This window comes from Chelon labrosus (assembly GCF_963514085.1).
Source record: "Chelon labrosus genome assembly, chromosome: 4".
NCBI lineage: Eukaryota > Metazoa > Chordata > Actinopteri > Mugiliformes > Mugilidae > Chelon > Chelon labrosus.
This window is the reverse complement of record NC_140340.1, coordinates 13,921,929-14,066,107: the sequence shown is the minus strand read 5'-3', so window position 1 is coordinate 14,066,107 and position 144,179 is coordinate 13,921,929. Positions and strand designations below refer to the sequence as shown.

General features: G+C 40.6%; 4 protein-coding genes across 4 annotated transcripts; all 4 read left to right on the top strand.

The window, feature by feature from the left end:
- Positions 1-21,651: 21,651 nt before the first annotated feature.
- LOC311486910 (beta-1,3-galactosyl-O-glycosyl-glycoprotein beta-1,6-N-acetylglucosaminyltransferase-like) lies at positions 21,652-28,566 on the top strand (the record flags this gene model as incomplete). The annotated part of the gene is made up of 3 exons (XM_084542932.1): positions 21,652-22,332; positions 27,195-27,620; positions 27,724-28,566. 3 exons carry the CDS (start codon positions 21,652-21,654, stop codon positions 28,219-28,221), a joined length of 1,605 nt encoding a protein of 534 aa, XP_084399058.1. The 3' UTR covers positions 28,222-28,566.
- Positions 28,567-31,971: 3,405 nt separating this feature from the next.
- rpl29 (ribosomal protein L29) lies at positions 31,972-34,179 on the top strand. The gene is made up of 4 exons (XM_084543843.1): positions 31,972-32,012; positions 32,499-32,551; positions 32,704-32,768; positions 34,007-34,179. The coding sequence occupies exons 2-4, from the start codon at positions 32,515-32,517 to the stop codon at positions 34,097-34,099; spliced, it is 195 nt and encodes a 64-aa protein (XP_084399969.1). The 5' UTR covers positions 31,972-32,012; positions 32,499-32,514; the 3' UTR covers positions 34,100-34,179.
- Positions 34,180-35,744: 1,565 nt separating this feature from the next.
- On the top strand, positions 35,745-105,972 carry iars1 (isoleucyl-tRNA synthetase 1). Its single transcript, XM_084543738.1, has 34 exons — positions 35,745-35,774; positions 36,452-36,575; positions 37,954-38,110; positions 38,221-38,340; positions 39,174-39,256; positions 41,039-41,156; positions 41,330-41,477; positions 46,749-46,836; positions 49,569-49,629; positions 49,773-49,868; positions 51,556-51,678; positions 56,540-56,631; positions 57,867-57,965; positions 65,914-66,040; positions 69,117-69,190; positions 71,277-71,471; positions 71,667-71,753; positions 72,641-72,724; positions 74,386-74,530; positions 75,350-75,470; positions 75,987-76,078; positions 76,857-76,934; positions 77,429-77,550; positions 80,124-80,226; positions 80,750-80,833; positions 84,868-85,042; positions 97,942-98,054; positions 99,725-99,820; positions 101,484-101,660; positions 101,809-101,929; positions 102,202-102,327; positions 102,606-102,752; positions 103,737-103,889; positions 104,500-105,972. Exons 2-34 carry the CDS (start codon positions 36,457-36,459, stop codon positions 104,580-104,582), a joined length of 3,807 nt encoding a protein of 1,268 aa, XP_084399864.1. The 5' UTR covers positions 35,745-35,774; positions 36,452-36,456; the 3' UTR covers positions 104,583-105,972.
- LOC311486245 (vimentin) lies at positions 52,373-54,024 on the top strand. Its single transcript, XM_084542036.1, has one exon. The coding sequence runs from the start codon at positions 52,522-52,524 to the stop codon at positions 53,656-53,658; it is 1,137 nt and encodes a 378-aa protein (XP_084398162.1). The 5' UTR covers positions 52,373-52,521; the 3' UTR covers positions 53,659-54,024.
- Positions 105,973-144,179: the final 38,207 nt, after the last annotated feature.

Genomic DNA, 144,179 nt, shown 5'->3' with positions numbered 1-144,179 from the left:
CCAAAGCAAGTAGAGCTCCCCCTGGCGACTCGCTGCAGTATTGGTCATAAGCGCCACCTCCACCAACTAAAACGCTAAAATACACATCAGAAAAGAAAAAGGCAGACGATAGGGACAGGACTCCCTGTAGTCTTAACAAAGGGGTCGTGGAGCGCGTAGGTTGATGGAGACTTGGGTTAAGACGCCTTGGACACACAGAATGAGAAAGAATCACAATAAATATAAAGAGAAAGGAACGAGGAGGACGCAGATAAAAAGATTTTTGAACAAGAGTAGTGACGTATTGAGCAGCAGAAATAGCCCAAAAAATTGACTGCAGAGGAACAGAAATAAGACATGTAAATAGAAGTATGTGTACTTAAAGAAATCAGTACTACATTCAGATAGCAGCACATCTGCGGGTGTTTAAACGAAGCCCTCTTACTTGCATTGAGTATTTTGGGGGTTTTCAGTCCTTTTACCTAAGAAGCTACATACTTCTCTCATGACTGCATTGTCATTGTGATTGTGTCTCCATGCTGACTTGTTGTGTCTACGTACAGCCGTTACATTGGCTGTAGACACTTTACACTCTATCTATCTCTCTCTCTCTCTCTCTCTCTTTCTCTCTCTCCTCTTTGGCCATGGCTGCATTTATCTCATCTCACTTGGATTACTCTCTTTTAACTTCCATTAGCTTCCCTGGATCATTTTCAAGCGGTTCAAAGAACAACTGGCAGGCTGTTGATAAGGTCTTACATTACACCCATCTTGATATCCTTATAGTTAACAATTAAGAGAGCTGGATGCGGTGCCGCCTCTCAGGTTTTCTTCCAACTTGTCAGAGTGACTCCTCGTTCTCCCTCGTAATGTTTGTCCCATAGACATGCATTACAAAAATGTCCTTTCAACTACAAAGTTCAAGGTTAAGTCACATAGCTGTGACCCAGAGGTTAGAGAAGTAACATTTATTTGAACCCTAAGGTCACCGGTTCACATCCCTCTATGTCCATGGCTGAGGTGCCCTGAGCAAGCACCGAACCTCCAGGCTGCTCTCTGATTGCGAGTGTAGCCACTGCTGTGTGAATGAATAGACGGGTTAATTGCAAAGAAAGGATTTCCCCACGAGGAATCATTAAAGGTAGTAAAATTAAACTAACCCTAAATTTAACCCTATGTATGTGATGTCTTCCCAATATAGAATCAATGGACGGATAGAAACATTGTGTCTACAAAAAAAACTCACTTGTGTTTTCATGCTTAATTGTAGGCTTAATGTATGTGCACTCGGCCATGTAATCCAGATGTAAACTGATCAGCCACAACATTAAAATCACTGACAGATGAAGTAAATAATATTGACCATCTTGTGACAATTCAGTGTCCTGCTGGGAAACTTTTGGACTTGACATTGGTGTGGATGTTACTTAGACATGTACCACCCACCTAGTCCAGACCAGGCACCCCCATCCCACATAGAAACAGTTTAGTGGAGTTATAACTAAAAAAAAAAATCAAACATGAAGAACAGCACAAGATGTTGACCTGGCCTCCAAACTCACTAGATCCCAAATTGATCAAGTGTCTGTGGGATGCACTGGAACAAACCTGACCCACAGAAGCCCCTCGCCTCAACCCATAGGACCGAAGTTAAGATAAGATATGACTAATTTATCTAATCTGTCAGATCTCCTCCAGAAAGATGCACTGTAATACATTTTACCCTTAACAAAGATTTTAGCTCATAGAAGATAGACTATTCCTCTTAATGGTCTGACTGTCTGTCGTCCACCTGCCTATCTGTTCAGTAAGGATACACTGCAGTTCGGATGTGCCTCTGTCATTAAAATTAAATCAGGGGAGAGTACCGGGTTACAAGGGGCTCTCCCTGCTTCATTAATAGTCCATAGGAGACCACTTCACCTCCAGACAGGAGGAACACTAACTATCCTCACCCTCCTTCTTCTCCCCATTCAAAAGCTTTCCCTTTCTCTGTCTCGCATGTCTTTGTGTGAGTGTATTTGTGTGTGTGCAAATTTATTTTTTATTTCTTACAAATGACCTCTAGACGAGGTAGGATGTTTCGTCTGGAGGTCGGTCGCGTGAGGTGGAGAATGTCTCCTGTTTGTCATTTAATAGGTTTGCTTCAGTTAGCAAGTAGCTTTGTGTGTTGTGTGAAAGCAACATGTTTTTGTTTTATAAAATATGGGGCATTAAAATATATTGTATGAAATTTAAACACTCTTTTTCTGCTATTGAAAAACTAATTTAAATTGTCAGTGCATGCTCAATAACCTAGTCAAAAACAGGATCAATGAAGACAAAGGAGTAATAAGAGCAACAGTAGCGTTGTGGCTGTACTTGTAGTATTCAGTACAGTAAAATACTACTCTTGTCTTGTGTCCTAGAAATTCTGTTCACCTATAACTTTTGATCAAATTATGTATTGATGGAAAATAGACTTTTTTTTAATAAACCTGGTTGGAGCCAAGCAGCAACCTCCTAGAAACCGGAAGCCAACATAGAAGTGCCAAAAACTGCAGTTGCTCAAATGGCCACTAGGGGCAGACTCCAAGAGCGAGCCAATCCTCAAATTTTAAAATGTCCAGCTTCACATTTGAAATAAATGAGTTTACAGCATGGTACAAAAAGGTGCTTTGGTCTAGATGATCCCTTCATTCATGACAATTGCACATAGGGTGGAGCATTGTAAAACTGGCCCCTTTAAATTATTACTGTCACTGCTGTCACTGTAGGTCAAAGGCTGTCTGCCTGGGCATCACCTAACCAACCTCTGCTCCACTCACACACCTGTTTACCAATTACTGGATTACCTTGGTGTGAGTCAGGCGCTGCCAAGATGGCGAAGACTGGACAAATCTCTACTCTAGTTCGCACGCAAAAGCAGAGAGTGTGTGATTAGCTAGACGAGAATTTGCGATAATGCTTGGGATGTAGCTTCACTTTCTTTCTCTGTACAGCAGGCAGTCTTCGGTACTTTCTTTGCATTTCTCTGACGTGTCATTCATAAAATTGTGATTCTCTAATGGTAAGGAAAGGTTAATCGAGTAAACATGTTTGTCACTTTTGAGTGAGGCCTCAGATCAGCACCTCCAAGACTGAGGCCATTGTCCTCAGTTGGAAAAGGATTGCCCACTCCAGGTCGGGGAGGAGGTCCTGCCTCAAATGGAGGAGTTCAGCCTTAGAGATAGGGTAAGGAGCTCGGACATACAGGAGGAGCCCAGAGTAGAACCGCTGCTCCTCCACGTCGAGAGGAGTCAGTTGAGGTGGCTAGGGCATCTGCTAAGGAAACAGGAGTTTCGGGCATGTCCCACCTGAAGGAGGCCCCGGGGCCGACCCAGGACACAATGGAGGAATTATATCTCTCGTCTGACCTGGGAACGCCTGGCTGTTCCTCCGGAGGAGCTGGTGGAAGTGGCTGCGGAAAGGGCTGTCTGGATTTCCCTGCTCAGGCTGCTGCCCCTGCGATAAGCGGGAGAGAATGAAGATGATGATGAAAGTCACTTTTGCCTTTTTTCAACAGTAAAGCAAAGTTTATCCAGTTGAATTCACAATGCTAACATTAGATGAGCATTGAATCCCTAAACTAAACTTCAACATTTAGATGCTGTTAATCCTTTCATAATTGTTCACTTAAAAAAGATAAACTGTATTTAATTTTGCTAAATACTATGTAAACAAACTAGGGTTACTGCTACATTAGCAATATTTTTTGGCATATTTTGCATTAGTCTTACATTTTAATTAAATTCTTAATTAGTTTTACACAATGATGGCAGCATTGGAAATCAGTTGTTGTTGTTGTTGTTGTTGTTGACAAACCCGTTGCTTGGTTTGAAGGTGCCCCTGTAACATCAGACTGGGCCGAACCATCGTAGAGGGATAGATGAGCAGTTGATTTTAATGATTCATGGCCGGGGTCTGGTTGTTGTCGGTTACTGGCAGAGCGCCTGACGTCCCTCCAGACCGGCTGAGCGGTGATGTCATGCTTTAGCATATCGATTAAACTCTTCCCTTTATCACATCACTCCGCCTCTCTCGTTCCCTACGGTTCCCTCTGCTTTTCTCCTCACTTCTGCCTCCCTCTCGTGTCCTCCTCTCTCCCTCCGCGCTGACATCATCAAGCCCATCATCAGAAACCAGATGTGGCCGCTAAAACAATAAAGCTCCCTTCCACCGAGTCATAAAACACATCATAATCAGATGGTCCATGCCAAGGATCAATAATTTCCAGTTAGACCGAGTACCCTGGAAGGCTGTTTGGGATGGTGCAGGGGGTGGGGGGTTGCAGAGGGGGCCCGAGGTGATTGATGGGGGCCGGGAGTTGGGTTACAGCTAAAGTGCACCAAAGGATCGATAGTTTTGTGGAGGCCTTGGCACGCGGTCAGAGTTATGGACCGGTCTCTCGTGGGATCTGAAGGCCTGCTCTACGAGACGGCCCTGACAAAAACAACAGATTGTGTTTCACTTTCAAAAAGCATTACACTCATCATCAATTTGAAATACAGCGGCAAATTGCATGCACCTGCAAAAAGCCATGTACAAGCCATGCTTTCTTTTTTAGATAAAGTCAGTGATGTCATTAACTCAGACCTTTTGACTGAAGTAAAAGTGCAACAGAGTAGAAACGCTCTCTCATAGGTGAATGTTACTAATATTATTTTATTAGCATCACAAAAGATAGAAAACTGCTTACTATGCAGTTTTATCCCTCGGAACAATATATTCCATATTAGCAGAATGTAATTATTGGAGTAATAAAGTATCTGGTGGTGATCATTTTAATATCTCTATATAGTGCAAGGCAGCTTGTGAATATTCCCCCCATGATCAATAAAGTCTTATGTAATTTTAACCATAATAATAGTACACAGCACAGCACAGCATGAGGAGGGTTCAATATTCACGCTCTTGTTTGTGTCATGATGAGATTCTTCATTGTATGCTTTAATCAGATGTATGTTCATCTTGTTCTTCCTGCTGCTCTCTTCTCCTCTTCCTTCTTCTCTTCTATCTGTTTTTCTGTCACTAACCGGCTGGCCTCAAGCAGATGGGTCCCCTTCATATGTATTTGGGTCCTCCATCCCTTGCTACTAATGGTCACACTTCTTGTTAAAAGGGAGTTTTTGGGAGTTGCTCCAAAGGTTTCAGGCTCTGGGTTCTGTAAAGTGTCTCGAGTCTGGGAAGGTTCTCAGTCCTCCAGGTCATGGTATATCCAAAAACGTTTCACAAACCCAGTCTTCAAGTCCAGTTTTTCTTTTCTTTAGCGTTTTTGGATAACAGTGAAACAGTGTTGTACTGTTATCTACCAAAAAAAAAAAAAAATAAATAAAAATTGAGAGAGATTTTTGAAATACTGATATGAACATAGCTAACATTAGTGCAGTGCAGCATTAGTGCACAGCTGCGCTTGCTCGCCGCTCCCCGTCAATGTCTCTCAGTTGCCGGCCGAGCACAGAAAATTCACCCTCCCTCCGTCTCCTGCGCTCCATCGACTCAGACGTCTTCTCTCTTTTGTGCGTCTCAGTGATTTCAGTAAACGTGGCTGTTATCCAACATTTATTAGTCGCAGCGCACCAATACACAAATAAAGCTTACACCAGTTAAAGACACTTGTGACAATTTTGTGCTGTTTATGTGTATGAGATGTTTCATTCTGGATTCAAAATCAAGAGAGTTTGCTCTCAGCACGAAGGGGTTAAACCGGGCTGGCCTATTTAGTCAGTGGAGTATCACAATTACAGTCACTTCTAAAGGATTAATATCTTCAGTCACGCCCAGAGAGGCAACACAAGACAGTGAGGAATATTTATGTGGCTTTTCATTCATGCAACTTTGCAAGCCTTTTTGTACTCCACGTTTCAAGTTCGTTACCGCCTGGGGACAGAGATGGGCAAAGCTCCAAACTCTAGTTCTCGTTTGTAAAAATTTAACCCCTGTAAGGGTCTTTTCCTCTTTTCTCTCTCCCCTCTTCTTAAAATAAAACTAGTGCGTGAAGAACAGAACTGATCACGTGATCGCTGTGTTTCACTCAGGATGTTTGGACACAGCCAGTGATTCTGCTCGAACTAATTCGTGTGCTGCAGTGGAAGCCAGACCGAGGCTCACACAGTGACTGCCCTGCATTTGCCTCGCTGAACTGCACTGCCGAGCTCCATTCATAATCAACAGAAAGGAAATGTACATTCAGATTATCCTATGCAGTTGTTTCCTTGATCATGTTTGATCCTTCTCCCACCTCTCTCTCTCTCTCTCTCTCTCTCTTTCTCTCTCTCTTTCTTGCAGCTCCCTCTCCTTCCTCTGTCTGCCTCATCCTTTTTCTTCCAAATTTGCCGCATATCGCCTCACTTCCTCTCTGTCAGCTCCACTTTTCTGCCTTGTTCCTTGTCGCTCTCCTCGCCACTTCCTTCCCCGCCACCAAGACCCATTTTTAGCTGAATGATATATCAAACGGTAGCTAGCAGCTGAATGAGAGGGATTTGCGAACACCCCCTCTCTTCTGCATTCCATCGCTCTCTCTCTCACACACACACACACAACGCATCCATATAGTACTGAGTAATCTGCAACAGGGAGATCAAAGGGATCTTTAATTCCTCTGTACTCATGCATACACATATGTGAGGAAACACGCACACTGTGCTGAGAGCTATTCATTCATTAATGGAGTCACATGCTGCACATCTCAGTTTACCACACCAGTGGCCTTTAGTCTGTGAAAAAAAGAGGAACAGATAGAGGGAGTTGACTTGTGGGCATGTCTGTGTACAGTCTTAATACGTCTTTTCTCACTGGTACATGCACATGATATTGTTTATGCATCGACAAATGTGTGTGTTTGTGAGTGTGTGTGTTGAAACAGTATGCGCTAATAAAGTGAGTTGGCTCCTTTGCATGGAGAGATACATTAGCGAGTGAGTAATTGTGCTTTAGATCGGCTGTCACATGGCCTCTGCTCAGGTTCACACGAGGCAGCGGCAGTGCAGAGGAAACTGATCACATCTCACATTTTCACGGGTTTCTTGACTTCTCCACCTATGGGGGCGACAAACATTTCAGCGCAAGGCAGCCTCATGGTCATCAGCTCTGACACAGTTTTGGCTACGAAAGCGAGACTTTATCAGCGGTGGGATTTTGATCAGAACAGAACTCCTGCAGATGTATCGCCCCCCTACTCCCACCCGCATCCCCCGTGTTTTCTGTCTGCCTCGACCTGCAAGGGAACACATGCAGCCCTTATGGATTGCTGCTGCTGTGGGACCTAAAATTGGATCAAAATGTTATGGATCGGGTCCTTGTTTCTCTGATAGTTTGGGTTGTCTCCCCTAGCAGCAGATACGAACCAGATGCTGGAATTTCAGATTCCAGAGATGGTGAGATAGCATTCCTGTTTACGGATCAGATCTGGAAAAGAGGTGGCAGTTATTTTGGGTACATATAACAAAATTACATTTATGTAAGTCGACACTACTGGTATGAATAAAGTGCAATAAAGAAAGGATAAAAACTCAAAGCACAAACTAAACTGAAACCTTGGTGTACAATGTACTTATAATATATAGACACACTGTTTTGGGCCAAACCCAATAACAGATAGCTGCCTGTGCTCTCAAGTATAGCTCTCATGCATGCAAAAGTAATTGAGTGTAAGGACGAGATGAAATAATTTTGTGTTTCATATTAAAAGTAACAACTTCAACTCATCATTTTGGCTCCTCTTCCTTTTGTGTGGTATTGATTGTCCAACTAATCTGTTTCAGTTGTTTATAAACTGTCCATTCACATTCCCTGCAAAAACTGTGCTTGTGTCTTGGCCTTGACACGGTTTTGGCCAATGAATCGTGCGTCTGTGACCCTAGTTCCTCCACTGTGTCCTGCAACGTTACCTCCGGTCAGACCTCTGGCTGCACCTTTCAGCCAGTTCAGCATGTTGAATTGGATCACTGTGATTCAAATTGTGATGAAAGTAAGCATACAACAAAGTTCAAGGGGCACACAGAAGGCTCCACTGATTTTTCATCCGAACATTCAGATACACAATTCAACATGACATGTTCATCTTAAAAGAATAAACTCTACACCAGCTGCCAGTATTTTGTAGCTTGTCCTAGCTCTTCAAATTTCTCCTTATTTCCTGTCACACCACCTCAGAACATGGCTGTAGTCTTTGTGGTGTTTTCAGATGCAGACACAGGCAAGGTGAGACAACACCACGCATCACAGTGTCTTCAAACCGCATAGAAACAAAGAACCAAGTTGGAATAAAGTGACGTCTGTCACAGTTTTGAGTTTTTCTCATTGATTTATTTATTCAGTCATGAATTTTGAATCAGCAACTTTAACACGAGGGTCTCATCAAAGGAAGGACTGCATCAAAATATGAACACAACATTATCAGTGAATCTTTTTCAGCTGCTCTGAAAAACCACCTCACTTTTAAAATCCTTGAGTAAGGTTTCAGCTCTCTCTTTCTCCTCTGCCAACGTGTTTAATCAACACCTTCAGCTCGCAGTGAACTGCATATGTGTGATTAACAAGATGAGAGACCTACTTTTTCCCCATCACACAGACAGCAGCAGGGTTCCAGCTGTAAGCACCGTTCTCACTCTGTGCAGTGTGTGTGCGTCGACATGTACAGGCCAATCTCTGAAGAGCTTCCACTATAATTACACACACACACAGACATGGGTTTTTATTTCTGCCATGAAGTAGAACAGAGAGAGAAATGAGGAGAAAGAGGAGAAAATAGGAAGAAATCTGCCATAAAGGAGTGCTGATCATTGACTGTATATACAAGGGGCTGATTCAGGTCACTGCTATGCCCCTGTTTGTTAATAAATACCCTTCATTTTAAAGCCATTATTGATGATATGTCGATCTCACCACGAAGAACATTAAATAAAACATTCCTTTTACCAACAACCTGTGGATTTTTTGACCACTAGTGGAAGAGCAATGCATTTGAACAGCAGCTTTTTTTTTTAAACCAGCAGTGAGTATAAAGACAGAAATGATCTGATACACATTTCAGTCAGATGTGTATGTGACTTTATGTGACATAAAACTGGTGATAGTAATATTCCATTAAAAAGTAGCAACATGGCAGTAACAGAGGAGAACGAGCTGATGGAAAGACATTTGATCATAGACTGTATATAAATATGCACAACATGTCCCCACTTCCTTGCATTGGCCAAACACACATTAATTTCCCGGGGATACGGGCAGCACCATCTTGTGACCTGCCAGAGTCTGTGCAGCATGATCCGAGAGTGGAGTCCTATGGGATTGCTTCACGGAATGTCAAATAGTGTCTATAGCGTCAAATAACTAGAATGAAACTTCTCAGAAAAAGACTTGATTGTGCACCAGTATTATATTAACTACCTAAAATTACTGAAACCATCACTGAAAAATTATTTGACGTGTACTTTAGTGTTTTTGTTTGGCCCCAGTCCCATCCACTAACATGGAGGGGGTGGAGCTTATGACCTATACTGCAGCCAGACACCAGGGGGAGCTCTACTTGCTTTGGAGGAGCAGTTCCACGGTCCATCTTTATAACGTCTATGTGTATTGGTGCTGACTCCAAAAACAGATCTCCAACCAAGCACCAACCTACAGTTATGCAAAATGAAGCCCACGCAGAATCCTTGAATGGCTACTTGAGGCTGGCTCCAAAAGAGAGTCAACCCCCTCATAGACCTCCATGTTAACTTTACTACAGAAATAAACATGTCTACATCAGTTAAATTATGTCTCTTTAGTCGCTAAATGCTCTCAACTATGGTCACCAAATGGTCAATAACTTTATTTTCACTCATTAAATCGGTTAGAGTGTACCAAAAAACATTTCCAGAGAAAGCCAAACACCGGCCTAAATGATGCAATAAATCTTGCCAGTCATGTGAAAATTCTCTGTGGATCCACAGGCTCAAGAAACATCCTTCACATCCTTCAGGGTTAGGGCTGGGGTTGAGGTTACAGCTTTAAAGAAAGATAATGAATGCTGGTTTGACATGTCAGCGTGGTCTGTTTTATAGTTGTGACACACATGGAACACACTTGAGTAGAAATACAAACTAGCTGGATACACACTGATTAGCTTTTAAATGAGATCTCCAGGTCTCCGGCCTGCTGTTATCTACAAATTACAAAAACAACATGCTTGCTGGCACAAATAAAACTATTACATCTATTTATATTCAAGTGGCTGTATATTATTTATTTCCCTGGGTACACTCTGATGCTTTTTTCCCTAAAGTAAATAATAATGATTTGGGGCGTTATTTAGTGGCATTGAAACAACCTGGACGAAATAACATTCGTAGGTGCCCTAAAATCCAAGGTAATTGTGACTAGTCAACAAAGTGGTTTGGACAAATTAAACAGAAAAGGGTGCAGTATGTCAGCCCTCAGAAAAAGGGTTTGATAACCACAAGTATACAGCAGAACAGGGAGCGAAAAACAGGATAATAATCAGAACAAACCCCGAGCAAAACAACCCCATCAATAGACGTGACTCAACTCTCTAAGGAGCCTGTCCTTATTTTTTATTTTTTTACTACGCCGTATGTCTTCACAGAGCTTCAATAAAGAATACCCAAGGTCAAAAACACCCAGGCAAGACCATCATTACAGTTTTTTCCAGTTGCTAACACACTAAAATGACATGGATAGCACAAATATTTAAACTGACACATAGGGAGCAAAACTTCATCTCAAATCTCCAAAACTTTAAATACATTTTCGGCTTTACACACATTTTGCAATTCGAAATGGCACTTTTCAAGTGTACTGAACGCGGTTCTCTGCATAAGACACAACAATCTGACATAAAGTCACATGTTTGCGATTTCAAAACACTGCCATTTAAAATGACGCACTACATGAGCTCATTGGCCACTATATGTGCTACCTGGCCAAATAGGTGTTATGTAATTGTTAACACTTCAATCAGGAAGTAAGCAATAAAAGACCACAGGTGAGCATCTTTTTTTCTTTTACAACAACAATGGAAGACATTGCTGAGAGAGGAAGAGGAAGAGGGAGGTTGAGAGTGCGATGTTGATGGGGCGTTGTGGCCAGACCTACAGTTTTTTACAACCGCTATGACCCGTTTGTCAGAACCTTAAACACTTTTTCAAAACTGTTAACGCACATCACACCTGAAACACACAATTCCCCAAACAGTTAATTTCATGCTCAAAATCACGCAGTGTAACTAAACACAGACACACACTTCCAAAATACAATAATACACTAACACAATTCACCAAATCTACCAAAGCACTGACACACGTTGTCTTCCAACAGAAACATTTAGTCAGTCACAGCACAGTGTCATAAAAAACACTGACAACTGATGGAATAACACAAACTGAATCACTTTGCATGTGTCAAATCTACTTTTTTCCTTTTTATTTTACAATCAACAGATTATTGTATTGATCATACATGTAAATTAATGTTTGTGATGATGTTCTTCATTTTTCATTTGTTGGGCATGAATTTTGTTCCTTTTTTTGTACAACACTCAGTACAAAAAGTGAACGACCCATGTCCGAGCAGCTTTGCAGAATGTTTATGAAAGAAGAAGACAGTAAATGACAGGATTTGCGGTAAACACTTTACTGTATTGCAAATGAAAATGACTTACAGTAAAGAGGAAAAAAAAAATCAGCATTTAGCTGTCATTCATTACTGTATTGTCAAATACACAAAAAGAAAAAGGAGCAGAAGAAATCACTGTAAAAGAGGAAGAAAAAAAAGCTAATCTGCTCGGTCGTCAGCATTGGGCCACATATTTTCATCGACATCACACCTGATGTCTTCTCTGGCCAGGCATCTTGGGAAGTATCTTTTTGCATGCCTTATCCAGCCCTGGCAGTCGTCAGCTGTGATCAATGTAATCTTCAATCCATTAGTTTTGAACATGAGGTTTTCTGTTTTGACAAACCGTGTGAAAGCAATTGAAAATTCACCAGTTAACATCTACTGTTTTGGTCTTGATTGAGCTTGTGTGTAAAAGGAGTTAAAACTAATTTTAAACGTGTAAAATGTGTGTATTTTGTGTCAAAAGAATAAGAATTGTGTTAATTGTATAGCCCACACAGGCTGATGTTGTGGTAACTGTGTGAAGAGTTTTGAAAAAGCGTTAAAAGTATTGAACAACGGGTCATAGCGGTTGTAAAAAACTGTAATTGTCTAATTATTTTGCTTTCCTCTTTATTTAAAAAAAAAAAAAATTCTGCACATTTTTTCTGCAATTGTATTTTTTAGCTTACTGTTTTGTGAGCATATTTTAGTTCACTCCAATGTAAATATATCTCCTGTGCATATGTTGCACTGACTTGTTTGGTGAAAAATAAAAAAGTAAATATTTCAATAGCACATGTGTGTATCTGCAAATATTTCTGTGCATGTGAACAATCTGAAGAATTCTCTACAGTTTGAACTATGTTAGCATTTTGGCAAAGCGTACTCAAGATGAGAGTGCTTTTCAGTGTGGAGTTGGTTCGACAAAAATCTGTAATACGAATGAAGTGTGTGCCATCTGGTGCAAAAGTTTGATTTTGGTTGCAGTGCTTCATTTTGCGGGATATATGAGGTATTTTGCAGTTTGGGTGTGTGGTTTGGTGAATTGTGTTAGTATTTTGATAAAACCAACCTAGTTTGGAAAATTGTGTTTAAGCAATTGGAAAAAACTGTAAACTATTTTGTTTGTTAGATCTCTTCAGAGAAGTAAGACGCTGTGTCCCGAAAGTTAGAATTATTGAGTGTTGCAGAATTGAGACCTACCCGTTGCCTCAGAGCAAATATATTCAAACAATTTATTTCCAGCTATGCAGCCACTCCTAAAATGACTAGATGCAGCTGCATTATTATTATTAAAATGACATAATATGTTCCAAATTGTCCTTACTCTTTCTTGGCCATTCCTGGACCGTAATGCTGCTTTTCCTTAATAGAAACTACTTTGAATTAATACATAAATTGTTCCAGTGCAATAAATGCTGCCATTAAATGGAACAGGTTCTGTACAGAAAATGTTTGGCGTTATAGTGGTAAAGGGAGATAAACACAGGAAGTGACTAGCAGTGATGTGGCATCAGAGAGACAATGAAATGCTAATAAAATTCAGAAAGTCGTAGCGATGACAGGTGAAAAACCTTCGGCAACATGAACTGATCTCAACGTCGAGGCAATCCACTTAGGGCAACGAGCAATGGGAGTTTTCTGTAAGAAAAAAAAATGTCATCCATACACTAGCGATAGTTATATGTTTTGCTTGTTTCAGACAGATATATACAAGAAAGTTACCCAGCTGACCAGGGTCTCGAATGTCCACTAGCGATCAGCTGCCAGCTACAAAGCATTTGGAAACTATAAATTACAATTCATGTGGATGAACACGGTTGCTATGCAGCTTTTGGAAGCCATTAAAGCCGACAGATTAGCACGCCAGTGACCAGGTTACTAAATGTATAGGAAATGCAGAGGCAAAAACTCTTTGCCGCTAAAGTACAACATATGAACTTACCATCCACTTATCACAACTCATGAACATTTCTACTTGTGCAACCCCGTTTGAAGGCAGCAATGCATTGAGACACGTTTCAGGATGAGTATAAATAAAACACAACTTTGAGTGTTGATCAAACCACAGCTTTTATGATGCACACAGCTTACAATTCCTTAACAGGAAACCACAAATTTCAGCTTCCTGCAACTTTAGGTTAAATTTTAAATACCTATCTATTATATCTTTTCTCGGCTCCTAACTGTATTTGAACTGCAGAACATCCTCCTACAAACATAAGCACGCACAATAAATTAGTTCGGATGGTCCAACTTCTCAAATTAATGCAAAAAGTGGCCCTGTTCAACCGTATTTTATGAAATGACATATTGGTAGTATTTTGATTGTTTCATGAAATCTCAAAAGACCATTTAAATAAGTGTGAAGTCGCAACAGAAGAGACTGGCACCAGTGACAAACATCCTGAGCATCGTGTGAATTGGCGTTAAAGTTACTCCCAGGCTTTGCGTCTGACACGGTTCCTAGCGATGGCTCACTCAATATGTTTATTTTTGTTTTCGGCGTCACTTGGTGCCCCCGTATGTAAGCGAACAACCTCATTCATCATATGTTTGTGTTCACACGTTATTTTACGCCTTGAAAATTTGACTTCTTTGTTGACATGCTATGTACGTGCTTATTTAATCACAGTGAAGTGTCAGAAGGCGGCGTTTGAAAATGACACATGGTACAGTAGGTGACAAAGGCGTCTGTTACCTAAGAGGTGTGGGGAATGACTGACAGGACCAGTGCGTCAAGTGGGAGACGACAACGAATGAGGGAGGATGTTATATGATTATTATACCATATTATTATAGGCCATGCATTTAGTTCAACTACATACTGTGATTACACAAGTGGTGCAAGGCGTTTCATAAGAGCTTATGTAGCATATAGTACAGATGGTGCAGGCTACTTTCTGAGCAGAATTCCTCCACTTTCCAATACTTGCAAATATCAAAAGGAACCATTTAAAGATCCAAATAGAAGTAATCTAAAGGAAGTAGAATAATAAAGACACTTTGTAGTTATGGTGGAGCTACATGAGAAACTAGACGGTACTTAAAAGATAACCACATTCTTCGCCCACGATCATTTAAACTCCAAAACATTTCCCTTTATGCAAATCGAATCAATACAAATTAATGTCTGCAAATCAATACCACCTCTTTATTTTATCTTCCCTGCCTGGTAAATAAGCAAGCCTCAAATATCCATTGAATGTCTATGTCTATGCCTATGATATTAATAAGGAGCGAAGTTGAATTTTGACTTTAAATAAACTTATTTAAAGCAAAGTCCTGCCAGGCGTACAGATGTGAAACTTGTTTTAGACATGCATACGTGGTCAAACGGACATTTTCTCCGACAAAGGACCTTTCTTTGGTCATGAGATTTTTGATTTCTGACCTGGTTTGTAAACCTATATTGTACATTTTCAGGTACAAAGGAGGGGTCCTAGTCATCCAAACTAGGACCTGTATGCAACTCAGTACAGTACAAACAAAACTGACTGAGAAACAGTATAAACATCATTTATTTTATGCACGGCATTTGCTATGAGATGTGAATTTCATGAATATCATGATGTTGCATCTCCATCTAATGCGGCCGTTACGTATTATACTACGATATCCTCCTAATATGTTGCTCTCTCTCTGAAAGTTTACAGCAGTCAGGACAGGCAAACTGGTAGCAAACCGGCTACAAGCTCACAAAGGAATGGCTATACCTCGATACAGCAACACACTGTAGATAACCTGACAAAACTGGTACCAAAAGCTGGGGTTAGAGGTCTCATCACAGCTTGTCACATAACCCCCCTTTCACTAAAATGTACATTTTTATTTCAAGTGCACTTCGCCCCCTCAGTCTTTTCATCCTGCAGAGAGTCATTTCATGTTTGTTCTCACATCTCTTCAGTATAATTCAGCAGAAATGCCCGAAGGCAGAGATGAAAACTTTCCTTCTCTCGCTCTCTCTCTCTCGCTCTCTCTCTCTCTCTCTCTCTCTCTCTCTCTCTCTCTCTCCCTCCTTTTCTGGAAGCACAATAGCGAGTCGTGCCTGTTTGTGAGGCTGGTCTCTTCCCACTGAGACAGAAAGCAGGTCAGAATGAGACTGACTGTCCCTGAGACACACACGCACGCACACACACACACACACACACACACACACACACACACACACACACACACACACATGTGCACTAGCAAAGCACTGATGAAATCCTCGCAAATCAACACTCAGGATGAAGTGCGACAAAATACACACACAAACACAGAGCTCAATATTCTGTCACCTTGTATGGCAATTATATTTTGTATAACAGGCTACCCAACAACACCGTGTTCAAAAATACTCTGTATTGAGGTTCAGTGTATGTGTAAGTGTGCATGCGTGCGCGTAGGTGTGTTGTGGAAAGACATAAATGTGTGTGCAATGAATGTGTGTGAATAAGAACGAGTGAGGCAGTGATACAAGTGAGTCACCAGAATATGATTAATGCTGTTGGTTCATCTCAGTTTCTGGTCTGTTATTTAGGCATTTGAGCCATCTGAGGAGTTTATGTCTCTAATACAGGTGGTCACTGTATGTCCTGTGGTGTCTGGCAACAGAATGTGGGGGCCTTTGGGTCCTATGGGTTGAGGGGAGGGGCCTCTGTGGATCAGGCTTGTTCCAGTGCATCCCACAGATACTTGATCAGTTTGGGATCTAGTGAATTTGGAGGCCAGGTCAACACCTTGTGCTGTTCTTCATGTTTTTTTGAGTTGTTCCTAAACCGTTTTTGTGTGAATGTCTGTGTCAGGCTGCATCCTGCAGGGGATGGCTGCTGCCATCAAGGAGTGTCATTGCTATGGGGTGGGGGTGCCTGGTCTGGTCTAGGTGGGTGGTGCATGTCTAAGTAACATCCACATGAATGCCAGGTCCAAAAGTTTCCCAGCAGAACATTGAATTGTCACAAGATGGTCAATGTTAGTTACTTCTACTGTCAATGGTTTTAATGTTGTGGCTGATCGGTGTATGTACAAGGAATTTTTGGATAAGCAGTATCCAAGCTTCAGTCTGCTAAATCACAAATTAAATTGTTGTCCAAAGAATACGTGCCTTTTAGCTGTTGACCTCCTCACAGGTGACAGTTTTCATTTCAGCAGTGGGGCACTTCCTCGTTAAAAACACACTAAAAGGCTGCGAAAGCCACAGAAACATTCATATTCTAATAAGTTAGGCCGCGAAGCTATTCACCCCGTGGAAAGCGTTTGTAAATGCCAGTTTTGTCACCGTACGACTAAACTGAACTAAAATTAATGGGGATATGTTTACCTGTGCATCGAATTGTGGTGTATTTGAAGGAAGATGTGACGGTTTTTCTGAGAGGAGAAAAAAACACATTTCCTAATCAGCAGAGAGATTTGGGGTTTCCACTCTTACTTCCTAAGGCCGGTGACTCACCAAGCCGACGGTTGCTCGCTTGTCGTGTTGAGCCATGGGCGAGCATCTGTGGCCCTAGTTTTTTGCGATGTGTCACGCACTCTTGCCACCAGTCGGATCTCAGTCGATTCGGCGGCGAAAGAGGTCAGACGATCGGCTTAGCGAACCGATGGATGAGTAGAGATGAAAGGAGAAGCATGCCATGAAATTTCGAGGGCATTTTTCATCTTCACCTCATCTTATCATTTAAATACACAAATAATAATAAAAAAAACAATAACACGATAATCAATATTAATGGATCATTTCCCAAACTTCTGCTGGTTGTGGCTTCTTCAAATGTAATGATTTACTGATTTTCTCATTAATATGGGATATATCAAATGTTTTAGTATGTGAGTGGGATGAAACAAACAACATTACACCGCCTCCAACAAATTGAAACAAATATATATATATATGTGTATTATTTATACTATTATAGATTAAATATAGATGAAAGATTAAATGATTGATCGGGAAAGAAATGCATAATAACTGCTATCTCATCTCTGTGTAGTGTGTATTTGAGTACAGTACCCATAACAAGTAAATACTTAGGAGAAGAGGAAGGAGAAGAAGATAGTATTGCTGGCAGGGAGTGAGCTCAGATAACCTTTAGGCTGCCAAAAATAAATTAGTGTTGAGTCTCTCCTGAGTTTCCAATAATGAGACGGTGTCTGACATCGCGAGGAAGCTACACGGAAATCTACAACAGAAAAAGGCTCTTTCCAAAAATAACAATGAACGCGTATCCGCCGAACAGAGCTCCGAGTAAATCAGTGACACGTTGTTCAGCGAAGCAGTTTAATGCTTTCGTAGTTTGCAAGAAGAACTTTTTAATTAATATGTGCATTCACGGCGAGCCAGCGGACAGAGGCTTAACAGAGACGGGTTTCTGGCCTCTGAGTTTTGAATTAGCTTGACTGAGAGCAGAGCAGCAACTACACCAGATGAGTACATTACAGTAATTCATACACCAAGATGCAACAGCATGTCTCAGATTTTCTAGGTCATCTTTTAGAGATAAAAGCCCGATCTTGGGTATGCTTCCAAAAATGTTAGATGGGATAGATTTGTCTGCTATCATGTTCTTATCATTAATTTTCAAAGAAATGATTTTAAGCAGTTTTAATGTCTGACATATTTCTGCTCTGTGTCACTTTTGTGCAAGGAAATGAGCATACACCCAAGCAAAAATCAGACAGCTTCTGTCTATCTTTCCTTCCACATTTCCTCTCTGATTGTCCTGACTTTGTGCAGCTCTCTGATTTCTGTGAGGTCTGCGTTGTTTCACACTGTTTTAGAATGATGTGGCATATCTTACAGCACTGACAAGTGTCTGATGTCTTGACTGTTAAATGCAGGCTGATTCTTGTTGTCATTTACATTTGCCAGACACAAAGTCACGGTTTGACAGGCAAAATCAAACAACAGGACTGTTGTGCAAAGATATCAGATAGATAGATAGATAGATAGATAGATAGATAGATAGATAGATAGACCCTGCTTCCACCTCTCTTCTCTCCCTCCTGCCATCCCAGGGTTGCTTCATTTTGTGTTTGATGCTCTGTGACATCTGGCCTTCATTCAGACCAGCACACTTTTCATTCATCTCCTCCTGCCAACCAATGGGAAAGCTTGATCCCGGCAAAGCCCGCCCACCTCGCTCCTCTGTCTCTCCCCAGCACGGATACCCTCGGCCTGCCTCCCTCCTCTGCTTTCTCATTTGTTCATTACGCCATTCATTCTCATACACGGACCTCCGTCTCTCAGCCCGCAGTGAATGAGGGCGGTGCAGCAAACCGTCAGCAGCAGCAGGGAGAGAGCGATGAGTAGACAGAGAAATATAGCGCTCTCAGGGAATAATTGCCGAGGTTGCTGGTCAGAGGAACGGATCACTCAGGCGCCATGTCTGCATTCAAGCATGATCTGATGTACATTCAGAGAGATAGAGGGGAAGCTCACATACACATAAATACAGCAAGAGCAATCAAATCACCCAGTGAATAACTGTACATGCCAGTCAAAGAGGAAATGGAGAGATGTTAAAAGCACAGTGCTGTTTATACCTCCAGATTGTTTTGATGTGAACTGAGAAGGCTCCATTTGGTTAGATGGCACTCGGATTCTGGTGTTTAGTATTTAAGGGGGATTGGTTTATGGTTGTCATTGCATAATATGCCAAAGGTAGCCACCTGGGGGCCCCCTTTCTCATTTTATTCTTTCTCATGCTCCTCCTCTTAACCCATTTTTGAAGTAGTCGGGATTCGTGCACTGCCAAGAAGGCGACGGCCGAACACACCCACACTGAGCTTCAAAACTGCTCTTCAGGAATCCCAAGGGCGACGTCACAGAACGTTCATCCATCTTTATATAGCGAAGGACGTTGCGTACGTCCCATCTATCGCGCTGCCACAGGAACAAGCGTCTCTCCATGAGTAACCTCTGTCCTGCAATTTGACTGGTGTAGTAACGTAGACACAGAATAGTTCACACATCAAACAGAGTCATTGCGAATTCCCCCGCTGTGGGATAAATAAAGGAATATCTTATTGCAGTTTCTTGAGCAACCGGGTGATGTTTTCTAGAAAGAGGGATTTCTGTCTTTGAGTATCACAATCTGAATGCCATTTAGTTCCATCGTATTTGAGAAAAGGCAGAAATCTCAATGGTGGACATCTAAATCAAAACTCTGACCAAAACAATGTAGTAAATAGCACCTCAAGCCACAGGAAAAACATGGATTCAACATTGGGTTTGGGGGCAAACTGTCTCTTTAAATGTGTTGCTCCAGTAATTTCCTCAGATATACACTATGTAATCTCTGGAGAGGGACGATTTAGACAAATACATCTAATGCATTCAGCAGCTCTCCGGGAGGAGAATTCGCTGTGGAGGAAGATCCCAATTCTTACATGTAATTCCTCCATCAAATCATTGCATCTTGCAAATGTAGCATATGATGCCCCGGCGGCCTATGGTCAAGTTCATGCAGCAACTTCGGGGAATGAAAAAGGAAGCTGGTGCAGAAGTGCAATTTGTGAATGGCCACTTGTACCCATGTGAAAATAACCAGCTTTACAGGAAGAAACTGTTATGGTCTCTTGCAAAATTACAGATTTGTGACGCTGCACAGGTTCAGATATTTACATAACTCCCCCAGTTAAATTACAGTTAGACTTAAAGTAAAGCATATGACCACTTTGTGACCATTTCAGTTTGCTAACTCTCTGCCTCTTCATCAGCCGGACACCACAGCCCCACTCAGTCTTCACCTCTTTGACCACTTTTGAATGAGCTGAGCTTCAAAAGCACTCTTCAGGAAATCTATGGGTGATATCGCAGAGGGTTCTTATTAAATCAAAATAAAACATTTATATCCTTTGTATGATATCTCGAGTCTGCTACTTTGGTTTGAGAGTCTGATAGGACTTATTACAGCCCTTTGACATACTGCTAGGTGCCGTGTGAACATGTGTGATACTAGGCAGTTGTTCTAGTTTTAGTGCATATTTTTAGAAAATTTCTGTTTGTTAAACATGCCCATTTATATATTCTTTGTGTATTTGTCTACATGGAGAATATCGTTTCTCCATGTTCAGTAGTCTTTAGGACCTTTGATTGATTTGATTTTCTGTAGCTTTGTGACAAAGTGGACTAATAAATGCCATTTGTCAAGTGGATACATGTTTATTTCTCTGCCATGTTTAGTTTAGTTCTTTGTCTGTTATGTTAGCCATGAATCTCATATAGTGCAATACACATAACTATCCCGGGTTTGTTTGTGTTTAGTATTATATTTTGTTGACATGGTTATCACCTTTAACACCTGGTTAAAAAGTAACGACAAACAAGCATGGTTGATATTTCAGTTATTTTTATTTATGTTTCTTCAAGCAGTTTTCTGGGTTATTAAGTTAAAATGATTTCCTTTGTTTGAGTTACTTACCTCCTTACCTGGGCAGGAAGCCATTGTGGGTGAAAGGGGGCGGCCCCACAATTCCCAGTCTTTTATGTACTGGATGACATCACCAGTGATGTCATGGGTGATACCATGTTGGAAGGGGGGAATGTAATAAACGATATTATATGTAAGTCTCTGAACAGAAGAGATATGGGAGATCTGGCATGAGGAGTGATAGTAGAGCTTAGTGAGAACTTTGAGTACAGGTGGTAACGATGTCTGTGTGTCTATTATGGTGAAATGCTGAACTGTTTAGTTTGTTGACCCTGTAGTGAAGAATGGTAAGGTCGTAAGGTACCTGACTGAGAGACAGAAGGGAGATATGGAGTGGTCTTTAGGGAGACCGGAGAGAAGGGAGGGAGCACAGCAGCTACCAGGGCTTGTGCAGTTATTTGAGAATTATTATGAGTTGATTAATCCTCAGTTACTTATGTTGATACTTTGTTTAGTTTATTTATTTATTTTTTGTGTGGTTTTTGGCACATTCCTGGAAGCACTGTAAATAAATGCCCACCAACGGGACCATCAACTAAGCCTTTTGAGTCTGCCTCTTACTTCCTTAAAGACCCTTGGTGACGCAATCTTACAAATGGTGGCAGTGGTGACTCCAGTCCAGTAGGAGGCAGTGAAGATCATGCCCAGACCCAAAAAGGCAAATGAGGTAGTGGACGGCCTACAGGAGGAATGTCTTGATGATCTTGACCTCCAGGGGGCAGCAGGGGGTCAACCCCAAGATCCAAACCCAAGTGTGGCAGAGCTATCCAGTCTTTTGAGATGTTTGATGGAGCAACAGTCTGACCGGGAGGTCAAATGGGAGCAGGACAGGAAGCGTCAAGAGGAGCGTTGGAAGAGGGTCCAGCACCAGTTCACTCAGCTTCAGCTAGAGGTTCGGCAAGAACGTCAGGATCGCCAGCCGGCTGTGGCTTCACCAGCTGATTCTGGGCCGCCCTCTATATCATCGTCAGTGCAGCATGAGGCTCAGCAGGTGCTCATGGGGCCTGCTCCTGAGGCTGATCCAGTTGAGGCTTCCAGGGGGCAGCCATCCAACCCAGGGCCCAGATTTCCCGGGTGGAAGGGTCCAAAAATGCAGCCGTATCATGAGGATGAAGACATTGAGCATTACTTGACAACATTTGAAAGAATTGCACATGCATGCCAGTGGCCAAGAGAAGAGTGGGCTCTACATCTAGCACCACTACTCACCGGTAAGGCTCGGGCGGCATATGTTGCTTTGGACATTGAGGAAACAATGGACTATGTCAAAGTCAAGAGTGCTGTCCTGCAGAAATATGAAATCAATGCAGAGTCATATCGTGTGAGATTTCGTGACAAAGTGGACTAATAAATGCCATTTGTCAAGTGGATACATGTTTATTTCTCTGCCATGTTTAGTTTAGTTCTTTGTCTGTTATGTTAGCCATGAATCTCATATAGTGCAATACACATAACTATCCCGGGTTTGTTTGTGTTTAGTATTATATTTTGTTGACATGGTTATCACCTTTAACACCTGGTTAAAAAGTAACGACAAACAAGCATGGTTGATATTTCAGTTATTTTTATTTATGTTTCTTCAAGCAGTTTTCTGGGTTATTAAGTTAAAATGATTTCCTTTGTTTGAGTTACTTACCTCCTTACCTGGGCAGGAAGCCATTGTGGGTGAAAGGGGGCGGCCCCACAATTCCCAGTCTTTTATGTACTGGATGACATCACCAGTGATGTCATGGGTGATACCATGTTGGAAGGGGGGAATGTAATAAACGATATTATATGTAAGTCTCTGAACAGAAGAGATATGGGAGATCTGGCATGAGGAGTGATAGTAGAGCTTAGTGAGAACTTTGAGTACAGGTGGTAACGATGTCTGTGTGTCTATTATGGTGAAATGCTGAACTGTTTAGTTTGTTGACCCTGTAGTGAAGAATGGTAAGGTCGTAAGGTACCTGACTGAGAGACAGAAGGGAGATATGGAGTGGTCTTTAGGGAGACCGGAGAGAAGGGAGGGAGCACAGCAGCTACCAGGGCTTGTGCAGTTATTTGAGAATTATTATGAGTTGATTAATCCTCAGTTACTTATGTTGATACTTTGTTTAGTTTATTTATTTATTTTTTGTGTGGTTTTTGGCACATTCCTGGAAGCACTGTAAATAAATGCCCACCAACGGGACCATCAACTAAGCCTTTTGAGTCTGCCTCTTACTTCCTTAAAGACCCTTGGTGACGCAATCTTACAAGCTTCTTTCATTAGCTCTTATTCAAAGTGTGAAGAAGACATTACAGGAGACAATCACATACAAACAAACAAGCCCTGGTTATGGTATGGTGAGATATAGCAACAACTTCGACTTTAAAGCCAAACATAGAGTGTATTTTATATTCTACATGTTCACAAACAGTATCACACTTACACTTATCCGCACTCTCTCACTCTGTTTGGTTTATTCTGATTATAATATTGTCAAAATCCAGAGACATAATAAGCAGCCTCTTTCATGTGCTGAGGTGAATGAGTCTCTGGAGGATTGACTTCTGCTTAAAAGAGAGATTTCCTCTTACAGATGAAAAGGAAATGAAAGTGGGTGGAGAGCATTGCAAAAGAGAGTGTGGCAGAAAGAGAGTTAGTTCAGGGGTAAAACTGAGAGAGCAATGGTAAGAAAAAAGAAAGAAAGAAAGAAAGAAACAGAGAAGATTCAAATAAAATGAGCCAGAGTGTGGGAGGTCATGAATGGGGAAGGGGAAGGAGATTGAGCCAAAGAGAATACCAGTAAAGCCAGAGGGAAAAAGAAGAAGAAGAAGCAGCACCGTGTGAAATAATTTTTTCATCTTCTCCTGAAGATGAATTGATTTTATCAAGTACACCTGCACAAAGTAAGATCTTCCAGGCCCTCCCTCCAGATTTACGTTTGCGTTTTTAGGTGTAATGTCTCAACAGCGACGAGCTGGATTGACATAAATTTTTGGTTTGCTGCGCTTCAAGTCAGTGTCAAGGTGAATTAATAATGTTATCAATAATCATCTTTATTGATCCAAAACAGTTAATTCAAAAATTTGTTGAGATAGAGAAGCAACCGGAAATACAAACGCGGAAACACGCAACAACCAAGCGGACCAATCCCAGCGCTTGCGCTCTGTGTTGACCGGTGCATAGTTACATTTCCGGTGAGGTGCACGCCAGAAGGAGAAAGAATTTTGTTTCTAGGGCACACGGTTCTCAAGCTATGAAACGTAAATTGGCTTATTATAGCACCACCTAGCTGTAGGCATGTCTATTGATACCTTGTCAAAGTGAAATGCTAGGACTTCTACCAAGTTACCAGGTTCGATGCTTTTTGTCCTTGCAGTTTGTCCTGGGCAGACACTTATAGCTAAGCAGAAAATTAAGGCAAAGGCGAAGAACAAGAAGAACTAGATGACCGCAAGCGATCATAAGGGGTCCATGCCAGGCAAAGTGTCTGCGAAGGAATCCTTTGGCTGACAAGTGAATGAGAGTCAGGCGGGTCGGAAACAACTAAATTTGGTGGGCATGTATGCAGTCTTCCACAGATGTCATTGCCTCAGTCTGCCACTAGAGGGAGTCATAGGCTAAAGCAGGTGGGAAAAGACCTGACAGGAGGTCACGTGTGACTAGGGGAAAGCTGGGTCTGCCAACTGAGTAGGAGATAGGACTCAAATATTTACACATCACCAGTAGCGCCCCCTATAAAATAATAATAATAATAATAAAAATCTGAAGAATAATAAATATCTGAAGAAAAACAATAGGGATCTTGCATCGTCGTTGGACCCCTAATAATAATAATAATAAGAATTAGATGATCGCAAGCGATCATGAAGGGGTCCATGCCGTGGCGAGTTGATTTTGCTTTGAGGTGCAATTTCTTTTAAATGGCGGAAAAAAATGGCAAGCGGAAATAGGTGCGGCCTAGTCCGTTAGAACCAGGGATATATAAGGAATCAGAGGGAGAAAGAATTTAGCCGTAGGCACGTGTATTGACACCTTGGCAAAGTGAAGTGGTATGACTTCTACCAAGTTACCAACTTTGATGCCTTTCACCCTTGCAGTTTGTCCTGGGCACACACTTTTAGCTAAGCAGAAGGAACAGAAGAAAATCGCAACAAAATCAATAGGGATCCCGCAATGTCGTTGCATGGACCCCTAATAATACACCTTAAGTGAAAGATCAAAATACCAGCTGGTCTCACACAACTCCAATAAGAGTTACACACTAATTCTAAAGGTAGAGATTATCAGGTTGTTCAGGTTCAGGTGCACTTTACCTTGAAAAATTTCCTCCCATTCACACCTGAAACGGAAAGTAAGAGAGTAGATCACTATTGTCAGACAGCAGGGAGGAACAGAGACAGAGAGGTATAGAGGAGATTTGGATCAGATCATCTGTTTACAAAATCTCAGGTAAGAAGAATTTTTGCGGTTGATTTCAGCAAAATAACAATTACTATTTCATGATTTATGCCTGTATGTTGCTTAAATTTTATGATGTGATTTTGGGGCAGATGTTCCTTAATTTAGTCAGATTTCATTTCATTTTCAACAATAAAATAAAACCCTCTTATTATATGTCTGTGATGGTTCTCAGTCATCCAGGTCATAGTGTGTTCAAAAAAAGCTGAAACAAGAGCTTGTAGAGTTGCATGAAGAGCTGTCACCACATCTAAGTAGAACTGAATTACATGCTTGGATGATGAATGTCTTCAATAAAGTACAGTTGTCCCTGTTCTTCTTGTTTTTTTTTTTGTTTTTTTTTGGATATCTCTTCTTACATATTACATATTAGCTGCTGACATTGCAATTACAACTTTATTTGTTTTGTTTTATTTAGGATGAATTGAGGGGAGGCACATCATTACACATCTCACAAAAATAACTGCAAAGAAAAATTTAAGGTTTAAGATAAGATAATCTTCTTTTAGATTAAAATTCTTCCCACAGTTTCATTGATATTTAATAAAAAGTGAATTAAACTGTTTAATATTGTGCTTCAATTTCAAAGAAAACCTTAAAATGATTGTCTTGAATCTGTTTAACTGGGCATGAGAAAGATGTGAGATATAAAAGACTGACGAAAAACTGGTTTGGGTACATGGTGTACCAGTCAGTTTCAGTCTGTCTCAAAACTCAAACCAGTTCATCGGCTGAAATTCAGGAAATGTTTTATGCTTTTATCCATTGATGGAAGCATAACGTTTTGCAATATGCTTAACTTGGAATTTTTAATGAGAAAGGTGCGGCTAAAGATATGAGGTGTTCTTACCATTTGTCTTATCCTGTTTCCAGGAGGGATGGACTAATCTGTGGAACTTGTCTGCACATCGTCAAACATTACACTTCGGGCACATGTGCAGTGAAGCAGAACGTAGCAACAGTATATCGCTTGGATATTTTTTTTTTATAAAAGACTTGATTGGTCATTATTGGCTAGGATTTTAGATTTAAAACAGTTATAAAACCCCTTACTAGCCCTCTGTATATATTATGATATGGTTAATATTGTAATATAAGTTCAGCTAGACTACTGAAATAATGAAAAAAGCTTGGCTGCTAGTGAAGCTCATTGTTGTACTGGGATCCCTGCGGATGCTGTTGCTACTCAGTTGGCTGAAAACAGGCCGGAGTCCTGCTTACATATTCAGGTATGAGTATACAGATGATGATGGCATCCCAGAGAAAGTGTGCAACTGTTCAGCAATCCTGCGGGGAGAGAAGGAAGCACTGGATCGTGCCAAATTACTGACCCTCACTAAAAAGTTCCGCAAGAGCGTTCAGATCCCTGATGGATATTATATAAATGCGACCCAAAACTGCAGGTGTGTTGCTCTAACCCACAGATTTCAGTTAGTGTGTAACTCTTAACCATAATTTAAATGTACATACATTTGTGTATTTACAAACAGGAACTTCAAGTTAAGCAGAAAATACTTAACACTGCCACTGAGCAAGGAGGAAGAGGACTTTCCTCTGGCTTACTCTATGGTTGTACATCACAAGGTATGCACATTCTAAAATAAAAACGCTTTACTTCAATCACTAATTAGAGGAGCACACTACTGTCATAGTGTCCTGTTAGTAGTTAAAAAATAAAGCAACTATCTTTAACAAAGAGTGTATGAAACATACAGAACAAGAATTGAAATCTGTCTTTTACTGTATGCCTTTAGGTGCAGAACTTTGAGCGACTACTACGAGCAATCTATGCTCCCCAAAATATTTATTGTGTCCATGTGGACAAAAAATCAGAGGCCTCAGTCGTTTCTGCCATCAAGGCCATTACGTCCTGTTTTCCAAATGTCTTCATGGTCAGCAAGCCTGTGAGTGTGGTCTATGCTGCCTGGCCACGCGTCCAGGCTGACCTTAACTGTATGGCTGATCTCTATAACGCCACTATAAAATGGAAATACTTCATCAACGTCTGTGGCCAGGATTTCCCCTTGAAAACAAACTTGGAGATTGTAAGGATGTTGCGGTCGTTGAATGGTGGTAACACCATGGAGTCAGAAACAATGATCGAGGCGAAGAAGTGGAGGATAAAACTAGCTCACCAGATAGTTAATGGGACAATCCAGGTACACCTTTTAGAGTTTTTTATAACCTATTATATAACAACATTTAATTGAGTGATTGAGTGATTTTGCCATTGCCAAAACTTTCTGACCTTAATGACCATAACCATCATTTTAATTTATATCCCAACTGTCTCAGGGGACAGGAGAGAACAAGGAGCCACCTCCCTTCAACTTGCCCATTCTGTCAGGAAGTGCCTACTTTGTGGCTAACCGAGGTTACATCCGTAGTGTGTTGGAAGACAACCGGATACATGCGCTGATGGAGTGGGCCAAAGACACCTACAGTCCCGATGAGTTCCTCTGGGCAACCATTCAGAGAATTCCTGGTGTTCCTGGCTCAAAGAGGCCCCACCCTAAATACGACACGTCGGATATGAATTCAATTGCACGGCTGGTGAAGTGGCAGGGGCATGAAGGGCCACATGATCCACTGGGTGCAGTGTACCCAAAGTGTCATGGCAACTATGCCAGGTCAGTATGTGTGTACGGTGCTGGAGACCTGCAATGGCTGCTTGAGCAGCCTCACCTCTTTGCCAATAAGTTTGACATAGGCACAAATCCCATTGCTGTCCACTGCTTGGAGAGATATCTGAGACAAAAGGCACTGCCTGAGGTATATTAGGTGGAGGTTTTCCATGAATCAAAACAAAATTTTACTTTCATACATGTATTCCTATAGATAGATAGCTAGATATAAATTGTATATTTTCATTGCAACATAATGAGTAAAATGCAAATGTAATTGTTCCATTTGATCATTTCAATCATATAAACTGGGTCAAAAGCCCTGTATTGTATGGATCTATTTATTAATACACTCCTCTGTGTTCCCGTAGTTCACCGTATAGGTAATGCGCATTGATATGAGAATTGCTAACTGTAACTTCTCAAAGTATATTTTATCATAGAAATGGACTAATCATTTTAATGTAACTGGTCATATCGTAGCTAATTTAAGTGATATTATCCTAGCATAGTGGTTTATGAAGGGGCTCCGGCATTGCACACTAGTTTGAATTCCAGGACTGATCCCTATCATCCGTTACTGTGAGCAACACCTTGAGATGCATACAGGATGAACCTTCTTGTTATATACATTATTCATCATCACTTTTGAATTTTATTTGACTATCAATTCGCTGCTGTCAAATAATGTTGGCGAGAGAAGGGAAAAGAATGTAATTAACGTTTGCAGTAGGGATGGCAGAAACCGAAACAAACAGAAATCCCAGCAGCAGTGGCAGCAGCACGTGATGTCTACTTCTCTCTCACAGGGAAGCCGTTAAATAAAGCAGAGCTGGTGGTCCTCCCCAGGGCTAATTATGGATGGGAATTAATGCACAGCATCTTTGAAGATGCTGTCTGTCCGCAAAGCCCTCATTAAACTGCAGATTCTGCCAGGTCACACTAAATGAGACGCCCTCTTGTTAGATCGTATTTTAGAGGCCTTTAAGTCTTTGCACCCTAAGACAACAGGCTGATCATGACTGGAAAATGCAAAAATAATTGATTCGAACAGCAATGTAAAAGTGGCAAAGCAATATAGAGGAAGCAATATGCTGTATCCTGTGCATTTTTTTTTTCTCACATGACACACAGACGTGAGATTAGGTTAGACAGCATGCCTCATATTCTGTAAGCAAATCACTGCTGAGAGTGTGCATGTATGGATTTATAGGTCTGTGTACAAAGCAGATTCATGGATGATAGATAAATAGATGAGTATAACAGCATTAAAATGGTTAAATTCATGCATCTGCCCCCCCGTGACCCTCCAGAGGACAAGCGGTTGCAGAAAATGAATGAATAAATACTGGAAACTGGAGAAAAAAGGGGGGAAAAAAAAACTTTTTGCTGGATTTTCAGTGTGTGGAAACTGCACAAAGGACTTTTACTGCAGTACATTTATCACTTGTCTCTGACTTTAAACATTCCTCCCAAGAAACCAATGTGGTATTAAGAATTTTCCAGTTTATTCAGCTATGGTCATTTTAGCCGCGCAGCTAAAACTATCTTGCACGATTAAGATTTAGTGATGATATCACAAAGATATATTCTCAGAAATGCGTCCCTTTCGCAGCATCAACTCACCACAGCACCAGCATTACCACGTTTGAAAGATACGAGGGGAAATGGAAACTAGCGCGCATGCGACCGCAATCAGATTGAGTAGAAAACGTGAAATAGCACATGTATCCAAATCTGTAATTGACTGAGCAGAGCTGCAGAGTGGAGCTGAGAGACTCCCGTGATCATATGGGGGTCTAAATATAGGATGCTGCTGCATGATTTCTTCTGCTTGAGCGGGGATTCACCCAACCTCAGCCAAGAGAGGAGAGGAGAGGAGAGGAGAGGAGAGGAGAGCGAAAAAATGCCACTTCTGTATCATGTATATTCAAGTGTGCGTGTCTCTGTGTATCTGAGGAAGAGAGACGTGAGCTCAGTCACATGGCTCTGCATCCATTTCCATCCATCACAACATAAGGGAGGACGGGCAGTGCAGTAATCTTTGTGGATCTGTCTATAATGCTGGCTGCTTTACAAGCTGTCCATCATCTCACCATCATGTGTGCTGCAGTGCTGTAAAACCCACCAGGAGTGGCACTGGTCTGTCAGAGTGAAATCTCATGTCATCCCCACCAAACTTCAGTCAGAAATGTAGTAATTGAGGCCATGTCTGTGCTTATCTTGATTTCTTTTGTGGTTTTTCAGTCCTAGTGTTGCTATCCATTGAAAACTATATGTGCGATATTCAATTTCAAAGCAGCACTATTACAGCGCCAGCTCTGGTTTGTTGGGGGAGCAGCACCAGCAAAAAGAACATAAGCAGGATTGACAAATTGATCCAAAAGGCTGGTCATGTTATTGGCAGTGAGTTGGAGATGTTTGTCTCAGTGAGGGACAGGAGGACACTGGACAAACTGCTCTCCATCATGGACAATCCATCTCATCCACTACACCAGACAACAGAGGGGCAGCGGAGCTCATTCTCCAACAGACTGATCCAGCTCCGCTCCAACAGTGAACGCTACAGGACGTCTTTCATACCATTCTCTGTCCAGCTGTACAACAACTCACCTTTCTGTAACAGATAACTATCATCATACTATCATTCCTGTGTATATAATATATATTCTTCCGTCTGTACTTCTTGTACATTTATTCATACGCTAATTTGTACATTTTTGCTTATACTATTTTTATTTTATTTTACTAGATTTTATTTTACTTATTTTAATTTTATTTTATTTAATCTTTCTTTTACTTGTGGTTCTTAAGAGTGTTTTTTTATGTGCAACTAAGCTACTGTGACCAAGCAATTTTCCTCGTGGATCAATAAAGTTTATCTAAGTGTAAGTCTAGTTTAATTAAAGTTTCTGAGTCTCCAAAAGGGAAACAAGACACATTCATTTGGTGATAAATAAGCTAATACATCAGTTTTGAGGTGAGATATTGGATTCCTTTACCACTAAAAAAAAATTTACCTAAATGAAATTTGTGTGAGGACCATAGGAAACAGGCCGCAGACTGAGGAATCTTTTTAATGAAGGGTCGAAGCGCCAAATGGATTTGACAGTATTTGTTTGATCTCAAATAGTCTGTTTCCCTGTTGACTTTTTAAGTGAAATCGAATAACTATAATAGTGAAAAGAGCAAATGTGAACAAAATCATTGATTCCCTCTAGAGCAGGGCTGTCAAACATACGTGTCAACCAAAACCAACCACCCAGAGAGTCAATCTGGCCCCTAAACGATATTTGCAAGGTACGAAAACTACATAGAAGACATTACCTGCAATTTTTCAATTAGAATTAAGACCTATTCTTAAATACGACCACTAAGGATTGTGCTGTTTCAGGAGAAGTTGCGGTCACGACGCAGCACTGAGACCAGCAGATGGCAGCAATGTGCCAAAATTGCACTTATTTCTATTTAAAATATTTAGTACTTGTACTTCCTTGCACTAAAACAAAGGGAAACTTATGAAATGGGTCTGCATGTGCCCCCTGAACTAAATGAGTTTGCTCTAGAGTGATTGAGAAGAAATAATAACCAGAAAACATACAAACCTTACCTTTAATGTAATTACATTAAAAAAAGACAACACAAACGCATTTGTGTGGGGCAGAACAAAGAATGAAACCACCGTCTTCCATTTAAAGGGATTCGTGTCTGTGTCACAGTTTCATTTCTGCAACAGAAAGCAGAACAAGTCTTTCATTTTTTTAGGCTGAGGGTGACACCCTGTGGCCCAGCGTGGAGCCCTGCTACACCAGAAACTACCGAAAGGGGGCGGTGTCGTCAAACAAACAGGTCTTTTCCCCACTGACTTCCGCTCTTGACTTCAGTCTTTTTCTCCTCCGCCAGGTCACGTATTCTTTCTCTTCCGGTTGACGTCTGTTCGTGTGGCAGGTATTTATTTTACCCACTTCGGTGGACTCTTTAAAATCTTCATCAATCTGCGCGTATTTCTCACGTTGGCACAGAAACAGACACTGATACTGATGAAGTTGTTCATTAACAGTAGAGTCCTCGCTATATGGTTGAGATTCGACCCTTATTAAAAAGTAAAAACCCCACTTGGATGGTGCTAACACTGTGTAGCAAAGCAGGAGCTTCACATCAGCTAACTCTTCTCAGTACATGCCGCATAATGACTTATTTCACTATAAGTGTGTTTTTTTCTTTTATATGTTCTTTTACATAGTTGTTTAACTGTTACGTGTCATTTATTAACTCACACGGAGCTGTTTGCATCCTATGAAACCCTTTCACCTGCCGGGTAGCGAACCAAACGGAGCTAATGTTAGCTAGCATGCTAGTGGACGCAAATAACAGAAATGCTACAGCTGAACTTTCTTTTTTAATGTTGACACTTTATTTCTTTCCTCTTTTTAGATTAACCAGTGTCGAAATGGCCAAGTCAAAGAACCACACAACCCACAACCAGTGTAAGTAAATGCTGGACGTCTCTGGAGGCGGCTAATGTAAAATAGAAGAAGTGTTTCACTGTAAAGGTTTTCATGAAGACCCTTTGCAGAGGGATGGCTTGCATGAAGTGCATCAGGTGCATTGATTGATGTGTCTTTTCTCGTTTTAACAGCTCGTAAGGCCCACAGGAATGGCATCAAGAAGCCCACATCTCAGCGATATGAGTCCCTGAAGGGGGTACGTTGTGTTTTTCTCTTGTTTGCATCTTTAAGATCAGATGGGACTTTATTGGTCACCCTGGGGAAATTGGGTATGAGGTTAGATGAAAGCAGGAACACAGGGCTTCTGCAGCATCTACATGTATAACAGTAATATATGCACACAGAACATCAGAGCCCTAGGTTTTTGTGGAGACTGATGCAGGAGGGTTGTGCTTTGTATGCGCATCAATGTATCTCTCCAGATCTTAAGTCGCTCTGATGTATAAACCACACAAGGATTTGTAGTGTAAATGTTTGACAGCTGTTGAGGTGCAAAGCCGAGATGATGCTGACCCATTCAGACGGACATAATCATTAAGTCGAGCGTTAACGTGTTCATCACATTGGTAAACAAGTAGCTGATTTAAATCCTGTCAGGTTGATCGTAATTTCTCTCCCGGGATCAATCTGTGTTTCAGATATTTGTTTTTGTTCATGGGTTCAGTAGAAGAGTAGAGAAATCCTGCTTGAGAATTGTTTTTGGTGTTTTCTATCTTAAAATCAGTAACTGGAATTTTCATCAATATGACATTTAAGAAATCACATTTCTTCAGAAAAGACCTCAGTAACTGGTTTACTGAAACATTTGAATATTCCTCAGATAAAGGGCAGCTGACATTGCTCTGTATATTTAACTATCCTTGTGTTGTCATCTCAAGGTAATGAGTAATAGTCTTAATAAGGGATTTAAAGCACAACTTTCTGAATGTTTTACACGTTTCTGCACTTGGGCACTGCATGCATAGTTGGAGTTGGTACTCCTTTTAATTTGCTCAACTTCAAGATGAGAGTTAAACTAGTGTGAAGTGGTCAAGTTCCGCCCTATTTAAACTGAAATGTTGTCTTTCTTGAATGACCACACCAACATTGTTTCCAAGGCTATTAAAAAAAAAAAAAAAAAAGTGCCATCCAAGTACGTCCTCTACAGATTGTCTAGACTATATCTCATGATCATACTGCAAAGGTGATCTGATTTTAATCAACCCTGCATTCACTTAGAAACTGGCCTTTTCATTCACACCGTAATTGTTTTCACAAACCACATTAGCTTTTATCAATGTACCTGGTATTGTCTTTCCTTTTTAAAGCATTGCTATCCACTGAAAACTATATGTACGACTTGACTATTTTGCTTAAAGAAACTTTAGAATTATACAGAGCTTTCACACCTGCGACCCTCCAGCACACTCATTTTGTTTTTTCTCTTTGTTGCAGGTTGACCCCAAGTTCATGAGGAATATGCGCTTTGCCAAGAAGCACAACAAGAAGGGCATGAAGGCGGCACAGAAGGCAGCCAAGGCGAAATAGGCTGTAGTCTGATCACTTTTGTCTGTCAGATTGTGTTACCACCATCACAATAAAGCTATGCTTTGTTAACAAATCCACAAGAGATTTTCATTTGTTTGTTTTAGCTGCCTCTGCCTGATCAAATGAAATAATTATTTGCTGTGTAGGATTAATTCCATGTCAGTGTTGTTGTCTGTTACTCATGCATCAAACTTAAATAATGTTAAGAACTGGCTGATGAGTTGAAAATGATTGAAACACAAGATCACTTGAAGTATATTCACTTTGATTGTGCTGCACCGTCTCAATAGAAGTGTGATCACTGCATAGATTTCAAGACTTCCACCTGATTACTTTCAGTTAAAGTGAGACACCAACTTTGTGGTTTTGAACAATGCACTCACATTTCAGTGTCATATGTAAGACATGCTGTGGGCATGTGGGAAAGGGACTCTAAAAGAAGGAAGCTGGTCCCTCCTGTAAAAGGAATCTTACAGCAGATGGTATTCAAGATCTTACCAGTCCATAAAGCTGCACAAATGAGACTTAACAGAAAGAATGTAGCTTCTACTTATTGTGCTGTCAGAACAGGCCAAGATAATGGAAACAAAGCACATTGTTTAATTCTGCTGTTATGCAAATAGTTGACACACCCTCTGTTGATATACAGGTGAACTCCACCAATGAGCGTTTATTGTTCCTGCATCTTATAGTTTATTGATCCTCAAGTGTCTCTTCTCAACACTATAACAATGTAAACTGCCTGAAATGAAGTAGGAAAGTAGTTATTCCCATTAACACCATATATGGTAAAGATTTTTTCTTTCTGTAAAAACAGTAAAACAAATGTATGAGCGCGCTCCAGTTGAAAGCGAAAGGACAGATAGGGCCATGCACTGATGACGCTGATATGGATCTACCTGTTATACCTGATTTAAATGTAGAGTTGTCCTGAGACACGCATGGCATATCCACTTGACTAGAAGATAAAAACGGTTCAAAAATAAATTAAGCACAACAAAAACACTTGAGTTAAATGGCAAATTGAGAACTTGATTATAAATGTGAAACAATAAATAAATAACGTGTGTTTAAGGAACTCCAAATTACCGTAATGTTGTTACATTATACGCCTGTCCAACTGTGTAAGACGGTATTTGTGGAGAAAATTTTAAGCTTTAAGTTAACTTTTATTTAGTAGGATTGCATTTAGAACATTTATTACAAGCAAATAAGACATCAGGTCAGACGCCACAAAAATAAAAGTGAATGAACATTAAAAAAAAGTTAAAGAAGCCAGAGATACTGATGAGTGACATGCCTTTCTTATGTGTTATATAGTTAATTGACCCATAGTATATATAGAGAGAGATTTAAGTAGGACATGTATAATAAGAGATGATATATGATGTATAATTATTTATTTTCATAATCAAAAAAAAAAGGTTAATAATAGTCCATACGTTCTTATTTTAGTTAATTATTTTTTTCCTTCAATAGTAGTCATATGTGAGGTCTAGTATAGTATATAATTCTCAAAACACAAAATAACCAACGATAAAAAAGAAACAGTAAGACTTTATAGTTCACTCATTTCATTTTGAAGCAACAAATGCGTCATGTCGTCACTTCCGCTCACGCTCTGACTCCAGCTTGCATCATTTCTCGTCCCATAGCCATACCGGGGTTCAGACATGTGAGTACCTCCATTCAAACTTAGTGATAAACACAACACAAAGATGCGCCGATAGTCACGCTTCGCTGTAGATCTGTCAGTATATGTCAGAGTGTCGGCGGCGCCTTTAGCGAACTTTGCAGACCGTTAAGCTACAAGCTAACTATGTGAACCTGTGCTGTGAAGCGTTGACCGGCTAGCTTAGCCTGCTAGCTGACAACAAGGAGGCGTCGTTCTTGTCAAGTAGCTGCTGTGGAAAAGTGATTTATCGGGTTTATTGAATTGGTTTTGACGAAGTTTCTGTGCTTACGTGTTGGATATAGATATAACATAAGCTAGGCTCGACTTTGGAGGGTAAAATGTTAAAAGGGACAGCATGTTCAGTTGATAAACTGTTGAGCTCCCCCAGGTTTTGACAGGTCAGCTATTAATAAACTGTCAGTTTGCTGAGAAAGACTGCTTCTTCAGTGAATTTATTAACTTTGCCAGAACCGTATGTAGTATTATGGATCAATGGATGTTTGATGAAAGTCAGATTTGGTTGTTTAGTTAATACAGGTAGCAGTGTGAATTTTAATTGTTGATAATATATGCCTAAAGTTGGAAAAGAAACACCTTAAATGCATCTCTTCTTGATGACACGCCTTCCTACTCCAAAAGTCTGCGGGCACATACTTTTACTTTCTGTGTTGAGACAGACGCAATGGTGGAGCCGGTCCCTGAGTCGATCAGCTTTCCCTCGGAAGAGGAGAAGATCCTGCAGTTGTGGCAAGAAAAGGACTGCTTCCAGGAATGCCTCAGACAGTCCAAGAGCAGACCCAGGTAAATACGTCAGCGTCTGGTTTGTAGCTATTAATTTAACAAACAAAATATATTCCCATGACACCATGTCGGAGCATACTATGAAAATTTTACTGAAACTGCAGCTGAATTTATCTTTTTTGTTTTTTTTCCATTAATACATGGTGGCAAAATTTTTAAATTTTAATATAAATTTTTCCACATTAAAGCAATTTTTACACTTGTTCAGCTAGTCTCTGAACTATAAAATGTGTTATAGTATATTTTTCAAATTTGTTAAGTTTTATATATTTCAGAAAATATTGTGAATATTGTTTCCAACCACTTGTAAATCTCTACCAGCGTATATTATTTTAATCCTACACGTGGTCGAGTGTTGTTTTATAAAGAAGGGAATGCATTCTGTTGATGTCCAAACAGTATACTTTCATTTCCTGGTTAGCCAGTTTTTTTTTTGGCTGTATTACTTGTGAATTCCGGTTATGTGTTATCTATTATGATACACCACTGAAACCAGTTTGTGTTTGTCAGCTATTATGTTAAACTACAGCCTGCACGAACATTAAGTGTTTAGTGTCAATGTATTGAGATTAAAATGTGCAAAAAAAATACGACCACAGTCCGTCATTAACTGAAACAGAAAAATCTGCACAAGCTAAATATTTCTGCTCGTAGCTTGCAGCAAATTTCACCATGGCATTGTGAACCATGACATTTGCTTGTATAAACGAAATGCAAAATGGCAGTAGTGAAGAGGAGCTTTGGTCACAAACAGATATTTAAAGATCCAGTGTTTAGGACTGGCTAGTTTTGTGGTGAAACAGCAGATTACAACCGACTGTGTAGTGTATATGAGAACCAGTAAAGGCTGACACTTGTGTAAAAACACAAAATTTCTTCTGAAGAGCCAGTGTTAGGTTTGTTAGGTTTGTCTGTTCTGACCTACCATGCTTGGCTTTGTGGAAAAGGACCGTATGAAGATATGCCATATCTGAGCTAATAAAAAAATGTGATTGTATACCTATGAAAACCTAATTAGACTTAGACTTAGATAAACTTTATTGATCCACAAGGGAAATTGCTTTAATTATGAAGACCATCAGTTTCTGCAAATCGATTCCCATAAACTGGTCCCTTAAGACTATTTTTGGTAGAAAGCCACTACCCATATTATTGTTTGTGTTTGTCTACATTCTTTAGACATGCACAACAGTAACGATGCTTTCTGTTTGACACACCCGTCAGTAGTTTAATAGGTGTTTTATCTTGCACGCTTGGTTGGAGTTCGGGCATGACGGTTATCTTGTCTCCTGTCAGTCAGAATACGTCTGTTACATTAATACTGCTGTCTCAAATGATGTGTTTAAGACTTTATTTTTGCTTTCAATCTGCCAACCAGGTACACCTTCTACGATGGCCCTCCCTTTGCCACGGGTCTACCTCACTATGGTCACATCCTAGCTGGCACCATCAAGGACATCGTTACCCGCTATGCCCACCAGAGTGGCTTCCATGTGGACCGGCGCTTTGGCTGGGACTGTCATGGCCTGCCTGTGGTAAGGATTCATCTCAGCTTTCGTTTCAGTGAACATTATTAAGATGACGTATTACTGCAAGTTCTGTTCAGAGCTTTAAACTCTGCCCAATGTGCTTTGTGTTTTTGTAGGAGTATGAGATTGATAAAACGTTGGGGATCAAAGGGCCTGAAGACGTGGCCAAGATGGGCATTGCTGAGTACAACAACAAGTGCCGACAAATTGTCATGAGATACTCCAAGGAGTGGGAGGTGAGCATAAACTAAAACATAGATTCTCAACCGGTTGTCGTTCAACCAATCAGAGCCATTGTGTTGTAAACAAATACTACTACATGGCACCCAGATGAGTTGCTCTTTATCACCACATAAACAAACAATTTGATTGGCTATACACAACTCCTACTACTCCCATGATGTACTGCACCCAGTTTGTACTATATGCTTCCAATAATAAATGACACCATCGGTTACCCGATTATTAATTAATAATAAATAAATTAATTAATGTTGAATGTTTTGCTTTCTATTGTTTTATATAAATTTATACAGTTTTAAGTTAAGCAGGACAGGTTTCTGTTTAAGAAAGATACTTCTTTTATTTTGTTTTAAAAATAAATTGTTGAATAATAATTTGTTTTCCATGTGTTCATATCACTCAAAAATATGCATCTAATTCAATTGAAGTTCGAGTCAAATAGTTAAAAAACCATTTCACACACACAGATAAGGGTTAAAAAAATTCACCACGCCGGGAAGGGTGAAGGCAGTCGGGTCGGCCGGCCCTGCCAATGAGGTGTCCCTTATTTATTTTTCAGGGAGTTGGCAGCCCTACTTTTCTTCAAAGCTAAAAAGCCATATACGATAGCTGAGGAGTTAATTGCACCAGGGGCCTAAGGGTCGATCAAAAATATGCAGGGGGTCCAGGACCCCAAAAAGGTTGAGAACCACTGAACTAAAACATGGTGAGGCAACACCATAAAAAATAGTAGTAAATAATAGTTCCTAATGAATTGCCCTGCAGACATTTGTCCTGTGATTATTATGTTGTTTTGATTGTTCTGTGTGTTTCTTTTTGTACCTAGACTTCAGTGAGGCGGATGGGCAGGTGGATTGACTTCAAGAATGACTACAAGACTCTTTACCCATGGTTCATGGAGTCTGTCTGGTACGGATGTCAGGAAATCTGACAAACTGACTATAGACCACAGGCTTTGGCTTAAAGATGCACAACTTCTGCTTGATTGATTCCTGAAAGAAATGTCTTTTAAATTTAGTGGAGTATGAGTATTTCAGCGTAAAGCCACAATTTGCAGCATAGTCCCTTTGAGACATGCACATCTGAGTGTTAACCTGATGGAAATAAATCATGTCTTTGTCTTGCCTGGGCACCTGAACTGCATATTGTCAGGGTGATTATAAAGGCTGCAGCAGCACCATGTAAAATATCCAGTAGAGGGTGGTTCAGTTTCCCTTATATATACTCTAGGGAGAGACTGTTCATCAGATTACTACTGTGGTGCAGCAATGTTTATACAAGACAGTTGCATAATAAACAAACTCTTTATACAAACAGCTTGTGAGCAAACAAGAAGTAAAAACTTACAACTCATTGTCCTTACATTAAGTTCTTGTGTGCTGTTGGATATTGTAAAACAGGAAGCTGAAATTGCTCGTCAGTGACGTTAAATGAGTGAATGTATCTGTGAATTCACTCTGAGGAGAGACGTTGACATCCCTTATGACCATGTTGATTATTAATTAAAGGTGCAGTAGGCAGGATTGCGAAGATCCAGGACTTAGCCAAAAAATTTGAACATCGACAACTTCTCAGTCCCTCCCCACTTTCCGCTAAAGCCCAAAAAGGTCTCGCAAGCCCCTCCCCCCACAAGGGAGAGCTGTGCACGATAGAGCGCGTGCATATTGGCCCTGGAATACTGTGCACGAGCAGAGAACCAGGAGCGAGTAAACAAACTAGCATGGAACACACCGACGTAACAACAACAAAATAGTTTTTATAATACCCTTCGTTATTGCTAAATAATTTTAGGTCAAAATATTTAGCAATAGTCAACTCTAGGACAAAACCAAGGTTAGGATGTTTCTGAAAGTAGCCTACATCGGTGATGTTTGCTATCAATAACAGTTAGAAGCATTCATTGTGGCGTTTTATTCCACAGTTTAGATTTATCAATTTGCTATGTGGTAGATATATGACTGCTACCTGTTGATGTGGTTAGACGTTTGAGAGTGAAGCTGAGGCACAGGCCTCGGAGGAGGATTACGTCCCGGCTCCTTCTACACGCCCGCGGCCAAGTGGTGCGAGGTGATGAGCAGTGATTGACACTCTGTTAGACACACCCCTGGACGTGATTGGTGCATCTGGATGTGGAGCGGTGGATGTCTTGCAAATCGCGCTACAGGCTCTAGGAGGGGCCAGAGGAGCCGAATTTTTTTTTAAATGACCTGCTTTATGCAATTATACCTGAACATAGGGTCAGTTTCAGCAAATATGACAGAAAGTTAGTTTTATAAAAGTTACCTACTGCACCTTTAAGGCTTCAGCAGCACAATAAGTTTTAAAACCCATCGGTAATGCAGGCTGGGAACACAGAGAGGATCGTTCTTTCTTGTTATTGTATCGTGTTTAACCGACCACTATCCCATCACTCTCTAATTCTTGGCGCCTACCACCTGGTGTCCAGATATCACTCAAGCAGCAAACGCTTTCCATAAATTCATGAAGTCCACGAGAAACATTAGCATACAACACCTGTGTCTGTGAATAGAGGAACAAAACCAACAAAGTTAAGGGTTCTGTGTCTGAAAAGGGCTATGGTAAACCACAAATTAAAACAACAGAATCAGTAATGAGAACCTCCTGTTATTTTTGTTGTGCGCTGTTAGTCTCACCTTCCTCGTTTTAAAGAGCTTGTTTTCATCCTGTCAGGTGGGTGTTCAAGGAGCTGTATGACAAGGGCATGGTGTACCGAGGTGTTAAAGTCATGCCTTTCTCCACTGCCTGCAACACCCCCCTCTCCAACTTCGAGTCCCATCAGAACTACAAGGTTGGCACAAAACACAACCCCCCTCGCACCTTAGCTGGTGTGATACAGCACTGCTGCGGTCATGTTTTTTTTTTTTTTTATTATTCCAAAATAAGATGAAGACTGTGCTCAAAGTCTGTCTGTTAAAAAAAATCGTCTCAGGCTTTGTGTTTTAATTATTTTTTTCCCTCCAGGATGTTCAAGATCCCTCTGTGATCATCAGCTTCCCGTTGGTTGAGAACGAGGATATTGCTTTGATTGCCTGGACGACCACGCCGTGGACTCTCCCGAGCAACCTGGCCCTCTGTGTCAACCCGGAGTACTTATATGTCAAGGTCAAAGGTGAGAAACAAAGCTTACGATGTGAACAACCACTGACTTGAATTCTCTGCAGAGGTTTTTAACCTGAAATAATTAGTGACAGGGGCTTAGGACCAGTGGATAGCTATCTACCCTTGGTTTAGAGCCATGCATAGCACTGTTGGTTGTGTCTATATGGAGATATGATTGAAAATGTGTAACGTAAAGAGCATTAAAAGTGTCTCTCTCACTCACCCAAAGGACACACGCTGAGTTTTTATCTATCTATCTATCTATCTATCTATCTATCTATCTATCTATCTATCTATCTATAAATAAATAAATAAATAAATAAATAAATAAATAAATATCAGATCATAACTCAAAACCCTGGAATCAAATGCATGCACAGTACTCTTGCTCTGTTTGCAGCAATCAAAGAAAAAAAAAATACACTAGTACTAAAGGTAAATGTAAAGGCACTGGTCATGTTAATACAAGCTGTGAATAGACTCTTTTTGTTGTCAGGATTTTGAATAATTTCCTGTTGTTGTCTTTACTTCCTTCAAGTCATTCAATGAAATAACTGCTCACTCATCCTACTGACTAACCTGTCTGCCTTGTGGATCACGTGAATTACCTGGACTGGTAGCTCTGTGCAAACAATCTTGCTTAAATGCTGACACCTAAGGCAAAAGGTTTTCTAATGAAAATCTTACTTCCCTTGTGCGTTTAGTGTTTCCAACCACAGTATGAGCTGATTGGTGCTGATTTTTTCTTTTTGTTCAGAATTAACAAATTAGCTGTGGAGGAGCACTGCCTTGGCAAAGTGCACTCAGGGGCAGGGATTTTTGTTCCCTAATGTGTTGGTGGATTTTTCTGGCCTTTGGCTTTGAAGTATTTGCTGAAAAAAATTGACTGTCTTCTTTTGTTGATGACAAAGACTCTCTGTAGGTGGAAATCGTTTTTTATCTACACCCAAACAGACACAAGCAGTAGCTAAATGCTAAGACTGATGTTCAGGTAGCCTCATTAGAAACACTGTTGGTCCTTAAGTGGATTAAGACTCACCCACATTAAAGTGTTTGTGACTACTCAAACTATTCTTAGGTATTTAATATTCCCTGCATCCTGTCTCTCTTGCAGGTTGAAGCTGGACTTAAAGCAAGTAAGGTTTCTAAGCAAAGTCAGAAAGTGGGATATTGTATTTTCTAAAACTTTAAGAATCTTAAAACGGTGGCCTTTTTTATGATGTAATATTTTGCACACATCATAAAATTTCACGGCAATACGACACAGAGGTCCTTAGTAGAGCAGTCTTATGTAGGTGTGTGTGGGTGAGGATGGGGGAAATATTATAATGAGTTAAGCAGTCTTATGGCATGCAGGAAGAAACTGTTGTTGAACTGGCTGTTCTGCTCCGTAGGCTGCAGAACCTCCTTCCAGAGGCCAGCAATGAGAACAGTCCATGGTGGGGGTGGGAGGGGTCTGAGGTGATGTTTTGGGCCCTTGTCAGACAGCGTTTCTTTGCAATGTCCTGGATGAGAGGAAGTCCCGATGATTTTCTCCACTGTCCTCACCACCCTCTGTAGGGACTTCCAGTTGGAGGCGCTACAGGCCCCTGACCAGACAGAGATGCAGCTGGTCAGAATGATCTCTATAGTACCTCTGTAGAAGGTGGGGTGAGAGTGGGAGTGGTTAGGTGTACTCTCCTCATCCGGCGCAGAAAGTGCATATGCTGCCGGGCCCTATTTACAAGGGTTCCAATGTGGTGTTGGACCAGTTCAAAGAGTCCGTTATCTGCACCCCCAGGAACATGGTACTGCTGACGAGTTTTTGATGGTGAGAGGAGTGTGGCTGGGCTGGTTCTTCCTGAAGTCCACAGTGATCTCTTTAGTTTTTGCAGCTTTTAGGATCAAATTGTTGGTCTTTGGGGGAAAAAAATGTTGCATATCATGAAAGCATGCTGACAGTGACAGTCACTCACAGTTAGGGTTGCAAAGGGGTGGAAAATTTCCAGAAACTTTCCATGGGAAGTTAAACTGGGGAATTTTGGAAATATTCCAAATTAGAAACTTTCCATGGGAATTATGGGAATTATGGGAATTATGGGAATTATTGGGAATTTATGGGAATTTATGGGAATTATGGGATGACAATTGATGTATAAATTCTTGTATGGTTACAGAAAACCGTCTTGCAGGAGTCAGAAGAAACAGCATCAAATTTGAGGTAGCTACCACCATAATTAGCTAGCCTCTTAAATGGTCAATGAAATGAAAAATAGCTTTCATTTAGCACCTAATTTACCAGATAGTTAGCTACTGTATTAATACATTTTTATTTAATATTTGCAAGTTAAACATTAATAACATTATAGATCAAATATATTTACCCCATGATATTATCAAAACTTACTTGACTTTATATAGTCCGCGGGCTCAAATGTGTGGCTTCAATAGTCTTGTGCTTTGAGCTCAAAAGTGTGGCCTCCAGGCTTCAAGAAATCACCTGTGCATGTGATGGAGGAATGCACAGTGCATGTAGGGGGCGTGGCCTCAATAGCCCTGCAGTAAGCAGTGTGCTGTGTGCATGTGATTGAGGAGTGTACTTGCATTAAATCTGGTTGTTTTAGCCAAGACTATGCTACAATATATTCCCCCCAACTATATTTAAGTTCCCTGTTAAGGGCCAACCTTCAATTTTGTAAATTTCTTATTTATTCCTGTTTATTCCCATATATTCCCGTTAATTCCCGTTAATTCCCATATATTCCCGTTAATTCCCATGGAAAGTTTCCAACTTTGAAAATTCCCGGAATTTTGCAACCCTACTCACAGTGGTTGATTTTGGTAAGAAATATATGAATATATATGTTGAAAGTGTTTTATAGAGGCGTTCAACTTCAAAATCAAATTGGAAGATTTAGTTTGTGGTGGACTGTAGTACTTCATAGTGCGATTATCCCCTTAATCCGTTGTATGGTTGTTGTAGTTTGAGCTGCAGTGATTAGTTGGTTCAACTGGCTAGTTTACAAACATGAATATACAACTACAGTTTTGTCATTTTTCATGAAAAAAAGGCCAAACGTCTGGTCTTAGCAGTGTTTTACTTCTCAGCTTCATCTGCTTTTCTCTGTATTTTATTATTGTTAGATTATTGGGGTTCAGACTGTGGGTAGAGACGTCTGAAGATGTCACCACGGGATGTTAAAAATTAAAACCGACATTTTACACTGTCTTCTAAGACAGATCGCTAAATTGTGAAAGTAATTAAGGGGATTAATTAATAATGAAAATATTACTAGACTGGCAGCTAAGTGTATTTTTGATCTAAAATTATGACTGGTTAATCAAGTAAATTTTGCCTTTTCAGATGAAGAGTGTAGTGTCCAGTTTCTGCTTACTCGATACATATTTATCAATAACATATTTAGTTCACAGGAGGAGCGGCAGACATGTTGTCAGGAAAAGCACAGACACTTGTGTCATTACCAAAGTAAGCTTAATGTAAATCAGCCAACATTTATTTAGTCATTTTTCCTCCTGTGTCATGTCAAAATGTCTGTGCTTGCTCTAACTCACAGTTTTATGTATGTGCCTGTATGACGGTACAGTGCATCACTGTGTGGCTTAAACCCGGAAATGTGCATGAACCTTAAATCAGGTCACTTAAAAAAGCATTGTCCTTGTTGATATATATAAACTTCAGAGAGGTGGCTACTGGTTTTCTGTTACCCTCCTGCTGTAGTTTTTGGTTTCTTGTGAGAGAAACTGGTGTTTTTTTTTTTTGTTTTTTTTTCTCTTAAAGGATGACCTAGATTCCTGGTAGCTTGACATAGTCCAGCTGATACTGCAGGGGGCGCTGTTGAAGCACAGTCTGTCATTTAACTGCGCTACCGCCTGCGCTGTGCTGCATGGGAGACCGCCTTGGAATACCAATGAACGTTTTTTTTTTTTTTTTCTTTTTCTTTTAAATATGTGTGTATCAGCTCAGTCTGTCTTTTTATCGTCTCTCTCTCCATCTTCATCCCAGCTTTTCTCCTCATTTCCTTATCGCTCTCTTTTCCACATCCACCTGTTTTTGTCCTTCGTTGTTCTTATTTCTGTCCCTATTTATGTCTGTCTCCTTCCCCTCGCTGCCTTTGTCACCGTTTGAGTTGAGGGCTGTCAGCAGCGGCAGGTCTGTGCTGTGCAGTCATTTGTCACACCACTGAGGGGAAGAAACATCTTTTATTGATGCTGCCCCCTTCTCTCTCTGTTTTTGTACCTCGCTGTCTTTTGCCATTTGGTTTTTGCCCTCTTCAAAACTGTTGTCCCCGCAGTTATGAATGCCTCCTCCTCTTTGTATTTTTCCTCAAATCTCCCTTTGGTATAGAAGCATAGAGTTTATTACGATCGTCTTCACCTTCACCCCATCTTGAGTACTTGACTTACAGGTTAAATATGTTATGGCTGTGAGGTGTGTGGACATGAACCCTGGTTGCTGAGTTTCCGTTTATCATACATGAAATTCAGGTCAATAAGCATAAATCATTGTGTAGTGGCTATTAGGAGGATGGACTTTGAAAAATGACCAGAGCACCCCTCCACCGCCATAAAGAAAAGGAAATCACATAATATCAATCAGCATTATCATTCCCACTTTATTACATGTGCTGTGAGATTTAAAATCCTTCATCTATGAATATGAAAGGGATGGACACAAGGGTCTGTGTGGTCTTCCGTGTTTATTCTACGCTGCAAAGGCACCGACAGCGTACGTGCCCTTCTTGCAGACTAGGAGGTAGTACGATAAGAGCAACTACTCGTCCGTGGTGTCTTCAGCTGTCCATGTGCGGGTCTGCAAGGGCATCTAGCTCAGGGCATACTGTCATGTTTACATTGATAGACTATAATAGACTGTAGATGTTGCAGATGAGTCTATTTTTCATTCGTTTGTTTATCAGTAAATTGTTTGGTCCGTGACGTGTCACCAGTCATATTTTCAAATGTCTTGTTTGTTTCTGGCCAGTGATCCAAAGCACAAGATATCTACTCAGCTATCATATCAATCTATTATTCTTTCATCAGAGTAGTTGCCGATTCATTTTCAGTCGATTGCGTAACTGATTAATTCACTGGTTGATGCGGTGTGTTGTTCTTGCTGTTTCGTGGCCTGAAATGAGCTCGGATCTCATTTGAAGTGCTCCTTAGTTTAACAGCAGCACGAGATGAAGTGTAACATCTTTATTCTCCCCACAGGACTGGCAGGAAAATGGGAAAACCAGTAAATGACACAAACACATTCTGTTTCTTTCTGTTCCTGTCTCAGACAACGCCACAAACAAGACCTACATCATGATGGAGGCCAGGCTGGGAGCTCTGTTTAAGTCAGAGAAGGAGTACACTCTCCTGGACAAGTGAGTACAAAAGACCCTAAGAGCTGCTTTAAAAAAATATGAAAAGTGTAAATGACTAATAGTGTAAATGTAGATACTTCTTCAGCCTTTTGCCACCAAAGTACATCAGTCCTTTGTTCAGCTACTGGGGAAATTATTTCCCTGAAATGAATATACTGTCTACCAAAGTGGAACCTTAGGATCCTATTGTTTACTGTGAAATCATCAGCAACCTCACGGAGGTTTCCAACATATTATGCTATCACATAACTAAATATGATACTAACTAAATATGAACCATAATATAAAGGACAGTTAATTAGGTTGGATGAAACACGACCATAATCATCCACTAATAACTCAAATTTAGACTCTCAACACAGACAAAAAGAATAAGAAATGAAATACACAATAAAAGAAAATCTGTCAATCTGAATTAAATGCTTAACAACAATTAGTTTTAAGGTGGAATTTAAAAACAGGCAGTGTCTGGGACAGCCCAACATGCAAAAGCATGATCTCTTTGTACTATGTTATTTGTCTTGTGTCAGCTTTCTGTTGTACTTGACTAATGACTAAGTAGCAGTGAAGCTAATACGACCCACTCTTGTTGTATTATTGTTGTGTTGCTTAAGTGTTCAGTGGTTTTCTTCTGGCATTGATATTTATCCAAATTAAGTCAATTTCTAAATGAAAAGGTTTATATGTAGCTAGGTCCATTTAATCTGGGATACTGAGCCAGGTTTTGATATTTTCTCTCTTGGCTTGAAACTAACTCCTGTCTTATTACTCGCCTAATTGATAAAGAAATAATGAAGTAATATCCCGCTCTCGTCCATTAATCTTTCGAGCCCTTAAAGTAGAGGTCTGTGCACAAACACGATCGTAGTTCCTACATCTTTCTCCAGTTTGCACATAAATACCATTTAATTAAAGATGAGAGTCAACATTTTAAGCCCATATCAGATATATATTATATAAATATAGCTCTATGCACCGATCAGCCACAACATTATGACAGGTGAAGTAAATATCATTGACCATCTTGTGACAATTCAATGTTCTGCTGGGAAACGTTTGGACCAGACATTTATGTGGATGTTACTTAGACATGTACCACCCACCTAGACCAGACCAGGCACCCCCACCCCATAGCAATGACACTCCTTGATGGCAGCAGCCATCCCCAGCAGGATGCAGCCTGCTGGCACACACACACAAAAACGGTTTAGGAACAACTCAGAAAACATGAAGAACATCACAATGTGTTGACCTGGCCTCCAAATTCACTAGATCCCAAACTGATCAAGTATCTGTGGGGTGATCCACAGAGGCCCTTCCCCTTAACCCATAGGATATCAGTGTATATCAAAAATGTGTCACCATCTAAACAGATGAACTGCACTTTAACAGTAGCTGTCTACATATAATGATGCATAATTAGACTAGGTGGTATATTATACTAATACTAATCCACCTTCTGTCTTTTAAGAGAGTTATACTTTGTCTTCCAGAGTTAATGGAGATAAAGATAAAGTTGCTGACGGCAGAACGTGTTGAGTGTTGTTTTATGCTTTGGAAAAGTTAATGAAATTCCCAGTTTCCCAGCACGGATAGATGATTCTGGAGCGCAGGGAGAGTGCAGTACACGGCAGGGAAAGCGAGATGAAGAAAACACCTGAGTGAATAATGGAATATGCAGAGTGTACTGAAAGCTGGCGGAGCACATTTTATAGGCAGGATTTATCCCACGTTAAGCCATATATTGGATAAAACTGGCGATAAAGAAGCCGTGTTGAACCCTGGATAGGAGCCTCCTCTTCTCCCACAAGGACTAAGTACCCATACACAGAAGCACAGATGTCTTTATTTGAACGATGATTACAAAAACAGTGTATCACGACTGACTCTGCTGCCAACACAAACATAACCCTTAAATAGAGATTTCAGAAGATGCAGAGGCAGTTTTTGTCCTTACCGAGTAAAAATATTTAACGTTGGGAATGTTTAAAGAGGAATCATAGCCCTCCTGTTTTCCTGTGGGGATTGAAGCTGTTCTGGCAGGTTTGTGGTTACAGGGATCATAAGAGTGAAATTTTGGATTCTGAATTGAAAGAGCCGCAACAACAACAATCTCTATTGCTATGAGATTAGTTATCATCCATCATGGTGGCAACACGCTAACAGTGGTATTCAGATGTCCCTTTCCTTGGCAACGCCAGTTCCTCATGAGACATCCCTTGGTGTTCATAGGCCAGTTGAGATATGTAAGCCCTCCAGTGAATTCTGGGTCTTTAAGAGGGTCTCCTCCTAGAGGGCCAAACCTGACCCCTGGTCATTACCAAAAGTTTTAGACCATATGCATGAGTTGGAATCTTTTGCCGAAATTTTGCCGAAGACGAGTCATACAAATTTTTGTATCTCCTCTAGTACTGGCAGTTCTGTACATACCAGCACTTTATGTAAATAATACTTCCTTTGCACTTCTTGTTAGATGCTAACTTTATTTAATTGGCTCTGTACCTCTACTCTGAACAATGACAATACCTTATATAGGTAACCCTGACATCAACATCAATATGTTGTTCAGTTCATTCCTTCTCTAATCTGGTATTTTGGCAGCTGGACAGTCAAAGGACATCATATAGAAAGATCTTAGTGAGAAGATCAAGCATCATATTAAACTCCTTCTTTTTGTTTTTCTTTACAGGTTTTCTATACAGGTTTTTAACTGCGTTTTAATGTGGTTTTAGGTTTCCTGGCAAGACGCTGAAAGGGAAAAAATACAAGCCTCTTTTCCAGTACTTTGTCAAGGTTTGTAGACAGTATTTTTGTTCGTGGCTGTTTCCCGGCTTTACAAATTGGCAAATCTATGTCTCTCTTTAATTACCCGTCTGACCACAAATTGGCACCTCACTCTGTCTTGATCCAATTCTCCTCATTCTGTTTGACCTCAGTGTGAGGAGAAAGGAGCCTTCCAGGTGTTGTTGGATAACTACGTCAAGGAGGAAGAGGGCACAGGAGTGGTCCACCAGGCACCTTACTTTGGAGCTGTGAGTGTGATCTCTTTTACATTTTTCCTTTCCTCGCTTTGCTGTTCTTTGATCTCTATTCTAGGAGTACTTTGCAGCACAGTGTGGTTTATTGTGCACTAATATTCCACATTACACAAGGTACAGAAATGTAGGGTACGGTGACGTGAAAATCCCAAATCTTGCTTTAATTGGTCATTTGGGGCCAGTGAAATAAACAGTCAGCACAGCACTGAGATGCTGTCACTTCATAAAGTTGTTACGGCATTCAGAATACACATTCAGCAGCTCAAGTATTAACTTGGAGGTATGACAATGCAAGAGTATTAGAATATTTAGAATTACAAAGATACTTTATACTGAGTTCATGTGCTATAATTGTTTACTGCCTAGGAGGGAAGAATGGACGCCCATTTGTTCTGGGTGTAGCTCCAGCTGTTTGTCCTGATTCTCTCTGTCACTATAATGTGGCTCCACCTGCCACCCATCAGGCCCACTACACCCACTCTCCTCCTTTAATTACAGTGCATTATACAACAGTTCCTGTGTGCAATCTGGTATAAAAGTTGAAAAATGGACCTAATGTAGCTGAAACAGTACCTCTAGCATGCTTGTTTTCTGAGTAATTCAGTTTTATTGTCTTGTAATATGCCTACATGCCTTTGAAAAAGGTCATCCACTAAACCTAAAACAAATTCATAACGAGTCAAATTAACCCTCTTGTCTTTATATTCTGTATGTGATACCAATTTAGCGTGTCTAGTCAGTTTTTATTGAATAAATGTAGAATACTTTATCTTGTGTCTGACAGTTTTAAAATACTTTAAACATCATGAATACTTTATATATTTTGTGCACTCTTTTTACTTTGATTTGTATTCTGATTGAAGAGTGCTTTATTAAATATCTATTTTGAATGCTACCTAAGTGTAGAGACCAGTGTAGTAGTGCCATCAGAGGTACTGGGTCATTGCTAATAGATTAGATGCCCTTGTCAGAGGCAGATGGATGTCCCTGTGGCTGTAGCCAGCTGCGAATACCCACGGCCTTTCTCTGCAGCGCTCCCTGCTTGTTTCACTGCAGTTCAGTCCCTACAGAGCTGTTAACTGAATCCTTTATGTCAGCATCTTACCTTCATTAGCATTTAAAATTTTATGTGGTGAACGGATCACATATTTAGTGGTCGTATATCTTAAACACGATTGCATTTCCTTTGACGACATACAGAAATAGGAAAAGCACTGCCAAACTACATTTTCCTAAATTTATTTTTGTTACGACTAGTTGTGAAAGGGCCCTGTGAGCCATGTATCATGGATCTTGACAGGGTGTTTGAATACAAATTACATTTACAGCTGGACGCTGCGCAGATAGCTGTCACATACCAGTAATGCTTGTTTGAACACCGCAGAAAGTATCCATCCCAACAAGGAATTTAATATGGAGTCATAACATATTTTGAAACTGGTGAAACTGGTGACAGGTCCTGGGGTATACGGTCATGACTTTAGATACTTGTGCCGTTGAATTAAACAAACATATATCATCAGAGGTGCCCCTGTAGTTCACCTAATTGAGTGAGCATCTCATAAGCTGAGGTCCTCCTAGGCACTTCCTGTGTTTCTCCACTGGTGACTAAAGTAACTAAGCAAGATATATTGACTGGATAATAAAACACTCTCTAAACTGTGCTATTCTCTCTATGCAGGATGATTACAGGGTGTGCACTGAATACAAAATCATCGAGAAGGACCAGGCTCCTATCTGCCCTGTGGACGCCTCGGGCTGCTTCACATCAGAGGTCACTGACTTTGCGGGACAGTATGTCAAAGTGAGTGACACATCATGCATTTACATGTAGATTAGATTTCAGGCTTTCTAGCCCCGGTAAGAGCCACTGGTATAATATGCAGGATAAATGTCTCAATAATATTGATAGCTGGTTTAATTCCACATTTCATTTTCTGTTAACATCATTTTCCCCGACTGCTCTCCCGTTTCCTCCGTTTGTATCTTGAAAATGGATCGTTTCATTATTATTTTTTTCCTCTTTCATTCCAAATAGTTGCATGAAATGTGCCCTTTCTGCTTTACTGAAGTTTTTTTTTAATAGAAGTATGCAGTACATAAGAAGCGAATATAAGATTGTAATCCTGTTCTGTCAAATTTAAATTTAAATCATACTTCAGCCGGAAAATCCGGTGATACTGGGTTGAGGGAATCCACATCAGAGCTGTTTCACAAAGACATGTTGGAAAATGTGCTGCCAAAGCACAGTGTCATTGTTTACCAGTATACTGGATACCGTCTTCCATTCTGTCACACCCAACTTCATAAGCATCCTAAGTAGATAGCGACTTAAATATAACAGGCATACATGTTCTGGTCACTATTTCACATCCTGGTGCAAGGGCTGGGGAGTGGACTTGACCTGCCGGGCCACTAACAGTATAGCGTTAGCTAATAAAGAGCGTGCAGCCACAGTTCTCTGAAACTCTGTCATAATCTGCTTCTGAAGTGTTAAAACGTAGCGCAAGTTTCAAGGCCGTCTGAGAAATTCTTTATTGCCGCATAAAAACTCAGAGGGGATCTGAGCGGGCGTCAGTCACAACTTGGGCTACACGAGAAGCCGAGAGTGCAGCTGTTTCTCTGTAAACTGAAAAACAAACCCAAAATGAGAGCTGCTTCTTATACCCAGAAGAGCCTGCAAGTTAGCAGCTCTGGCGGCAGAGTGAGGGTTCAGAGCCCCTCGCCTTCCCGGTGCCGTGGATCCTCATATGACAGCCGTGGACGGTCAGGTTATCGTGGCACTGCCATCGAATTGGGCACAGAGATACACCAGCAACATGCCAACGAGAAGGAGGAGATGCAGGAACTGAATGTCAAGTTTGCAGGATACATTGAGAAGGTCCAGGCACTGGAGCAGAGGAATGCTTCTCTTCAAGCTGAGCTGGCAGCACTGCAGAGTCGCTACAAGGGTGGCCCCACAGGCATCGGAGAAGAATATGAGCTTAAGTTTAAAGAGGTGCGGGAGCTGATTGAGACCCTGACTAATGAGAAAGGAGCAGCTGACATTGAACGTGGCTACATCGAAGAAGAGGTAGAAGTGTGGAGACTAAAGCTGGAGGAGGAGCTGACACTCAAGGAGGAAGCAGAGATGATTCTGAGGGAGTTTCGCCAGGATGTCGACAACGCCACACTGCAGAAAGCTGAGCTGGAGAAGCGTATTGAGCAACTGGTGGCTGAGATTGAGTTTCTCAAGAAGCTGCATGATGAAGAGGTGGAAGACCTCATGAAGCAGATTGAGGACTCAAAGGTCACTGCTGAGCTGGATGGCGATCGTCCTGACCTGGCTGCTTATCTGCGCAACATGCGTGCAGAGATAGAAGCTGTTGCTGCTCGCAATGTCCAGGAAGCTGAGAAGTGGTACAAAAGCAAGTTTGACACTCTCAAAGAGCACGCTGGCAAAAATGAAGAACATATGAAGACCATGAAAGACGAGATCACGACTTTCCACAACCAGGTGACAGACCTGCAGAATCAGATTGACGGTCTGAGGGCTCGCAATGTCGCCCTGGAGCAGCAGCTGGAAGACATGGAGTTGTCCCATGTGGATAAGGTGGGCAACCTAGAGAGTATCATCGCTCAGTTAGAGGCTCAGCTCTGTGAAACCAAACTGGAGATGACCAAGTACCTCCAAGACTACCAGGAACTGCTGCACATTAAGCTCAAGCTGGATGCCGAGATCGCAACCTATAGGAAGCTGCTGGAAGGGGAAGAGCAGAGGCTTGGAATTGCCAAAGACGCCTAAATATCCTGGTTGAGAGCGGCGGCAAGTAAAAAATATCCACAAGGAAGACCTGCAGAGCATCCTGGAGTGGAGACATCAGCTCATACTAGTTAAAAAGACTCAAATTCTTTCCTTTCTTTTCCTTACTTCTAGGGCCTGGATATATTTTGGTACCAAATTACACCCAAGTACAGATGACTGAACGGCATCTCTTGATACATTACTTAAAAATACATTTGCTGGACGAACACTTTCCCTAAATTTCCATTTAAACCATCAGGAAGTATGTGATCAGAAAGAAAATATTATAACCCCAATCTAATTCCTTGATACTTTCTGACAGTGCTGCAGACGTACTTCTCTTGGTACCAAAGGTTTATTGAGGTTTAATACCAAGCCCTTCTTATCCCTGCTGTTTATCTTACCACCATTGTCTTTCAACATTTTCTTGCCTCCCAGTCCTTTCCAGCCCCCCTAACTGCGTACTTTGACATCAGTTTCTAAAACAAATGTCCTTTCATTTCATTGCCTTTCACTATCTCCAGTACCCTTTCCATTTCTGTTTTTTTTGGCAGGCCTAATTTTTTCTTCGTTTCTTCCCTTTCTTTTACTCCTCCAGCGCTCTCGCTAAATTTACCTCCCCTCTTTCCCTGCCAAGTCAGCCCCACCGTTATACCTCTGTCGCTTGTCTTTGCTACAGCGGCTCACATTTCGTCTTCACTGCTTTCCTTGCATCACGTTCCGGGTCCCGCTGCCTTCACAAAGCAGTACATACAGCCTTTGTGTTATGGTTGGTCCTTATAGTAACCCCAGTTTATTCTTAAAGTTAACTGTTGACCTTTCACACTAATGTTGACCAACTGTTACTTAATAAAGATTTAAGTGAGTGCATACAAAATGATGCAGTGATGATTTTTCTACAAAGACCTGTTGTCCTTTTTCTTACCCCTCCACTCTTTACCTGTCTTCTCTTCTAACCTGATCAGTAAATTTCAATATTTTTAGCATTTTACTTTATTGCTTTATCGTGTAAATAAACAGAGGAATGAAATAAAAAGCTCTGTGAATCTGAACATTTGGGTGGCTATGTCTAGATTATTTCCTTCAAGGCATAGCAAAATTAACTCCTGGTGGAAAAACTCTGCAAAGAAGTCACTATACACTATAGATACAACGAAGGCATATAGGATGCTGGGGAAACATCCTATAACATGTTGCAGTTACATTATTCACTCACTTGCAAGGTCATTAGGGACACTAGTGAGAATAAATGCAATCTCAGTACTGCACCTAAAGTCCAAGGTTCGTGAAGGTTATTCTAATAATAATAATAATAATAATAATACATTTTATTTGGGGCGCCTTTCATGGCACTCAAGGACACCTTACAGCAACAAACAATAACAACAACAGATAAAATAATAAAATACTAAATCACTAAAAGACATTTGTTTAAAATAACACGTTTCTGTTATTTTGACAAACCCATTTTACTCAGTGGCCTCTGCTAAAAAACAAGAACACTTCTGTGTATAATTTAATCTGTTTCAACAGCACCACAAACTATATACTATATACAATTGAATCCAGAGGTTGCGCTAGACTTTTTCGTTGTCTGTCGTTTTGCCTGACAGGGTCATAAAAATCCCGTTATGATCTATTTTTACCCGTCACTTTAATTTTTTAAAATGATAATAATCACATATTCAATAGCATTTAATTTTCATAAAATTTTCTTTAACTTTAAGTACTTTTTCAGAACAGTATTGACTTTAAATGGTTGAGCAGTACCATCTTAAAAAAAAAAGATGGTACCGTAGGGTTGAAGTGCTTCGGTGGTATGCAAACTCTAGTTTTTTAAATTAGTAGTACTTTTTTAAAATAAAATTTGCCTTCCATCAGTCCTAGCAACGTGCTTTCATCCGATTCTTCCATTTTGGTAGCCGTTAGCCCCATAGACATAGACATATACATATATACGTATATACGTATATGGTTAGCCGAGCTCTGACGTGTGCATCAGTATAATCGGTGTACCAGGAAATCGTGCACTGACAAAAGTTCCATGATGTTTGGAACGCAAACTGCGATTAGAGACAAGAGCCAATTAATAACATCACTCGCCACCAAGTGGTCGGGGGTGTGAATTGCAATCTGTCAAAATGACAGATGGCCTTCAGATTTTTCCGTCACAGTTTAAAAAAAATAAATAAATAAATAAATGGTCAATGACGGAAAATATTCGGTTAACGCGACCCCTGGTTGAATCACCACCTTTCCTACACTATTTCAGCATAAACCGAACATGATAATTTAGTGCAGGACTGTCATATTAGAGTGCATTTGTTTTTACTAGTGTACCTAAAGAACTGGCAAGTGAGTGTATATTCACATTATAAATGTAAGTCTTAGACCACTGTTCTTTAATTAATATACTGATACGGGATGGTATAGTATGATTGAATGTAAAACACTAATACATTAAGTATTCATTTGTGATAACTACCAACAAATGTCTGTATTTAACAGCTGTTCGGTTCATTTCTAAGATGCATAAAATGGTGTGATGTGAAGTTGTTGTTGCTGATGTTTTGAGAATGTGTTGACAATGAGATTTTTCTTTTACTTTTTAATGGAAAAAACTGACAAAGCATAAATAGAAGTGACAAAAACAAATGTGGAATTAAAGATTTTGACACGAGTAAGCGTTTGCTGCTCTCGACAGTGAAAAGACTGTCGCATCGGCGGCTTCCATTAAGAGATGATGAGAAAAATATGCCGAGTGTCATGATCCACGTCCAGCCATGTGGAACTTTAACCATAGAGGACGCTGAAACATGGCTTCTCTGCCTGATATTAGGTTGTGCTGCATTTGTAAAACATGATTTGTGTTTTGTTATAGGATGCTGACAAGAACATCATCAAGTGGCTGAAGGAGAAGGGTCGTCTCGTCAATTCCAGCACATTCAAACATAATTACCCCTACTGCTGGAGGTGAGAAATGCAAACGCTCCTGTAGACATGCGAGATTCTTCTTCATTCAGATGCAGTCAGCAGAGGTTTTGTGGTGTCTGCCCAGGATCACTCCCATACACTGTAACTGCTCAGAAGTCCACATCATGTAATCAGAAACTTGAGCAGACTAAATCAGTCCCTCACTTAGAGACAGGCCTGAGCAGAAATAATTAACCTCAGTAAAAATACAGAGACATGTTCTCGTAGCCATTAGAAGACGCAGGTTTGTAGAGATGAAATAGTTTTTAACCACTCATCACCTCTAAGGCAGGACGGAGAGACATTTTTGAAACTGGAAAAAGAAAACGCAAACACGAAAAATTGCAATGCTACCGAAAACACAACAGGTAGATAGTGATCAAGTACAATACTTGAGAATGAGATTCGAATATATCGGTTATATTCTGTACCTATACTGCATATTTATTTATTTTTTTTATAAAGGAATTCAATATAATTTAATGATAGATACAATATAAATAAGAACACTACACTGTAAAAGGTTTTATATTTCAAGATCCAAATCCTTTAATTCAATTCAATTCAATTCAATTTTATTTATATAGCGTCAATAACAATACAAATCGTCTCAAGACGCTTTACAAAAACCCGGCCTGAAACCCCCAGAGCAAGCCTGAAGGCAACGGTGGCAAGGAAAAACTCCCTTTTAACAGGAAGAAACCTCGAGCAGAACCCAGCTCATATGGAGGGACCCATCTGCCTAAGGCCAGCCGGGTACAGACAGAAGAAAGAGAGAAGAGAACAGCAAAGAGAGAAGAGAACAGCAAGATAAACATACATCTGTCATAGATACACATATCTGACTAAAGCGTACATGTGGAATCTTACGATACAAACTGATGATGTTACATGACAGTTTGAAAATGTAAGAGGAATCATAGGCAGGTTGGAGAATTGTTCATTCAGGTAGGAGTGGATAACTGCAGGATTCCATGAAGACTGGGCAGGCTGATGAGACCACGACAACAGATGTAGTATAGAGCTCCACAGGAAACACACCACTCCAGGCCAGAGATACTCACAAGAAGAGGGGGGAAGCCATATATTTGGCTCATAAAGCAAGCCAAATATATGGCTTGCTTTATGAATGAATATTCATATATTATTAATAAATCAGATTTATTTTTATTTTTTTTATACATAAAGCCAATATATTGCAGCCTTATGTTTAATGTACTGTGTTCTATTTTCAGGTCTGACACACCCCTCATCTACAAAGCTGTCCCCAGCTGGTTTGTCCGAGTGGAGCAAATGGTGGAGAATCTACTGGGCAACAATGAAAAATGCTACTGGTGAGTTGCTTTCTGAAACAAGTGATAACTAGCTCGGAGCTAAGTGACAGTAAAGTGGCAGCTATGATCATCTCAGTCTTAAATACTTGGAGCAAAGACGGACAGCGGATGCAGTCCCAAAACAATTACAGCCACGACTCTGCCCTAGTACCACTAGTACATCACGTTGTTAGCCTGTCTCTGCGGGACAGCTATCACTAGATGTAGTGACTTAAAATGGGACGGAATTGGATTCAGCAAGTCGTTGCAGTGACTTTATTTTCATTGCATAAAATCCCCATCAAGGTAATGACACACGTGGGACTGGTGTTTTATAGAAGGGAAAAAAAATAATTTGCATGATGCTAATTGTAATGGCAGAACATGAACAAAAAGTAAGCGTCAGCATGATGGCTTTGCTAAGTGGTATTACCCCCGGTGCTCCCAGTGCTCTTTTCTGAGCCACAGTAGCTGCCTCTGGTAATGGGACTGTCAGACCGAGATGAATGACTAGCCGCTAGGAAGGTGAAGACGCACAGACACACATGTACGCAGAGACAGACTCAAACGCACACACACTGCTTTAAAGGTCTCTGTTTAAGGCCTATATACACTTAGTTGTGTTTATTTGGTGCACACAGCTACATATGCTTATGTCTAATAGAAGTCTTTATTTCCCTTTCCTTCGCTGGTATAAATCAAAAAGTGATGACACTTGTCAAGATAGTATGGTTCAACCACATCACACTCCTCCAAAATGACCATCCAGTTGACTCAATCAGATACTGAGCACAGAATCCATCAGTTTAATCTAGATCAGGGGTGTCCAAACTTTTTTCAAAGAGGGCCAGATTTGATGAGGTGAACATGCGTGAGGGCCAACCATTCTGCCTGACATTCTTTGAACCATTCAAATTAAATGCAAATTAATTATTTAATTAATTATGGAGCCATCTTATATCGGTGTGATATAAAACATCTCCATATTCAGCCTGGATGTTGAGTAGAAACTGTTTAAACTGGCGGTGGGACAGGGCTTTAGAGCGAATAAAATGAATAGTCTTTATCACCGGTTTCATGACATGGTCATATTTGAGATGTTTAGTGCAGAGCACTTGTTGATGTATGATACAATGGAGTTCAATGGCTTTGCCTCCTTCTTCGCTCACCTTGTTACAGATTAGGGTTGATAATCCACTTCGTTCGCCAGCCATGGCAGGTGCACCATCAGTAATAATCCCAGTCATCTTTTTCCAGGGTAGTTTCATGTCATCCACAGCGGAACAAACAGAAACAAATAAATCCGTTCCTCTTGTTTTGTCCATAAGGCTCTGGAGGTCAAGTAGCTCTTCAGTCACGTTCATCTCCTCATCCACCCCTCTCACAAATATAAGCAACTGAGCGGTGTCAGATGCGTCCGTGCTTTCATCACAGGCTATTGAAAAGAAGTCAAAATTCACTCCTTTGTCTCTTAATATCTTCTGAAATATCTTCAATTCACCGCACCAACGTGTTACAAGCCAGGCAAATGTTGGCAAACTCTTGCTTCTTCTCAGGGCAGATATTCTCAACCATTTTCATAGCACAGTCTTTGATGAATTCACCCTCGGGAAAAGATTTGCAGTGCTTTGCAATTAACGTCGCCACCTCGTAGCTAGCCTTTGTGGCATTTTCATTTGACTCACGGGCTCTTGTGAAAAAGCGCTGCTGTGACGTTAAAACAGCTTCGAGTTGCTTCAGTTTTTCGCTGCGGTCGCTCCCCGTTAGCCTGTCGTAGCCATTAGCACAGGGGTGTCCAAACTTTTTTCAAAGAGGGCCAGATTTGATGAGGTGAACATGCGTGAGGGCCAACCATTCTGCCTGACATTCTTTGAACCATTCAAATTAAATGCAAATTAATTATTTAATTAATTATGGAAATTTTATTGCAAACAACATACTTTTCCATTTCATACATGTATGACAAATCTATACAGGTCTTACCAAAGTCTCTGTGCCTTTAATATCTGAAGGCCATATAAGATGAAATAAGCTGAACTGAGGAAAAAAAATAAATTAGGAAGATGAAATATATGTAGGGTCAACACTACATATTACATTACATATTATTGGTAATTAATGTTATCTGTCAACTTTTAAGCTCAAGACATATGAACAGGAACATAACACCAACATTCATCTTATTAAGAAGTGCAAATATAGTCCAAATATATTTATAACTGATTTTGACCAACACAAAACAAATCAAATTAGCTGATATTTTACATTTTATTCATTTCAGATTACCAAAACAAACAACTTGCCTGCACTAACGTGAAGGGTGGTACTGAGATCTGGACTGCAGCACATAGGCTAGTTCTGGTTGAAGGGCAGTGGTTTTGATGCGCAAAATGTCACGCAAGTGAGAGTCACTCAGTCTTGTCCTCGCGCAGTTCTTGTTAAAGTTCATAACAGAGAATGTTTTCTCACACAGATATGTTGAGCCAAACAAGCTCAGAATTTTCTTCGCAAATGTTCGAATCTCTTGAAACCTGCCTTTTTCCAGTTGACGGTAAAAGTTCACAAGAGAGAGCTGCTGGTGACGACTGCGCAACTCGCTGTCACACTGCAGCTCAATGAGCTCGAGCTGCAGCTGTTCTGGAGCATCATCGGGGTCAATGGAGAATGGAGAGGAGAAAAGCTTGACCTCTTTTTCAATAGCTGCAAAATCTTGAAAGTGCCGTTGAAACCCTCCAGCCAGAGACGCGATGTCTGCTGCATACCCCCCTGTTTGCGCACGGATATTGTCTTGTGGAAAACTGTTCATTATTTCCTGCAGTGCTGAGAAATGTATGGTATTGGGGTCTGTTTGTGACAAGTGCCTTTGGAAAAGCTGCAGCTTTGCTTCAAATGCTTTGATGTGTGAATCCAGCTGGTTCACCGCTGCATCTTGCCCCTGAAGACTCGTGTTCAATTTATTCAGATACTTTGTTATACCAACTAAAAACCCCAAATCAGCCAGCCAAATAGGATCAGATAGTTCTGACATCGGTTGTCCCTTCTCTGCCAAGAATTGTCCGATTTCCCTCCTGAGAGAGAAGAAACGCTGCAACGAAGACCCCCGACTGAGCCATCTTATATCGGTGTGATATAAAACATCTCCATATTCAGTCTGGATGTCGAGTAGAAACTGTTTAAACTGGCGATGGGACAGGGCTTTAGAGCGAATAAAATGAATAGTCTTTATCACCGGTTTCATGACATGGTCATATTTGAGATGTTTAGTGCAGAGCACTTGTTGATGTATGATACAATGGAGTTCAATGGCTTTGCCTCCTTCTTCGCTCACCTTGTTACAGATTAGGGTTGATAATCCACTTCGTTCGCCAGCCATGGCAGGTGCACCATCAGTAATAATCCCAGTCATCTTTTTCCAGGGTAGTTTCATGTCATCCACAGCGGAACAAACAGAAACAAATAAATCCGTTCCTCTTGTTTTGTCCATAAGGCTCTGGAGGTCAAGTAGCTCTTCAGTCACGTTCATCTCCTCATCCACCCCTCTCACAAATATAAGCAACTGAGCGGTGTCAGATGCGTCCGTGCTTTCATCACAGGCTATTGAAAAGAAGTCAAAATTCACTCCTTTGTCCTCCATCTGTCTCTTAATACCTGCTGAAATATCTTCAATTCACCGCACCACCGTGTTACAAGCCAGGCAAATGTTGGCAAACTCTTGCTTCTTCTCAGGGCAGATATTCTCAACCATTTTCATAGCACAGTCTTTGATGAATTCACCCTCGGCAAAAGATTTGCAGTGCTTTGCAATTAACGTCGCCACCTCGTAGCTAGCCTTTGTGGCATTTTCATTTGACTCACGGGCTCTTGTGAAAAAGCGCTGCTGTGACGTTAAAACAGCTTCGAGTTGCTTCAGTTTTTCGCTGCGGTCGCTCCCCGTTAGCCTGTCGTAGCCATTAGCATGTTTCGACTGGTAGTGTCGCTTGACATTGAATTCCTTAAAAACGGCCACAGTCTCTTGGCAAATCAGGCAAACGCAGTTGTTCCGTATTTCGGTGAAAAAATACTGCAATTTCAACCTGTCCTGAAAACGGCGGCCCTCGCATTCAACTTTCCTTTTCTTATTTACACTCGCCATTTTAGAAATTGGTCAGGAGGGGTCGTGGGGTCATGGGCGTACAGCGCCAGAGGGCAGCTAGACAGCGTTGCTGCCACCTTCTGGTGAAACATAAAATTGTTTGGTTTTTTTTGTTTTTTTTTTACGTATACACGTCACAAATGCTGGCGGGTCACAAGTGATGCATTTTATGACAGAGGCTACGGGCCATATAAAATTTGACCGCGGGCAACAATTGGCACCCAGGCCGGACTTTGGACATGCCTGATCTAGATGCACCTGGAAAAAAAAAATAAAAAAAGGGCCAAGACAACCTGCCCCTGCAAGGTCCCAACATCACATCATTAAACTGCTTCTTTAGCTTGAGTATGACAAAAAAAAATAACTAAATGCACTCACTTGCCAAAACATTGGAACAAGAACAATCCTACACTAATTCTTGCTTCGTGACTGTTGAGTTTATGTTGAAACGGCATCACAAAGGCAGTAATTCAACTGTATGATCATTTTGGAGGATGTAGTTTGTGGTGCTGTTAAACTAGTCCAATGACTAGAATAGGATGGTCAAAATGATAGTAATGATGTCGATTGAACACGGTTAAACAACTGAACACAAATGCCAAACGCCTTAACCGTCATGAAGCTAAAATTTAGTTCAGGGTTGCCATCTCATCAGCTTCCTAATGAGTTAAGTAAAATCCTTGTAGAATTCTGTGTCTCCATATGAAGTTCATGTTCGCTGATGAGAGACGTTAACGAAGCCCTTCAGAAAGCAGACTGCTGAAGGGCTCGTTACCGCATTCTCAAAGTGATCTGTTGATTTTATTTTTCGGTCTATACTGGAGATGGTGCAGTGCAGACTCAGGCTAAGTATCTATTGAGAGAGTTCGGTCTGATTTCTCCAGGTGCTTGTCTGACGGAATAAATTAACGGCTGAATTAATGAGTGCTCAACGGGGAGCTGGCATCTTCTTAGGCCTGTGGTGCAACACCTCGGCCTCTGTCACACGACTTCAGCACTTTATTTCTTAATGAAGGATACAACACATAGTGATTGAACTTTTCTAAAGCAACAATCTGTCAAATTAGACCATTTTCTCCATTTTCTAAGCTCTGCCAATTGCCACTTTTTTGTATTTGGTTTATCGACCTCTGTCATTTCTTGCTAGCGTCTATTCGTTGGCTTAACTAACAGCCAGATTTCGTTAGCTGTAACTTACGCTAGCTCCAGTAGTTGGTTAACAATGCCATTTCCATCTGATGAAGAAAAATTGCCTATGATTTCATTCTAACATAACTTGAGCAAGGTGGAAAATTGATATGTGCTTTCTAGGATAGAGACAGTATGTTTGGATCCAGCGCTAACCTCCACATGCTACACAGTGCATATGTGACGTTTTTTGGGGGATTTTTTTGTTGCGTATAGTACAACCCTAGATGCTAATGTAGTTAGTATGAAAGTGAATTACATACATACAACTGTAGGTAGGTAGTAAGCCAGTTAGTTACCTGCACATGCTAACATTTGCCTCTTATGTTAGACCACATAAACCTAGCTTTAATCCGCTTTAATATACATTTCAAAACATCTTTGCTCCATTTTTGGTTTTGATGTGGGATGAAACCACCATTAATCTGGCACAGAGTCACATATGAAGTGTTTAAAAACCACAGTTAAAACTACAAGCGTCACTTTATCAGACGTTTACGGAACGAACGCACACGACTGGTTGTCGCTTCACCCCGTGAGACCAGATCATCGTCACACAGCGACAATGATCAGACGTCAGTTTGTAGCTTTGTATCACTGGCTTCCATTGCAAATGACTTGTCGCCGGTTCTTTTTTTCACCAGGACTCTGAACACGTCATTACTCAACAAGCACATAAATCAAAACCTGACAGACCTGCCCCGCGTAGTTAGAGTTGCTATGGTATGATAGGACGGTTGGTGTCAGAGAACTGTCCGGTTATTTGCACCTTGTCCTTCAACACTACTCCTCCTTTACTTTTTTCCTTATCGTGCACTCTCTTATTCAGTCCCCTTCACTGACCACAACCTCTGCCCCTCTGTCTCACTTAAATTCATCCCCATCGTCTGTGACTTATAATAGAAGCCCGTACATGTTAAATAACGTCTGCGTCCCGCGCACAAGACAGCACACTTTAAATTCTACATTTAGCATGTACTCAGAGAAGGAGGGTAAGGGATGGAGGGTTGGTGGCGAGCAGCAGAAGAAAAGAAAGAAAAAATCATTAAATTGATATATTAGGGGCCTAAATAGAAATGCCTCCCACAAATGGGAATTGATGAAGTCTTTGCTTAGTGCATGGATCCTGATAGCGATTTATACCCCCGCCCCCCCCCCGCTCTGTTCTCCTGAGCAACACGGCCTGGCACACCAAGAGAGGGGGGCAGCAAAAAAAAAATGAGAGAAAGAGGAAGAGATTGTGAGATAGTGGATTAATGCCAGAAATCGTCCGAGAGAGGAGAAAAGGTACAAAAGAGAAAGATGCCTTGGAGGGAATGTTAACCTTTGCGGTCGAGCTTCATAGGCAGCGTTTCCAGAGGAAGAGAAGCCAGATAAATAAAGGAATATTATTATTTTTGTATGAAATGTATTGCAAATGAATACACTGGCTTTGTGCAAGTCTGAGTCACGAAAAGCAATATGTGCAGTCTCCTTGTAAGAGGCCTTGGAAGATAATAAGAAGTAAATTTAATTTACAAAACTCTGAAGTATCTTGCCAGCTGTAGGCTAAAGCGTTAGTTATTAACCTTTTTTTTTATATCTGGGATGTCCAGAGACATTATACATATGAACTAAAGCTGGGACTGCAGTCATTAGATTTATAGCAAACACTGACATTTATAGCTCCTATTGCTAGGAAAGTCATAAAGGTCAGTAAGCGTCACAAACTTCTTCATGGATCATCATTTAAATGGATTAATCCATGTAACTAGTTAATGCTGCTTATGTAGCCTTATTTTATATTAATCTAACCGTATGATTTGCAGCTATTGGTATATACTTGCAGCATGGTGCTGGGCAATTATAACGGTAACAGTCTGGTAATAACGGTCCATGAGCAAGATGGGAAGAGTCTTTCATGATTCCGGCTGCCTTCCTGCATCTGCTGTTGTAGGCGTCCTCCATATCTGGAAAGCTGCAACCGGTGATCCTGTGTGCGGACTTCCCTACCCGTTACAAAGCCTTTGTGTCTGCAGTTTCCATACCACACAGTGACGCCACACACCTGTGGAAAGATGCGAGGACTGCAGCACCCAGGCCGGCTCGCTGTAGCCTCCGCATGAAGCACAGCCTTTGATGGGCCTCCTTTGTTTATACTGGTGACGTTGTTGTGCCCGCTGAGGTTGTTGGTGATGTTCAGTCACTGGAATGAACTGAACAGGGGGCTGAGGGCGCATCCCTCAGGGGAGCCACTGTACTTTGAGTCATCTGAGTTTCGCCGGTACACATTAAGTTATCATAACTAAACTTAGCAGCTCGACAAGCCTGTGGTTGCACCTCAAGCTGAAGCATTCAGTGGAATTGGAACAATGTGCGTCCCAAGAAGGAGAAGGTGTTGTTTTACTCGACCTAGACCAACAGACCCATGCAGCCAGACAGACAGCCAGAAACTAATGCTAAAACTGTGAAGAGGGTAGTAACATTAAAATGGACAAACTGAGTTGCTGTATTAAAACGATGTCTACTAAAAGTGGCTCTGTAATGGTTAAACAATCACTTTTAAAGTAAAAATTGACACGCACTCTGCTGCATATCCAGGCTCAATTCTTCCACTTCTTGAAATCATGCTCTTTATTTTGGTTTACTAATCTTTCTGCCTCTCTACAGGGTTCCAGAGTTTGTGGGTGAGAAGCGTTTCGGCAACTGGCTGAAAGACGCACGTGACTGGGCGATTTCAAGGAACCGCTACTGGGGCACACCGATCCCTCTCTGGGTCAGCGATGACTTTGAGGAGGTGAGAGAAGCACTTGTTTATGCTTTAATAGATGCTGCTAACACGACCAAATACTAAGATGCTTATTATTCTTCTATTGGGGAGCTGATTGTGGTGATGACAGCCGTCACCCCTCAGTCTCGTCTAAGCACGGGGGTAATTGAAAAGTTGACCTCACTGTAACGCTCACTTTTATTTAATATAGGAATGAGTTTGGGAGAAAATATCTCGTCTCTTTCCTGAGGAAGACTGGTCTTCTGAAAGAGCACAGAAATCCAGTTTTCTCATAAATTTGTAACATGTGAAATTTGTTTCTCACTGACCTCTTTTTGACACTCACACAATTTAGCATATCTGGCTCTTCTCTGCGTGTGTGGAGGCTTGTGTAGGAGAGACTTTCTGGCATGGCAGAGCGAGGTGACCACGGCGTTAAAGCAGAACATGTAGCGTGACTCCGTACAGCAGTCAGAGTCGACTCCCCTCAAGCACCATCGTATGGCGCCTCTGTAAACCCAACACATGAATGATTCATTAATGTAAACAGCAAATAAACACAAAAATGTGTTTGGTTTCTCTTCACGCTGGTTAAGGCGACTTCAAAGGTCTTTAAGACAAACGGCTCACGGGGGTTAAAGGAAAGAGGATGCAGAAAATAAGTGGAGGAGGATGGGACCGATGAGCATGAAAAATGAAAAGAGGAGAAGGAAATATGGTCAGACAGTTAAGACCGGAGCCAAACTGTAAAATGTTTTTGTTGCGGCTGTTGGTCGGCAAACTCGGCTGACTGTATGAAGTAGACTGAACTGAATAGAGATGTCAGAATTGGGTTGTTTGAGCGTTTGAAAAATGAAGTGTTGGTCCCCTGGCTGAAAGAGGGACAGCCAACGACCTGCTTGCTGGAAATAGCATTGTGACTGTTTCCAGAACACTTGCTCTCCCTGGTGCCTCCCTCACACGGCCCTCAGCGGCAAATCTCGCACACAGATCTAAAACTGTACGATTGTGTGTCTGTCTGTGTTTCCTTTCGTGGTTGTATGATTTCTTTCTCTCTGTATCTTCTTTTTTTTTTTTTTTTTACTCCCATCTGTCTCTGTCCCTGGCTCTCTGGGTATGTTTCTTTTTACTGCGTGCACTTTTTTATCTGATGGTGGTGTAACAGGCTGTATCTGGGCCATGTTACCTGGTGCTGTGGTAAAACTAGAGCAGAGCCTACAGGTTAACTCTCTGAGGAGACCAGATAACACACTTTACCATACTTTCTAAGGTAAAGTTACTCAGGAAGTGAGATAAGTAGGCCTACTTCTAAGTTTGGTTTGTAATGCAACAAGCACGAGTACATTGAATGTATAATCATAGATGACTAAGAAGAGGCATCATTTAATAACTGAGGAGGTGAACTTAGAGACTTATTTGGTTCTGTCTCTCAACTTCTCATTAATTTGACTAAAATTTCCAGCAACTGTGCAAATGTACAGATTAAACATTTTCTACCGTTATAGTGAATTCAAGTAAATGTTGGTTGCACAATATAGTGGTTGTAGAATTACACCATCACCATTAAGATTGGCTCTTTGCAATTCTGTCTCTCACCGAGTTCAAGTCTATTGTAAAAATAAAGGCTTCAAAATTCAGCACAAAGAAAGGGCATGACTAATAGAGGATAGCACTTTGTTTGCAGCGATGACACGATGAACGGTGGAACAACTCTTGCTGTGTCCCAACTGCACACAGCAAAAGAAAGAGAAGCCGATGAAAGGTGAAGAGGCAGAGTGATGGTAACTGAGGAAAAATAAGATATATCTGAAATATCAGAGATATCTGACAGGCAGTCGCTCTATGGAGAGAGCTCCAGGACAGGAGAGGGTTCAAAACAGCCATTCAGTATTCCTTTTAGAGCTAGAAGTTAAAAAAAATAAAATAAAATAAACTTGCCTACTTACTAATACAACAAGGTCCTTTATTTTGCCTTTGTCATGGAGCTGACATCAGAGGTTCGGCTTCAAGTCAGGATTCTTTCTTTGGAGAGAAGCCAGACTGATGGCGATGAACGCTGCAGCCAGAAAACAAACTGCAAAGGAAACCGAGACCAGTCACAAACAGATGTAGATGTTGGCTCCAGGAACAAAAGAAACAAACATCTGGGTGCTTGTGTTAGCCGCTCAGTCATAACATAGTTACTGTGAACTAATATCTCCTGTCATGCCCTTCATTGTACAGTTTGTAATGTTCGAAGATGATAAAATTATCTCAAAACATACAAAACCAGTTTATATCAGCCACATGTCTCTGCGACAGACTAAATTAATTCATGTTTTTCCTCCTACCGTGTCCTTCTGCTCCCCCTTACACCCCTGCCACAGTTTGGTGTTTGCAAAAAAGCAATGTTAAATAATAATTTCATCATAACGCTTAAGTGAACATTTCCTCTCCTCTTTAGATCCTCGTATGTCCATATAGTGGGAGTGACTGGGGCACCGAAACGCAGCATCTAAATGACGCATTATCTGCCACGAAACTCGTTAATTTCAACCAAATGTTGTTATCGTGCACTAGTGCTATTCCCCGTTGATTCTGGAGTTACCTGTTATCATCATCCGCCGCACGCACCCGTGATGGTCAGCTTGTTAACCTGTAATTTGTTACTGCTATGATTCGTCCACAATCTCAGAATCGGAAAAATATTCAGCCATGTTTCAAAAAACTAGCAGTAAGACATCATCATCCAGGTCAGAAGACATCATCCGAATGATGACAACAGGTAACTCCGGACTCAACGGGGAATAGCACTAGTGTACGACAACAAAATATTGTTGAAATTAACGAGTTTTGCAGCAGATAATTAGGCTGCGTTTCGGTGCCCCAGTCACTCCCACTATATGGATATGCGCAGATCTAAATATCTCCCAAAGGACTACAAATTACACAAACGTTATATGGGCGGGTAAACGATCGTATTTTATGCCAGAAATAAGGTCCAGATTGTAAAAAACTGTAGTTCCCCTTTAAAGGCGGTTTTGTGCTGCGTCTTACACTTGATGTCCTGTGTGTGTGTGTGTGTGTGTGTGTGTGTGTGTGTGTGTGCGTGCGCATTCTTCAGGTGGTGTGTATAGGGTCCATGGCCGAACTGGCGGAGCTGACTGGAGTCAAAGTAACTGATCTGCATCGTGAAAGGTGAGTCGCTGATCAGCCACCAGGGTTAGCAGCCGCCCAACTGTGCATGTGTTCATTGTCGCTGCTGTGTCAGTGGCATTGCCTCAGATTCACAGAATACACGTGCACAGGGCCGTCATTCGACGATACGTCTTGATAACGGTGTCTGGGCTTGTGCGTGAGTCAGTGCATGGATTCAATTGTTCCTCTAATTTGACCTGTCTGCTCGAACCAGACATGCGTTGTGGTGCACAGACCACTTCATTCGCTAATATCCTGTAATCACTTCCATCTTTAAAGGATTGCTGGAGATGAGGTTGCTTTCATTACGCTTCTGTGTTTGGGTTTCTGTGCAGGTGGGGAAGATCTTTAATCTAAATTTATATGCAAAAAAATCTGAAAACAAGGCCAACTAGACTTGTAGAATATCTTGAAGATGCTTCACCACTCATCCAAGCAGCTTCTTCAGTTCTAAAAGCCTGCTGGGGAGGTTGGAGTTTAAGTAGGAACATCAGGGAGTGTTGCTCATCAGAAGCTTGTTGACTGGTGTGTGTCAACGATCAAATACTTACCTTTTACCGGGAAACTGTTTGGCCCTGTCTTCTTTCTCCAATGAGTGGTGCTCTAATGTCCCCTTATCCAGTCACAAGACGTGAACGGAGGTGAGACTTGTTGGGGAGAGATGTTAAGACTGCGTTGTAGATTATAGAAGAAGATTTTCCAATTTGACATGGATGAGTTCCTTTACTCCTTTCAGACCATCTGTCTTCTCTGGCTAAAATGTGTACATGGGAGTGGTACTTCGTCCTTCAGGTGTAGGTGGATCGCTGTAATCTAAACAATTTTAGCAACTGTCATGATTCATTTAATTAAAGAATAACTCATTAGTATTGTGGCAAATTCTCAGATTCAAATTCTCCTTGAATCTTTCAGACCCAAAACCCTCGACGCATAATGCAAACATTACTCTGCGGATATGTCCGTGCGTGCCGTCGGGAGAGGCTCAGCCACGCAGAAAGTAGCACAGCAAATTTAATCCACGAGTCCTCACAAAATAGGTGGTGCCAGGGCTGCAGGCTGTCCACTAATGCTCTAGCCAACTGGGAACATGTCGTGTTAGTGCTATCAAAACGACTTGCAGCATGAACGTGTCATAGTTCACAAAAGTTTAGCTCGATGAAATGTAGATTTACTTGGAGCCTGAAAGCGAATCCATTCAATTCAGCAATTTCATTCCAACACATTTTAACTAACTGGGAAAAATTGAGCAATGAAGTTCTGTTGTAAGTACGAAATACGTATGGATCACTTACACTGGACAGACTGTAATCAGTCCACATTATAAGATGTGAAGTAAGCAGCTACTGAAGGCAATGGCTCTGAATGCATTTTAGAAATAGCTTATGCATAACAACCTGCAGAAATTACACATTAAAGTACTCAAAATGTTCTCAGCAGTTCATTTCTTTTTCAGTAACGTTCAGCAACACTCTCTCCCTCCCTCCCTGTCTGCCTTCAAGCGGCCCTAAAGCATCGTTCCTCAGGGTTTCAGAGTACTGCAGCAGAGCAGTAGACAAACTAAATCAGCTTCGTCAACTGTTGATATTTTATTTTAATCATCTATTATTCATAGCCGCAAATTGATTCTATTATTGTTCTGGGTTGATTTGGCATTTCATGCACTTTGTAATTATGAAAATATTGAGCGGTTTTTCCACAGCTGAGGTGACTTTAATGAAGAAAAACACTTATTGCGTTCGTAGGGTGGATCTGAACGAGCTGAGTTTATGTATTGAATTAATCCATATCCTCGTGTCTTAACTGTGTGATCCAAAGTTTTAAGCCACACGTATTCTAAAGGGTGTCAGCACAGGACTCTCCTTAAATCTCATTCCCAGCAGCAACAGATAATTAAACTATCGTGGTGTGAAGCCTATTGACCTGTGTATCCATATATTGTAGAAACTTTTAGGACATTCCTACGTGACACCAATAAAATAAAACAGAAATCAAACAATTTTTGACTCGGTTGCTATCGGTTTCAACAACTACACTTTTTTTTTTTTCTCTCCCTCTCTCTCCTTCTGGTCACACTTACTCTGCCCAGCATTGACAGCCTGACAATCCCGTCGCGGCGTGGCAACGGCGTGCTGAGGAGGATCTCGGAGGTGTTTGACTGCTGGTTTGAGAGTGGCAGCATGCCTTATGCCCAGGGCCACTACCCCTTCGAAAACAGGAAGGAGTTTGAGGACTCTTTCCCAGCAGACTTCATCGCTGAGGGCATCGACCAGACCAGAGGATGGTATGTGTGGAGGAACAAGGGGTAGCAAAATAGACACTTTATTTGTAGGATATGTAGCATGAATGGAAGAATGAACAGAAAGGCAGATGATTCCCCTCGTAACGGATGTAATAAATAATATTTAAAACCTAAAAGATCAAATGCGTCGTTACAGTCTTATAGTTAAACTGACCTTGTTTTTGTTTCTTATTGTAGGTTCTACACCCTGTTGGTCCTCTCCACGGCGCTGTTTGGCAAACCGCCCTTTAAGAATGTCATTGTTAACGGACTGGTGCTGGCAAGGTAACAAACCACTTTCACCTTTTTTAATTTGCAAATAGATTGTTTTTCATTAAAGGCCAAGACTCGTGTCAACAAATCCCAACAAAAGGTCAAAAGGAACAACGTGTGATAGTTAAAACAAACATTTTAATCGATTTTTTTTTTTGTCTGTAAGCATTTCTCAAGTAACAACTGTGTAGTTTGAGGATTAAATGGTGCATTTGTTGGTACATTTGGGAGTATTTTCAGCAGCAGAATAGTACACTGAGGAGTTTTTCTATGGATGCAGGAATTGGACTCAAAATAAACTTAAGTATTCTTGTTCCAACTAATGAACAGACGTATCTGCCAAGGCCATGGAAACAAAGGTTTTCTGTGGTGCAGAAGTGTAAGCGGCTATAAATTGGACTTTGGCTATACAGGAAATGCTCAGTAGTAGGTTTGTTTTTGGTCTTTAAAGAGATGTGTTGACAATGAGCAAAATACACAATATTCCCAGCCTTATCCTTTCAGTCGACACATTTCTGTTCTGTTTTCACTTATCTTCTCTAACCACCCCCCATTGTGTTTTCTTGTCTGTCTCCACTAATCTGCTTCTTTTTTAACCACAGTTACTATTTTAGTTTCCTCCCCCCTTACTCACCTGCCCATTCATCCCCTCTTAATCTCTCTGCTGTTTCTCATAATCAGCGTTGTATGTGTGCTGTAACATTAGCCCTCTGAGCTGCTCTACAACAAGGCTGCCTGTCCTCAGCCCCGAGGTCTAAATCCACTGTGCTCACAGGCCTGCTGACCTGGAAGGACTTGACTGATTTGAATACCAAGTGCATGGTTTAATAACATGCACTTTAGTGCATGCATGCGTGTGTGTGTGTGCATTAATGCCTTTGCTTGTCCCATTCCCACAGCGATGGACAGAAGATGAGCAAGCGCAAGAAGAACTACCCGGATCCAACAGTGATAGTGGACAACTATGGAGCCGATGCCCTCAGGTCAGCTCTGTGAATGCAAGCGAGTGTGCGTTTCTGAAACGCTTGTGTGCCGGTGGCGGGGCTGCGTGCTAACCTACAGTACCGTATGTTATTAGCAAGCATTCATTTAAAAGGTTTAAATCGGCGTCTACACTTAACAAGGAAGTGTCTCAGTCCTACATACAGTATACACACACACACACACACTCATATTCACTGTAAGTACACGTGCCTTCACGTCCCTCTTCATACATTCTCTCCTTTGCCCTGAGCTGTAGGAGTTCTATGGCCATATGGCCTAATAAATAAACCACTATGCAGTTGCACCATATGCTCACATATACACTCATGAGGAGAGCTACACAGATAAAGAGAAAAGGCGACAGTCTGTTTCTATTCAAGGCCCCCAATTTCTCTTTTAGCCTGAATCTTTACTTATAGTATACCCATTATGAGTAAGCTACAGGAATGTTTTAGCAACAAAAACTGTGAAACGGAAAGTAAACAAGCGTCAGAGCAAAGTACAGACTGTCCTTTTTTTTGGTTGTTTTTCAGCCGTGTCTGCTTATTGTAAGGTGCCCAAACATATTTGAGCTGTCGATGGTTGTGTGTACTCTTCATTTTATATTTCAAATGAATCTCTGAGTTGCCGCTATTAAAATCACTCACGATCTGTGTTGCAAGAGGTTGCATCATGTCAGCTTGCTTACAAAATAAAAAGTAAAATGTTGCATCCGTCAGTGTGCTGATGTCTGCCACAAACTATTAGATTGATTTGCATTAATTTGTTTATTTTTTGTCAGCTGCGTCTTTATGTAGCTTTTAATAGAGGAAAGAGATTTATTCACATTCTCATGTTTGCTGTGGGTAAAAATAGGTTGAGGCCTAAAGTTTGAAGAAACTTAATCTAATTCAGATATCTTGGAGAGCAGAAACGCTTTACATTTAGGAAATGCATACTGCCAAACAGTTTTCCTTCAATAGTCTCCTGTGTATATTTTCTAGACAGAGGATTGTTAGTCTCTGACCGATGTTTTGGAAAGAAGATGGACTGTGCTTCTGCATCCTTTGGATGAATGGAAGTATTTATGCTTAAATGCAGTTTTCAGCCAACCAGCCATGGAGACGTTTGCTCACATCACTGTGTGTGGTGGTTTTTCCTGTTTTTCCTGAACCAAATGGGCCATTCCTGACCACTTGCATAATCACACCACTATGGGTTACAATCCCCTAAAAATATCCCTTAGTGGCCCAAATACTGATCCTGCATAGTGGCCTGAGATGGAGCTAAAGACATTTCAGCAGTTTACCGTTTATCAATTCACTGCTTTGAGTCTTACTGTCTGTTGGTACTCGAGAAACAACAAATGCCAACATGGCACTTGTAAAGTCACAAACTTGTCGTTAGCAGCTTGCCATTTTACAGACATGTTTGTTGCCAGCTCCTTCTGAAGGAATTTTGATAAAGTCTAACAGTTTAATTGATTACTTTGTTTCCAGAAGGCAACTTTAAAGTTGCTTTATACGTTTCTGCACAACACCAACACATCAGTTCTGTGTCTGTTCCCAGAGGCTTCCACCCAGATCTCAAACCATGCACTCATTTAGGCTTTAGGCTTGCCATCTATCCAAGTATACACTGCATGTTCTCACCATCTCCTCCATCTCCTCTCTTTCTGTAGACTGTACCTCATCAACTCCCCTGTGGTGAGAGCAGAGAACCTGCGTTTCAAAGAGGAAGGTGTGCGGGATGTGTTGAAGGATGTCTTCCTGCCTTGGTATAATGCCTACCGCTTCCTGGTGCAGAACGTTCAAAGGCTACAGAAGGTAATGTAATGAAAATCAAAGTCATTGTTGCTTTCACAGCGATCCCTTCTCTGCCACCACACTGCTTCACAATAGCAGTGTGATTGTAATATTAGCCCTTTAATTATTTAGTAATCATTAACACGAAATAAACTTGAATCTAATGTTGCTATGGCATTGATTGCAGTTCTGAGGAAAGATTGTATCTGCTCTGCACATTTAAAAAGCATCCTGTGCTTTATGATCATTAATCTGCGTGTATTTGTAGTAATTTGTCTGAATTTGAATGAAACCCTGGTGAAAATGTTTGTCACTGAGAGTAGCTGAATTCTGATGGGCTACCTCAAGATGTTGCCATAGCGTGCTGCGGCTCTTTGCTTAGGTTAAAACTGATACTGGGAAATAACTCAAACTGTGGGAAGTAAATGAGCAGGTCGTACATGCGGATAAATAATGTAAATGAATCTTCATTTCCTTCTGCTCCTGCCACTGGGATGATTAACGGTTGGTGACGCTAATTCTCCAGTCAGACGTGATTAAAAGAGAACCAGTCACACAAATACATTTTGCATTTCAAGTTCAATGTGTGGCCGCTTTTGATTTTGTGTTGTAGAGTGCAAGCTGTTGTGCGCACGTGTCCAAGTTGCAGCACCTTTCTTTGCCTGTAGATGGCACACATCAGCACATCTACTTCTTGGACGATCTTTTCTTGTTCAGATTCAGTTTCAACACGTTAATGATGCCGTAACTCCATTTGTTGCTTACCCAATGTGAAAATGTTGAATTCATTTTAATTTTGCTTGTGTTTTTGTGCGTGCTTGTTTGTTATTCATGGGTCAGGAGGATCAGATTCGGTTCCTGTACAACGAAAACACGGCGAAGCAAAGCGACAACATCATGGACAAATGGATTCAGTCCTTCACACAGTCCCTCATCCAGTTTTTCAAGACTGAGATGGGAGGTGAGACAGGCACTATCGAAACACACACACACGCAACGAACAGTGTTTCCAACATTTCACATGGCACTGACATAGGTTAATTGCTTGGAAAAGTCCCTGACTGCTATTTGCACTAACCCTAACAAAAAAACGAACCCTCACCCTAAAATTGTTATGTTATGTTTGCAGCTTTTTTTGGGGAAGGATTTTTAGCTCTTTCTATCTTCCTAGCCTCCCAGCTAATGGTAGCTCTTCCGATTTTCTCTTTTGAATGATGATTACCTGCTGGTATGAAGAGTTATTTCCTCCGACACAGGTGCAGAACGTAAATGCTAGCAAGTCGTTGGCTGCAGTCTTTGTGGGAGTCAGGGCCTTAACACAAGTCCACACACGCATGCACACACTTAGTTATCTTTATAGAAGGAAAAAAGATGACTCTTTTCGTTATCCCCTAAATATATCCTAAGTAAGTCTCTACCCATTCGTACTGTTTCTCCGTCCAGCGTGATTAAACTGACAAATTTTATCTGGTCGCAGCTTACCGCCTGTACACCGTCGTGCCTCGGCTGGTCAAGTTTGTGGACATGCTCACCAACTGGTACGTCAGGACCAACAGACGTCGCCTGAAGGTGAGATGACAGCGTTAAATTTGTACTCAAATAATTATAGATTACACTGATCAGCCACAACATTAAAACCACTGACATGTTCTGCTGAGAAACGTTTGGACGTAAGTAACATTCGTGTGGATGTTACTTAGACATGTACCACCCACCTAGACCAGACCAGACACCCCCACCCCATAGCAATGACACTCCTTGATGGCAGCAGCCATCCCCAGCAGGATGCAGCCTGACACAGACACACAAAAACAATTTAGGAACAACTCAAAAGCACATGAAAAACAGACCAAGGTGTTGACCTGGCCTCCAAATTCAATAGACCCCAAGCTGATCAGGTATCTGTGGGATGCTGTGGGGAAAAAACCTGATCCACAGAAGCCCCTCCCCTCAACCCATGTCTATTCTCTGATGAGTCTGAACTGTTTTGGAGGCACAAGGGAGACCTACACAATATTAGGAAGGTGGTCATAATGTGATGCCTGATAGATGTATTTTATGTACAGAAGATGAAGATTAGATGGACACACTTCTAATAATAATCTGTTTCTCATGAGTCAAAACTATTAATTGATACAGAATTAATAAACACAGATACAGTTAGAGTGATTTTTAAACCGCCTCCGAGTGTCTTCATCATTATTTCATAGCAGTGAATTGTGGCCCTCCTTGTGAGCATTTGGCTGACTTTGACTGGGGGCACATTCAGGGATGTATGCAACGGCATTTTTATCTTTCTACTGTTCCAAGGGGAAAGAACTTATTGATGTGTGTGTGAACTTTGTAGGGAGAGAGTGGCACCGAGGACTGCCTGTGGGCGCTGGAAACCCTCTTCAGTGTTCTCTTCTCCATGTGCAGGCTGATGGTGAGTCATTCAGTTTATGTGTGCGTGCGTGTGTGAGAGAAAAGAGGTCGTATGGGGCAAATTTCTTGTGGATTTTGCTTTTGCAGTATGCAGTAAACCAAGACATAATTCTGGTACGGGTGAGGTGTGTTTGTGTGCTGGCATGGTTGTGAATAATTCATGAGTAGTGTGTGTTTTTATTTATACCACGTTGAAGATGTTTACATGTGAGGCTCACGAAGAGACAGTTAGCCTAACCCATATCAATACGGATAAGCTGTGAGCTATGCCAATTAATTATCTATGGTTCAAGTGGAGGAGAGTCACATTTGAAGCAACTTCACAAAGGCACCATTTAGTTTGAACCTTCATATCAGTGCTCCAGAAAAAAAAAAAAAAATGCTTCTGACTTTGACGAAAATGTAAATGAAACACAGCGCAGAGGTTCTAATAATCCATCTTCTTTTCCTTTTCTCTCTCGTGTCTGCTTGCTTTTCTTTCCTCCTTCCTCTCAGGCTCCCTTCACACCCTTCATTACGGAGATGATGTACCAAAATCTGTGTCACCTCATTGACCCTGCCTCTGTTGAAGAGAAGGACACCAGCAGCATCCATTATCTCATGCTGCCTCAAGTCAGGTTGGTAAAATCACTTCCCACTCACAACGCTGCTGTTCGGGTTCACTCTCACTTCTCTCATCACCATTCATTAGACAGCCATAGTTGGTGAATAGCGCCTGGATAACCTAGTGGATTATTTTGGCAGCTGCAGTGCCGTTAGGAGGTGGTGAAGACCCAAAAAGAGATAAATGGAGAGTGAATTTTGGAGTTTATTCTCTAAATCACTTTTAAGGTCGTTGTTAGACGTATTAATAAGCACTGTTTGCTTTTGAATGTCCTTTATAAAGTCGTAATATCTCAAGTCTTGCAGAAACATACTATAACCACGACACTGATAGGTAGTTTAGACTTCTGCGTTAAGTTGACACAGAGGCTACAACGCAGACACCTACTGCAGACTATAGCGCCGTAGCTGATGTGCACCTCCCCAGAAATGTAACTACAGGCAGCGGCAGGAGCTGTCATTGGTCTGCTTGGTAGTGGCGTGTTTCCGCTTTAGTATTTCCAGCTGCTTCTCCATCTGTGCAATTTCCGAATTGATTGCTTTGGATCAATAAAGAATCGGTAAGGTTAACTGAGGAGATACAGACATTTGTATGACTCGTGTTCGGCGAACATTTCAGTCGCCATTGTTGAAAGTGAAGCAGGAAGTAGAAACAAAAATTAACCAGACTGGCATAAGTGACACAGTGCTGACTAGCGTTTGGGTGGCGTTGTTACAGAGTGAGCCAGACTGACGAGTGCACAAGTATAAATGGCTCGCACCGGAGTTGGCTACGTGCGTAGGTCCATGCGTTTAGGTCCTGCAGTACCATGTAAGCGCCTTAAATGGCCAAATGTTCAGTTAATGTAAGTTTAAATTAATAATAACAATCATTTATTATTTAAATCTTTAGAGGATTTCCTTCCAACACAGCATCAGCTGCAGAAGCACCTCCACATCTATTGCGATGTCTTGTTCAAGGACTCTTCAGAAGATCCAATTGTTACAGAAACTGGTTTTCAACCAATTGAATTTAACAAAGGTCATCTGGGTTTAAATGACCAATGTTGCCACAAAGCACTTTGTACCCCCCTTCGGTTTGCCTCTGTTCTCACAGGATATTCACTGCTTATAGAGAGCCTAATCAGGTTCAGACAGAGTGTGTGGCCTTACTTTACCTCACTTGTATCACACTCTGAACTCCTCTGAGTAGCTCAAGAAGCTCAAGAGCCCAGAGTAGTTTTCAGATAACAGACAAACTTCACAGCAGCTTTTCTCTTGATGTGATTTTTTTCTTTATTCTTTATTCCTGCTGTCCCTAAACATTATCCTCCTCCTTAGGAAATATATCAAGCTTTCCATTTGAATCATTTTTCAAGTGTTATTTTAATGGATTGATTGTTTCTGTAAGTCAGTCACAAAGTCATTTCCAGCTATCATCTGGTATAGAAAACATACTTCTGTACTTTTTCTTCTCTTTCAGAGTCAGAATCAGCTGATGGTGTTTTTAAGCTAGAAACTTTTCTCTATGTTTTTAGAGAGCGTTAGGAGAGTGTTTGTACTTTTAGCAGAGAGACATGAGAATGAGAAATAACCGCACAGTATTGCACAGACCCTGTTGTGATTGTCAGCCCTGCAGATGGATATCGCACACCAAATATCATCAGTTCATTCCCTCCACTTCAATTACTTTAGTGAAATGTGTGGCTTGGTGGATGATCGGTTTTGTAACGCCTGCAAGGAATTTCTAATTGCCCAAACTTAATTGCATCATTTTTAACTATGAAAAAAAAGTTCTGACATGATTAAATATCCATTTGATTTAGCATAAGGAAAATAGTTTGTGTAATGGTTCATATAATCTCCCCAGTCACTTAGGCAGCCCTCAGTGCTGCTGCTTTATTAGCTGCTTGTCCTTCATGCTGTCAAGTGGGACTACTTCACCCTCCTCCCAAAGGTCAGCCACCAATCAGGTGCTGGGAACAGATGCTCCTCAATCACCTCATTAAATGATTGGCTGTCCCTGGCGTCTCTCCCTTCTCATTTAACTCCATTGTTGTGTGCACATTCGGAGGAGCGCGCTGCATGAGCAAATGAACGAGCCTTCTGCACGTACACACATACAGTCTGTGTGCCTGCAGACACTTAGGGATAATATCTCTATTACGTGTGATTACCAGTGGCTGTGCGGCTCTAATATGAATTCATAGGTGGAAGTCTCAGTGTACCTCATTAGTGCGTGTTCCTGTGCTAAACTCGGTTAAACTGATGCTTCTGAACTGGGTCGTTATATACATTATACATGTGTGTCATTTTCCTGAATAGATTAACCATTGTAATTTCTGAATTAATTAGATGGTGGGGACTTCTGGCGGTGACTTGCGATACAAATGCTGCACCTACCACATCTAACTGGGCCTTGAAATCGTACTAAACTTGAAAGAATAATGATTAATTACTGAGAAGATGTGTTATTCTTGTTATAAGAAGGGATCAGTGTCATAAGGCACCCCAATTATTTCAACACTGAACCACTCGCGATCAGTGCTGTGATCTGATGGAAACACTGCTGATAATAAGGTAATAGTCAAAGTTTTTTCTTTTATAGGGAGGGTCTGATCGACAAGCGTATTGAAAGCGCTGTCTCTCAGATGCAGTCTGTGATTGAGCTGGGCAGAGTGATCCGAGACAGGAAGACACTACCCGTCAAGGTATGCCACCAACTTTATCCCATCCACTGATTCAGTACAGTAATAGGTGCAGTGTTACTACTGCATGGGAAAATAAATGGAAGAAAAAAAAAAAGATACTGATCCTAACCCACGTTTCAATTTAATTGATTTATCCAGGGCTTTCATACACATTTTACGTTGTTTATCGATTTAACTGTGGCTGAAAGCTCTGGGAGAGAGGTCTTCAGAGGAAAATGTTGGATCCAATCTGAACAGGACCTCTGGATCTAATCAAATTTTTATTAGAACCACAGATTAACGCTGACCCAACTAGGCTACAGATAAACATATGATATTTAAAATTATTTTCTAGTTTGCTTAGAGTCCAACAACAGTACTCTTGGTAAGTTGAGTATACTTTGGATCAGGTCAGATGTGGCTTTTCTCTGTCATGATCTAACAAGACGTATGTTACAAATTCCACATAGCTTTACGTGTATTTGATCGTGTGTTATCCAGTTTGATGCGCCACACTGCTTCAGCGTTTTGTTGTTTGTTTCAGTACCCACTGAAGGAGGTGGTAGTTATTCACCAGGACCCAGAGGCTCTGAAAGACATCCAGTCCCTGCAGAAATACATCATTGAAGTAAGTAAACAGAGTGTTGTATTTTTTATTTCCTTATATATTCACAGAACACAAATTTTTCACAGCTGTGCACTTAGATTAGTCATTCAACCAAGACAAATGTGAAAGAGTACGCTGAGTTACTGTACGAGTAAAGTAAGGTGGTACTTTTATTTTTTTTTTTTTATTGCAAGTTTCCCTGAAATTGGTTTCTGCTCATTTACTCTGCTTTGATCAGTACTACTACGCTTCTGTATGTTGACTTCTTGGTGGAGGGGGATGAACATCAGAGGCAGTACATCTTCACATGCTGCTTGTATCTGCAGCTGTAATTGATATTTCTATCTTCCATTTAAAAACGGCAGTGAAGCAGATGCCTTGGAAAATAATTTCACTTTTGATCTACCAGAGTTGCCTCACTCATCAAATACAGAGTGCACACATGCGAGTTATGTTGTTTTCCACTGGTACAGTAAACATATTATTATTTATCTCTTTTGCTACTTGTTTTTTTGCATCGTTAAAGTTCATCTTCTAGTGCAGGCAGGCTACACATCTGCTGAGTTACTGATGTATAGGCTGTTTCTTCATCACACATCTTGTGGATTTCCCCTAAGGAAAAATGTCCATGTTGAGAAATAATCATGCGCAATTTCAAGTTTGTAACATACAGTATCTTGTATATACAGTGTATATCTCATGTACCATCATCACTATGCTTAGGCAGCAGATAGTGTGGGTTTGTTCCAAAAGTTGCATTGATTCATGCACTTGTTGTCTAATAAGGGACTTGGAAAAAATAAACTGCCAGTACCACTTTGCCATTGGGTTGTAAGTATTTTTGTTTCTAGAAATACTTTTATTTCTCTTCCTGAGGAATTACCAACATGTCTTAGATTTAAAATCAGTTCCACCTCTTGAGCCCATGCATCGATGTTGAGGAACTTTGACACAACTTTTACGGGTTAAGATACACATGGCAAAAGGCCTTCTGTTGAATCCTGCAATCTCTATCTTACTTCTGGCCAGTTCTTATCTCTCGCTCTGTTTTATTTCTGGTGGGGGAAACATTTAACCTTGCCAGCCTTTAGCTCCCCTCCAGTAAATAAGGTTTATTTGATCAGAAATGAGAGCAGTTAAGGTGCCAGCAGCTCAGGGAAAAGTCTGCACACACTGACTCTGTTTTTTTTTTAACTTGAGCCACTTTAAGGCTGGATTCAACTTTTACTGTGACTTTTACAGAGATTCCTTTTCCTTCCCACTGCTTAACGGTCAGCAAAAAATATTGTCATCCTTGGTCCATGACCCCTTTAAACCTATATGTAGTGAGTACAAAACTGCAAAACTAATAACAGTTATATTTTTACACCTCATGTACTTTAAAATGTTTAACTTCTAAATGATGTAACAGATCACTTAGTCTAAGACATAGACTGTATATAAATATGGACAATGCATCTCCGCTTCCTGGCATTGGCGAAACTGAAGCTATTTCCCGGGGGTTTGAGCGGTGCCATCTTGCAAGTTTGGAACTTGAGTTTGAGCAGTAGAGCCACGTGGAGTCACGATGTCGGTGACCCGCCCGCACCTCCTCTCGACTCACTCGCCTTTTCTACCTCCACCAGTTAGAAAGAAAGGCTGAATTATGCGCTGTACTATTTATTTATTTTTTCCAACTCTCACGGTCCTACAGGACCACTTCACGGAGCAGTTGCCATGGGAACTGGTAGTCATCATGATGTCACATCCTATTTCTATAGCGTCAAACGACTAACGAAAATTAAACTTATCAGAAAAATGAAAACTTCAAAAATCAGCATTGTATTCATTCATTCATTCATTTTCTGTAACGACTCTCACCTCTGGAGTGTTGTGGAGGGGCTGGAGCCTATCCCAGCTGTCATTGGGCGAGAGGCGTGGCACGCCCTGGACAGGTCGCCAGTTTAACACAGGGCCCAGCATTATATTAACTACCTAAAATGATAGAAAATGTCCTTAAAAAACAAAATTATTTGACGTGTTCTTGTACGTGTCCCATTTACTAGCATGGAGGGGGTGGAGCTTATGATCTATAGTGCAGCCTGCCACCAGGGGGAGCGCTATTTGCTTTGGCTTCACTTTAGAGGAGCAGTTCTGACTCCATCTTTTTACTGTCTATGGTTTGGCCCAAGTCCCATCCACTAACATGGAAGAGGTGGAGCTTATGAGCTATAGTGCAGCCAGCCACCAGGGGGAGCTCTACTTTGTCGTCCATCTTTATACAATCCATGGTTTAAGACCCCGCCTCATACTAGGTTTGTTTGGAAATACAGAGTAATATATACTATTGGTATATTTCATTGGTTTGACCATTTTTGTGACGAGCGCTGACCTGCAGACATTTTATATGGTGGCTGTATTAGAAATGGGGTTCAGAGAATCACTATTTCATTGTCTGTTTCTTAAGACAAAATACAAATTTAATGACTATTCCTGACATTCAGAGGGAAGAGGTTACTCCCAGAACGGGACAAGCCGTTCTGGCCATCTGAATTTTAGCTTTGGTCAGCTTTACTTCTCTGACAAGCTTGCTGATGACCCCACTGAATTTCTACTGACCCTGAGATCCTCTGTGGAGTACACAGCTGTTTGAGATGCCAGAAACCTCACTTCATTGTAATGCACCAGGTCATGTCACACACACTAACACAAAACCATATTTACCTTCAAGATAGAACAGGTTGAATCGATTGAAACTCGTTTTAAATAACCCAAGCTCAACTCAAAGCTGACTACTTTCTACCTCACACTGACCTTAACGTTTATCACTCAGCCCACGATAGTAGCTTATCTGTGCTCTCTATCAGCGAGTCAGCTATGTAGAACTCTCAGTCACAACCCGCAGCCGTGTGATTGACTGAACGAAGCCGCGCATGGCAGGACAGGGTCAGTGTCAGCGTGGCTAAATTTAGTGTCTCTGTTGCTTTTCACCATTTGAAATAAAGAATGAAGTGTTCTGCTCTGAAAGGCTCTGAATGGATTATTGGGAGTTTTAAAGATCGACCGGCTTACTGACTGGTTGATTTCGTGGCTGACTTACTCTTTGGCTGAATGATCAATTTTGATTTACCCTTTGTAATAGATGTCCTGGGTAATTAAGGTTTTTACGTATAGATGCAGAAGTCCATTTTTAGTTGGACTTTCCTTTGAGTCTTTTGTTGAAATATAAGTGTCAGTCTGCTTAAAGTATTTTGCATTGCATATATATCTATATATATATATATATATATATATATATAGATATATATGTATAAACATGTAGTAGCAATATAAGAAATTACAGTACTTTAGGGTGGGCGGCACAAAGAGCAATTTTACACTTAAGTACATTTTCTTTTGTTTGACATGTGTAACTACAGTTTGTTGAGCTATGAGCAAAACCTTAGATAACCCACACTTTTCGCTGCACCTGAATGCATCCTGGATAGCCTCTTTTTACATCCTGCTTTCACTAAGCAACTTAGACGTGCATTCACTTGCCAGTTCATTAGGTACACTAGTGAAAACCAATTCATTCTAATATAACAATCCTGGACTAAATCTCGGCGTCATGAATTCAACATTTATTCAATATGACTGAGAAAACTGTTGATTCAACTGTGTTTTCAGTTTTGGAGGCTGTGGTCTGTACAGTTGCTGTGTTTTGTGTTGTATCGACACATGCTTGTATTATTTTGATAGCCCCATTTTTAGTCAGTGGGCAAAGGGTTAATAACAGAAACACTTTTAATTCACTGCAGTTTAACAGCACCACAAACTACAACCTTCAACATGAAGCTGTGAGTTCATGTGTTGGACTATTCGTTCCATGCATTAACAGTTCCATTAAATAGTGCTTTACTCTGAGGGCATGACACGTGATAAACTGCCTCCACTGGTGCCGTTTAGCCATTACCAGCATAACATGTCTGAATCTAATAACCCTGGTACTTCTTAAGTGATATTAACAGTCACTACAGGCAGCTACATGACGGTGACTGTACTCCTTCTAAGACTATTTTCTATCCCCCCCTCAGGAGCTTAATGTGCGACAGTTGACACTTTCAACCGACAAGGACAAGTACGGTATCCGACTGAGAGCCGAGCCCGACCACATGGTGCTGGGCAAGAGACTAAAGGGGGCCTTCAAAGCCGTCACCGCATCTATCAAGGAGCTCACCAGCGAACAGCTAGAGGCCTTCCAGAAGACAGGTATTACTGCGCGCATTTATGAGCACAAATAATAAAAGCGGAAACATCTCAGCAGTTTAAATGCACATATTTAAACCATTTTTGTTCAACACATACTTTGGTTCTCTACCGCAATTACTGAAAAAATTACGGTAAACTCTGCTACACACAGACAATCAGCCAGTTTATCCTCAGAACACAAACACTAACCCTTCTGAAACCATAATTAGACCTCGAGCGGGGATCAAAGCAGCGCAAGGTATCTTGTCTCTCCAATTATAGAAAGGCGAGGAGAGCCCCCAGAGTCTCTGGGGAGGGAAGCTGCAGAGGTCAGCTGGGCTGTGGGAACTTAAGATTTCCAATCACTTGGATGTTTGAAGTCCAGCCAATTGGAAGGAAAAAGGGAGAATGAGCGATGGAGGGAAAGAGATAGATGTGGTCGAGGATGGGGGAAACGCACAGATGAAGCTGTGCACAGCACCAACAAGTTACAGTTCACTAAACTGAAATTCAAAGGCAAGATATGGTGTCTGAGTGTACGTGACCCATTTTTAATGTGGTAGAATGAATACCACACTATATATGTTGGGTGATTTCAGGGGACAGAGTGAATAAAATCTATCTGATAGGTGACAGATGTAGGGTAGTCTACACCTTTTAAATGTCTCGTTAGGGCACCACCTCCTGTTATCGTAGGAAGAACACGGTTTAAATCAATTTATCAGTCTCAGTTCAATAATTTGCATATCTGAAGGAGTGAATCCTTTACTACAATTTGTACCAGTCATTCTCTGCCGTAAAATAACATCACAAACAACTTCTTAAGTGTGTACAAATATTTATTTAATAAAGTGACAACTATGAATAAATGAGGGACTAATAGAATATAGGAGTGTAATCAAATGAACGAATATAATAAGGTATGAAATAGTTAATTTCTGGAGCGATGGTGAGAGATGGAGATGTTTAAGTCCTAAACTAAAGGGAATAGATTTGATATCTACTCTAATCAATCTTCTCTAAAAGATGTTAGTAGGGAGTTTCAAAGTAGTGACACCAACTCTTTGTCTTAAGCGGTAGGAACGATTAAGCCTACTTTTGTAGAGTCTTCTCGGCGTCGGTGATGGCGGAGCGTCGGTGTGACGAGGTGGTGACGAAGCGGCACAGCTGATGCAGGTCTCTCTGGGACCGGTAGATAGGACTCGTTGCTTGGTCTGCAACTCCAACACCCAGCTTTGCTTGAGAGCGTTGTAGGTGTTCAGTCAAAGGCAGATGACACTTGGCAATGTCTTTGTGTTTGAAGAAAGAAACTGGATCGTCACGTCTTCTTGATGTCGTTGCTATGGCAACAGCTTCTTGATTTCTTGATCCGTCGAAGAGATTGGGTCTTTCTCTGATATCCCAGCTGACTACGCTGGCTAACTTATAAACGATGTTGGTTAGTACTTCGGTTCGTAGAGTATAAAAATGAATAAAGCTAGAAAAATATTTAAGTCACTATAAAAATCGTACGTCGGGAAAAACATCCGACGAGAAACAAACAGAGCTTGAAAAGGACCGTATTGTCAATATTCAAGTTGTTCTTAAAGTTACTAAGTATAAACGTGACTAAGTACGTAAAGAAGAAGACTAAAATAAAAGTAAAACGTGAATGGAAAGTGGAGAGTTGAAAGTGCGGCGAAAGAGCGAAAGTATAAAAGTCCTAAAAGTGCGGAGAAATGGGAGCGTCTCTCTGGTTTTATGAGTTAATTATTCAGGGCGTGTTTTGGATCGGGTTTCCAGAATCTTCACGCGGAAAGAGAAGAGAACGCCTTCTCCTTTGTCTTGAGGTGTCTTATTGCCTGATCTTCTTAACCTATTTTATATTACTAAATTTAATCATTCCATCACTCATCATGACTCGTTAGCAATGTTTTCCGTATGCGACAACACTCAACATTACAACATGACAAGATGACGTATCAGAATGACCACATCAAAGTAACTCAAAAGCATCAATAAATTAATAAACTCAAGTTCTCTTTACATTGACATTTTGCTAATAAAGGGTCGGGGTTTCTAAAATAACAATTCCAACAGTTATGATTTCAACTAATAGCTACTATTAGTATAAGAACATATCTAAGGTTCAACATTATTTAACTTCAACAATTGATTAAAAGAGAGAAAATACTTTTAAAGATAGCCACTTGATGGCAATGTTGATCCATCCTTACTGTGACAAATTATGTGAATTTGGGCTAGCATTATCGTACAATGATCAAAATCGTCTCATTGTGATCGTAAGCACTTCCTGAACAATAATATATAACTTACCAGGTTATTACATTTTCGATAGTCATATTATAAAACTTAGGTGCTTTTCAGAGGAAAATGCATATCAGAGTCTGGTTCTGGGGAAAGAAAGTTATTTACGACCGGCTTATCAGTGTTTCGCTCTCTTGGTCATTCCAAGAGAGGGGGGGCAAAACCTGTTAAAATGGTATGTTTGCATTCGTCTCTGAAAAAGAAAATTAGTACATCACAAGTTTAAAACATAATTGAACATCACATTAAGGCTTCTAGACTTTGTCCTTCGAATCCAAAAAGGTGAGTCTTTCATTAAGATCCCCCTTTAATTCCTGGGATCGTATTGATGTCTCCTCAAGTGAAAAGAGGAAGATTAGAAGAAGAAAGAGGGTGTGAAATTCCAGAGAACTGTAAATCTGTCCCCTTGTGGCTCAGATGACGTCCAGAGCATCAGGGAGGTCCGATAGCGCGGGCCTGTACCACGTTCGGACATGGCACCTTTATGGCTGAGGTGAAAAAGGTTGATCTGTTAGGAGAGTTCTTCTGCAAAACAACTCCGTAAATTTAAATTCCAGAGAGGGGAAGAATTGAGAGGACCACAGGTTCCTACATATCCCCCACTCGATTCGAATGATCGCTGTCCAGGGATCTTTCGGATCGACAAGATGGGACCTGTTGTCATCGACGGGACGTTGACTTGATAACCACCTTTAAGACCAGAGTTGGTGTTTTTTTTTTTTTTTTGGAAATATCAGTGAAAAGGGATCTAGTACAGGGTCACTATCTAGTCCTAACTGAATTTCTGAATCACTTGGTTATCTAAGATGCTAGCTCTAGGATGGCAGGGAATAGCATGTTTGGCACTAGGATAGAGGAATAAGATATGGGGAAATCTTACTAATGGCTAGGCTGTCCATTGAGGATCTCTCGCAACATATCTGTCATTAGCATGCTAACCAGTTGTGTATGAGCATAGTCAACAGATACTATTAAGAAAAGAGAGACTATCGCATAGATAGTCTTGCTCAAGGCTTCACTATGAGCATTAACCACCAGAATGGTGCTCTTCAATGATTTCTATTACAGTTTCAACTCGTTTCGTTGTCTGTACATTTGTGCTCTTATGTCTGCAATCAGACATAATTCCAATGAACCATTTAGGTCTCTCAACATACCCATTCAGTTTTGATTGTGTGACAGTGAACTTCTGCAACCACAGCGACATAAGAGTCGTGTCTGCTTCAGCATGTTCTATAACTTCTTTGTTCCGTTTCTTACCAGCCCAGCTGGTCAGATCAGTGGTTGTAGGAACGTTTTTCCTACATACCTCGCTAGGATTCAACTTAACAAATACTTTTTGGGTGTGCAGTCGATGATTGGTGATCAGCCAAATCATCTTTCTGAAAAAAAACGCATGGTTAGGGTTCTGTTTAATGTATAGAGTTGAGCCCTAAAGGGAACTATGTTGTGTGAGGTGTTTGACCCCCACTTGTAGCTAATTGATTATGTCGATTTTAACAAGACAAGTAAATCAAAGTCGGTGGATTTGGATAGGACACCTATCTTACAATTAATTTTAGTAGTTTATGTTGACAGCAATCTTATTTGTTTTTCCACTATTGATTGGCACCTTTAGGTGTTTAAACGTTTCTTATCGTTTATGACCTAATTAGGACGTTGGAGTCCCCGACAAGTCCCATGGAGTTTTTGTGTGGTTTAATCTGGTTGCGATTAACCCATTTGAAGGTTGGCTCTTTTTGACCTTTGCTGACCTTGATTTGGTACACGGCGGAAGAGACTTGGTCCCCCACTTGTAATTTGTTATGGAACGCTTTTTGGTTGTAACAGGCCTTGTGTCCTTCTGCGCTCTTGTCCAAGTTTTTCTGGGCAAAGGCGAAGGTGGCTTTGGGATGAGCATTTAGGTCGGTCATATACTGGTGGGTTGTATATGCCGTTGCAATGTTGGCCTCGTCTGGCTGGTAGAGCAGGTGCCGTGGAAGCATCATCTGTCTATCAGTTGTCATTTCAAAAAGTGAGAACCCTGTCACTCTGTGTGGGGTTGCTCTGATTCTTTTGTGGCCTGCGCATGGAGAGTCAAGGGCATGCATTGGCGTTACCCCCCTGTGGCTCTGAGGCACCACGAACTCAGGAGAAGTGAGTGCGTCAGAGACATGGACAAGAAGGCCCTTGATGATTCGAGGAGCAGAGACAACTGGGGTGGGAGGGTGGGGAAAACATTCAGTGTCAAGTATCCAGGGATACCCGTCAGGGGCACCTGTTTTGGCCAAAGTATCTGGCAAGTCATTGAGCTCTTTGTTTTTGAACGGTCTTCTGTTGAAGCGTATAGATACGTCCTTTGTTTTAGCAGGTATGTGCGGGTGGCGTTCGTTGGCCACCTGGCTCGCCTCAGGAATTGTTTTTCCTGATTTCATGCCATCATGGTCAGGAAGGGTGGTTTCACCTCGTACTCCTGTCTGAGACCATGGAATGTGTTTGATCATGTCCATCTGAGCAGTAAGTCTGACAAGTACATCACTGCCAATGTGGACAGAGTGTGGTAGGTCAGGAATGACCAGAAAAAGATGATTCGGCTCCCTGTGGTTCCATACCACCTTTAAGGTGCAGATCCCGTCGGCGGTCGCTATCGCCTGAGGTGTGGGATCTAAAGGGAAGCGGAAAGATTTCTTCACAAACGGAAGATTTGGATTTGTCCGTGACAAGGACTTATACGGCTCTCGGCTGATGGCTGATTTATCAGTCCAGGGGGTCAAGATCACATCGTTGACATCAGCATCTTCAAGTTTGATGCCTTTTACTACCTGAGGGCAGTAGTTGTATGCCTTAGGAGAACTGGTCAACGTGCACAAGAAAGTGTCTTGTTCAGACAGAAGTTCTTCTTTGGGCCACAAGGGTGGTGGCTGGATGTTATTAGTTTCTTCTGACACTTCATCAACATTGGTTGATTGTATCGTGTCAGGTAGGTTGTCACTTGTCAAGGTCCTTGTCTCAAGGGTGTAGCACTGAGCTGCAGTGGCATGGGAAAGAGAAATAGGCAGAGGTCGACGGACCTGTGCCCAGATCTTCAAACGCTTGAAGTCAATCAGTGGTTCAAACCGGTTAAGGAGGTCTTTACCGATTAAAAGAGGAATGGTGTCAAGGGGAGACACATACACGGGGTGGATAAGGCTCATTGGTCCTATAGTGAAGCGAATCACTGCCATGGCCTTCAAGACGGTGCTTGTGGAAGAATATGGTTGAGTGTCAAGAAAGCAGCTCTGCAATTTCAAGTTCTTGTTGGATTGGTTTGTCACCATTTGCAACTTGTTGAAAAGTGTTGATGACATCAAAGTGATATCTGCACCAGTGTCAAGGAGTGCTTCATGTTCAAGCTCGTTTTCAAGTGTAGTAGGCAAGTAGAATTTTCGAGCAATTCCTTTTTCTGTGAGGTGGCACAAGAACTGTTGGAAAGGTGGCTCACCTTGAGTGATCAAAGAGTCCTCCTTGAATGGTTCTTCTTTTGAGTCCGACTGGACTACCAGAACTGCACTAGGAGGGGTTGTTTTCTCTCTCCCTGCGTCTGATTGTTCATGCGCACTGGTTGAGAGTGTTGGGGCCTGAGTCTGAGGCAGCACCTGCTCAGTTTCTTCGGGGCCCAAGTAGACTTCTTCCACAACAACGTTTGGTTGGTCGTATGGATTCTTCGGAGGAGAAGGTTTTGGATTTGCTGAAGCTACAGAAAAGACGTCGACTTTCTTTTCTTTCTTGAATATATTTTCAATCATTTGCCTGATGGTTTCAAGATCTTTCTTGGTCAGACCTGATTGATTATACTTAACGTGAGTGCTGTTTCTCTTTTGTTGGCTAGTTCGCCTGTTCTGATCTGTTGCTTCCTCATCAGAGGAGCTCTGATCATGATGTTGCTGGTCCCTAAAGGGAGTGTTTCGAAAGTCACGTGGATCATGTCTTCTATTAGCACGAGGTTGGCGGTCCTTCCACCGGTTAGGTGGGGGCCTGTCTCGGCGGAAATCAGGAGGCTTCCGATTTCTCTCACAGCGTGGTTGGTTCTGACCTTTGTCAGACCAGGGTGACTGTGAATGCCAGCGGCCTTGCTTCTTTTGTTGAAAGGAAGGATATGGCCTGGTGACAGGTTGACATGGTTCAGCAGGATTCGGGATGGGCTGCGAAGGTGCTCTCTTCGGAGCTCCTTCTAACTCCAAGGGAATTGACCTGGTGTTGATACTCAGGATGTGGGGTTCTGATGATTTCCCCATGGTTTCTTTTTGTTTTGCAAACCCTTTCACGGCTAGTTCGCGCAGTTGGCGACTAGTGAGGGTTTTTGGACATGCCATGACTCCGAGGTGATGGCTAGTTGAGGGATGGAGGTTTTGCACAAACAGAGATTTGAAGTGCATTTCTTCTTCCATCTGTATATCGTTTCTGGAACCAAAATAGGCTTCGTGGAGCCGCTGATAGTATTCGTGGGGAGATTCTTGTCTTCCTTGTTTGACAGCTAGAGCAGCTGCTAGACCTGTCTGTGGCGTGTAGCCAGAGAATTCCTCCTTCAATACCTTGCAGAGGCTTTCATATCTTTCCTTGATATGGTGAGGTTGTCGCTCGATGAATCTGCTAACTCGATGATTTGAGGTTACCTTGATTAGGTAGATCCTGTCATCAGTTGTAGCATTTGGGAATTTCCTCAAGTAGAACTCTATGTCCTTTAGGTAAGCGTCAGTGTCATGAGTTCCACCGGCTTTGGGCTCAAAGTGAGTTATGTTGCGGGCGATCTTATCTAGGTCTCTGTCAGAAGGACCTTGTGAATGATAAGTGTCCAAAGATGAGTGAGGTTTAGGGGACAAGGTCTCCCTAAACCGGTCAGGTATAGCTGCGCCAACCCGAGTGTGAAGGTTGAGAGCTGGGGGCGGCGGAGGATGAGGAGGGGGACGGTCTGCCTGAGTGTTCCTGTGTTGTGTTGCACCCAAAGCTTCTCCTTGGTGTAGGCCTAACTCAAGGGAGTATTCTAACTCTCTTTTAACCTCTTCCAGCTCTGATTCTGTCCTTGCTTGTTGTTGTCGGGATTCTCTAGCATTGTCCCGGACCTCTTGTAGTTCTTGCTTCAAGTGGAGGAAGCGATTTTTCTCAAATTCTCTAGCTCGGTCGTGAACTTTGAGTTTAATCTTCAGGTCTTTTATTTCATTTAGTGCGTCTTTAAAACAATTGTCAGAATGGATGAGAAGTTTGCTCAACTCTTGAAGCTGATCTTTTGTTTCCGCTAGCTCCTGCTCGCGGTGTTGGAGGATTTGTTTGAGTCTAGTATTCCTACTTTCAAACTCTGTGCCTTCGTCGTCCGACGATTTATTATCTACCCCCCTTTTGGTGTTACATTGAGACTCTAAGTCGTCGTTGCGTACCTTTGCCGCAGTTAAAGACTGTTTAGTCTCATCAAGTTGTCTTTTGAGGGCTTTATTATCTTGTTGCTGGGCCCTAATTTTAGTTTGGCTTTGTTCCAACAACTTTGCTGACTGTTTAAGTTGCGCTGCCATGACAATAGCCATGCTTCCTAACATTTTAGTTAGCTCTTTATCTTTAAGTTTTTCAGTTAAAGCTTCGCACACGAGCACAGACATTATTTCTTCTAGATCAGAGGGATTTGTTTCTTGGATCTGATTTACATATCCAGGCATCAATTCACCAGTCAGATTGATCAATGCTGAATCTAGGCTCTCGGAGGGATTTCCTAAACTGGAGGGAAAGGATTCGGTTGGGTCCTCCATTTTCAGTTGTGGTAATTTAATTATGCTATGCTAACCTAATGTGGTACTAGGTTGAGGAACATGGAAAATTAAAAAGGACTCAAATGACAAATTTTAAGAAAATTAGAAAAGTTTACTTTTTGATTAATAAGTTTTTTTTCTTTATGATAGAATAGATTAAGTAATTAAATCTTGATTTAATTTCAAATTAAATTTCAATAGCCTGTGTGTATGTTGACACACAGTGGCTTTAGCCTTTATGAGAATCTGTAAACACAGAAGCATATAATGTGTTTTGTTAACAATTTCCAAATAATATTGATACTTTATATATCTTCAAACATGTAATCAAACAAACTTAGTTTAGTAAATTGGATTAATAGTATATCTCAAGGAAGTTTAGGTATAAGTTTTAGTTTTAACAAAACCACTAGTTCAATAGTGATAGAGTGAGTTACTTTAGGCTCTGTCTCTACAAGCTCAGACCTTCCATGTTTGCAAGTCGAATGCAATTAGTCGAATCAACCACCAGAGGCGGTGTCGTTTATTTTACTCTACAGATGTAGGGAAGTTACGTCTACAAATGTAGGGAAGTTACGTCTTATGCGTCACGAGGGGGCGTTTCTAGCTCCGCCCACTGAAAGACCGCCCTGTTCAAACAGAATCTGATTCAGTGTCAGTTTGGGCACGACAGGGTTAATTTCTCAGCAGCGAGAAATCCACTTTTCACACAAGAGAAACTCTAGGGCACGGCGGCCTCCTTTAAAGTTTCAACACAAAAATAATTTTTCCAGCTCACCTGGACAGACAACAAGCACAAGGTTAATTCAGCTCGTTTACGAGCACAACTTAGGAGTTATCTACTCCTGTTTTCACAAATACGCGTGTGGTAAGAATTTCGTTACCACAGCAACAACCCGTCTCATCACTTAAGAGGGGAAAATACGGCCTCTTTCACTGTCTTTAAAACAGCTGTTTTGGGTTAGGTAGCTAATCTAACCAGAAAACACAAGAGGGTCTGAATATGTCAAACTTTCTGGAACCTCGCAGCAAAGTGGACTAATATTCAGGGCGACGTTGATCAGTTTTGGAACTTCGCAACAACTGATAATCCACCAACAGGCCTTTTAAAGAGAGCGTGCTTACAACACTCTAGCATGCAAACAGTTCAGAGTCCTGGAAACTCGCAGCGACTCGACTCAGACATAACGTACGGCGACGTTGTTTCATTAAATATTGCTCAATTTTATCCTTGCAAGGTTTCTTTTACACGTTTAACGTAAGGTAGTGACTCAATAAAGAAAGCTCATACACAACCGAAGCACAGCGAACAAGCAGCGATGTTGGATCGCTCAGCGGACATAAGAACGGCATTAACTCTTAATTAATTATCAGAGTTAAGTTTTGTCTGTAATATGAAATTACTGCAGAGAAATCAGGTATACGTAGCCTCACACGGGGCACCATTAATAATGTAGGGTAGTCTACACCTTTTAAATGTCTCGTTAGGGCACCACCTCCTGTTATCGTAGGAAGAACACGGTTTAAATCAATTTATCAGTCTCAGTTCAATAATTTGCATATCTGAAGGAGTGAATCCTTTACTACAATTTGTACCAGTCATTCTCTGCCGTAAAATAACATCACAAACAACTTCTTAAGTGTGTACAAATATTTATTTAATAAAGTGACAACTATGAATAAATGAGGGACTAATAGAATATAGGAGTGTAATCAAATGAACGAATATAATAAGGTATGAAATAGTTAATTTCTGGAGCGATGGTGAGAGATGGAGATGTTTAAGTCCTAAACTAAAGGGAATAGATTTGATATCTACTCTAATCAATCTTCTCTAAAAGATGTTAGTAGGGAGTTTCAAAGTAGTGACACCAACTCTTTGTCTTAAGCGGTAGGAACGATTAAGCCTACTTTTGTAGAGTCTTCTCGGCGTCGGTGATGGCGGAGCGTCGGTGTGACGAGGTGGTGACGAAGCGGCACAGCTGATGCAGGTCTCTCTGGGACCGGTAGATAGGACTCGTTGCTTGGTCTGCAACTCCAACACCCAGCTTTGCTTGAGAGCGTTGTAGGTGTTCAGTCAAAGGCAGATGACACTTGGCAATGTCTTTGTGTTTGAAGAAAGAAACTGGATCGTCACGTCTTCTTGATGTCGTTGCTATGGCAACAGCTTCTTGATTTCTTGATCCGTCGAAGAGATTGGGTCTTTCTCTGATATCCCAGCTGACTACGCTGGCTAACTTATAAACGATGTTGGTTAGTACTTCGGTTCGTAGAGTATAAAAATGAATAAAGCTAGAAAAATATTTAAGTCACTATAAAAATCGTACGTCGGGAAAAACATCCGACGAGAAACAAACAGAGCTTGAAAAGGACCGTATTGTCAATATTCAAGTTGTTCTTAAAGTTACTAAGTATAAACGTGACTAAGTACGTAAAGAAGAAGACTAAAATAAAAGTAAAACGTGAATGGAAAGTGGAGAGTTGAAAGTGCGGCGAAAGAGCGAAAGTATAAAAGTCCTAAAAGTGCGGAGAAATGGGAGCGTCTCTCTGGTTTTATGAGTTAATTATTCAGGGCGTGTTTTGGATCGGGTTTCCAGAATCTTCACGCGGAAAGAGAAGAGAACGCCTTCTCCTTTGTCTTGAGGTGTCTTATTGCCTGATCTTCTTAACCTATTTTATATTACTAAATTTAATCATTCCATCACTCATCATGACTCGTTAGCAATGTTTTCCGTATGCGACAACACTCAACATTACAACATGACAAGATGACGTATCAGAATGACCACATCAAAGTAACTCAAAAGCATCAATAAATTAATAAACTCAAGTTCTCTTTACATTGACATTTTGCTAATAAAGGGTCGGGGTTTCTAAAATAACAATTCCAACAGTTATGATTTCAACTAATAGCTACTATTAGTATAAGAACATATCTAAGGTTCAACATTATTTAACTTCAACAATTGATTAAAAGAGAGAAAATACTTTTAAAGATAGCCACTTGATGGCAATGTTGATCCATCCTTACTGTGACAAATTATGTGAATTTGGGCTAGCATTATCGTACAATGATCAAAATCGTCTCATTGTGATCGTAAGCACTTCCTGAACAATAATATATAACTTACCAGGTTATTACATTTTCGATAGTCATATTATAAAACTTAGGTGCTTTTCAGAGGAAAATGCATATCAGAGTCTGGTTCTGGGGAAAGAAAGTTATTTACGACCGGCTTATCAGTGTTTCGCTCTCTTGGTCATTCCAAGAGAGGGGGGGCAAAACCTGTTAAAATGGTATGTTTGCATTCGTCTCTGAAAAAGAAAATTAGTACATCACAAGTTTAAAACATAATTGAACATCACATTAAGGCTTCTAGACTTTGTCCTTCGAATCCAAAAAGGTGAGTCTTTCATTAAGATCCCCCTTTAATTCCTGGGATCGTATTGATGTCTCCTCAAGTGAAAAGAGGAAGATTAGAAGAAGAAAGAGGGTGTGAAATTCCAGAGAACTGTAAATCTGTCCCCTTGTGGCTCAGATGACGTCCAGAGCATCAGGGAGGTCCGATAGCGCGGGCCTGTACCACGTTCGGACATGGCACCTTTATGGCTGAGGTGAAAAAGGTTGATCTGTTAGGAGAGTTCTTCTGCAAAACAACTCCGTAAATTTAAATTCCAGAGAGGGGAAGAATTGAGAGGACCACAGGTTCCTACACAGAGATTAGTCTATTAACCGAACATGACTTTTCTCTTTATGAATGAGTCCGTCCCTGGAAAAGTTCTCACTAACAGAGTCTGTGTCTCCATAAATCCTTGTACCAGTTTAAAATAGCAGGGTGGAAATTTGATTAGAAACTGAAAGTTCATGGCCATTATTCCTTACTATACCTTTGATCCCATTATGTTGTCGAGACAGAAGAACAAAAAATGTTAAAAGTGAACGGAAAACAGCACAGAGACGGGGCGGGGCACGGGAAATCAAAGCGTGGAAATCTCGGATTAGAGAGAAACGGAGTGACTGTTTCACCCAGCCTCTGGGTGTGGAGAAGTGAAGAGGACAAGGAGATACACGGTCATGGTTTTTAGTCAGAACACAGACGTGGGTAATTGCGGCCAGTGGCGAAATGGAGATATGAACTGGAGCAGATTGAGTTTGGTGTATTGTTTTAAAGCTCTAGTTAGAGTGGATGCGGCTTGAAAGAATACAAGCAAATATGTAAGTGTAATTGAAGCCTTTTCTAGAAGGATTCTCGAGAGATGAACCCTGCCGCATAAAGACCAATTTCACACAGTCAGTTGGCAATTTCTTAAGTGTAATTAGCAGGATAATGAGGAACTAAATTGTTTATCGTCACATTTTCACTGAGGTCTGCAGCCGGCATTGATTAAATCATAACAGGTATCAGTAACCATGAGGCCTTTTAATCCACATTTAGTTGATCCTTTTTCTCATCACCGTCGTAGTCTTTAAGCTTCTGCAACCATACGGCAGCTGTTTGTTTTAAGCGTCATTTTTTTTCTGTGAATTTTCTAGGGATAATAACTATGTAGTGAGAAAAGTGGTTGGAAACTTTTATGAGGAATATATTATGGTCTGAATCATTTTAATGCCGCAGGTGTAGTTACTGTTTACTTTAGAATACATTTATTATAGCACATACTGCTAAAGGCTTATTGACTGAATGGAGAATAGATTGTTAGACTATAGTTCCATGGCCTTGAGTTATGTATAAACATCATATTTATTTTATTGAAACGCTCTTTCTGTGAAGAGCTAAATGTCATTTTATACTTCTTATATAACTGTGTTCATCTTTAGTTTTCTGGCAGTAACTGTCTGTATTCATTTTTCATTTGAAGGATCCATCGTGGTGGACGGCCATGAGCTTCACGAGGATGACCTGAGGCTGATGTACACGTTCGATCAGAGCTCCGGCTCGGCTGCACAGTACGAAGCGCACTCTGACTCGCAGGTACGCTCAGTATTTAAACCCCATGAATTCAGTATTTGATAGTTTAGAGAGGAAATTAAAGCCTTTCAACCCTTCATGGAAGAGAAGAAAAAGTTTGGAAAAACATAGCTTCCCTGTTAAATCTTCAGGTAGTCTAATTAGAGACAGAGTTAGAGTCATTTGATGAACCACTCTGCATAATTTCAGTCACTTGTTAACACATAACACAAAGGTATAAAGACACAGACGCGTGCCTTCCTTTCTTTGACTGCTAGATCGTCTGCTGTTGTTTTGTAGGTTGAACTGCAAACTGTAATGTAACTGGATCTAACAGTACAAATATACCTCTACCTCTGCTGCTGCTGCTGCACCAAGCTGCCTTATACTGTAAATGCATTTATGCGTCTTTACTGTGAGCGTGATGTATGAAATCATTTCACGGCTAAGTGGAAACCAGCATGTATGCGTTTCCCACAGGCCCTCTCTAATCAGTGCTCCTCCAACCGTGCACACACCACACGGCTGCACCTTAATACCAGTTTACTGAGCTGGCTTTTTAATTCTTTCTGTAACTCACTCGCTCTCCTCTCGCTGACTCTCCTGCTTCCATCTGTCCGTCGCTCTGTTCTCTATCATACTCCGTTTCTCTGTTGCCTCAGTGTATTTTTCACCCTGTTATCTCTTTACCTCCTCCTTCCCGTGGTGAAGTGTCAGCCCTACACAACACAACTCTCATTTAAGTGACTCAGACTGCGGTATTGTCATAGTCTGTGCTTGTTTTTATTACAGTTTTCACGTTATTAATGTTCGGCTCACGGTTTTATTGCTCTTGGTTGCTCTTGTCTTTGAGTGATATCCTTTTCCGATCAAACATTTGCTCGACTGGTCTGAAGCTGGTTTTGTTGCTAAAGTAAACTCGTGATATCAGACGATGACGAACACCTCAAGATCTTAACGTCATGTGAAATTCGGACCGTCTCTGCTGCTATTCTTATTGTCGTAATTGTGGGCTGTGCGTGATTAGACGCAAACATCGTGTGCTGACTTGAAGCGCTGCAACGCACCAAGCTGACGGTCGGCTGTTTGTTGGTGTTTGGCCATTAGTGAGAGTCGGTGGACCTAGTTTTGGCACTAGTTGGACCCTGATTGGCTGATCAGCTTAAACGACCAGAATTATCTCTTTGGAAAATTCAAATACAGAAATATTTTCTCAATATGATTATGTAGAATGAATAAACTGTAGACCAGCTGATCAATCTGATCAGCTCTTTATGATGATTTGTAGCTCTTCCCAACTTCCAAGCCAATGGCAGCTCTTCTGTTTTCCCCTTTAAATGCGGAGACGACTGCCTCTTGCTGGTATGAAAAGTTATTTCCTTTCATGCAGGTGCTGACCGTATTTGCCAGGAGGCCGTAAGCTCCATGTGTTCAGGCAACATGAGGCAATGCTGTCATCGGTCTCCTTTGAGGGTGGTAGTTAGACGACTGTTTGGCGTGTCTGTACCTTAATACAATGAAAATGGAATCAAAACAAGTCAGTTTAATTTATGTAGACTGTCAGTTTGGACAAGGACTCTTTGAAAAAGTCCTGTAGACCTGAGTCAACCATTCTTGTCAAATCTGAACAGTTCTCTTTATCAATTATATGATTAGTTAAATCTTAATCTCTGTCCTCTTCTTGCCTCTTTTAGGTCCTGGTGCTGTTGGATGTCTCCCCGGACCAGTCCATGAAGGATGAAGGCGTTGCCAGAGAGGTCATCAACCGCATTCAAAAACTACGCAAGAAGGTGGGGCAATTATTTCAGGAGCACGGGTAGCTCTGGAAACGAGTGACACATAACACGTCGCTACCGAATATTACAAACCAGTGTCTAATAAGTAGAATCTGACGTAGCTGAAACAGCCAGTGCACGTAGTCAGGACTGTTTCATGGTGAGCTAAACATGCCACAGAGGCAGTGTGAGGAGTTTTATTTTTAACTTTTCCCTTGTTTGGCCTCTTTGAACAGCGTTACTTTTGTTTCCAGTCTTCTTGAACCTCAAACACTCAGAACTTTCCCGTTCATTTACCACACACACACACACACACACACACCACTGCCTTCATATGCTAGACGGCAGCCCTCCACCCAACTCCAATTTTAATTAATTTTATCAGCTGATTGGTAGCACAGCCCTACAATATAGACCCAGAAACTTCTATGTATTTTTTTTGTTATATTTGTCTCCCTTTGATCACCCCGTCCTCCCCCCTTCCTCTTTATGTCCCATGCTATTGTCAGGGCAGTTTTGAAATCTTTCCACTGCAGCGTCACAGTTAGAGGTTTCTCCATCATAAGGCAGGCTTAATGGAAGCTTAATTACAGTCTGGCCCCTTTCAGATTCTAATGTTGGAGCTTTGAAGTGGTCTGGGGAGTAAAGACGGATTAGCCAACAGCCCCTTGTTTTCACAAGCAACAAACAGTTTTTTCCGTCCCCCTATAGCAGTGGTGTGCGCTGGCTCCCGGCCAGGCTAAATTCCTCCAGTTATTTCAAAGTGAGATCTGTCAGGAATTTTCCACCCTGTGGATGGGAATTAATTTTTGTACATGTTTGCTAGTAGTTTGTGGGTGTTCACGTGTGAGCACTGTTTGCGTGGGATAGAGAGATGAGAAACATGGGTCAACAACATCTTTTTTTTTTATGTGCCTCTCACCAACTGGAGATCTGTGTAGCTTTATCTCACATTCTCACACACACACACACACACACACACACACACACACACACACACACACACACACACACATACTGTACAAGCCCCAAGTAGGGTCAGTACCTTGACTTGGAAAAGCCTATAAACCTCCCTCCATTGATTGACTGCTCCTCTCTATCCATCTACCGTTGTTCCTCTGCCCTTGAGCTACATACTGCAAGTGGGGTCAGTGTGTGCGCAGGCTGCACTGTCAGTGTGTGTGTGTGTGTGTTGGGCCGTGCACACATGTTCACATCTGCAGGCTGCAGATTGGGATGAGATCAATGTGTTTGAATGTGCCAAGGTTAGTGGAAGCTGGGAGCGCACGTAACCAAAATAGACGGGCTTTCATCTAGCTTGTTCCCTTTAGCCTTTATTTGTACCTATACTGTTTTCTTCTTTTTAATCCCGACCGTCTGTTTTTTAGTCCGTCCTTCTTTTTTTTTTTTTTTCTCCATTTTTGAACCGCCCACCTTTTAGGTGATTGTTTCTTCCAGATGTCGTTAACTTATAAAATAGAAAAAAGGAGCTTTGAAAGGGGGTTACTTGAGTTGTGTTTCTTATCATTTGTTTTTCTTTTAGTATATTCACTCATGTATCGAATGGCTCGTGAAATCTTCCCTTCAGCACAGAAAACATTTTCCTTCCCTTTTTAACGCTGCACTTGTTGTTTATTTAAATAAAGCACTCTCCCTATCTCTGAATCTCTCGTCTTAGGGGCATCTGGTGCCATCTGATGAGATAACGGTGTACTACCGCTGCCAGCCAGAGGGGGAGTACTTGCACTCTGTCATCCAGGCTCACACTGAGTTTATTCTGGCTACCACCAAGGCTCCACTTCTGCCCTTCCCTGTGCCAAAGACTGCCAGCATCATCATAGAGGAAAAGACTCAGGTTGCTGTTTTTTTTTGTATTATGACCTCAGCTTAACGGGTGTCTTTTCGTGTTCTGCAGCTTCAAAATATCAATGAAACCACAGCTGCTCTTCAGATTTATTTGTCACAACTGTCATGTTATAATTCATAATTCACTTACGTTGCAGTTGAAGGACTCAGACTTGCAGTTAACCATAGTAAAAGGATCCTCTGCTGTTTGGGCTCCTTTGAATGGACCAGCTTGCTCATACGTCAACGTCAAGGTGAAGGTCAACAACAAAGAACAAGGTAACACATGAAGAACCTGTTTTTTTTTTTTTTCTTTCTTCCCCCAGCCAGAATGATTCAGTAAAACCTTGTATAACTACGCAGAGCAAAGTCTTCCTTGCAGATGGCTGAGATATGACATGCGTACAACACAATCTTTCTAAAATATTCAACGTAACCTTTCGTGCCCTTGCTCCTACAGCATGAACTCTGCCTTCTCGTCTTACCTGTGATTCACTTTATGAACTGTTTGTCTAAGTTAGTCATCCTGTTTGACTGGTTTCCTTCTTCAGAGGGAGTTGTGCTGTTGGAGAATCCCAAAGGGGATAACCGATTCGACTTCGACAAGCTGAAGAGAGTCTGCAGCACCATCTTTGGAACCAATGATACTCAGCTCAAATTCTTCAACGGCGGGACTGGTGAGAACGGTTTTTGGCTGCGCACAAAGACACAAATGCTGCTATTTATATTTGATTTAATGAGACTAATGAATCATTATTAAATGACAATAATATTTATATTTTTTTTGTCGTCTCATGCTGAAAGTTAAATCAGAAGTATGAAATTATTTATGGTTTTATACTAGTATGGTTTTCTTATCCAACATTGCCACTTTAGAGGCTTCACAGTAACCCAGGTAATCATGAACTGATAACTCCTCTGTTTGCTCTCGTGCCTGTTCTGTGTTTTATTCCAGAGCTGACCAGTAAAACAGACCTTCGGGCTCTGAGCGGCAAAACTTTGTCAGTGACTTCAGGCTCATCCTCCCTCGGCCCCGTCCCCACCACCGACGCCCTCCTTTGTCCTTACGTGAACCTGTTGCTCTGCAACGCGCAGCCGGCCGGTGAGAAACCGCATCTATATAAGTCAGACACAACAAGTCCTGCTCACTGTTGGAGCATAATGCTTCCCGTGCTTTATTTTGTTATTTTAATCAACCACCTCAGTGTTAAATGTGTTATTATAATCAACGGTACAGTCACAGCTTTTTTTTTTTATGGCTGCAAGAAATCTGTTTGTTGGGGACTGTGTAGTCTGGCCCTGGCACTGTAATATACATTTCTTAGTCATTAAAAGTTAAGGAACTTGTACTTTTATTTTAAGTCCCGATGCCATATTTTAGATGGAGCTCATTTTAAAGGAATAGTTTGACATTGTTGTTTTCCTGACTGTCTGAAAACCACTTCCTACTGCACACACACGCTGCTGCCAAGAGCCACTTAAATTATCTTCACACAAAACCTAGAAATAATTAAACGGCTAGCCAGTTAAAACATCCGCATAAAAACCAAAATGCAAAATAGAGAATTTTTTTTTTAGAGAAAGTTTTATTGGGCATTTATTGAGCACTTTATGGTGAGCTAACCTAACTGGCTTCTGGCTGTGTAACTTCTTTATTTTTATACCATACCCTTGCCAACAGTTTTAAACTGTAATATAGCTTTCATTTTCTAGGTTGATCCTGACATCTGGTAACTGGAGCTGTCAGAGAAATGGATTTTGTTATTTCCACCACTAACATCACCTACGGTGTACCGTTAATGTTCCGGCTTTCTTGTACTGGAGGAAATTGGCTATAATTCAGTTTTATCCTTTAAGTCATACCGACTAAACCCCTTTCACTTTACCTCTCCACACCAACATTAACCAATTGATCAGTGAGGCTCAGCCAGGATCTATTCCCCTCTCTTTTCCCATGGCTAAGCTTAGGATTTTTCCAATACCCTCTCCAACAGAAAAAGGCAGAGCTACTCTTACTAAGTAGCTGATTTTTCTTACTTTGTTACTTCTTTAAAGAAGGTAACATAATAACAATATATTCCTCCAGAGTGCCAGGCTGGCAAGGTGGGCACCCTCCTGCTGCAGAACCCAGTGGGCCAGAACGTGCTCGACTACACGGGTTTGCTTTCCGAGACCGCCAAGGTTTTTGGCCTCCGCGACAGACGTCTCAAACTCTACCTGGACCAGGACCTTACTCAGGGTAAGATGAAAAGATGCCATTGTCATTATTGAACTTGATGTCCGTGCAGAAGACTTGAACTGATCTAAAGGCTACGGGATGCAGGGAGTGGGAAATCAGATTAGATTAGTTTTTGCCTTCCTTATTGAACATTTCACTGATAAGAAATGTTCCTGTGCCAGTTTCCAACTTAAGAAAATTATGTTTTAATCCTTGGAAAGAGAAAAATATGATATCGTACATCATATCTTAGCCCAAGGTATTGACGACGCTCTGCTGTTGCACTGCTGTCACTTCAACACGGTGAGGGGGATTTCTGCTCCTATAAGTAGAAGGCGTAATATCGCACGGCAACATGTTGCATGACAAGTAAAGCTTGATTTATGCTTCCAGTCCGACGTGCACCTCCCGAGAAATGTAACTACACGTCACGTCTAATAACCAACATGCAGTACGGTGTGAAACATGAGTTACATTTTAAATTAGTCCTACATGCTCTCTTGTGGGAAAACAGTGTCTATGATGTCATTCAGTGAAAGAAAAAAGTTGCTGCATTTTAAAACCTGCGTTTTGATGCGATCAATCAATTGCAAGCAGACTGTGCAATTATTTGTTCCTCTGTGTTTTCCAGAGCTGCCAGCTGATTCGTCAGTAAAATCTCTCGACACCAAAACTCTGTTCGTGAGAGTTCTTCCCACCACCGCCGAAGCATAAATCCACAGGAGCCTATCTTAGGAGTTTTTGTCTGAGACAGGTCCCGGATCCCCTTTGAGTTAAGTTTTCTACCGCTCCCCAACAGCCCCATTAATGTCCGGTGAATTTATGACAACATGAAGTGGCGTCGTGTGTGTTGATGCTTCTTTTTTATATATATATATACAAAGTACTGATGCAAAGCAGGCTTTTCTGTCAAGTTCACAACGTTTAATCTATGTAGGAGGAGTCATTATCACATGTCTTTTTTTTTCCAACGATGACTTCAGGCACAGAATTAGCAAGATATCACTGATGTGTTTTAATGCTGTTACAGATGTGCTTTAATCACAGTTACGCAAGACTTGACAGTCTTTTTTCACTTTTCTTTCCATGACCACCGGACGGTTTCTTTCCCTCTTGCTTTCATTTATCAGCAATTGTGACAGTTCCTGAAAATGTGTTGTTGGCTTGTATTTGATGTGGACCGAGAAGATATTTCTCAGGGAAACATTTACATACAGTTTACTAGAAAACCGATGCGCTTAAAGAACAGAATGATTGTTCACACATATCCAGTGAATAGACCCACTGGACACATGTGTGAATGAGAGAGTGTGAAGATGTTGCTTATGGAAACTGGGAATTGTTTGAGAGAAGGACAAACACATTAGTTGAAACTGCTCGCAAATATATACGACAAAGGTTCATTTTACTCAGTTAAAAAACAAAAAAAGTATTTTTTTTTCACTTCTTGGAAATAAGGATTCTAGGAAACGGTCTAACTCGATTAACTGTCAATATCAGCTATGGATTATTTTCTTTATTATGATAATGATTATGAAAGGATTATTTGAGGTGGGCTTAGTCCACGGTAATTACTGCTTTGACTGATAATTGGAAAAGCAGTTTGGGTTATTGTGCTTACACACCATTTTGAACTTAACAGATAAACCTATTGTGCTCGGTGTATTGGGAATCCTTTGACAATAGAAAGGCATTTAAAAGGTGAAATTGATTTTTTTTGGGCCGCTGTACCTCAGGGGGGAAGAGGGTTTCTGTAATAATAAGGGCAACACATGGATATTGTACTATTTCAAGTGACAAGCAGAATAAATCAAAGGTGACTAAGAATCTGTGTTTTTTTTTTTTCTCTCTTCTTCTTTATTTTCACCAAATCCAGTGTATGACAGAGAGAGACGCAACACGTCTGCGGGATTCAAACTTAGCTGCAATTACAGAAGAATGAGCTCGGCCTTGTTCATATGATTGTTTTGAACTGTGTTACTTTTGTTAACTGCAAGATCAGGGAACACAGAATCTGAGCCTGGCAAGACACCATTTGGATTTCATTTTCAGTTTCAACTGAATAAAATACTCTGCATGCAACTGGATGGTACTTCAACCAGTCGGAGCAACAAATTATGTGACGCATGCTGCCTTAATGTTAGCTGTTTAAAGTATTTTGTGTCTTATCTCCTACAACAGACACGATAATGCAATCTAAACATCTCGCTTCTCTCATGGCAGTCATTGTGTCGTAAATGCCGCTGTTACTTTTAGCACAGTGAATTCTCAACACGGCAACTGGAGACTGAAATTCCCCCACTAAAATTTTGTATGTGTGGGAACTAAGGGTTCCAAGGTAGAAATAAATGTAAGGAACACTGGTGTTTTCTACCTGGGGCTAGCAGCGAGTTAAGTTACCACAACTTAATGATTTAAAGCAGAAGGTTAAACGTAACAATACTTGGCATCCAAAGCTCCCCAGTAAACATTTAAGACCTGTTTGATATCTAATCCATCAACGAACAATTTAAAGCAAGCAGTCTAAGAGGTCTAGCAGAGAAATAACGGCACGTATAATCCCTTTAAAAAAACTCATATCATTTAACAATTGTGCTTGTTGATTTGTGGTTACACTTTGACAGAACCAGGCAGGCCAGCTGTTTACACATGTTGTCCATCTTTATGCTAAGCTAACCCGACTAGCATTTGATGTTAGCGTGAATCGGAGTAGTGTACTTTTCTAATTCACTGCAGTTTCTCAGGTGTTATTTCCCAAAATGTCAACATATTCCTTTTAGAAAATGTATTGGAGACGGAATAATAAAGATTTAATGTTGGACATGAGACTATTCCGAGAACATGAGACCACTTCAACGGGAAGACGCACTGCTCTCGATATTGGTCCTGGTTTCAAACAAAATCTAAAGCCGTCCTCAACATAGCAACTATTTTGAGGTCCGTTGGTTTGCGACAGTTATCGTATGAAAAGTACACTATATGCCCTACTTTAGATGCCAAGGCTCCATACTGAATGTGGGCTAACTGTGTCACAAACTGGCATTGAGCCGTTTCTAGTCTTGAGTTTGAGTGATGAGAAGCTTGTATCTCATCCGTCCTGGCTGCAGCTGACCCAGTAACTAGCTGTGCATGGAAAGATGTATTAATCTTCTTCTGGCCCATCCCACTGGATCTATTTGTTATTGTAAAGATGCCTCAGTACTAGTTTTTAAACTCCTACCGCCAGTCTGCATCATGTCTACGGTGCATACGATGCACCGTAGACATGATTTAATTGGTGTCACCTTTTGAATAAAAATGTTTTCGGTCGTATACAAGAGGCATCGTGGTTATAATTGAGACTTAGAAAAAAATAAAGAAAACAAGGCCACTAGAGATTCAGTGTTGAACATTACATTATTCTCTAATAAGCTGCCTGACCATGAGGTCTGGTTTGAATGTCGAGGATTATAAAAACATAGTGTTAGGCTGGCGTGGCTTTCCAGGGGATGTTTCAGAGGTACTGACGTCCACAGGCTTGGTGTTAATCTGTGTCTGTGAAACCTGATTCCCGTTGGTTTGCTGCCAATATAGTGAAAATTCCTGTGTGTGTTTTGATTAATGAAGCGGCAAGGAGGGAGAATAGTTTGCTGGCAGTTGAGGTAACTCTCAGCTGGGGGCGCTGCTGCAGAACATCTTCTCCTAATCACCTTTTCAACCCCGTACTATAAATTTACTCTTGATTTGCATCCAAATCAAACACGTGAATATGCTATTAATCTTCCGCTATGCTGCTAATGCTCAAATATCTGTTCACTGCTGGCTGCTACACCATCAGCAACACTGTGCTGTAAACTGCCTCTGCTCACAGTGATGAATACACTGGCGAGTGAGCGCCAGCTTGTCAGTTCATTCACATATAGGCAGTAAACTGACGCCAAGAGTGTTTAGTTTGCTTAGCGCAGCAGAAATGCTCGTATATCATGATTTTTATATTGTCCTATTGACATATAATATACAGTTCGATAAGGACAGCTTTATATCTGTCCAAAGATTTCAACACTCTGCAACAAAGTTAAATAAAACAGTCCCATACTATAATTCATACACCATGAGATATTAAAGGAGTGGCTACTACAACCTAGAAAACGGTGTATACACGTCTTTATTGCCCAAGTAAAGTAAGATATGTCTTTATACTGTCAGGACATTTGGCAAAGACATTTGCCGTTGCATAAAACTTTTATGTCAAGTATCTGACATTTTTGTGTTACCAGATCAGAGTGGAATAAAGACAAGAAAATGAGGACAGCAGTGAGGAATGGAAGAAAGAGAACCGTGTGCAGTTTCAAATATGCTAACACCAGGGTGAAATGATTAAGACAAAAGGAACCAAAGTGTCTAAAACAAAGAGAACTGGACTGGTTTATGTTTGCTTTAAGGACCATTCACCATTCATTTAACATCTGTGGGTGAAGCCCAGTAACATTTGTTTTAGGTATGCCATGACCTGGATGACTAAAAATCACAGCCACTGGACCCCTTTTCAGGCCGTTCACCTGTGATTCCGGCATCTCTATAATTCAGTGTGATGATTTTATCCTCCTCCCTCCTCGGTGGAGCAGCACACAGCTTCACTTTAAATATTAAGCACCCATCTTTGTCTCATCCTGCTCTCATCCATCTGCTCCTGCCTTTGTGCTTCTACACACCTTGGCCTGAGTAACAGAGCAGGTCGGCGACCCATCTGCTCGTAGGCATTACAGAAATCCACTATGCAGCACAGGGGGACAAGACCCCTGTCATCTAACTTTAATGATGGACATTACAACTCATTATAGCGGGCTGCAGTGATGGCAAAGAATGTAAGTCTTCCTACAGTGTTGAATAAAAACAGGTGTTTTCAAGGATATATGTGGGGCAGTAAGGGCCGTTTCCAAGCAATCCGTCCTGGCAACACGTGTGCTGCGTAATGGAAAAATCTAAATCTCTGCCAGTAAATCAGTTTTCGGCACCCTGCGTGATGCCTGCTTCAGAATGACAGCAGCAAATACAACCTCAAACAAGTGCGCACAGTAGGTAAGAGGATGAAAAAGTTGTTGTGGTTGTAAGTTTGGATGCAGAAAGTGCATGACCTGGTGGGCCAAACGAGGGGAACTCACTAGACACCTAATTCTCTGCAAATATAGAGGACTGCAGCATCTCAAATGCAGAAAATGTATGTTAATGTCAAGGCTGAAGTGAAATAATAAATGTTTATCTGTTTTATTTGTTATTTGTTTTGGGTTTTTTACGCTGGCTTGACCTCTCTCTTTTTCCCAGGATAACCACCTACATCTCAACACACCAACTGAAATTTTTAATTATAAACTAAATAGACAGTATGCTTTATCTCTCCAGCTTCTTGAAAGTCGAACACTCCGTTTACATTGCATTTCATCCTCTTAACAGGTTGTGTGACTAGTATTGTGCACATTGCCCAAATGCCAATAAGCTGGGACCCCACGTAAAGTGACCTCTGTGCCACATAACTGTATGTTAACATGATTTAATGAATCATATCCTGGTGATTATTGGATACAACTAAGCATCCAGAGGCTTTAGCACATCACGCTAGAGGATGACTGATATATTGCACAAGCCATAAAACATGTCTTCTATTACATTAGTTAGACTTTTTGGTGGGAATGTACTCGATCATTTATTTATTTTCCTTATTTGTTGTCAAAATAGACATTTTTATACTTAAATGATAAAAAAAAGTGTTGTTTCTATTTTAGTTTTAAATAAATAAAACAATAAACATCTTCTAATGTGCAATTATTATTTTTTCCCTCGAACACAAACATTTTATGACAGTTGGCGTCTTCCGGCGGCCATCTTTGTTTGTGTTTAACAAACAGACAGGCCTTAGGACGGGGATTAAACGAGGAGACGTTTTATTTGAAGAATGTCTGAGTATCGCGGATGTGTCTTTAAAGCAGCGGCAAGTGTTGTTTTAAACGCTTGTCTTGGTGTTTATTGTTAAAACCTCCTCGCTTTTAACGTTTGTCTAGAACGTAACTGGCCAACCACGGCAGGGGAATGGTTCTTTTCTTTTTTTTTAACGTTATTAAATATAAGATTAATGAGTTTAAATAAACTCGGCCAAACAAGACGTTTAAAACGAGATGCGGAAAAGTTAGTAAGCTTGTAAACTGGTGAGGTTGAGCTTAAAAAAAGATGTGAAAATTAGCACTTTCTCAAAGTACTATATTGAGTGTGGCTAGCTGTAAAATTACTTTATTTTGAAATGTTTTTAGTGTAGGTTGTAATTCACCTTCGTTTAATTTAATACTTTTTAATTTAGTGTTTTCTTCGTAATGGTACTTTTGCTACCGTTTGTCTCCATAGTAACCGTCTGACCTGTTAACCACCCTTCGTCGCTGGTTGCATCCAATTCACTGTGAAACAAATAGAATAAAATCAAATAAAAACTGCAGGGCTTCTCGGTAAAGCCTCACATTCGCTTCTATTAATATTGCGCAACAATTGGGCTCCCCGTTCCCCTTCAAATTAGAGCAGCCGCGCGTCAAATGTAACCGCAAAGTGGACCAGGGCGTCCGCGACGTGCGTCGTGACTGAACGAGGGAACTCCGGATCACCGCCACATTTCCGTTATCTCCTGATCTTCTAAATGCGGCATCAGTCTTCATCCTGATGCTCCTCCTCCTCCTCCTCCTCTCCCCTTTGAATCAGCAGACACAGGTAGGACTGTCTTCCGATTTGGAAAATATCACCTAAATATCAATTTATTTTTTGGGAGGGTGGATGAGGGAGCTTTACATTCTAGTTCTTGCGTTCCCCCTTTTTTTTTTTTTTTTTTTTTTAGTTTGCGCCCATGTCGTGGTTGTTAGGAGACCGCTGTCAGATGAGGAGTCGGGGATAATGGGACATGTCCTGGCATCCGTAGTCAGATGCGTCGGCAGGAATGACACACTGTTGCTACCCATTCAGTCTGCTATCGTTGCCACAGAGACGTGGTTTCTGCCGCAGGTATGCAGTGCAACAGAGGGCATGGATGCAACCAATTAGTTTCCTGGTTTCCACTTCTGTTTTTGTGGACTTATGCTGCATCTTCTAACTTCGCATTGAAGACTTGTTAATGGTATAATTGGGCGACCCATTTTCTATTACGTATACTGTACAGGAAGAGCTGTACAACTCAAAATAGCCCCGCATTGTTTTGTGAGTAATAGAGCTAAGCTTTCTTTCATAATCCTCAACAAGTCTCTTAACCTTAATACGAATGAAAAATAAATATCGTGTTAGCCAACTCACACATCTTATACCTTGTAGCCGAAAGTGTCTTGCTCAGTTTGTACCGTGTGAACCACTATACCACTATATAGATTTAACTGAAGTTATATTTTCAGTATTTTATATTTGTATTGAAGCATACTCATATCTTTGCTTGTGAGAAAGAACATGAATTATTTTCACATAATTATGGTATTCAGACAGTTGGGATGGGCTCCAGCAACCTCCGCGACCCTCCACAGGAACAAGCGTTTACAGAAGATGAATGAATGAATTATGGTATTCAGCATTTGCTTAAAATTTCTGAGAGCTGTTGCTTCAGCTGGTTTTCATTGTAGAGGCTTTCGGTTGTTGAATTGAACTTAATTTAAATTAAAACAAAATGCCTGTAATTTGTTTGTTGGGTTTGAATCCATGGGCCGACTGGGCCTTTCTGTGTGGAGTTTGCATGTTCTCCCTGTGTCTGCGTGGGTTCTCTCCAGGTACTCCGGCTTCCTCCCACTGTCCAAAGACATGCTGGTTACGTTAATTGATGATTGTAAATTGGCCGTAGGTGTGAGTGTGAGTGTGAATGGTTGTCTGTCTCTCTGTGTTAGCCCTGCGATAGACTGGCGACCTGTCCAGGGTGGACCCGGCCTTTCGCCTGATGACAGCTGGGATAGGCTCCAGCACCCCCCGCAACCCTCCACAGGAACAAGCAGTTACAGAAGAGTAATGAATGAATGAATGAATGAATGAATGGTTGTTGGACTATCCAGCTGCGGGAAAAAGGTATGACCTGGTTGGTATGATATGTTGAAATACACCCTGTAGAGAGTCCAAGTGGCGTTTACCGACTCATATTCTAAAAAGAAATGACTGTGGCTTTGCCAGGCAAAGGCTTAATAACAGAAACACTTTTGTTTTAAATCCAATATTAACAGCACCACAAACTACATCCTTCAAAATGATTATACAGTTGGACTGATATCTTTCTTATGCTGTTTTTATCATATTTTATTACAGTCATATAATAATAATATTTATCCCTCAGGATGAATAAAGTATCTATCTATCTATCTATGAAGGGGGATTTGGTGCAGGACTGTCATATTAAGATACATTTGTTGTCACCAGTGAACCTAATGAACTAGCAAGTGAGTGTACGGTACATCATTACTTGAGAAACACATTAACAATCTCTTTCTGTGCAACAGACGGAATATTTTTTCATCTGATTTAATGATTTTGGAAGCACATTTAGAAGTAAGGGATAATGGTCTACGAGGTATCCATTATCAAGAATTATACCATGGTCAGGCTAAATACTTGATTCTGATTGGCTGCATGGTGTCCATTATTTCCTGATAAAGACTACTAAGTAGTTTCAGTAAAACTGTCTTTTCACTGTCCTAAATTAATGTGCTGGCTCAGCCAGTTTATAAAACAAGTAACCATAGCAACAGGAACACAGACTCATGGTCTTTGTTTACTTTTTTTTCTTTCACGTTAACCCATTACCAAGCTAACATCTGTTGCAGTATATCTGTTCTTGGCAACAAACCTCGACATTAGAAATAAACGAACATATCATTTGGTCTAGTCCTTCACTTACCTTATTTTTAAACGCCACATGGTAGCGACTGCAACGCCACAGCACATACTAGTCGCTTGTTTAACTCTAAGCTACTTCAGGCTGCAGCTGTCAGTACACATTGCCATCATTTGTTTGTGAAATATGTGATATGCCTCGTCCTTTTTACTTCTGCTGCATTAGAAGGTTAAAGATTGTTTCAGGTATTTGTCAAACCCTTAGCTGTTCCCAGGGAAACCAAGTCACGGTTTGTCAAAAATGGTTTTGGTTTGACTGAAAAATGCAAAAAAATCATGTAATGTTCCTTTAAGTAGAAGTGATGAATATCAAATAAAAGTTTGAAATCCCCATTATCCTTCTTTTAAACGGTAGCTTCTTTGGTAGCCGTTGCTTGGACAGTGTCCGTGAGTAATGCATACATAATTACGTTGTTTGTTTGGGTTTGCAGACTTGTAAGAGCCAGCGTAAGATGCTGTGTATGTGTGCGTGTGTGTTTGGGTGTGTGAAGCCTCAGGAGCTGTTTAAAATGCTGAATGCTGGATGGAACTGAGGAAGCAAGTACACTGGCAGCAATAATGAATGTCTTCTTGAGGGAGGGTAGTTCTTAAGTGATAGTTTAGTGATTGATCCAGTTGTGACAATTTTGGGAAGTTCAGTACAAACTGAACAGCAATTGATGCCCCAGTCAATTCAGCATTTAGGTTGATTTTGAAGGCAAGTTTCTATTTTATTATGATGACACAAACATCAGACACATAAAGTAGTTGCTTAGTTAATGAAATCATGAAGTGTAATGAGTCATTATGGGCTGTTAATTACTGCTGCACATTCAGTGCTCCTTCTGTCTGTCATTTTCATATCGTGGCACAGCGTTAGAATTAATTTAGCCATGACCAATTCTCACTGCAACAATCAGTAACACTACTGCAGGCATTATGCTCCTCACACAATCTCTGGACAGATGGATGAAAATTCAGTCTGTAATTATTTCTTGTGTGTTTTCTCTCTCTTCTTTCTTCCCGTCTCTCTCCATTTCGCTCAGCGGCTTGATCGAATGCATGTTGTCCTTGGTTTAATCACAGTGGTGAAGCGGATCGTTGTTTTGGCTGTCCAGATGTGCCGATTTAAAACTTGAGACCTCAGTTATCTGCTTCAACCCTTTTAAGTGTTCAGTCTGAGAGTTGTAAGGTATACACACATTAGTTTATTCTTTAAAAACATCTTAATAGCACTGGATGGGCAGTTTAAGTTGTTTACACTGTGGCTGTCAAGGGGCTTCTGTGTGTTATTCTTTATTTATACAATCTGACACAACTTTTTCCTTCTTCATTTGGATAGTTGTCAATAGTGTGGGCAGGATTTTCACACATAAAGAGAGCCACAGCATTCATTGTATGAATGAAGCAATTTTCCTGTGAAGGACTATTTTCTTTTATTATAAGACCTAAATTGAACTGATATTATATGTTGTTTTTATATGTTTCACCATTTTGGTGCAAGCACTACAGCCCCTGGAACATTTAGCAGTTTGATTGCTGTTAGAGATATAGCCTTACATGTTGCATATTTAATTGTGACAATTGTAGCTCCTATTATACCCTTAAATAAGCAGCCGCATTTTTGGGCTTTTTTTTTTTTCATTACCCAATTCTGCTGTTAAGCATATTATGTAAGTTGAATGCTGTGTTAACTTGTCAGCTGCCTGATTTTTGAGTCTTGGCAAAAGCGGACTTTAAGCACTTGCTGTTAAATAATCTAGACTCCGGGGTAAACTTCACATTAGTGGCCTTACAGTGGGCTGTTTGTATTCTGAGCATTCAGGTTAAACCTTTTGCTCAACAAAGCCTTCAGTGGGACTGACTCAAGGATTTCATTTTTTCGAGGAATTCCGTATTACTGCAATGTAAGTGATGAACGTCTAGAAATCCGACATATACTGTGATAGACTAGGGAAAACGCTGATACTTTCATTTTCTGTGTCTCCATATCATGTTTCGCTGTTTGTTTTATTCACGTACTGTATTTTTAGCCATGTTCATGTTTTTTTCTTCCGTACCCTTGCTTAGGCTTAAAATTCCTGCCATGTATGAAGCACAGCAGGTACCTCCTGAATGGTCACCTAAGTTCCTTCCTGCTGACTTGCTGTTCTTTGTTCCCTCAGATTTTCACTGTGCATGTCTGTTGGGCATTAGAAAAGAGAGTTTTTCTTTTAAGTTGCATAGTACACCGGAGACCATCATGTTTTGAAAGGGACAGCTTATTGCTCAAATCCCAGTGACAGCAGCTAAAATAAAAATTCACGGAAGAACGTCCTCAAGTGCAGATTTCTTTTTATGTTTTTCATTCTGTTTTGCGTGATGATAAACTATGAGAGGCTCAGGAAATTATTATTAAATCATTGAATCAATTCTTATCAGGTCTTATTGGCATACGTCTCCTTTGTGTTTGACTGTGGTTATATTTTGAAACGTCTGGAAGCTCATTTTTGATTATTTTGTGGAAGTAATTACCCGTCTGTGTGGGATGACATTTTTCTTGCTGGGATTGTTGAGCTCAAGAAAACTTTGAAGGTCAGTAGTCAGTATGCAGCACAGGGCATATACCCGTAATTAGTAGTTAGATTCTTGTATCACAGAAGAAAAATTCAAAGAGGCAATTGGTGGAACTTAAGTGAGACGAGAAATTTGTATTGAAAATAATCAGGCTCCCCTGTTTTACAGATCTGTCGTAAAACCAATTCCCAAGTCTTGAAAATGACCTAACTTCCCTCCAGTATTGTGAGAGACATATTTGGTTGATTAGTAGGTGAACCAAACAGAAACTGCTGTATATTTACTTTGTTAAGTTTGTTGTTGGCATTTGTAATATAGTAGAAGACAATACTGACCATATGATGAAATGTTCAAGTGACAAAACCCTCTGGCAGGCATTCAAATTATGACCCATGCCTGTTGGGAGCAAAAAAAGGACACACTGTAACGTTGTTAAAGTCCCACAAAGTCCACCGGGACAAGAGGTTGGTAGGAAGGAACAATAAAATGTTGGTCACCAGAGACCACTGGTTACTTCCTGTTTCCTGCCAACAGTTAATGGCGGTTTCTTTTAACCAGAATCAAGATCGTTCTCACAATCTCATCTAGGATGTGAAGAAGATGAATAGAGACCTCTAACTTAAACCAAATAGTTATTCTAACCCAAACCATATTTTTTTGCGACACACCCGTATAGTTTTTTTTCATTTGGTTAATAATAGCTGTCATGAGCTTTTTCTGGGTAAGTGCGCCTGCTGCATGTGTGCATTGCTACATGATTAGCATGCCCTTAAATGGTGTCTGTTGCTGTTTGAGTAACTGGAAGCAGGAAGAAGCCAACTTCCAAATCAACTGGGGTGGATTCAGTTTCTGTCACTGTTTTGTGTTTTTATTGTATATTTTATTAAAGATGTGTTGACAGCAAGGCCAGACTATTTACTGTTTCCGTTGTATGTTATAGATGGAAAGATGGAGGTCACCACTTAATGAGTTCAGTCCATGTATCTGGACAGCTATACATGCTGTTAGTGGTGGCCAAGGTTGAGGACCATTTATAAATCCTATATGAACTGGGATAGGTATATGGGACTCTATGTCTCATGGACAGATACACACTGGCAATATTATGTGACATATGAACTGCTTTTGGGTCAGCACTGTGCTGCAGGTCATGGGGTTATCATATTAAAGATTGTATTGTGAAGAACCTTGATCTTTTGCCAAAATGGGTGGGGTGCCGTTGTACGTAGATGTTCACAGTAATGTACAGCATGAAGGTCATTCAGGAGTCCTAATCATTGTGTAGACATATTGTGGCATTGAAGTTGTCCTTGTTGTAGTCTTTTTCACTCGTTTTGCACACACTGTGTGCACACACATGTAGCACCACTTTTCATGCACTGCCTTTGAAAACGTTGTTCGTATTGTTTGTTATCTCCACTCACATTATGCCCCGCAGATGAACCAGTGCTTACTGAATGACATCGACTCTCTAAATTCCACTAAAGCTGTACAGTGAGATTTCTGCAGGGTGAAAGGTATTAAGAAATCCCTCTGTGCTTATAACTGTTCTGGCAATCATGTTTTTCTTGTATCTGTACTCTCTCAGTCTCCACACTGCATCAGATAGCCATTGATGCTAGCTCTTATTAAAAATTTAACTACACACTCATATAAGAGGTGCCCTGTTGAGTTTTGTGCATTGCTTGTTTAAATACCACTCACACAACTGAAAGCTTGCATGTTTATTGGCATTGGTAGTAATAGCATTCACAAAATCTTTTAAAGTGTTTCTTTGTGGTTCAGATGATGTTTCCTTTTGATGAACTGGCAAAATTGCAAGCCTCAGCTTTTCTTCTTTTTTTTTTTTGTAAACCCAGGCATGAATTTGGTAAAGATGAGCATTGTAGTTTCTTTTTTGTACTGAATGTGCTTGGGATCCTCAGTTGTTGTGCTAGATAACCTCTCTATCAAATTGACACCAATTAATATGAGGGAAGCTTTTGGCTAGCTGTGGCTTCATCTGGCCCACATAATCAGGACCCTATCTAAATAAGATTACTGACTACTCTCTTGGCATACATTTATATTTAGATTTGCTTGAACGTGTTAATATACACATTATTTTTACACACAGTATCCATTTTATTAAAATTCAGCAGGGCAGTTATCCTAAGCATACGTCAAAAGCTATATCTATAATGGTTAAACTGTATGCTAATGTTGACCATCCAAGTGAATCCCCTGATCATAGTCCAACTGAGTATGTTTCATTAAATTTTCAAGACCAGACTGAATTCCTGGCACAGCAATACCAAGCATTGGCGCATTTCTATGGGTTGTAGATTTCAAGCTGAATTAGAGATATGCATAGGTTTCATACAAAGGACTCGTAACAAAAAATAAGATATGAAGTTTTCAACTTGTTACTTTGTTATCTTTTAAAATTGTGAGGAAATGTAGTTAAATGTTGCTTCACTTTCAATATGTGGAATTTAACAAATTGAAGCTCTTAAGAAGAATCAGCACTTTATTGTGTTTAATTTAAAATGCACTGTGCAGACTGAATACGTCACTCATTATTCCTGACAGTGCAGTATTTGATCTCCTCTCAGAAAGAGGTCTGAAATGCCACCTTGCATTGCTCAACACTTGCTCAGCGCTCTCTGAATGATCTCTCTGCAAGTTTGAAGAAAAACTGTACAAACATGAGCTTGTCTACTGTGATGTATAAAAGGCTGCAGTGCACGCTGCAGGACTACCATTAAATAGATCCATGATGATGGGTGTCACTGTAAGCAATTTACTGTAACATTCATGCACAGACGTAGGGCAGACAGTGTATTTCCTTCACTCCCTCTCGGCCCCCTGTAGGCAATGTTGTGTTGTTTTGCATGTGCTTCAGTTTCACTGATGTCCTGATAAACTAATGAACTAAACATTTTTGAATGCTGTTTGGCTGCAGGGATCTGATTGTAATTACGTCAAGGCATCCAAATGTCTGTGTGAGTTTGTGTGTAAACATTTGTGCATGCTACCTTGTCTCGAGCTATTCATAACGATTACACCCAGCTGAAGAGCAGTGCATTAGTTTATTGTACTCTAGTGTAAGTTGGCCATCACAGTGTCTTTGTGCAGTAATTTAATGCGCAATCTTTGAAGTGCCTTACTTCTGACAAATTGCTCAATAAAACCTTGTTTTTATTCTGTGGTCGGGCTTTTAGGCCTTTCCTGACATATCATAACCTATTACTGTGATCTGTTTGGACATTAACTGTTACAGATGTTCTATGAGCTTGCTAGAGAGGCTGGAAACTGCAAAGCATGTGGTGCACTACTGCACTTTATCAAGCAGCTCAGTGTCCAAAACTTTTTTTTTCACGACTATTTTACTTCAGACATTTTATCAGCCTCTAGTCAGTGGGAAGATGTGACTTCGTCTCTGTTGAAAGAGCCAAGCTGATGCATCTCATTTTGCTCTGTTATGAGGCAGTTAGTGTACATGGTGGCAGACTAGAGTAGGCATCTAAGTATAGCACCGCGTGTGTGCATGGATATGTGTCATGTGTGTGACGGTTTTGGGGGTACTGTCTATTTACAGCTCAGCCTGTGGGAGATGTCCAAATCCAACAGAAAGGGCAGGGGGGCATGGGAAGACCTCCACTCTGCCTCATGTGTCATCCTCTTCTATTAAGACTTTAAGCGCTGTGTGTAGAGTTGTGTATTTGTGGGCGCATACACTGTGTTTTGTGCTGAGGTTGGAAATTATCTAAAAGTAAAAGAATATGACACTCTTGAATGCTCAGGCACTCACACCAAGAACAGCTTAACAAGACTTGAATGGTCCTTTTGGCCTCTCTTCGTTTACAAAGCCTGTGTAGCCAGATAGTGACTCATTATGTTCATCTGAGAGAAAGGAAAACGGAAACGAACTTTAATTTAACTTTATACAACTTTTAATTGCAAAACATTTCAATACTCTGTTAACTTAATGAAAATAAATGTGTTGGGGTAATTCCAAATTTGCAAAATAAGCTTCACACATCCTTAAAGGCTGACGTTTTACTATGTTTTTTTTTTTTCTTAGTTTTTTTAAGGAGAATACTCTGATAATAGCTGTGATTTTTTATTTTTTTTTATTTTTTTTTTGGGAAAACATCCCAAAAGGAGAACAAGGACGATTTTAAAGCTGATTTACTTTAATGTTTTTCTTTTCTTTTTTTGTCTGGGCAGTTAATAAAAAGCAAAGGAAACCACTGAAAATACAATTTAACCCTATCTTCTGCAGAGCACGAGCAACAGAACAACATTTGCGTATAAGTTGATCAGATTTGTTTTCCAAAAATCTTTTCACAAAGTTTTAGGTAAGTGTGTGTGTGCTGTCATTACAAGAGGTCATACTAGCAGGTCCTTTTATACAAAACACCGGCTCTCTCACCCCCCTGCCCCCTTCCCTCTCCTCTCTCTTCTCCATCTCTCCCTCTCTGCCTTCCTCCCTCCCTTCATTTATTCTAGGGAGAGAGCCCTAGTGTCAAGCTTCTTGTTCTTGTACTTTCCTGTGCTGTGCAGCTTTTCAGTCGTTCATAATGAGTTCACTTATAGCAAACACACTGTCAGTGCGACGTGGAAAAGCCTTGTTCGGCGTGCAGACTTCTTCAGCTACAAGCTCTCTAGGTTATATTTAGTCTCGGACGGGCCTTGCTGCTACTACAACTATCATCAGCAACAAAAGGGATATCTGGGAAAGCTGCACCTAGCACCACCACCACATTTTCCTCTTTCTGCTGTTTTACAGTAAGTAAATTCTTCGGAAACAATGCCATTTCTGTTCAATTTGAGAAACTGAATGTGTTACTGTAGATGGAGCACAAAGGGATTAGTTGGAATCAATCACACTACACTTGACATGTAGTGAAGTACTTCAAATCTTGTAATCTTTTAGTGTGGTGCCACTTCACTACTGCTGTGGCAACAGTAAACTTGACTGTATGCATCAGTGTATCAGACTGCCTTTGAAACCAGTGCCCTTGGTCTTTTTAATCCTTATTCTTGACAGTTTCTTTTTTCCACATCGTCTTTGCAGTGTGTTTAAATAAGAAAATGCTACAGTTAGGTACATATTTATCTGCAGGGAAAACATTTCTCTTACTCATCAGTTATAAGGGGAAGGGGGTGGGGAATGGGCAACAGTTGTGCTTGCATCTAACAGAGGAGGAAGCCGACAGCAAGACATGGAAAGTCTAAAAGTGTGTTTCTCATCCCTGAAAATGGAAATTCCAAGAGTTGGCAGACGTTTAAAATAAGGGGAGAGGGAGAGACAGTATGGTGGGAACATCTGGACAAGCAGGTCCAGTGCCAAACCCTGTGACAACATAAAGAGACTGGAAAATCTCTGGAGAGAGTCTTACACAGAGTCCCTCACATGTGCACACTTGAGTCAAAAGTCCAAAAGACTGTGATAGTGGAATTTATTTTAGCTGATTAAATGACTAAAAGTGTAGTCACTATATTTGGTATGAGACCTCATTCACACATAATGTTTTACACAGCTCTCTTGCTACAATCTACTGTGGCCTTTAAGGAGATATATGGCATTGTTATATGGAGATATATGGCATGTTCTGTGTAAAGGCTTTCTAATCCTGTGCCATACTGCAGTTATATACTGTAATATTGTGGTATACTGCAGGAGGGATCCTGCATAGTAAAAGTAAATACATTAAAAAAAATGTCATTTACTGTATCATCTTTTGCTCATGGGTTTCGCTTTAGACAATTCAAATAACAGAAACTAGTAAGGAAAAACACTTAAGTTGTCAAGATTTAATGATATTTGACATGGGTGGCATTTGAAATACAAACAGCAGTGTGGTGTCTCTTTTTAGGAGTCCTCTGTCTTATTGGGTGCTTGGCGATTCACTGGTTAATGACTGAGTTGTGCATTATAAGAACAGGGGAAGCTCCAAAAGTGCAGCAACAAATACACCTAAGGGATGGGGGTGGACGGCAGGGAGTAGGTGAGGTGTATGGTTTGGGCAAAGAGAGCACTACTACCTTCTTGTGGACTGACAGGCTGGTTTTTATGACACCAATTACCTGCAGTGGAGAGTGTGTGTTTGTGTGTGCGTATGTGTATGTGTAGAACTTTCCTCAGTAAGTCATCCCCGCGTACTTTACTGAAGGTGAAAAAGCTTCATGATGGAGCACTCCCACCTGGTTTTGCCCTCTCTTTTTCTTCCTGTTTTTCCATGTTCAGATACTCTCACTCCTACCTCCTCTCCAGTGTTTTTTTCTTCACAGCTCCTTTGTAAGATAAAACTGATATTCATTACTTACAGATATTGGTTTTTTAATTGCAAATCACAGTGTGAGCTTGAATTCCCTCGTCACTCCTCAGAACTAAATTTGGATTAAGCACATGCACATATCACTATTTTAGTGTTGTTTTATTTTTTACCGTTTTATTGAGGGAAACACTCGAGTCTAGAAAAACTGTATATTCAGGGAGGCATGAGTGGAAATTTAATCAAAGGTTTACAGATTGAGTGATAAGAATTAAAGTGTAACTTTCTGTTTAAACATCAAAATGTGGTCACTTCTTGCTTCCTGTGCCGCTGCAGTCTATAGGAAATCATGGAAAAACACAGCTTGCCGTTTTCTTACACAAGTTTGAAGGAATGAACGGAAAAATCCTGTTTGGTCAGTGGAAATAGCCCCTGAGAGGAAATAACTTGACCATGCTAATGCTGGGTTCAGGGACGAGTGTACCACGACCATTAAAGTGCCAGAAGAGAGATACAATCAATGAACCCACGCACTCAGTGCACCAAAGAACAGCGCAGGACGGAGCACAGTGAGGAGCTACCTAAATGCTTACACAGAGCTGCCTCTGCACATAAATACAAGGACGCTGCCTGCTGTATTTGTTTCTGATGGAGCTGCAGGATTAGGTTGGTTCTGGGCAGAATATCACTGAACTGCCTAACCAGCCAAGTCTTCCTGAAATAGCTAGATGCCCCAGTTTGGTCGTGGGGCTACTCAGTTCAGTCATTAGTCTTTGTTAACGATCTTCTCATAATGATTGCAGCTACAAGGAGAAAGAGGGGATGTAAAATGAATATAGGAATGGCACAAGGTGATGCAGAAAAAGACTGGAAATTAAAAAGAGCAGCAAAGAAGGAAGAGGGAAAAACTTCTTTATCATTGATGTGTACACAAGAGAAATTTAACAATGAAGTTGTAAATTTCCCTTTTGCAAAGCTCATATCATATTAAAATGGCCCACAGCTAAAGACTGTAGTTCATTGATTTTCTGTACATTTACATACCAGCTAGAGTAGAAGCCACCACAGGAGTATCCACATTACTTCCAGTGAAATATTTATTATCTATTATTAAATCATTTTATTTTATTATATTATTACTAGGGCCGGGACTTTAACGCGTTAATTAAGATTAATTAATTACACAAAAATAACGCGTTAATTTTTTTTAACGCATTTTAATCACACTTATTTTTGTACCGCGGAACGTTTCTCACTGGATGAGTTTCGGCGGACCGATTATACTGGAGCACCAACTAGCGTTCATTACCAGTGTCCTCAACAAGCAGCGGGTGCTGCCGTGAGCCCCTCTCCCGTCCCAAAGCACTCACAGGCGGTCAGTCTCACAGTAGCCCCGCGCAGCAGCGGTCAGAGCAGAGAGGGAGAACCACGCCACCGCGTCCAGACTGCAAACGAATGACGCATGCGCAAAGCTGCCGCTGATCGCGCCCTGGTTTACAGAGCGGGATGTAAATGTTTCTTCACTGTCACACTAAAATAAATAATAAAATAATAATCCATTTAGATTGTTAATTTTGTCAAGTAAAAACCGTTTGTACAAAAAATGTTTAAAATATTCTAGTTATGGCAAAAAATGCTCATGTTCTTCTGTGCCTGTGACTTGTAGGCTAGAAACTAAACCAAACTTAAGAAAACTAAAAAACAAAAAACAAAAAAAAAAACTTAAGTTACTGTGCCAGAGTGTCTCTTTAGAGTCATTTTGCCAATACCAAGCCCGGATAAAGGAGGCGCGTTAATAATACAGCGTCCATCACAATTACATCCAAAAGGTAAATTATGCAAATTAGCCGATGACGTCATTTAGCGACTTCTAGCGACTTTTAGGACAGCCAATAGCTACTTTCCTTTCCTGAGGAGTTGGCAACACTGTTCATTACTTCAGACAACAACAAACCACAGTGAACATGAAAGAAGAAGCTGATGAGACCGCTTTGGTTGGCCCCGTGGATGGGAAATTTAGTCATTATTCAATGGTATACTAAAAATCCATATGAAAAATATTTATATGCGATTAAAATGCGATTAATTTCGATTAATTAATTACAAAGCCTCTAATTAATTAGATTAATTTTTTTAATCGAGTCCCGGCCCTAATTATTACATTACTATATTCACAAATGAAAATCAGCAGTGGTTTCCAGTAAATGTTTGTTCATTATGTTCACTAGGGCGTTACCATCAGTTATTATATTATCATTAATAAACTGACGATACATTTTTGAATTAAATTCAGCTCTTGGTCTGTAATATGTCAAAACATAGTAAAAAAAAATGTCAATTTAGAGTCATAATTGATATATCAGTCCAATGGCAAACTAGTCTATGTTATAGTCATCGAGTACTGTATATTCATATCTGAGGCTATTCAGCGAATTCATTTTTGATGGGGCGTATCTGATATCTATCTATCTATAGCGCAAAATCTAGAATCTTTCCCGAACATTGGTGGCACAACCTAGGACTGAAAAGCAAATTAGATTTGAAAACTGCTACAAACTGAGCTTTGAAATTAAATATTATGCAAAACTGACAACAGTGCTACAGTTTTTTTGCGTGATTGTGTACTGTATCACAAAGCAGAATGATGATAAGCTACTAGAATCAATCAATTTATTTCGCTGTGTGAAAATCTTGCCAGTTTCAGCAACATCTTCTGCACAAGACATCGGGTAAACCGCTAAGATGAGGAATTGACAAATAATTAATGATATCATAATTATATATCTTGAAGTGAAAACAACTGTACCATTTTTGTAGTATGTTGTGATACGTTGTTTTGTTTGTTGTGGTGGTATTAGAGAAGACATGCTAATGTCCTGTCTTTGGGACAGTAAAATCCTTCCTTGCACATGTAGAAAATGGCCTTTCAGAGACACTGCAGGTCCATATTCCCAAATGCTCCCTGCAACTAACTGGGACATAACATCTTTTGAATATTGAGTGTGAGTAAATTGGGCTATGCCCCTAAGGAAAATTCTCTTTTCACCAAAATAAATTCTACCGTGACATTAAAACAAATCAATAATGTTAACTCAATTAGTTTACATGTGCTTTTTTATTAATTCACTTATTTAAGTAAAAATCAGAGGCCTTGATGAGAGTTAATTGCCTCCATACAACATTGTTGAATATTGTGGATTTCTAATGCTGGGTAAATATATACATTTCAAGATAATCAAGTGACCTTTGCTAACAAAAACAGGACCCGTTGCAAACATTTACCACTATTTCCAAGGTAGCTTTACCATCCCTCTGTGTACGCAGAATGAAGTAAGGCGCATACACACAAGAAGCGACTAGCAGCAATGCAAACAAAACTTTAGTGACACTTGGTCGGTGAGTACCCTGGGAGCATTTGATACGTTGATTGACACATGATGCAAATGCAGGAAACACTTTCCTGTGGTAAACATTTTGGGCTTTGATTCCTACCACAAATTTCGCCATGCCTACTACGTGCTTGGAGTATCCGTTGAACCTAGACGAAGTGGCAGCGCCATTCACGTTATCTAATTTCCAAATAACGGTGAGAACGATGATGGTAAGAAGAGAACTAGCTTTGTCCATACACCAGCATTTTTGGGTTTTCCTTGTTCCACTCAGAAACATTTGGGGTGGGAAATATAAGACATGATAACCTAGGATGCCGAGCCTGGACCGTCCCCTAGTGACCAACTGTCAGCTACAAAGTGAGATGAACAAATCACTTCATATTTAGACTAATGTCTGCTTTGAAGCTCACAGACAAACCATAACATTTGTTTAAACCCCAGTAACAGTTGCCCTTGTTTACCTTTTCAGTCATTACGATGGACAGTAGTTCATAAAAGATGGACATAGCCACCAGGTCCTAAACGTAAAGCTAATGTGGATGTGGCTGATGGTTGCTAGGTGCTGGCTCCAAGTATTCTTTGACTATGTACATTTTTTTTCATTAATCCAAATTTAAACTTCATGTTTAACTTGTAAGCCATTAAGAGGTTCTTTGTGGAAGTAATTGTTGCTGTTTCTATATTTCATTCTAGTGACAAGACTTACCTTGTTGTCACAAATTGTCATATTTTCATGATGCTGCTCCAGTTATGTGTAGTAGTTGTATAGTGTACACTATTTATAGCAGGGAATCTACTGGATGTAAAAAAACATAAAAATTCATCCTCTGTTCCTACATTCAACCATTCATCTTTTGTCCATCTCATAGTTCATTTTCCTTCACCTGTCCTTCCATTTATTGATTATTTCTGCTCTGTGATCTCTCATTTATCAGTTCATCCTCAAATCCATTTTCTCTTTCTCTTCGCTATTATGCATCATACCGTTTGGTGGTTTCACTCACATATGTGCGAGGATGTCATGTCTCATCAATAACTGCTATCCACCTCTCCCTCAACTTTCACTTCCTTCTTATAGTGGCTTGCAAAAGATTTCATATCCCTTGAACTTTTCCACATTTTGTCACATTGCGACCACAAAATTTATAAATATATTTTATTTGAAAGACCAACACAAAGTGGCACATAATTGTGAATTACAAAGAAAATTATACATGATTTAAAAATCTTTTACAAATAAAAAACTGATAAAGTAAAAAAAACAGTGCAGTGTGCAAAAGTATCCTGCCCCCTTTTCTCTGAGTGCAACCAGTTGCCTCTGGAAGTTGCCTGATGATTTCTGAATGATTGAATGTTGACCTAATGACTAAATAGAGTCCACCTGTGTGTTATCTAATCTCAGTACAAATGCAGCTGTTCTGTGACGGCCTCAGAGGTTTGTTAAGAGAATATTGGGGAGCAAACAGCATTATGAAGTCCAAGGAACACACCAGACCTACCAAGACACAGCTGTCCACCTAAACTTACAGGCCGAACAAGAAGAGCATTGATCAGAGATGCAGCCAAGAGGCTCATTGTGACTCTGGACGATCCACAGCTCAGGTGGGGAGAATCTGTCCACAGGACAACCATTGGTCGTGCAATGCACAAATCTAGCCTTTATGAAACCATTGTTAAAAGAAAACCATAAGAAGTCCTGTTTGCAATTTGCCAGAAGTCATGTGGGGGACACTGCAAACGTGGAAGAAGGTGCTCTGGTCAGATGGTCAGAGCTGCAATCTTGGAAGAAAACCTGTTGTAGTCTGCAAAAGACTTGAGACTGGGGCGGAGATTCACCTTCCAGCAGGGCAATGACCCTAAACATAAAGACAGGGCTACAATGAAATGGTTTAAAACGAAACATATTCATGTGTTAGAATGGCCCAGTCAAAGTCCAGACCTAAATCTGATTGAGAATCTGTGGCAAGATCTGATAACTGCCGTTCACAGACGCTCTCCATCTAATCTGACTGAGCTTGTGCTGTTTTGCAAAGAAGAGTGGACAGAAATTTCAGTGTCTAGATGTGCATAGCTGGTAGAGACATACCCCAAAAGTATTGACTCAGGGGGCCAGAATTCTTTAGCACACCGCACTTTTCAGTTTTTTATTTGTTAAAAACATTAATAAAATCATGTATAATTTTCTTTGTACTTCACAATTGTGTGTCACTTTGTGTTGGTCTTTCACATAAAATTCTGATACAATATATTTATGTTTGTGGTTGTAATGCAGCAAAATGTGGAATACTTTTGCAAGCCACTGTATATTCTTGTCTCTATTATTATTATTATTATTATTATTATTACAGATTTGCTCATCCTTTGCATGGATGGAACAATGTCTCCACAAAGCTTTGCAGATGTTCTTTATATATGATTTCTTCCCTCCAGATTCTGTTGGATTCAAGTCAGGGTGCATACAGCACATAGCCAAGTCATATTTCTCACTTTTATTTCTTTAAAACTACTTTGTTGCCCTTTGTTTGGGATCACTAACATATTAGAAAAATCCTCTCATGCTAACTTTCATGGGATTATGCTTTTCATGATGTATTTGGGTATACAAAACTTGCGCTCAAGGTGCCATCTATAAATGCCATCTCACAGCTTTTGCACTCATACAGGTCCATCATTACACTCCCATCGGCAGGTTTTATGGTGGGCATGGTGGGATCACTTTGGTAGTTCTGGCCATGTCGATGCCAAATGTTCTGTAAGCATCTGATTGAATCAAATCTATTTTGGTTTTATCTCACCACAGAATTTGTTGAATTGTGAACAGTGTTTCATCTATCTAATTGTACTTTATATCAGCGTGATTTGTAAGAAGTAGATTTTAGCTAGTTGTCGAAGCCCTCTGGAAGTGCACCTATGGATTAGTTCTGATCTCTATTTGTTAAGAGACAGTGCTGAAGGATATTTAGTGTAGCCTAGCTCTTAGACTGGAAACAGGACTTTGTCAGAATGGAAAAGTACTTATTTACTTTTGCATTTGAACAAAATCCTGTTTAGCCCCATTCCCATGGGACTAGTTTTACCTAGGGACCCATACTAATGTCTAATAATGGCAAAGGTTGTCTATGATCTGTGTTTTGTTTCATTTGTGACATTTCTTCTGCCTCTGTGTTTTGAATTAAAGTTTGGATATGATGCAGACCCATTCACAGAAAAAAGCAATTTTAAAACCATCAGAAAAGCAAAATTGTAAAGGATGATGAGATGGATGCCGTATTTTGATTTATTGGATTTTATTCATTGATTCATTAATGTGTTGATCACATCGGTAAACGTCGAGCTGAATTGCATATTGCCCGGTCATAAGCTCTCCAATCAACAATTTTAGATCACTACAATCTCATAATTTATTTTTGAAAGTGATTTTTCCAACTGTGAGCGTATATGTGAGTTTCGCTCAATCTGGAGGGAAATAATGACGTTCACCCCTGTTCAGGAAAAAAATCTTTTTACGACAGCTGTCAGCCGACGTGTGATTTACAGCATACAGCATGGCTGGTGCAGCTGAAAGAGAAGCCTCCTCCGGCACTGCAGAAGCATCTGATCCACACAAACAGTTGAGTCATTTCCTAGTAAATACAGTATATACAGTCAATGGTTATTCAAAAAAGCAGTACAGATACTGGCGGAAAAAATATCACAGGCTGGGGATGGATAGGCAGGTCAGTTAGAGATTCTGTTGAACAAGAACAGCTCGAAACTGCTCAAAAACCCTAATCCGCAAAATTACAAAATGTGAACTTTGAACTAGTTCTTGTTTAGTGTGAACTTATACAACACTGGTATTAGGTAGCAAGGCCAGTCCCTACTGAACCTGGGCTAAACATCGGTTATTGTGTTCTTACATTTTGCACTTTGAAAGATTTCTTCTGAAGTGAGATACCACCCGTCTTTTTTCCCTTTTAAGTCACCCTGCGTAAGAGTAACATTTAATGTATGAAGAAAACTCATAGCCAAAGGCAGGTTCAGATGTTTAGCATTCAAGTTTTATGTGTAGGGTCAATACTAGAAAGATGTACTTATGTCACAGTCATACAGAGAGCTTTGAATGAAAAGTCTTGTATGCTTTGGGCCAAACGAACATCCTTCATTGCATATCTTCTACACTGTTATGACTTGCGGTGCCTAAGATAAATATAGACCTGATGAATGCTGGTGAGCTACACTATTGGTGTAGTGAAAGAACTGCTTGTTGAGGTATGAAATGATGTTCTAGTTTCATGGGGACATGAAAGACGTGTCACGCAATGGGATACCCATGGCATTTAAATAGTTAATAAACTGACAGTACCATCTTCATAATGCTAAGACTTGAACATGTTTTTAGACAGGTATATTTGGATTAAAGCAATATAGCATTTGCAATTATTTGTAAAATGAATAAAATAATAATTGTGATATTTAAAATGAAAAACGTCTCTCCAAAAGATTATGTTATAAATTAAATAATCCTTAAGATACTAAATACCACATAAGACAATATGTCATAAAGTCTTTTGGATATTGCATAATATTTAGATTTTTATATATATATATATACGCAAACTAACACTGAACATACAAAGGGCTAGGCTGCATGCTGACTTTTTTTATCAAAAAGCTTATGACACTGGCTTGCTTTCTTAGGATTATCCATATTCCCTATGGATAATCTAGAGTTGTTATATCCTGTTATACTGTAATGTTTTTTTGTGTGTTTTTAGCTTTTAGTTAGCAAACGACACTATCTTTAGAGGTGTGATGCCACCAGCCAGTGGTTAGGACTTTCATTTTTGTCTCTGATGTTGTTTTCTCAGTTCTATGTTTGAATGAAATGTCTCTGTTATTCTTTCTGTCTTCTAAGTCTGTAGAAAGCAACATCATGTAAGCTAATATGCTTCTTTGTAGGTTCAGCAGTAGTTAAACTGTGACATCAAACGTGCCTTCAAGCTCCGCGACAAGTTGGATTCATGCTAACCGTGTTGCAAGTACATGGCATGTGGCTTGAAAACATGTCATTTGAGTCATACTGCATACATTTCTAATGGGAAATATGAGCACAGTTTCCAGTGTGTGTGTTGGGATTTGGAAAAAAAAATGACAGTATGTGTATGCTATGCTGGGATAGGAGTCTTACTAAGCAGTTATACTATGGCTAAAAGTGAAATGACTTTAGTAATGTGTAACAGTCAAAGTCTCTTTGGTTAGCGCTATAGTACCTGTTTTCAAATCCAGTCCCATTAGCACCATTATTGAAGCAGCGGTATTCATTTATTCAAGCATCATCTTGCTGCATCATCAGCCTCAAAGTTCATAGCTCAACATCTTCCTTTTCACTTTCCCATTTCTCCTCTCCTGCTTGCTTTTTCTTCATCTACACCTCTTCTCTCTCTTTTACTTCTCACTTCATACTTCCCCTTATCAGTTTCTGTCGTCTCATATCCTCTACCATCTCCTTCTTCTTCTCTTTCTCTTCCTTCCCTCAGTTTGCTGCATTGCATCACTAGCAGGCACATTAACATCTCATCTCCATTACCCAGCTATACCCTGCCCTCTCCCTCTCCTTTTAACCACCTGCCTTCTACTCTTTTCCATATGTGCCACCCCTGGCTTCCTTCTAATTTTAACAACATTTTAGATTTTCATGGTGTGGCTGTTTTCTTTTACACTGTAGCCATCATTTTATCCATCTGCCATTACTTCCCTATGCCTTATTATAGTATTTTCTCCATTATATGGTTATCATCGTCAAAGGGTGTCTCTCCTCTCCTCTCCTCTCCTCTCCTGTGACAAGCTGTGCTGTTTCAAGGGAGTGGGTGCCCTTCATGTGACCGTGAAAGAGATGGCTAATGCTCTGCAGCAGCAAGCCAGTGAGTGAGCAAGTTGCGTTAGCTGTGTGTGTAAGAAGCACAGCTTGTGTGTGTGTGTGTATGTCTGTCCTGAATAGCACCTGTCTGTGGTATTTGTGTAACACAACTCAACTGGGAAACCCTAGTTAACATGTAGAACAGGCTGTTTGCCCATCATTCCCAAACCAGCAGTGTCTCTCTCCTTTCTTCAGTCGCTCTTTATCACACTGTCCTTGGTCACCTAATCTGTCTCTCCTTTCTCACTTGAACGTAGTTAAAAGCTAATCTGTCTGTATTGGTATCATTTTTTACTGTCACTTTCTTGTGTTGCTCAAAAACTTGGTTTCAGTCCGCTAGAAAGCATTTAAAGCGTTTTGACGATTGTGAAATTCGAAATGAATCCCAAAGTGGGCAGAGCAAGTGGTCGCCATGTTGATTTTGCTTTACTCCACCCACACTCGTATACTCCAAATAGGAGCATGGGGATTGTATTGGGGCGGACCTAAGACAGCCTGGATGTTGAAACCCGCCCACCCAACTTTCCTCTACTGTGTTAGCTCAGGCTACCGAGCTAGGCTAATCGCTACCAGAGGTGCTAGCAGCCGGCTAACACAGACTTCAGTGTCCGTTTGATAACCGTTTCAAGTTCCCATTAGCCTCTCTAACAAACCAGAGCCTCGCTGAAACGCTAGCCTAAGGCTAATTCATTAGCTGGCTAATTAGATAGTTAACTTCAGCTACCAGGCTAGCTATGTTGGGCACTGACACCAAATTTACTTACCGGATGTTCTGGCGGGAGTTGCAGCAAAGCAGTCAGGTATTATTTGTATTTATGATCCAGAATGCAGCAAAACAAAGGTTGTCATTAGCTCAGGTGAGGACTAGCGGAGAGACCAAGGCTAGCAGCAAGTGACCTCTGGCAGCGCCAATACTCATCTGTCACTCAAAGCGGGAACACCCTTAATTATGCAGAATTTTAAACCTTACTAAAAATTAAACGAATGAGTTAGAAAAAAAGTCACCCCCCGTACAGTTGTCATGAATTGTGAAATAAACTATTGAGACCAAAACCGTTTTTTTTTTTTATACCAGGTTGTAAACATGTTTAATATTGCTGCAAAGTTGGGCATTTTAACATGGCGGTATATGGGGATTTGCTCCCTTTTGAAGCCAGCCTCAAGCAGCCACTCGATGAACTGCAGTTTTTTGCACTTCCGTATGGGCTACATTGCTCAGACCCAGAGGTTGCCGCTTGCTTTTAACTGATAATGTATTGCATTATTAAAATAACAGTGTATGGGGACTTTTTTTTTTTTTTTTAAACTGGCAAACTTCACTGAAATGTAGATTGTGTTAAGAATGTATATCTGGGACAGTCTGTTTTAGTCTTAGTCTGAAGCCATGTGTAAGCATTCAAGTGTCATCCCAAGGACTTCAGCTGGAATAGGCTAATGACAGCAATAAATATTATTACCTAAAAGGATTGAGGGCCCGTCCACCGGGAAACGCAAAAACGCCAAAACGCATAAGTTTTTCATCGTTTTGGCCTTTCGTCCACACGTATCCTGTAAACGCATTGCCCTAAAACGCACTTTTCTGAAAACGGGTCCCAGGGTGGAGAAATTCGAAAACGCAGCTCTTGCGTTTTCATGTGGACGGCGAATACGGGGAAAACGATGACGTCATTGCCACACTCCCGAGCAGCCTTCCACATCCCGCGAGACGTCTCGTAACAACATCAACAACAATGGCGGACTACATGCTAGTTTTCATGCTGGAGACGATATTGAGCCTATTAGGGTTACTAGGGCAAAATATCATGCTCCTGTGCCACCACGCTGAGCAAAAAAGCCGATTTGTAAACAGCGCTCAAGCTGTATGCGCATGCTCCGCATCTTCCTCTCCATTTTTGGTGAATTTCTGAAACCGAAACAGCGCCACTTATAGGCCTGGAATAGGAAGTAGCGTTTTCGGTCGTGCTGAAACGGATCCGTGTGGACGCGGATATTTCTTGAAACGATGATCGAAAACGGAGAGGGAAAAGATCGTTTTCGTACGTGTGGACGGGCCCTGAGACTCTTTTCTTACTACCTCCTTGAAGGTGGCTTCTAGATTAGTTTCTCTTTCATTCTCGCTGTCCCTGTCTTTCTCTGTGTCGCTCTGCCGCTCAGCTTCAGACTGTTATGACCTCTGTAAGTGACCATAAGGACCAATGATAAGCATGGTTTTAGTTACGCATGGGTGCATTTAAACTCAGTTGTTGTGCTGGGTTTAACTTGATGGATTAGCAGTGAAGCTTGATGTTTATTTTTAAAGTTATTATTATATTATTATACAGTTAATTGTTACATATTGGATTTTTCAAACTGTTGTTTAGTATTGTGCCTTTATTTGACAGCAGTAGTGGAGACAGAAAAAGCAGTGAAAGAAAGACACACAGCAAAGGTTCGATTGAAACACTGACATTTCCCCCTACAAAATTTAATTTTACCTGCAATTTAGCTGTTAATTCAAGCACAACTTCACAAGTGTGAACACTTGTGGTTTTTATCCTTTCTAGCAAAGTAGTTGTTGAAGTATTCCACATTTAGTTTGGAAAAGGAAATACCAAATTTGCAAATTCCATTTTGCTGTGACTCATATTTAATATATATATTTTGATCTTTTTTTTTTCAACATGTCTAAAAGTCAGATTAAAACATGTGAATAAAAAACCCCAAAAAGAAACCAGAAGAAAGCAAGTCCTTGGTGACTTGGCAAGAGGAAAGAAAAATAGCTGCAATACAAAAGGCTTCTTTAGTCAAAAAACAATACAGATTAAATATGTTTTGTTCATACTAGCTTAATAGCCCAATCTTTTTTAACAAGCACAGGATGTAGGCTAAGAGCTGCTTGGTGTGTGTGCGTGTGTGTGAGCTTGCATTATTCTCAGTGCCAGGCAGATCAGTTGCATAGCAACAAGAACTTTTTGAGGGCAAGAAATCTTTCACCAGTGGAATGTGTCAAGCACAAGAACAGTAAAACTGGAAAGAGAGATACACTCGACGTCCTGTACATACCCCAAAATCCTCATGTAACCTGACAAAATTGTAATTCTGAAGAAATCAGTATAATTTTTAACCATCAGACCCATAGTGTCTTTCCTAGTTTTGGAACGAGTAAAACTTTGCACTATTAAAAACTGTAATATTTCAAAGCTGAATCAACACAGTTAAAGCAAATGCTGTAACTGATGGAAATGTTGGATAGTCTGTGTAAATACGTCTTTAAGCCTGTATTTAAACAGACTTGGAATACAAAAAGTTCTGTACTGTACTGTAAATGTTTCTTATATTTATCCAAACGCTCAGGGAGAAATAAGTTCAATCATCTTGTTAACAAAATACATTTAAACATAGATACACATACAGACAAACCAAGGGGAAGAGGACAGCAAGAGACTGTACTGTAACAGAAGTAACGGAAACACTGTGTTTAAACGATAATTACAATACTTATTGCTAATTAAAGTTATATTTTCCCCTGTAAAGCTGCAGGACTAGCTGCAGTAAGAAGAGGTATTAATGACGCTGTAGAGTGGTTACCCAGCAGGACTTGCATGTGCATGGTGTGTGTGTGTTTTCAATGGTGCCAGAAGTCAGAACAGAATTCAGTTAAACATCTTTTCTCCTTGCTAAAGATCATCACCATCCTCATTCTGTATGTCCCCCTCGTATTGCCACCTTTTTACTGTTCATTAGTGTCACTGAAGAGAAAAAAATAGCAAAAATAATCAGAATCACACTGCATGACTTCTCACACACTTTCCTGCGTGTTCTTCTGCTGTAATTATTTCTGTAAAGAGTAATGTGTATTATTAACTCTCTTTCTCACATGGTCAGCGAACAGACAGAAACACTATTTAAAAGTAGTTTTAGTCACACTTCAGCCATACAGTATATCCTATACAGTGTCATAATTAGAGTTAGTATAGTTTTGTGGCATTGTTAATTTCTTGGCATGTGTTTATCTATCCTATCTTTATCTATCTATCTATGAAGTGGCATTTGATTCTACAATACATACTGTAGAATCAACACTTAAAGGGAAGATTGTGGACTTCAGTGATCTTTCTTCAGTGATCTCTCTAGGGAGTTTTCTCTCCTCTCAGAAAATTTTTTAGGGCATGTGGGTGTACTGTTTGTTTAGGGATTGAATCGTCACAGGCTTTATGAAAGATTTTCTTACGATTCATCAACTAATAGAGTATAATTTTAGAAAGGCGGTATAGTTTTACCCTGGGCCAGTGTTTGTTTTGATTTGAGTATATTACATTTTCGTAGCACAAGGTTTATCTTTCCGATAATTAAGTTCTTTGCTCTCACTCATATTAGCTTAATGGATGTTCCTTGCCAACAGCCAAATTGACAGCCCTTTCTGACAATATTGACTGATATGGCACATGTTCAGAGGCACTCATTTTCCCTCCTCTGACTAGTTCAGGAAGTCTCTCCCTACTGACCTCAACAGAACAGAACAGTTTAACACAATGGAACATGAGTGAGAGAAATATAACTAAAGCTATACATCAGCAAAGAACATTTCTGCCTGTCTGCAGTTTTGCAGCATCATGTAGACAAGCCAGAAAACTATTGGGAGGATGTTTTGTGGACAGATGAGACCAAAGTAGAATTGTCTGCCTAATATCAGAGGCCTATGCCTGCAAGCACCTGAAGTGAGTGTTTCATGTAAGGAAACCGACTAATGTCTCAGAACTGAAGCGGTACTAGACTGAGGATTGATCTAAAATACACCCAAGGTGCTGTAGACGACCGATCAACAGTTTCAGGAAACGTTTAGTTGCCATTATTGCAGCACAAGGTTTACACCAGATTCTTAAAACAAGGATTCACTTACTTTTGCATCTCACAGATTTGTACAAATGACAAATTTTCTTGAATAAACAAACATAAAAGTATATTTCTGTTTCATTTGTTTGATTGGGTGCAAATACTTTTAAGTGTCAGTATACAGTATATATGTCAGAAAAATATCTTCTAGTAATTTATTGTTCCTCGTTTATAACAATTTTGAACTAGTTCAGTTTAATTCAGTGAACCTTTGATCATTTAGAAGGCTGATATGTTGTGGAAATATTCCACTAACACACGGACAGGCCCTGACTGTAGACACACTGACAATACTGTATTCTCCAACATTTCTAACTGTTTTAGAAAGGCTAGCGGATGTGTTGGACTGCCTTCTCCAAGAGGTCAGATAGTCTGTCTCCAGCTGCTTTCACATTCAAGGTCAGAGTCGATCTTCCATATTTGCCTCTTCCTCTTAAATCCTATTCCTCTTCCCTTCTGCCATCTTGTCCCGCCTTAGAGCGGGCTGGCAATCGTTCATTGAACTACTTGGCTCTGATTAAGTGACAGTGAAAAGAAAAAAAAGAAAGAGGCAAAGAAAACAAAAAATCATGGTCCTTGAAAAGTCCCCATCACTTTTAAAAAAAACAATTTTAGATGGCGTTTGAAGTGTTAAAGCGCAATCATGTTTATTCATGGATAGTGAGAACAGTGGGTTGTCCCAATAATTGTATTGGACAACAAGGTTGGTGTAATTCTAAAGTGTCATGCCTTGTCTGTACTAAACGTACTTTTTCAAACTGCCTTGCTGTCAAGCTTGTGTAGCATTACAATTTATGTCCAGAGTCTCCAAGTGTGTTGTGTCCTGTCTCTGTGACATTTGCAACGAAGAAAGTCAACGTGTAAACACTTTTTAGCACAGTGTATCTTTCCTTTGATAAAATTATTTACTCATACCGTATATGCTTAATAGCCTTTACTTGCCGCCAACCAAAGTGACAGCCCTTTGTAAAAACCTGCTGCAACCTTCCTGTCTTTTTATACACTATCTGGAATTGTCCGCCGACATGCAAGACTGATTAATCTTTTGGCACAGCTTAATCCTCACACCTCTCCTCAGCCAGGCATTAATTTCCCCTGGAAATGGGGGAACAAGAACTGAATATATGGCTATTTAGGAGGGGCTGTACTGTATGTGTCGAGAGGAGAAACTAGAAAGCCTGGGTAGATTAATGGCTTTGGACATCTAGTTTTCTCATTTTCACTTCACTGAATGCCCTTTCAACTGAACAGGTTTCAGAAGCAGGTTGTTCAGCTGCATTACCAGAACAACAATTCAATTCAATTTTATTTATATAGCGTCAATAACAATACAAATCGTCTCAAGACGCTTTACAAAAACCCGGCCTGAAACCCCCAGAGCAAGCCTGAAGGCAACGGTGGCAAGGAAAAACTCCCTTTTAACAGGAAGAAACCTCGAGCAGAACCCAGCTCATATGGAGGGACCCATCTGCCTAAGGCCAGCCGGGTACAGACAGAAGAAAGAGAGAAGAGAACAGCAAAGAGAGAAGAGAAGAGAACAGCAAGATAAACATACATCTGTCATAGATACACATATCTGACTAAAGTGTACATGTGGAATCTTATGATACAAACTGATGATGTTACATGACAGTTTGAAAATGTAAGAGGAATCATAGGCAGGTTGGAGAATTGTTCATTCAGGTAGGAGTGGATAACTGCAGGATTCCATGAAGACTAGGCAGGCTGATGAGACCACGACAACAGATGTAGTATAGAGCTCCACGGGAAACACACCACTCCAGGCCAGAGATACTCACAAGAGTATATGTGTAGTTTATTTGTTAAATCTTCTTTGCGTTTAAGGATGTGCCCATCACAGCCGTAGATTGGCAAGGATTAGGGGATTGATTTTAGACATCTAAACAAACTGTACATGCATGGATGACCAGAAAAATGTAATCTTCCTGTTTGATTTTGAAAAAACTGCAGATTTTATATGCCAGGAATTACTGTGCTATAATGTCCAAACTAATTGGAAGCAAGTTCATTGTTATTTATTAATTCATTTAACATGACATGTCATCAGTCCAAAAACACAAGAGAAAATCTGTGTCCTTTATATTTTCTTAAGAATTGAAAAAACACCAGTACATAAATTAGACTTCTAAACGCCAAGCTTAAGTAAAATGATAGCTAATTACAACCTCTGTGTGCAAACAAGAAGTCAGTTACCAGTGTGGTGAGGAGGAAAAGTAAAAGCTCTGTTTGATGCAGATATCTCAGCGGTGAGCCTTAGTATTCCATCCCCATAATTACTTCTCCCCACACACACTTTACAACATTTTAAAACCCCAATGTTTACATTTGTTGGTGGATGATAAAAGTTGACCATTTGGTAATTCATTCATATTTCAGTATTTTTACTTACATTGAAAGCCACATACTATAAGCTACCAGCTTCTCTTCACAGTTCGCAAAGAACATAATGGCTCTTAAAATGTTTTCTGCAGAATGTGTGGAGTAAGCTTATGTCATTTTTTATTTATGTTGTAGCTACGTTAGCTTTACGAGGGCTGAATTTAGTCTGTGATACAAATCTATCCCACCTTCCGCATCATGTGTGCTAAAATGGCCCAAGCAAACATAAATATGTAAAACAATGGTCAATCAAATGTGATTAGTTGAATGATGATCGACATCGTTCTAACAAGATAAAATGTAAAATGACTGGACTTTGCACATGTTTTATATGCAGCATGTTACTTAGCGAGTATTTTGTAATCTTGGTGTGATATAATTATTCAATATAACCCCAATTCTGCTTTCTCAGCCGACTTCTCTGTGTAAAGGTTTTTACAAAAATATAGGGAAAGATGGTCCAGTATAGGGACCAGGTACGTTGTCCTTACATGACAAGAGTAGCAGATTGCTGGTCCCCACAAAGGGGCACCTTCTAAATTTATCATCCTGGCAAAATTCCTGTATTTGACACCAAGGATACAGGTTCAGTCTAAAAAGGTACAGTGAGTGTTTGCTGGAGTTTTATGTGCTGCCTGCGCTGTCTGTCATTGTGTAATGACCGCTTCTTCTCTGTTTAACCTTGCCTCTGTTTTTGGTATGCACAAAGCTTCGCTTAAGGAAATTTGACTGAGTTCACCCCAACCCCCGGACAAAGTCTTCTTGTCTGCTGGCTTTGTGTGTGGGTGTGTGTATGCGGATGTAGGTGTCTTCAGTTTTTCATCAGGCTTGTGTGTGTGTTTCCATTAGTCTTATGGCTTATGGCTGTCCTTGGGGAGTTAGATGAAGCTCTCCATCACTCTTGGAACAAGGACTGAGAGGAGAGAAAAGTGAAATAGCAGTGGAGAGAGAGGTATAAGAGAGGAAAATGGGACAAGATGATGAGGTCCTCATAGCATTGCCTGTTAATGCTGTTTGGGATTGTATGAGTCACAGAATTGAACAACATTTTTTCTCTGTTTAAAACCCCATGTACCCAACTCTACATAGTACATATGCATCAAACTAATGTACCCAACTGGACTCATACATACTGTGTGGGATGGTGCTAGCTACATTTATTTATCAACAGAGGTATATCCAAGCAAGCCTATATCGTTATCCTAAAGTCTCTTCACAATGACATATTACGTAAAAGTCAATTAAAATAATTGTATTGCCAACTGAAAGTTCAAATCTAATATGCTTGTTTGCTGCTTTTATTTGTCATTTACAATAATAACTTAAATATATTTTACGTTTGGGACTGGTTGGACAAAGTAATCAGTAAACTGAAGACCTCCCCTGGGACACTTTGAGAATTGACAGATTAATCCATAATGAAATAATTAGTTACAGTACTAATCCAGAAATTAGCTGGTGAAATTGATGTGGAGTACGATGGTACATTCTGTGGTTAAAGCCTTTTGTTGTAGATTAAATAAACTTTGGTGAACAATAAATATACGTAGGCTATTTAGCATTGTATTTATTTGTTTTATTTACTTTCTGTGCAGCTTATAGTTGAAAGGAAGGCACAGTTGAGAATTGCTGACTGAGGGGCGCAAATCAGTCTCATGTCATCATGTATGCTGGAGATAAAAATTTAATAAAATTAAATTAGTGATATACATAGTGCAGGTGCAATAAATCACATATGGGTAAATTTATATCCTGATGGGTTGGTAGTGGGAACTCATATTGCTAAATTGAATGGCTCAGTGGAAGATAAGTTACTGAATTTTATGGCTACAACAAAAATGATATTGATTCTATCCTATTTCAAAAATAGCATTTCGATTGGGATTGTTATCTTTAAATCTATTATATTGTTAAATGCTACTAACTCTTTACGTACTGTTGTAGAATCGGCAATGTGTTTTGGTGCTTCATAATATTGCTACAATAAAATATAGATATGCAGCATGTGAGTAGCGTATTAGGTAAGAGGGGGCGTGCATGATGGTGACCTCTTTTAGGGAAAGGTTAGAGACCTGTGGGAGTCATCTCAGTAACTGCTTGCTTGTGTGCGTGCCCACACACAGACACAGTGCATGGTCCAGTTTTACGACAGCACTCAGGAGATGGGCTAAGGCTTCTGCAATTAATAAGGCCAATGGTTATTGGCTGGTGGCTAGTGATGAGATGATGGTATGTCTCATTGACCCATGGTAAACATGGCACCTTATGGGTTAACAGATCTCTTCTGAAAGGAGATGGATCTTTATGGATGGGAGGAAAGGGGTCATTTATAGGGCACCAATACTAATGTGTCTAATAGGCTTCCTGAGTGACTGTCACATAATTAAGATGCATGACATCAGTTCCTCTTTAGTTAAATACGTCTGTGTTTGCTTTAGGATGTGCCTGCAGCATCTATTTAAAATTGTCCTACCTGCAATATCTGAGTGGAGAGAAACTGACTCATAGTAATGAGGCAAGTGCTAGTTTTTATTAAAGGTGTATAGCATTTCTTTAGCAAGAAGGATGTACAGCAGTATCTCTCTCCGAATCGGACTTCACAAATATCTCTATTTAAATCTAGACCTCAGCAATTTTACACATGAAATTTAGTGTAAGGGAAATCTCATGAATGGAGGGATTGGCTGTGCAGGACTGGTAACTCCAGGTCTAGCCACCTGTGATGCTACTGTGCTCTGTCTCCCAGGTTCCCAGGTTTTGGTGCACTGCAGCCCTGAATTTTCTTAGACATGCTGCATTGATATTCAGGGCCTGTTTCTGATCCCCATCACTGCTCTGACTCTCTCTCTCCCCTCCTCTCTCTCTCTACACTCCACCATAGACTTCTTCCCTAAACTTAATAGCTATAATGAAACTAATCAAAATCATTGTAAATTTATGCAGTCACACACTACTGCAAAGGTTTTTTTTTGTGCCTTTGGGTTTGTGAAATTCTATTCTATTCTATTCTATTCCATTTTCATTGTGCCTGTTACCTGTCAGCACCAACCACTCCCCATACACCTGATCTCTCCACCTACCTGTAGACTTGTTTCCTCCCTCATTACACCTGTAGTATATATATAGATATATGTATATATTCCAGCAGTTTTACTAGTCAGTTGTCAGACACTCTTTGCACTGTTGCAGTCATAGTGGCCAGGACCTTTGCCTATTTTTTGGAGGGGTTAATTTCTAAATTTTTTATATATATATATTTTTTTTTTGCGATCTTATTTTTGTCTACCTGCTCCATGTCTGTTGTGTCTGCCTCAACTGACAACTGAACCCCGCCGGTACAGAGCAAATAGCCTTTGGTTAATCTCTACCTACCTACCTACCTACCTACCTTCTATTCTATTCCATTCTGCATTTCTCAACCTGCTGTAGGTTTTCTCAGAGTTGATTTATACATATGTAACTTGGGACTGGGCGTTATGTTTTACATTCATATGACAGTATAATTTCGTGGACTGGTGTCAACTGCATGTCAGGTATTTTTGTACTTTTAACTATATTTTATATATCATAGCTGTTTTAGGAACATGTGCTGAAAGATACGCACCAAATTCACACACTGTTTGACAAGTCACTTGACGTTTGCCACCCGTCCTTAGGCATTATTTGTCCTCTTGTGTTTGCTGTCTGTAGCTGTTTCTCCTGTTCTTTGCCATGTGAAAGCAACGAAAGCAGTAGGAGCTCTCACATTTTCGGTTTTTCCTGCGCAGGCGGATCCGGACAAAGTTACAAATCATCTTGTTCTTTACGGCAGACTGCACACCATTTAGTGCATTTCAGACTCCCACAGGTGTAGTTAGATTATTGCTGCTTTAGATCTGTGACAGCTTGACTGCTTAGCATAGTAGAGTCAAAATCCGAACTGCAGGGCAGATTCACACTAGTGTACTTTGCACTATACTATTAATACTGTCCAATCCTTTTTTAACCCTATGAGGACTTGGAGAAAACGGCATCAACAGCAGGTAAGCTACCATCTGTTAATTAAAAAAACTAACACACACTTTAGCTGTAAAGGACATGGGGAGTTAGATCAAACTTATCCACAAAGGGAATTTGCCGTTGTTGGAATTAACAGTGTGCCACACAGTAGCCACCCTTTGTACTATATATTGCAAACAGTGTGCTGAATGCTTAATTTTCTCACTCAGAACTTATCGTATAACTGTTGAAAGCACTCCTTCTCAAGTGGAACAATTGTGCAATGGTATAGCACAGAGTCAAAACTGAGGTCTTGATAATACTGTAGGTGCATCATTGCATTCTGTGTATTGTATCTGCTGTAAGAATATTCTGAAGTGGGGAATCATGCTAGCGACGCTGATGTTGTCTGACTTCTGATATTTACATATTTACGCACAGAAAAAAATGGGCAAAACAATAAGAAAAGACAAATAAGTTAGAGAGAGCACTAGCTTTTGTCACAGTGAGGCCTCTGCTCCTCTCCTTCTTCCCTTTTCTCCCTGCTAGCTGTGACAGGATGAGATATGAGATAGTGACGTGACGGCAACATGACACAAAGCTGTTATCCTGTACTGTCGTGGCGCTGGCTTGCTGGATAGCCAGATGGCTGGTTAGGGCAGAACAGGTATATTTGTGTGTATATGTGTGTTAGCGGTGGATGAGCCACACACACACACATTCATTGGCACGTGATGGCATTATATCCTGTAGTTATCGCGTCCAGTGTGGTCTGAATGCAAGTTTTTATGGGAAACCTGGTCTGCGATATACCAGGATTAGCCTGACAGCGATGCATGTCCTTGAAAGTTAACCCTGCCTCCTCACCCTCTTCTTCATTTTCACTCAGTTCTTCACCTCTACATCTTTCAGGTTTTCTTCAGTCGCCCTCTCATTTCTATCCTCTCAGGTGATTATTTTCCGCTTTACCTCGTTTCCCACATTATTTATATATTCTCTCTAGCCATCTATCCTTCCTTTCTTTTCCATCACACTTCCTCAGTCATTTCTGCATTTCAAAAATTAGGTTGCATGTGTGTCTGCACTGGACCTCCTTCTCTGCTCTGGAGGCAAAATGTCAAATTAACAGTGAGCCAAAGATAAAGAGATGTAAAGAAACAAATCTACTGTCATATCTGTTTCCTTCTGACTTAACTTTTCCATGCTCTGACCTTTCTTCTCTGTATTCTCATCAGTCTTTCCATCAATTTATCTTCCAATCTGTAAATCTTGATCCCTCTATCAAAGAAAGCTGAGAAAAGCTGAGGAGCAGGCTCACTGCGATGCAGCACTGTTCACACACACACACACACACACACACACACACAGACACACAGATACTCATGCCCACCCCTGCTGCCTGCCGACATGGTACAGGCTGTGCATTGAGACAGCCCCAGCTGAGGCAGTAGCAGTGAGAGTGCAGCTTAGCGAGCCTCCACACACACACGCACACCTACACTCACTCACACACACATGCACATACACATATGCTAGTTCTCAGCTGCATGTGCCGTAGCAAAATCATTTTTAGGCAGGAGGATTGTCACGTCTCGGTGATGCCTGCGACAACCGTTCTGCTATGTAAGTATACGCTGTCCTCGTGTAAAATGTAAATGAATGAACAGATTCTCCGTGGCTGATGGATTAATTAGTGGCTGTTGCTGTTGATTCTGTTGGTATAAATCACCTGCATGTCTGTGAATTGTACACGTTGTTCCATGTGTGTCTATGGTTTATGGTTATGTAGTACATGCACAGTACTGTAGCCCTGTAATGGTATCCACCTGGGTTTAGCAGCAGGTGATGTGTAAGAGAAGGCGAGGATAGATGAGGGGTCATGTTGAGCAATCAGTTTGATCTGTGTGCACAATCATCTACATATCGATGATATACGTGGCAGCTGGGTTTTGTCTAAATGCGCAGATATGTGATGCGAGATGTGTTGGTCCATGTGGATCTTTGACTTTTAGGAGAAATCAAACCTCCTTGTCTTCTCTAGATGAAGATATTTTATTGCACACCTCTTCTCTCAGGCCATCTGTTGGCAGCGTGATGTCTGCAG

Coding starts and splice junctions, on each gene's coding strand:
- rpl29 (XM_084543843.1), top strand. CDS start 32,515: ATGGCCAAGTCAAAGAACCACACAACCCACAACCAGT. Junction 32,552..32,703: donor CCACACAACCCACAACCAGT/GTAAGTAAATGC, acceptor TCGTTTTAACAG/CTCGTAAGGCCCACAGGAAT. Junction 32,769..34,006: donor GATATGAGTCCCTGAAGGGG/GTACGTTGTGTT, acceptor TCTTTGTTGCAG/GTTGACCCCAAGTTCATGAG.
- iars1 (XM_084543738.1), top strand. CDS start 36,457: ATGGTGGAGCCGGTCCCTGAGTCGATCAGCTTTCCCTCGGAAGAGGAG. Junction 39,257..41,038: donor TGGTTCATGGAGTCTGTCTG/GTACGGATGTCA, acceptor TCATCCTGTCAG/GTGGGTGTTCAAGGAGCTGT. Junction 49,630..49,772: donor TTTTCCAGTACTTTGTCAAG/GTTTGTAGACAG, acceptor GTTTGACCTCAG/TGTGAGGAGAAAGGAGCCTT.
- LOC311486245 (XM_084542036.1), top strand. CDS start 52,522: ATGAGAGCTGCTTCTTATACCCAGAAGAGCCTGCAAGTTAGCAGCTCT.